The 143,521-nt window shown below is 42.3% G+C and overlaps 3 protein-coding genes across 6 annotated transcripts in view; all 3 read left to right on the top strand.

The window, feature by feature from the left end:
- SCGN (secretagogin, EF-hand calcium binding protein) overlaps positions 1 to 52,150 on the top strand; it is a 62,760-nt gene extending 10,610 nt beyond the window's left edge. The window contains exons 4-11 of one of the 2 annotated variants that reach the window (XM_064431713.1): positions 1 to 56; positions 931 to 987; positions 1,872 to 1,949; positions 10,390 to 10,445; positions 11,916 to 11,961; positions 12,074 to 12,133; positions 13,014 to 13,082; positions 14,420 to 15,329. The exon at positions 1 to 56 is cut by the window's left edge and continues 34 nt beyond it. In XM_064431713.1, coding sequence (XP_064287783.1) covers positions 1 to 56; positions 931 to 987; positions 1,872 to 1,949; positions 10,390 to 10,445; positions 11,916 to 11,961; positions 12,074 to 12,133; positions 13,014 to 13,082; positions 14,420 to 14,548 — 551 coding nt within the window. In that variant the 3' untranslated portion in view covers positions 14,549 to 15,329. Of the gene's footprint in view, positions 57 to 930; positions 988 to 1,871; positions 1,950 to 10,389; positions 10,446 to 11,915; positions 11,962 to 12,073; positions 12,134 to 13,013; positions 13,083 to 14,419; positions 15,330 to 46,832 lie in introns of those variants that run through there. The other variant, XM_064431720.1, reaches the window with a different exon arrangement.
- Positions 52,151 to 67,492: 15,342 nt separating this feature from the next.
- PARD6G (par-6 family cell polarity regulator gamma) lies at positions 67,493 to 133,090 on the top strand. 2 transcript variants are annotated; one of them, XM_064431701.1, is made up of 3 exons: positions 67,493 to 67,704; positions 80,497 to 80,719; positions 130,342 to 133,090. In XM_064431701.1, the coding sequence occupies exons 1-3, from the start codon at positions 67,633 to 67,635 to the stop codon at positions 131,199 to 131,201; spliced, it is 1,155 nt and encodes a 384-aa protein (XP_064287771.1). In that variant the 5' UTR covers positions 67,493 to 67,632; the 3' UTR covers positions 131,202 to 133,090. The 2 variants fall into 2 exon arrangements, with proteins under 2 accessions (XP_064287771.1, XP_064287777.1); XM_064431707.1 differs by lacking the exon at positions 67,493 to 67,704 and adding an exon at positions 69,038 to 69,178.
- A 999-nt stretch (positions 133,091 to 134,089) lies between these two features.
- On the top strand, positions 134,090 to 141,091 carry BLOC1S4 (biogenesis of lysosomal organelles complex 1 subunit 4). 2 transcript variants are annotated; one of them, XR_010367756.1, is made up of 6 exons: positions 134,090 to 134,327; positions 134,650 to 134,721; positions 135,868 to 135,969; positions 136,650 to 136,784; positions 138,562 to 138,656; positions 140,104 to 141,091. XR_010367756.1 is itself a non-coding variant. In XM_064431686.1 (5 exons), the coding sequence occupies exons 1-5, from the start codon at positions 134,115 to 134,117 to the stop codon at positions 140,200 to 140,202; spliced, it is 621 nt and encodes a 206-aa protein (XP_064287756.1). In that variant the 5' UTR covers positions 134,090 to 134,114; the 3' UTR covers positions 140,203 to 141,091. The 2 variants fall into 2 exon arrangements, 1 of the variants encoding a protein (XP_064287756.1); XM_064431686.1 differs by lacking the exon at positions 138,562 to 138,656.
- The last annotated feature ends 2,430 nt before the right edge of the window (positions 141,092 to 143,521 follow it).

Raw genomic sequence — 143,521 nt, 5'->3', positions numbered from 1 at the left:
TCCTACTGCTTTTCCGACGGGAAACTCCCTTGGACAACAGCGTGGAATTCATGCGGGTCTGTATGTCCACACTGCCTCCTCCCCCTTGCACACCACCAGCACCTTCAGCACCAACCCTTTTGTCCCCTGTACAACACAGCTTGGGAGATAGATGGGTATTGTGGAAGTAAAACACATTCTGAGCTGTTCAGGTAAAGAAGGTTTTACATTATTTACACCAGCAAAACAGAGGTGTGGTATCTAGGACTGCACCAAGGGTACCCAGAGAACTCATTACATTTCACAAACACTCTCAGCCACCTGTCAGTCATGCCACTACAGACAAAATGTCCCCACTCATCAGTTCACCCCTACAGCTCCTCGCCTGCAATACAGTATAGACAAAGACAGCAGAACAGGTACATTTTAAGCACCATTCTATCCTGAAACATTAGACTGTTAGGGCATCTCCATAAGTTTGGTCAACAAGCCCATAGAACTTTTCCCAGTCTTCCTCTGATCTCTTCCCCTAAGTATCCCAGTGGAGAATTTCAGTTTTTCCAAAACCTCATGCAGTTACTTTTATTTCACATACCTTCTGGGGGCTTCTACAGATCAATGGCCTATTGTATATGGCCTTGAGTCAGAGTAATAAAATAAGTTGCGTGTACAAATTAGGTAAGAAATGCATAACAGTATCTTAGTATTGTCTTCCTTTTATAGACAGTGTGTCTGCATTAAACATGTGATAGCAGCATGTAGCATGTATAGCATCCAAGTGTGAGTAAGAGCTATTGTGTGAAAAGTTTATTTAATCTAAAATTAATTAAATGTTGGCTAATGCAACAACTTGCTCATTATGGAAGTTCTGCTTTGAATCTTTACAATCTATCACAGAGCAGATGAGTAACTGCCATATTTGTGTGCTCACATCAATCTATCCCCATTCAGATCTGGCGCAGTTACGATGCTGACAGCAGTGGATTTATTTCAGCTGGTGAACTCAAAGTAAGTTATTCTAACAAATCTCTTTGGGCTTGACCTACAGCTCACTGATATCAATGGGAGCCCTTCCATCGGCTTTACCAATTTGCCGTTTTTTAGTGTGAGTGACAAATGGCATTTCTGGGTTGTTCCTAGGTAGTTTGAGGACTTGTGCCTTCTGGCATGGTCTCAGGGGCCCTGCTGGAGGGAGGATGGTTTGCTGTTGTCCTTGATGTCCTGCTTGCCACTAGCCTTGTCCCATGACCCCAGTTGTCTTGGTGACCTGAGGCACCCAGTGAGCCCCACAAGGCTTTGCACATGTGCTTCTCCCAGCTAAACAGAGCCAAAGCCATTGTGTTTTATTAAGGGAATTTCTTCACAATCTCTTCCTGAACCTGTAGGTTTTCTGAACACTGATTTCTCATTAAAGCTCGGGCTATTGAGGCAAGAGCTTGTTCAGAAACCATAACTCAAACACTTTGAGACAGCAGTCACAAAAGTCCATCCCTGGGCTGCACATCATTTGCTGAAGTCTCAGTGTGTGGCTTCAGCTTGTGTCCCAGCAAAGACATTAGAGGAGGCATGAGTGTTTTACTCAATGCAAATATTTTTATTTGAGATCAATTAGCAAGTATTGCAGGATTAAGTTGTCTTTTGCTTATTTTGTGAGTCCATTAGGACTCACTCCAGTATACCTATTCTGGGAAAATTTAGTTACTTTCTAATTTATTCAAAAAACCACCATGTTTCAGCTAAAAAAAATTGAACTTTGTCAAACTGAAGACACTAGTACTAACCAGGAATGTGAAACTAGATTTGTGTAACCCAGCTGAATTTGAATTTAATTTCTTACTGTTATTTCTTGAATTTCTACTAGAGAGTAAAATTTCTCTCTTTTCTTACTACAGGATTTCCTGCGAGATCTCTTTTTGCAGCATAACAAGATGGTTGCTGAGGTAAAGCTGGAAGAGTATACTGATACTATGGTAAGAAAATATAGAATTAATGTTTTTTAGATCTGAGTACAGCCTAAAATCTCCTTTATGGTCAATGTCTGCAGGACTGTAAAAGCCCTGCAAGGTGCGCAAAAGGTGTGTCAGAGATCCCTGGGGGGAGTTAGCATACACTGCTGCTAACAGTTTCTGGACTGGACATCAGCTGTGAATGCATTTCAAATAGTTTTGCTGAGAGTCAAACTATTTCCTCTGAGAAAAGAGCTCAACACCAAAGCAGGCTGATCTCTAAACCCCTTTAAATGCAGGTGAGGTGCCTCCTTATTCAGGATATGTTCAGCTTCAGGCAGATCTCCAGCTCATTCACTTCCTCCTTCCCTCGCTTCCTCCTAGCAAATCCTTTTACTCTCAAGACATGCAAGTATCTGGATTTTCTGCTCTCAGAGCCCAGCAAGTCTTGCTGGCTCCCTGCTGCTTCCCTGAAAGACTGAGAGGTTGAAAGTTTCAGTTCTCCACCTGGCTTATCACAATATAACTTTTATACTGCAATCAACAACATAGTATTTGGTGTGGGTTCAGCATCAGTCACCTGGATTTCAGAGCAACTTATTATATCTAAACATCTAAAAACATGAAGGGAAAAAATCTACTTTCTGGATGTCATTTTCAAGGGTATAATTTGAATTCCACTAGCAGACATCTATCACTGTAATTTTCTAAATGGTTTTCAGATGGGACTGCGTTGTTTCTTGGCACAAAATCTGTGTTTGTACCTAAAAACCAGCTTGGTATGCAAGCAAACAAGGAGCTGCCTACATATGTTGCAATAACATGTTTTGTATGTGTGATGCATGTGTGCCCAGAAATGTGACCCTTTAGAGCAATGTGAGAAGCTGTACTGTTATGGAAGAGTGTATATTTTGTTTTTCATATTTATAAGACAGTGAAGAGAGAGGAATGCCAGCTGCAGAAATTATTTTCCAACTGGCAGAGTTGGAAAGCAAAAAAAGCCCAGAAGTCACAGATAAGACAAAAATATTTCTGGTAGCATTTGCTGGTAGCAAATATCTTTCATTCTCCTCCATTGAGGTTTCCATCCCTGGGCTTAATCTCTGATCAGGTGCTGGGGAATAGGTGATCTGGAGCTTGTAGACAGTGGGTGGTTCATTTCCTCCAACTAATTTCTCTTCCCTCTAATTTCCCAAGAAAGATCTGTGATTCTGCTACCCCAATGCAGCTAGGTATCAATGCAGCCCACGGCTGAGAGCCAGGAGATCCGGTTTCTATTCCCATGGTTTCTTGTAGAAGGGCTTTGTATCTCCAGAGAGGCAGTTTAATCTCTATGTTGGAAGATAAGATTTGATATGGGAAAAGGGATGCTTTGTATATCTAGGGAAATTTATGATCTGAAATGCAAATCTGGCTCCTGAGGACAAAAGGTTGCCAAGCTGCAATGCCATAAGACTCAGGGATGTTAATGGTGATTAGAAAATGAGAATATGGCAGATGATTAATTTTTACCTTGCAATTCTTTTCTCTAAACTGAAGATCAAGGATGTTTATAAACACATCTAATCCCAAAGCTAAGGCAAGGTGTGAAATTATCACTGGCATAATCTTATCCTGGAATAAAATAGAGGATGTGAATTCTGTATATAACAGCAATTATCCACATGAGCAGTATCCTATAGCATCATATACACTCACAAATGATTGCATAGGAAGTTATCTGAAGTATATATCTGAAGGTAAAATTCCAAGGAGGAAAGAAAGATTCAGCCTTGCATTTGCAGGGCTGGATTAAAGAGGGAAAAGTGACTCAAAGGTTTGATGTCAAGGCCCAGGGTAATGGCAACCCTTCACTTCCTCTCCTTTCCCACATGGAGTGAGGAGCTGCTGCAGTGCAGAGTCCCACTGCCACTGGACTCCACCACCATCACCACTGTTTGGGACAAATGGGTCAGTGGATCATTCATTTTTTCCCTGACTCTGTTATATCTTTGACAACCAGCAGCAGTGATTCCTTTTCTCCAGATTGGGCATACTTACATTACTCTCTCCTTTTGCTTTGCTCCCACCCTTTTATCTTTTTAGAGCACAAAGTCCTTGGGAGCAGGACCTGTTTCTGCTGCACATAGCTACAGGGTCTCGCAGGGTAGCCCATCTATTCAGCTCAGGGCTTTCAAGGGCCAATGTAATTATTTTTCAGTTGAAATAAGCTGTGTCCCAAGAAGCTGTGGAGAAGGTGTATATTCCTGTGGAGACAGATGAACCCATCTGTCTCCACAGGAATATACAGATTTCTGCCCTTTTTCTATACATGCACAGCTGCCTGCACATATCTTAAGCAGCTACTGGTATCCTGAGTGAACCCTAGGGCCTTCTGGAGATAAAGGAGAAAAGGTAAAAATTATAATTTAAAAAAAGCTAGCTAAGGCTTGAGGAAAAAAATTAAGGCAGCATTTTATGGTTCCGTGCTGGGTATTTGCAGTTTGTGAGCAGATATCAACCAACCAGGGCATGTTAAATTCTTGCCCCTTGTGCTGTTATGAATGATCTCATACAACATTAAAAAATGCTGGGAAGAGGGAGACAGTATTTCATTTGGAAAAGATTGGTCATCTCTGGAAAGGAACATCACTTTATCAGGTTGCTTAGCAGCCACTTCTTAAGAGGCTATTCTGTTTCCTTGTGACCTTGGCATCCTTTCTTCAGAGAACACTGGTATAGAACAGGGTTTTGATGAACAAGTGATGAACTCCTATAAAGACAACAGGTAGTGAACACATCGGCATTGCACAAACTCTGTGAGCCTGCTAAATCAAATCTTAAAGAGCACTAAAGCCACTGGGGAAAATCATAGAAGAACACTGCAGTTCTCAAGACTCTTCATGGGGGAATTGAAGTGACAATGCTGTGGTAAGGAAGCCCCTTTGTAGGCATTGTTGTTTTTTCTTCCATGCCTACATAGATACATATTTGTATTAATAATAATGAATTTAGTATGTATTAATAATGATTTACATGCATCCACTTGCAGTTCTTTGAATTTGAAAACAATCTGTAGGTTTGTTGCCTTCTCACAGGCTGTTGGCAGGGAGCAAGTAGCTTGGAGGTTGATGTGAAGCCTAGTATTGCTCTGAACTTCCTGAGAAGAGGCCCCAGGGGTCCTGCAGTGTGTGCTTTGGGAGACAGAGTGAGCATAGCTGAAAATGGATGGAGGGTTTAAATAGCATGGTGAGAATTTTCTGCCTTCCTTAATTAACACAAGCTGGAGAGATGAAGACTGGCCCCCTTGATACTTCATGGTGAGGATACTGTGGATGATGACAGTAGAACAATATTTTCAATCCCTGCCACCTCCCCTCGACCCCCAAGATCAAGCTGTTAGTAGGTTTCTGGGTCCTGGTGAAGTTTCAGCTCAGAAATACCCATCTCACATATGCATTTGACAACAATTTTTAAGAGTGACGGGTTCCATTACCTGTGTATGCACTTAAGCAGAATATTGTAAATGCCAGGATATGAACTAGATTTAAGATATGGTTTCTGATAGTCCGTAGCTTCCCAGATAGCAGGATGTTACTTTTAGTTTGTAATGCAAATGTCTACAAGCTGCATGCAAGGCAAGCTCATTTCTGAGTCAAACTTCAGCAATTTAAGTTGTTTATTCTGCTGAAGGAGTCACACATGCAACACTGACATTCACTTTTTTAATTGACTTATGTTGATAATGTCAGATGGAGCATTATTATATCTCAGTAATATAATGATATAATAATGTCTGAGCACTATTATATCTCAGTAAAATGCAAAGGACAGTTCTAATCCAGCCAGCATGCCATCTTTGCCCATCACAGGTTAATATTCTAGAGAGGCAGTAATGTAAATGCAGTGACTAATAACAAGAATTGGTCATGAACTACAGCATTTAAAAGCTTGTGGATGATGATGATGGGGATGAAATCTTAACCCCAGAGAAGTCAGAATAGATCTTTTCCCCAGCTGTAATGACACCATGGTTTTGCTGGGCTTATTTGCAAACATTCTTCTGGGCACTGAGCTACATGCCCTAGTGCACAAGTCTGCAGCTGAGGGCTCCTCATCTTCTCAGTGCAAAGGGGAAAAGGTTGTCTTTATATTGCTCTTCAAAGAATGTGTGTGTTTGTCATATTGTGGTGCTTCGGTGGCCTTTAGAACACTGGGCTGAGAAAGCAGAAGTATTTCCTTTGCTGAATTAAAAGCTGATGGCAGTTTTGATTTTGCACTTTTAAAAAATGGAGATATAACAACTTTTATTTGCAAACCAAGCTCTTACATATTCTCTGTGTGTCTCAGAGTGCTTCAGAGTACTTTCAAACAAACGGGGTGTGCCCTTGGTGCACTGCCATTAAAATATCAGTGAATTAATTTGTGCAAATACTTTAAAACGTGGGGTAGTTTGACAGTAACGGAAATGCATCATTTTATAAAGCATACTGCTAGATGCAACAGAGCTTTTAGTAAAATTGAGTGCTATTTAAACATGCCAGACCTTGTCCTTAACCACATTGAGATGTTTCATATGAGCCTGGCAGTGTAAATATACCTTTCATGAGAGTAAACTGAAAATCCATCAAATTTAGCATATCGAGATGGTGTGTGAAGGCAAAAGTTTAAATTAGAAACAACCTCATAACCATTTCAATTATCTGCTTCTCCCGTTCTGTATGCTTTGTCATATGGGGTGGATACCCTCTGTCATTCTTTGTGTACTCAGGCACACAATTAGCAGATCAGATCAAACACTCACATGCTTGAAACTTGAAAGTTTGATTAAAAAACATTTCCCCGGGCTGTTCCCCGAGTAATGCAGCACACGACTGCCATGTAGTGGGTATGCATGAGCTCCACTTGTCCCAATAACAGGATTAGGTCTATCTTATTAGCTGTGGTACCTGAACTAATTCAGTGAACACCAGCCCTTCTTCCCTCCATGTTTTCCATATTTCATGTGTTAGTCACTGTGCAAGAATTAGCTTGGCATAGCTCTTCCAGCCAGACTTTTTTTCTTTCTGTTGACTGGTATGGATGATCAAAATATTGCATGTGTTTGATAATTGTATTCAGGGCAGTTGTGGCAGAAAAAGGCCAAACGGATAGAAAACACAAAGGTTCTCTCTTACAGAGATGAGTGAAGGAGGTCAGGGAGGGGAGTTGGTTAGCTGTAAGTAGATGTGGTCAGTCACTGAAATTTCAATATCAAGCTGAAAGATAGGGTACAGGAGGAGAATGTTTCCTTTCATTAAGAAATCCACCAAGGAGTTTGTTACCTCTCTATTAAATGTGTTTTTCTGGATCTGTACTGCTGCAGGAATATTGTTAAGGGCTCAGAAATTGGTATGATTGAAAACCATATGCTCACTAAATTTATAATGAAGCAGAAAGCCTTTCTCATCTAAACCACCATCTCTCATCTAGTCTGTTTCATTAAGAGTGCACAAAATTCTCCCTTGTTATTTGCAACTTCTGAAACCATGAAAATATGCTGCACCCACAAAGCAGAGCAGTTGCAGGGCAGGTGGGACACATGAAGTCCCAAGGAAAGGACAGCCTTGCTGGGATGCTTATTTATTTATTCCCTGGAAAAGAACATGAGGCTGAAGATGTTTCACTGGAAAAGAATCATGAGACTTGTCCCAGGCAAGCGTATGTGAAATGAGAATTGTGCCCCAAGTCTGGCTCTTGGACAGAAAACCACCAGTTCTGTTATGGTTCCCATAAGCTCGTATGGAGATCAGGACATGGTGATCACAGAGTTGAACTTCTCCCAGAAACTGAGTGTTTGCTTTTCTGAGGCATCACAGGGAGAAAAACATATCTGAATTTGAAGGCTAGGCTGAAGCACTGAATTTTAGTCTCAAGACAAGTATTTCTGAGATGCAGCAGAAATGGGAGAAAATAAAACATACTTTCAGGAGCTCAGAAACGTGGAGAATCCATGTGAAGTACTAAGACTATTAAAGGCAGTAAGTTTTAGTATGTTTTGGTAAAGATACTATATTTTTGTATAAACCAAAGACCAGTGCCTTCAGCCAGAGCTGCGCTGACTTGGCAGCAGAGTTCCTGAGAGCTGAGCCCTGTATTTCCCACCAAAAGCTGTCCTTTCCCAGAAAATGCTATTCTGTCTCACCCCACCAGCTGCACTGCTTTGTGGTGACCTACAGAGCATGTGGGTAACTAATGCTCCTTGGTGGCCTAAACCAAGGGGTGGCCAAGGGATTTAGAGTGGCATTTTCAAAAGCACTGAAGTTACTGTAGAGCCCTTATGGAATACCGTAAGGACTATGCTATTCCCACCATCCACATGCTGATACTTTCTCTAGCCAGCTACATAGGGGTGGTCTCCATAAGCTTCCTTTAGGCAGCATATTTTACAGCAATGATGTAAGCTGGATGTAGCAATGTCATCAGTGGTGGAAAGTATACCATAGTGAGGTAGTAGGGGTATTTCTCCTCAAACAACAGACAAAACCAGGTTAGGCATTGTTGACCCATTTGGAGAGAGGCTTTTAAAATGTTATCTGGGCTTATTTATTTCTAGAAAGAATATTAATCATTATCATTTCTGCAGAATAACTCCTTTATCAGCCAAGACCTGAAGGCCTGGGTTTATCTCTCTGATAGCAGTAGGAGGCTGTCATTGCAAGGACATTTCTCCCCTTAGTGGAATCAGCAATGTCAGCTTCTGCTCCCATCCCTTCCTCTAGTCATGTCCCACTGCTGCTCCAGAAGACACCAGGGAAAAGTGCCATATTGCTGTGGGAGACCTAATGGGGCAGGAAGCAGTATGCAAGAAATTAGATCAGCTGGAAGGGAACAGCTTGGACTGATGCAACCAGGGGGATGTCCTCAGGATGGCCTGGCAGCTTTATTTGTCTCCCCAGCTCTAGAGTGAAGGAGGATTCAGAAGTCTTTCCTCTGTGATTTAGTGGCTCTGCACAGAGTAAATGTTTGGCAGAGGGCAGTTAAATGGGAAAATGGCTTTCTTTGTGCCACTGAACATCCACATGGCTCTTGTGATGCCATTTTTCCAAATATCTCAATATGGGCTTTCAATCATTCATAGGACTTTCATGCTGTCTTTCAATGGGAGGAAAAGTGAGCCCATACCAATGCCTCTTCAAAAATTTCACTCAAATCTCACAAGTGTAAAATACTCAGAATAATTAATGGTGTAGAGTCTATTGCAGAATCTCAGTCTAAATGTGCTACAGTAAAGGGTTACCATGGACTTGCTGTCTTTGTTCCCCTTGAGCAATGGGCAGGGAAGAGGCAGCACTGACAAAACACGCAAAATCTCCCTGAGAAATGGCAGATCTCCAGATGCTACTTTTTCTCACATGATTATTAGGCTCTGCCCTGGCTCCACTGCTGACAAGTGCTCAGGATATGCTGCTGGCTCCCATGTGTTCAGGCTATGTCATAGGGGATAATCCTGTCTGTCTGAGCTTTGTCAGATGGGGCTGGTTCAGGCCTTCCTCAGCAGCTGTGCAGTGCACAAAAGATCTGTAGTGAACCAATTACTCTGCACAGCCAGTAAACAAGCAAATGTGATCTATTAAGGTAAGATTAATGCATATTCCTTAGCTGAGTATTTGACAAAGAAAGATAATCTGTCATAGTAAAATATTCATGTTCCCTCCACACTCAATGTGGAATATTTTTTTTCTAGAACTTTGAGCCATGAGATATTCAGGCTTGTAACTCATTAAACATCTCCTACACCTCCTTCTTTGTAACAGTCCATTTTTTGTGCCTTGAAGAGAAATGGAGAACCAAATACCGCAAATAATTTTTTTTTTTTTTGGTGATGGCTCATCAAAATTATGCTATTCAGTAAAAGAAAAGAATAAGTTTTGAATTCACATTTAACCTCTTGATGTTGGTAGCCTGAACCTTCTTCTGAGTCTTAGTCCATTCTAGCAGCAGGCCTTGAGCCAAGTAAGCCCCACAGCTTTACTGGTGTAAAATCCTGACCCGAGTGCTGATTAGAAGGTGACATTTGCACCTCAGCTACTCAGAAGCCACAGCAACAGTCAAAGTTAAGGATGGAGTCCAGGTGGAAGTGTTTAGAAATTTCTTCTTCTTTCTGGCTTTTTTTTTTCCCCAGGACCAGGGCAATGTCAGTATTTAGTTTCTGAAGGTCTTTCCTGCAGACTTGCTTTATCCCCATGTCAGGTGGGAAGGGAGAGGTAGTGGTATTTGATTGCTTTGGGTTGTTGCTGTCAGAAAGCTGGCTGGTTTTGCTGCTCCCTTGTGCCACCCTTGCACTTGGTGCTAACACAGGATGCCATGCTGCCCAGGATTTGGGCAAGCACCCTGAGCAAGCAGAGGGAAGGGCACAGGGCAGAGCAAAATATATATTGCTTTTTTATATATGTGTGTTCTACTTATGGCCCATGTGTTTTATCTCTGTCTTCTTGATTTATAGATGAAAATCTTTGACAAAAACAAAGATGGACGACTGGACCTGAATGACCTGGCAAGGTATGATTTAATAATATTGATGGGATGCTTCAGCTCACAATGGTCAATCCATGCAAGGTGATCCTCTCCCTCTAGGCATGTGCAGTTGAATTCTACCTCCTTTTGAATTAGATCTGCTCTGCTCCCACCTCTCCAATGCATGGTCCCCATTGCAATAATCTGAGAATCTAGAGCCAGGGACAAGAGCAATGCCAGGGTCTGTCTGTACGTCAATGTACTCTGCCATAATCAAAGGTGCTTCCCAGGAGGTGGCAAAGCAACCCATGGCTCTGTTTCTCCAAAAGAAAGATGACAATCCTTTCAACAGGGTTACAGACTTGCATTTATATTTCATCATTATGTGCAGCAGGAATTGCAAAGAACTTTTACAAAATTTTTTCATTTTGAATAATGAAAATTCAAAAAGAGTGTGGCAATGGCAGTAGGAAAGAATTTGGAGGGCCAAGGTGAGATGCTTTTGAATAAAGCTGGGGACTCAGTCATGGGCCTGTGTCTCTTTTCTGTCTCTTTTCTGTCCCTGATACCTCAGAGGCTTTTAGATTATTTTCACTGCCTAGAGATAGAGAGCATGCCTCTCTCTTTAAAACTATGTGCATTGGTTAGATAGGACTTTAAATTTGCAGATACAGTCTTAAAAGGCCAGTTTAGAGGATGAGGGGACAGAGGTCTTGTTTGCCACTGTTACTCTCTGCTTCTAATCCCGACAAATGGCAGCACAAATAACTGCAGTGCATACAGCAGTTCCCTTTGACTGTGAATATAGGAGGACAATCTGTGGCAGGATGGAGAATATCTGAAGGGGGTTGCTGTTACAGTTTTCTCTTAAATACAGTTCCCTTTTGGGAACGAGGCCATCTGAGGATCTCCTTCAGTCTGAAAACATTTCTCAGATTCCAAATCCCTCCATGTGCAGACACAGCTCAGCATGCCCTGTGCCACAGGCTCTAAAAACCTCAGGGTTAACAGAGCAGTTGGAGAGAGAAAAGGTTTTATTAGTGCTTTACAGGCTTTAGGAGATGAAAAGAGAGAAATTCTGCCAGTCTTGGTGCACAGGCCAGTATTACTTTGTCCTTTACTTTTACAGCCACCAAGCCCTCCCTCCAAGAGAGAGCCATAAATCACTTTCTTTAATGCAGCACAGCAACCCAGTTACAAGGAATGATTGTCTGATAACTCTTGCTTCGGAAGCTGACACCCCCTGTTGTGCAGGACCACCAGAAATGCTCTGGGAGAAGCAATGGTGCTAATAGGCACGTCTGTGATGAACCAAAGGGCACCCTCTGTGCCCCATCAGACAGGGAGGAAGGCGTGTGTTCCCACAATAGCCCTCTGTAAATAACCCCACAGGCAATTTTCTCTTTTACAGGCCTTTAATCTAACATCCCTTTGCTTTGCAAACAAGGAGAGTTCAGAATAGGTCATGTGCAGATGATAAAGCGAAAAGATTCTAATTAAAATCTCTCCATTCAGGATTCTGGCACTCCAGGAAAATTTCCTTCTGCAATTCAAGATGGATGTAAGTAGCACTACTTTTTGATACATTCATCCTCTCTCCAGCTAAGATGACCTGGGCCCAAACTTGAAATTTTTGCTTTAATTTTTCATTTGTTTGTCCTCTCTGTATGCAGGCTTGCAGCACAGAAGAAAGGAGGAGAGATTTTGAGAAGATCTTTGCACACTACGATGTTGTGAGTCCCATGAGTCAGTTCATTGCCTTGCAGTTTGTAAATTACAGAGTTAGCATGTACTGCTGAGACTTCTTCCTCCTGCTGGGTGCTGCTGGAGTCACTGAGGAGCAGCAGTTGTGCCCAAGCCCATGGCCCATGAGCCCAGATGCCAGACTGAGAGGAGTAAAGTAGGGACAGAGAGGAGCAATGCTCAGAGATCTTGTGTCAAGGACCCATTTTGACTTTCTCCATTGCCATGGCCATTGCTGCTGCATTAGCAGTTTTCCTGCAGGAGATGCAAGGGAAGAAGAGGAGGTGGTGGCTTTAGCGCTCATAGTCTCTGGGAGTTCAGGACCTGCATCAGCACCATGTTGAAAAATAAACCCCCTTCCCATACAAAATCCATGGTTGTTTAGGGAGTCTGGCTCAGGACAGACGTAACCATTTAACTGCCTGTTAGATATCAGCAATTCAGTGCTGCTTCTGGCAGTCACAACTCCCTCAGGGTGGTGGGAGACATTGCTCCCACTTGGTGGGAAGAGATGGTTTGGGAAAAACAATGGGATATTAGATATTAGATATTGGGAAGAAATTTTTTACTGTGAAGGTCTTGAAGTGCTGAAACAGGTTTGCCCAGAGAAGCTGTGGATTTCCCAGCCCTGAAAGTGTTCGAGGCCAGGTTGGATGGGGCTTTGAGCAACTTGGGTTGGTGGAAGCTGTCTCTGACCATGGTGGAATGATTGGAATTGGATGATCTTTAATGTCCCTTCCAACCCAAACCATTTTTTGATTCTGTGAACTTTATACTAGAAAGCTTGGTGACAAGGTATTGGTACTCACCAGTAAACACTGTAGTGGTTTTGACTCACTTGGGAGTTTTGATGTCTATTCCTTCTTTCAGAGTAAAACAGGAGCGCTTGAAGGCCCAGAAGTGGATGGGTTTGTCAAAGACATGATGGAATTGGTCAAGGTATTCATGGCTCTGTTTATTAATACTCTGTGTTTCTTAAAGATCAGTGCTTTTGGAGAAGCTATGTACACAGAGACAGTAGTAAGAACATAGAGAAAAATTTTAGTTTGATCATCAGCAGAAAGCAATGTCACCATCTCAGTATGTATACTGTAAAACATTTCACCATATCACAGAAATTCAGGCTCACAAATTAATACAGCTTCCCTCAGGAACTCTGTTTTTAAAAGGTCCATTCTAGTTCATACTTTGAATTAGGCAGGCATTACAGCATGACATGATATGGATGGGTCATCACAATTTCTTTCTTCTGTTTTCCTTGTGAATGTGTTTCTTACCAGAATGACCTCATGGTTCATTAGGGCTACAATTGAAAATTACTTGAGGTCTGTCTGCAATCAAGAGTGCCATACCCAGTGTGTCTCTTCAGCTCCTGAAGGACAGAAGAGACTGTCTTCATTGGATTATCTCAAGTTTCCAGATGCAGTCCAAGCTAGAGCTTTTGACCTAAACAGAATCTGATCTTTAGCTTCCTCTGAGCCTGAACCATTGCATTTCCACACAATGTGGGATATCTGTGCTGCCACATCCATTCAGAAGAAAGCAGAGAATGGCAGCTGTGTGCTGATGGCTGTGTGTGTGTGTTCTGGCCATGCAGTGCACAGGGAAGGGTGTGGGGATGGGCAGGAGGCTGGATTTGTGTGGCTGTGTGTGAGTGTGTGTAAAGAAAGGAAATTTGTACTTTGCATAAGGGCCTTCATCAGCACTGCCCTTGGACACCACAAGCTGTGCATGTGAATTTGATCCCCTCCTGAGAATGTGGGAAGCAGAGCAAGCAGTACAGCATTAGGACCATACAGAAACTGTGTAACCTGTAAAATGTCTTCAACATGGACTTGATCCACAAAAGGTATTTTTTCATTGCTGACTAGCCTGTAAAAGGCTAGCAGTAAGCTGACGGTGATGTCACATTAGTCCTTGCACAGCAGGTTTGAGAGAGGAAGCCAGATGAAAGCACAGGTCTGGTAGAGCAGGGATCTGTATTGCACAACTTTCTGAAGTTTTCTTTTATATGGATCAGATACTGATGGCCTTGACTGAGCACAAAAGTCATGGTGTATTTCCATACAGTCACTTACAGTTCCATGCACCTTCTGCTTCTTCAGGGCACCCTTTCCCCATCTTCTCTTCGCTTCCCCATGACATATGAGATGTGGGGCCTTTTGGTCACTCTTCCTTGGGTGGATCTCCCAGTTGCTGCATGGTGGGCTGCTTTACTAGCTGGGGAAATCCAAAGTAATTTTCTCTCTCAGCATTCTTTTTCTCTTTATCTGCAGCCCAGCATTAGTGGGGTAGACCTGGACAAGTTCCGCCAGATCCTGCTCAACCACTGCGATGTGAACAAGGATGGGAAAATTCAGAAATCTGAACTAGCTTTGTGTCTCGGGCTGAAAATTAACCAATAGCTGGGAAATTGCTTGTGGTTGTGTTTCCCTTTAAAGATTTGCCGGCTGCTCCTCGTAGAAGTGTGTTCTGTGCTGCTGTGGGAGTGGTGGGGAGCTGAGGCACCATGCTGCCAGGCTGGAGAGTAGGATTTGCACGGCGGCCTCCTCATTCCACCAACTCCTTTGTGATGTTCACTTGCTGCTGCCTCTTTTGGGTCCCCTTAGAAATGTCTTGCCACCAGCAGATGAGCTGCTCAGAGGACAGGTTGCTGTTATTCTGCCCTCATGAAACACTGCCCTGCCCATTCTCCTAGGATAGGAACAAGCATCTCCTCAAAAACACCCGCTCAGTGCAGCTACTAGATGTTTCTGATGGTCACTTTGTATGTTGAAGTCATTACTTTGGTGAACATTGTGTCTTGTGCATTTAAAATATTGGATGGATGACAGTGTATTTGTGCAGAAATAAAATGGCAATTACAGAAATTCAGTAACATCAAAGTTGTGTTATGTACAGAAAGCCATCTGCCACAGGCTGGCAGACTGTACACAGCAGCCTTTTATGAAACATGCATCAAATGGCAAGAGGTTTTGTGATGCCTATCAGTTGTGGGGTTTAAATCTGCAATGAAACGTGGTAGATCCTTCCCGTGGGGAAACCACACACACCATGTGTGGTTTGTGTGTCACCCTCAGGATGAAGCCACAGAGTAACATCACTTCTGGAGGACACTTCACTTCTGACCCAAACTGAAATAACCTAGAAGGTTTCAATAAACTGGAAAATTGAATGAGAGCAAAACTCCTACACATGCTTGTTTTTCTTGTCAAATCTGTTAGAGTTGGTGGATACTTGTAACCCTTATTGAACCTAAAGCTTCCTATCACTCCTGGACCATGAGTGTAGTCCCAGAGCTCAATGGCAACAGCATCCTTTGTGCCACATATTTCCCTATTCCAAAGGCTTTGTCTGAATATTCAGGAAGTGTCATGCCTACATTATCATGCCCAAATAGTTTTTTCTTCATTTCCCAAGAGAAAATTGTGGAGGAGGGGTTATTGGCAAAAATTCCTCACATTTCACAATTTCTGTCTCCTACATGTGACAGACCCACGCTTGACACTACTAGGGCCTTTCTGGTTATGTTTTTTGCACCAGGAAGCACAATGAAACATTCCCATTATATTGTTTTGTAAAAATTAATCAGAGATTGCCTTCAATCAACATGAATAGAGGTGTAAATATGGATTACATAAAGCTCTTAAAAACATATTCAATTTATGCTTATTTTCTATTTTTATTGATGATAATCTCACAGACCAAATAAGTGCTAAATGCTTGTTTAACCCCAGCACAGAGCTAGGCCTTTAAATTCTGAAACTGCTTTTTATCACCCTGGCAGCAACACAAATCACAACCACAATAACAGAGTTTTACAATGGTCCAAAAAAACCATAAACAAGGAATCAGGCCTTAGCATTAACTCCTCAAGCCAGCAGGTTGCAGTTTTACTCGTGGATGCTCACACATCTCTAAGGAAAGAGCTGTGGTTAGGAGTGCAGGACCACCAGCAGAGAAATCCCCCACACTGCTGTTTATCAGACGTGCTTTTTATCACAGTCTTTGAACAGCTTGTAACAAATCCAGCAGAGTAAAACAACTTGTTTTATTGTACCTCAAATAGGATGGAGGATGTGACTGATCAGCATAAAGAGTTATACCTTTAAGTATATTCTTCTTTTCTCTCTCTTCCTTCAGTCTATGTAATTCTAATTGTTATTCTTCTTTTCTTAAACTACAGTTTTTATTCATTTGGACATGGGAGATATTTATGTACCATTCCCTTTGATATATTTCCATATACAGATGTAGGGTCTTTTTTCTCTTTGTATTTCCCAGTGATGGCAGGTCTATTTTTTCCCCCTCTGTTTCATCCTACTCATATCAGTAGAACTGTTTCTTATTTATTGAAGTGTAAATTGAAGCATATCCTGTCCTGCCTCACCAAAACTACAGCAACTCTTAACCTAAAGAAAATATTTATTTTTAAAGAATAGATACAACCACAGTCTCATTTCAAGAATTACAAAACACTTCGTCTTTATTAAAACCCTGTGCTTTTCACATCCTCTACAGTTAATAGTTTTTATTCAACAGACACTGAGCAGTAATGAATTTGTGATGTCAGTGTCACAATGTACTTTGCTTCTTTTGTAAAGTCTGGGACTTATTTTTTTATAATACTGATTTTGACACAGACTTCACACTAGTTTTACTAGCTTTTAATAAGTGAGTGCCTAGGCTCCAGTGAGTTTAAAAGAGCATTTTACAAAACATTAGCAAGAAGTAATTTGTAATCAGAGATTAAAAGGTTATATATAGAACTCAGAGAATGAGGTTTTATTTTTTTTTTTAGTTAGTTAGTTTTCCATTTCCCACAAGAGTTTGTTTTTTTATTGTGTCCTGGCCAGAAACCAGAGAGCAGGAAGACAGACCCACCTGCTGTCTTTTTGCAAGGACCATAAGAAAGCACCGTATCCCAGTGGGACTACAGCCTCAGTGAGCTGCAGATCCCCTCTAAGCAAAACAGAATGTGAGGTGCAGTGGAATTTGAGCCCGCATTGCAAAGGTCAGTGAGGCAATCACTAGTGAGACATCATTTTATTAACCTGTAGCCTCTGAAAGTCAACATTAAGGCAGGACACAGACATTTTGAGACTTCTTGCAGACTTCTTGCTCTGTTCCTTGCAAAGCTTTTTTTTTTGTTTTGCTTTTTTATTTTTTTAATTTATTTTCACTTCAATAATAAATTATCTACCAAGTCCTTTGGTCTGAGACTCTGGTAATATCAACCTTTTAGGTTCCTGTAGATTTAAAGCTGGGCAATGCATCTGATAAATGATCTGATTTTCATTTTGCAAATTTGAAGGGTACTTCTGTGTACTCCTATGTACAAAATACAATATAATATTTCACATTTAAAGGGTTACAGAAAAAATACTTGTTTTGCATTAGATATATGAAAGCAGCAACAATTTCTGTGGTTATCACTCAGTTTTTAGGAGGCTACATCGTCATAACTAGTACTTGAAATCAGAAAGTGAATTTGAAAACATAGTTTTCCCTTGGTATTTTCATGGTTTTCCATTATTTTGAAACCCAACACACTCTTTGCTTGTTCCAAACCATCATCATGGGGATTTGCCACTGGAGGCCTTCGTTTTCCTGAGTCAGCCTCACAACCCCAATGGCTCGTGTGCCAGTTGTGCCTTGGGCTGTGCAATTTTCCCCCAAGAAAATGAACCCGTGTATACATGCTTACCTCATTCCCCAGTGAGAACACATTCCAGCAATCTCACATCGCTGACACACAAATTGGAAACAAATTAGATGTTTAGGAACTATAGCATTTAAATTTCATCAGTGCTTTATTTTCAGATTTTCAAAAAATAATTATCTCTCTTTGTTCTCACAATTTTGCTTTAAATAACAAGTGTGAATCTGCCTGCACATCCTACAAAAACTGCTCTTTATTCAAACTGAAAGCTTAGAATTGAGCATCAGTCCAAAAGAGGGGTTCAGAGCAAAGGAAACCAGCACAGTACTTTGATTAATCTCCTTTTCTGTTTGTCTGGTAAGAGAATAGTGTCAATATTAATGAAAACAATTGTGATTAACACAGCAAGACTATCAGAGAATCTTCCGCTGTGTTATAATAGGAACCCATCACTAGAAACACTTTAATTACAGCTATTATCTCTTGAAATGTCTGAGTAACTCTTAAAATTAATCTGATTTGAAATAGAAAGTTTCCATTATGTAGTGAGATGTTAAACAGGGTCTTGCTGTGTAATTACATGGGGTAAAGTAACTATGAAAGTGGATTTTATATGAGGGCTACACTGACAGCTGATGAAAAGACCTCATTTTGTGGCACCTGTATTTTCATTATTTCCATGGAGAATAGAGCCTCATTTTAAGTAACATTTTCACATGGGAAAAGGGGAGTAAAGAATGCAGTTATGACCACTATGAGAAAAAATAAGGGAACTGTTTGTTAATGCCAAGAGACATCTACAAGGAGCTCCAACTGGGTCCCAGAGGTAAAAACATTTCCCTGTCCTCTCTTTCAGAGCTTGAAATCACTGATTTTAACAAACTTGTTCCATGGTAATGCATCCTGCTTGCTGCCTGCCATATGCTTAGCCTTTACGCTGGCTTCAAGCATTTCAATTTACTTCTTCCAAGTTGTTTTCATCCATAAACATACACCCTGCAGGTGTGCTGGACACCTTGCATAGATGATGACAGAACCAGAGTGGATGTCTCTGCCCAGAAAAAATGTTCAGTGCAGTAGGACACACAGTGTGGACAAATGTTCAGGCTGCATCTCTGACATCTGGCATCTCTTTAGATGAGCTGTTTCAGGAAAAAAAATTCGTTTGAGTGGATTTTAGGGAGGCACCACAGCCCATGAGAGATAATATCATTACGCAACGTGTCTGGAGAATGGGTGTCTGCTCCAGGCTCAGAGAGACCTGGTTTGGGGTTTCTGCTCTCCCCAGCATCGTGGCTGTGAAACTGAAATGTTTTCAACCTGCTCAGTCTTACCAGGAGAGGGCTTCTGTTGTGGATGATGAAAGCACATAACCACTATTTCAAAGGAGTCATTTTAGTTTGAAAGTGTAATTTCAAGGAACACACTCATTATAACAGCTCTCATGTTCCCACCAGAGGAGAGCTGACAGTTCCAGTGCCCACATGCAGTGTGAGGGACTCCACGGGTTGCACTTTACTCTGAACCTGGTCAGCCTTTTGAAGTCTTCCTGCACTGCACCCTGGATTCAAAACCCAGGGAAGGATCTCCAGAGGAAATACAGGGAATTTAAGCCCTAAATTTATTTTCAATTCAGCTGTGACCTGCATCCCTGCACGTAATGTTTGTTCCATCTCTTCCATGGTTCTGTTTTGTAATCAACATTAGAATGTAAAGAGAGAGAAAAGGGTCACTGCTGACATGGTGTGAAGAAATCACCCTTCCTGCATCTCTCTGTGAGGTGGCAGATAGGCTTTAGTGACAGAAGCTGCATGGGGCAGCCACGAGCTGCTTCCCCTAGCTGCTGCCAGCCTGCAGAGCTCCCTTAGCTCCAATAGAGTAAGACCAGCTGAGGATGGCAGGAGAAATGGCTGTGGCTCTGTTTCCAGACATAGCCTAAAGCTTTTAAATATGAAGGCTTCTAACTTAAATAGTGTCTATGGTATGAAGTGGCAGCATGAAGGCTTGTGCAGGTTGATGCCTCAGTGAAATACCTCTTGTTCTTTTGTCTGTTTTACACAGATAGAGGGCTGTTACAGAGTTGTTAAGGGACTTCTAGCAGCTGGTAGAGCTAAGGAGAACACATTCTCAGTTTTTGATTCCCTGCCAAGTCTCATGTAAAATATTACTCCCAATGCCTCATAGAGAGGAGGATAGAGATGTACTCAGCAGTCTTGTTTAGGTGGCTGTTTGAATACATTCCTGTCATCTGTCACTTTGGCCAATATGTCTTTACTTTGATGGTGTGAACAAGAAGTTTTCATTTATTATTGATAATATGTAGGAAAGGGGTTCATTTGTCCAGCATATTAAAATTAGGAGTCAGGAGACTGCAGGGGTGTTCTGTGCCAGGGTCAAGGAGAAGCCTGGAAAAAATTTGGTTTTAGATGAGGATCCAGGTGGCAGCTGGGTGGCAGTGCTTGGAGGAACGTAGAATCTCTTGTTTTTAGATGAGCCTTGATTTAACTGAGAGACAGAGCAAGGACAGGTGGTTGCTGCAGATTAGGGGAAGATCAGTGCCTTTTCAGGCACACTGACCAGATCATTAGGAAACCCACAAATGTACATGAAATTCAGGCCAACCCATTCTTTTTTCAGTTCCTCCTGCAAGCAGAGAAAACACACATGATGGCTCAGATGCAAATACACAGAGTGTGCCAAGGTGCCACAATAACTTGATGTTTTTGCCTAAGACCTAATTAATGAGATCATCAAAGGCAACTCTTTCTGTCTTCCTGATTAGTAAATGTGCATAGGAGCATGGACATGAGGCTGGGGCACTTTCTGATCACTAAACTGAGAGCGATCTGCTTGGGTTCAGGCTGTGTAGGAGATTCTAAACAAATCAATAGATACTTTCTATCTAGACATTTATCATAAGGCACAAAATGCTAATATAGGTGGCATGTTACAAGGACCTTAAATGATTGATATAATGACAAGTTGGCATTTAAGAGATTCATTCTAGAATTTCTTTAACCATCTCTGTCTAATACATCTCTGTCTTTACAGTAAGGATTTCTTTTCATGTCTAAACAATGGAAGATTCTATGGGCTTGCCATTAATGATGTTCAGAAAGATGTCTTGAAGTTTTTAAGAACTAGAAATTGCCTGATGTTAAAGGGTCTTGTCGGTGTTATTTTTAGGTTCCAGTAAATTATCATGCATGCTCTGCCTTCTGACTTTCTGACTAAGAAATTTAGCATACGTTTGCCCTGGCCACCACTTCCACTCTCTGGCTGACAGGATCCCAAAGTGCTGTTGCCAACACAGGGCATGAATCAGGCCACACCAGACTGAGCAGCTGGCTTTAAAGCTGTAAAATCTCTAGTTTTTTCTTCTCTCATTGCCTTCTGCATCTTTGCCTTGTTTTTCCTTTTTAAAGGAACCTGTCTTCTGTTTCTGAAGCCTCTTGGCTACCACATGCACAAGCTTTGCTCTTCCTTGATTTACTGTTCTGGGAGACAGAGAAGTCCAGTTAGGTAGGTGGAAAGAAGAAAAGAAAGGTGAGAGTATGCCAGTTCAAGGCAGAGGGATATGCCATGCCATCACCAAACATGCATCCTTGCCTGAATTCACACCCTCAGGCACCTGAGTCACGAACTGCAGTTCTTCCCCTGTACTGAGGAGATGTCTCAGAGCTGCTGAGATGTTGGGTAAAATCTCACCAAGCTGCCATCAGAGCTCGAGCTCAATGAAGCAGGGAGCTGTATGGCTTTTCAGTCCAACAGAGAGGGGCGTGAGGGATGGCATCAAGCACACTCCTGACAGATGCCTGAGGCTTTCCCCTCAACTTCTTTCCACTGCCTTTGAGGTTGCTGGTGCTGGGGCTGTCCTCTTTTGCAACCTTAAGTATATATTCTGTTGGTCATGTTCTTAGTTTTTAAAAGTCCTCCTGATCCTGCTGGGTCTTTGGAAGCAGGAATGGAAGTTGCTTGGACTCAGTCATGGGAAAAAACATTGCTGAGGCTACTTCCTCACCACATGAGATCCCCAAAAGCTATGTGTGAGGAGCTGCAGCACACGAGCTGAGGAAATTCTGTATACCTCTGGCATTTCAAAGCAATCCAGGGAAAATGCTCCAAGAGTGGGGAAGGCATTGCCTCTCAGCTGGAGAGTATTTGGAAAGGAAGATGCAAAATGCGTCATCCCAAAGTACAGAGTCCCCAAGGGCTGCCTGGAAAGATGCTGTGGCCCCAGCTGGAGCAGGTAGCTGAGGAGCCAAAAATCCCTGGCATCTGCCACACAGCTTTTCTGTAATACATTTCCTTACATCCAGTACCTTACAGAGGAGCACCAGTAGTACACAACTGATGGCCCAACACCAAAACCCTTCAAAGTGAGGAGACAGCTCACATCAGTGGGATATTTATCCTTTCTTGAACTTCAAGATTTCCCCTGCATTTTATTTCTTTCCATTAAAATGGCAGCAAAAATTCATTCACAACAAATCTATTTGTTGATGACAATTTTTGCCATTCATCATATAATAATCTAGGCTGGAAAAGACCTTTCAGATTTCAAGTCAAACTGCAGCTTTTAATCAAAAAACCCCATTACAATTCATCTCTAATGCCATAGCAAACATCACTTTGGCACAAGACAATGTCAGTAATTTTCCCAAAGTGATAAATTAGGGAAGGAAGTAAAAACTGAGACAAAGTCTTGTAATTTTGTGGAGACGTTTTAGTGCCAATAGGCAGCACTGAGGCAATGCTGTTGTATGTAGCCCCTCTCCCTGGATCTCACTGTTGGAAGGACATCCCTTGGTCAGGGGCACCTGGCAGGGCTGACAAGCCTTAAAGTGTTTGCAGAGGTTCAGAGCTCCTCTGCTCTTGGGACTTTTTATCACTTTACTTGTCTTGTGCCTGTGCCTGGCAGTGCCTCCAGGTGCTGCTCAGCTGTTGCTTTTCCTTCCCCAGCTACACGATGTCTTTCTTTAGCTTTGCAAATAGGCTTTCCTTGTTTTTCTGATCTCTTCCTGCTCTGCTTAAGGAGTCTTAAATCACTGCATGGCAACTGCGTCTGAGGGGGATTTGGGGTTCAGACTTGGGTTACGTGTGATAACACCTCTTCATGCCAGCCACAGCAGGCTGACAGCAGCATTGCAGGAAATACAGGTTATTTCAGGAAACAGCTTGGGAAAAGGACATCTTGCTTTTTCTGGAGATACTGGGTCTGTCCAGGCTGCTTCACAAGGTAGGATGCACTGGAGGAATCAGCTCCATATGAAATGATGCAGATGGTCCCTGCCAGGCAAGCAGCCACCAAGCAGGGACTCTTCCTAAATGTCACATAAATATCTCAGGTTCACTGATGGCACTGATGGCCAACAGTGTCATCAAGCTGGCTGACTGATCAAAACCACCATTCATCCTTTAGGTAGCACACTTGGACATTTCCCAGGTCAAATCCTGTCCTCATGTCAACACATGCAAGGCCATCAATGTTAACTAAGAAGAAATTCAGCCTCAAGTCAGTAAGGGGCACCACAAACGCAATAGCCTGGACTACAAACTCCCCTCCTGAGCCATTTAAAGCCAACCAGCAGCATAGGAGTTACACAGGCATCCCCACAGGGTGGAGAAGCACTGAGGAGAGATGAGCTCCCTTTCTGTTAACTTGATGGACACTGCTTTTCCTCAGCAGAAATGAATGGTTTAACAAAAACACAGGTCCACAAAACCATGTCATGTGTGGGTAGAAATGGATCTGAAAAGGCTGATGGGTTAGTCAGTGACAAAGATGTTTCTTACCTTAGTGGAAGAATAACAAAAAGAAGTGTCTTGTGTTAGCATCCTCTGTGTGTTATTTTCTGCTGCATAATAATGTATTAGTAAGTTAAAATATAGTATATATCTGTACATCATTTCCTTCAGGAGATTGTCTGGTTTTCCTTGTTTTAAAGACCATTTCAGTAAGGATCAATTTCCCATCACAATGTTGCTTTCTTTTGAGTTTCAGTAGGGAAGGAGTCACACAGTAGCTGTCAGCTCCAAATTTCAGCAGGCTCCTCCATCTCTGATTTGAAGCATCAGCACAGCTAACTTGGTTTTCACAGAAAAATAATAGGAAACTCAGCTGATTTTAACATGTGTAGATAGGCTCCTAAACCACCCAGACATAAAAGACTTCTCACAAATAATTGATGGTGAATAATTGATGTAATTAAAACATCCACTTTTCCTATCCATGAGAGCAGATCATTCATTTCTGATTGCTTCAGCACTTTCTGGGGGATCTTTGATCAGCTCTATAAAGCACACTGTACATTTCCATTTTCTGCTTCAGATAAGTTTTATCGCTGGGCCAAGGGCTTAAGGAATTAATTTAACCTATGAGTCTGTCAGGCTTAGATTTCAGTGTAGGAAGAAATGGAAATCTCTTACATGCCAAAGCCTTCCCTTTAACAGCCATGTAAGTCTGCCTAGGTGCTCTGCTTTGAAAAATGAGCGCATATGAAATGCAGCACTTGGGTGCAGAGATAACAAAGCTCATCACTGGGACAAATGCATCAGATATTTGTTCTTGTTGATTTAACAGTCCTATTAGAGACTTTTAGGCCACACCACTAAATAAGCAGGCATGCATGCACTTGTTTCTGTGAGTCTTATGGCAGTAAAGGGAGTTCTTTGAAAGAGCAGGAAATTAGTGTTTCATTAATTTAAATTGCTGCACATTCCACTTGAGAGTTTTGGTAATAGTACTCAGTGTATCTAGGTGTCAGTTCTTCTAACATTTCTGTAAATTGCAATACTACATCCATATAAACTCATCACAATGCAGAACACCAGCTTTGAAAAATACAACTGGTTTCAAAAAATCATCTTAGTCTGCTTTTTTTGAGTTCTCAGTGTAATTTTCCAGTTGGGACTATTTCACTGTCTTAAAATTCACTTACCACAAACCAATGTGAAAGGCAGACTTCAGTTAGTCTCAAGCATACAAAGAAGGAAAGAACAGAGATCAGTGGTCCATGATCATTCAGCCAGTATTTCCGACTTTCACATTTCTACTGAAAGTTTTGGACAGACTAATATTAAGACAAATTACAGCCTTGGGTTGGCTGCTTTTTTTTTTCTTTTTTTTTCTTTTTTTTTCTTTTTTTTTTAATGTCAGAGCTGTTTTCTTGTCAGTGCAGAATCTATAGGTCTTTTTTGCTGTACATTAACCAACATGACCGGTGTCCATTTTGCACAGTTCATCCTCTGCTTGCTCCTTTCCAAAGGAAGCAAATATGTGTGTAGCATTACAGTGTGGTAGGATTTTGTAATTGAAGTAAAAGACTGCAAGGAAAAGCAGCCCCAGTTCACAGGTTAAATCAGTCCTGTGGATATCTATAACAGATGTGAGCTAATTAAAATTAACATTAAATGAGATTAACTTTAAATGAACTACATTATATTTGAAAATCCACTAGAATTAAATTACACCTCTTTCCTTCCCTTTGTTTTTTTCTATTACTAATATTGCCTTTTAAAGGTCATGTTATTTTCATAAGCCTTTTCGTGAGGTTTGTTGTTTTGCTGGTGTTTCTCAAATCCCACAGTCCAAATGTGCAGCGGTCTGTGCTTGCGTGGTTGAGCCCCCTTGCCCACAGACATGACTCCTCGTGCAAACAAGCATTTGAAACTACAAATTAGAACATTAGATTCAATTGCCTCATGGCATTCAAGGAAATGGCCATACCATGCACAAATTAGAGGTTTTGCCAAAATGAGAGCACAGAACAACACGGAGGAAGATGGGCTGAAAATGCAACTTGCAGAAGCCATGCACACAGCACCCAGGCTGGCTTGTGCAAACTCTTGGACATTTTCTATTTATTGCTGTACCTACAGTGGGCTGCACAGGCATCCTTTTATGATTTCCAATTAGGGCTAAATGCATATATTTAACTGCAGCCAGATTTCCAGACTGTGGGGCTCATGGAGCTTTCCATAACTTTCCAAGGATTTTTTCCTGGGTTCTTCTTTGAATAAAGAAAAGCAAAGTTTTTGAGGTATCAGTCAGAGTGCAGGTCTTTCCAAGAAGGGTATGGCCCATAACAACTTCTAAGTATCAGCTTAAGCTTCTCTTAACCTTTATTTTACAGGAACTGTGCACTTTTTTTGCTAATACCAACCTAGGAAGGTTTCTGTCCAGGGGTGATGTTTGTATGATTTTGACTACAGTATCAGTTGACACTTGTGCCTTCAGCCCATGGCACTTGGCTGAATATCTCCCAGTGAGACGCAGAGTTAGCACAAAGCTGGAATCTCACAGAGCCCAGTCAGGCTCTTCCCTCATGTCAGTCTAATATGCCAGTCTCCCACCAGGGAGGGAATCCCTGTACTCTATCTTCAGCCTAATTTCTGAGGTCACAGGTAGTCCCTTCTCATCCCATTCTTTTTTTTTTTTTTCTGTACTTCTCTCCTGTAAGAACAGGTACCTTGTTTCCTATTTGTAAATTATGCTGAAGGATAACAAAACTGTGTTTATGGCAGTTTTGCTTAGCAGCCATAACAAGGGTCTGTTTTATTCATGACCAGGGGAAAAGGAGCAGTGAAAGCCAGGAGATGAGTTCAGGTAATTACAGCAGGTGAAGAATTAGGTCTTGGTCAGGAGGCTTTCATTGCTCCTGTCCCACCTTGCATGAACACTGGGAGCCAGTGTTAAACCAATAGAGAGCTTGAGAAGAATTACCAAGGCTTACTGTTTTAACCTGCTTATCCTGCTCCCCACAAAAAAGCTCTTGCCCAGAGTGCTCCCAGACACCACTTGCCTGACAGGGAAGGGAGGTGCATGGGCACTCAAAGGAGTTGTGGGTGACGAGGAGCACAGCAGCAGCCTTAGTGCTGCATCCTCAGCTCAGAGGCTGCTCAGCAACTTTTTGGCACAAAACAAGTTAAAAATCTTTTATCAGGCTGGCCAGAGATCACAGCTCAGTGGCATGAGCCTTAAGCTCTTTTCTGGACTGGGGCTGGAATGTTCACTCATTGCTACAAATGCCACTTGAGTACCTTCCCGTCACTCATAACTGATCAAACTTGGAGTAAATCTTTTACAGATGACACTTAAGCATCACTGTAGATAAATTCCTAATTTGTAGTCTAGGAGAAAATGTAGAAAAGTTGAGATGCGCTTTACTCCAACTGTGGTGTCAAAATCAATCATGCACTCCAGAATTTTCATGGTTTCTTATCTCTCTTATTTAGCCGGTTTTGCTTAAACAAATTAATATTTCTGGTCACATTTGTATGAGGACAAGCCACAACTTGAAGGTTTGCCAGCCTTGCTTGGCTCAGGAAGACTTTTCAGCAGGTACAGTTTGGGCTGAGAGCACCTTGCCTCTGACTTGAAGCCCTGTGTACCAAGGAGACATTAGTGCTGGTAGCAGCTTTGGTATGCAACAGGGCTTCACAGACAGGAATCCAAAATGCAGTTGTAACTTGAATTAAACAATCCCAAATTTCAGAGGTCAACATGTATCAGCCACACATAGCTACACATAGTGGCCATGTACATGCAAATATGCATATACATATTAACAAATGTAGACAGATTAAATGCCAGAATTCCTGTACAGGAACTATGCATGTGCATATTTATTTTATTTGGAGACTGCATGTACTTTTCAATCAGACAAAAAACAACAGGGATGTCTTATTAGGAAAACCATGATGGAAGCATGCATGGGATGCCAGAGACAGTAAAATTACCCTCTAAGCAATTAAAGTCTTCTGGAAGTTTGCTTTACACTGTAATTTAACATTTCTGGTGTAAGCAACTCAGTCAGACTGACGTTTAATTTTGATGGTTTGGAACTGTGGAGCCACTGCAAATCTGGGAATAGCTGGCTGCCACTGAGTCTGGTCCAGCTTGCTCCAGCAGCCAATTTCTGCTGTTGGCAGGGAAAGAAGGCTTCTCCCCAGCTGCAGGATAGCCAGCATGCATCCGCCAACCACATGGCCAGGGAGCTCCATAGGGGCTGCTAGGTAGAGTCCCTGAGTAAACAGAGTGCCTGGCATTAACAGCATCTTTTGGACTAACCAATTGTTAAAGTTTTCCTATATAATGATTAGTGCACAGGTGGTAATTATTAGTAACAAGCAATTATTAACTTACACTTGAAAACCTTGTTGTGCCAGCTTCTGAACAAATACATCTGAGGAAGAACGTCCCTACCCTGAGTTCTTAAAGCCTTGTTTGGTGACTGTTCCCAGGGTGTGGCCAGAAGAAAAAAACAAACCACAAAATATGTTTTGAACTTTATGGTTATGGGGAAGTTCTGTGCTAAGCACTTGCAAATACTATGTGCCACTCAGGCACTGGGTATCATGACTCACAAAGGTGAGCTGGTAGAGGAGAAGTTTGCAAAAAGCCTTACAAAAAAAAATCTTGAGGCAGTATTCCATATTATGGCATAGAGTCATAGAATCTTTTAGGTTTGAAAAGACCTTTAAGATCATTGAGTTCAACCATTAACCCAGCACTGCCAAATCCACCACTAAATTATGTCCTCAAGTGCCACACCTACACATTTTTTAAATACCTCCAGGGATGGTGACTCCACCACTTCCCGGGCAGCCTGTTCAAATGACTGGCCATCCTTCCAGTGAAGAAACTCCTGATATCTAATCTAAGTTTCCCCTGGTGTAACTTGAGGCCATTTCCTCTCATCCTGGCACTTGTTACCTGGGACAAGAGATCAACCCCCACCTTCTGCAACCTCCCTTCAGGACATTGCAGAAAGCAAACACGTACCACTCCTGAGCCTCCTTTACTCCAGGATAAACACCCCCAGCTCCCTTAGCTGTTCCTCAAAAGACTTGTGACCCAGACCCTTCAGCAGTTCTGTTGCACTTCTCTGGACACACTCCAGCACCTCAATGTCCTTTCTATTGTTAGGGACCAAAAACTGAACCCCAGATTTGAGTTGAGGCTGCACCAGTGATGAGTACAGAGGGATGATCCTTCCTCTGGTCCTGCTGGCCTCACTCTTGCTCATACAGGCCAGGATGCCTTCTTGGCCACCTGGGCACATGCTGGCTCACATTCAGCTGTTGTGGGCCAGCATCCCCAGATCCTTTTCCACCAGGAGCTTTCCAGCCACTCTGCCCCCTGCCTGTAGTGCTGCCTGGGGTTGTTGTGACCCAAGGGCAGGACTTGGCACACAATATCACACATTTGGCCTCAGCTGATTTATCCAGCATGTCCAGATCCCTCTGCAGAGCCTTCCTGCCCTGCAGCATAGCAGCACTCCCACACAACTTGGTGTCATCTACAAAATGACTGAGGGCATGCTCGATCTCCTTGTCAGGTCATCAGCAAAGATAATATACAGGACTGGCCCCAGTGCAGAGCCACAGGGGACACCCCTTGTGACTGACCACAAACCAGATTTAACTCCAGAGGTACCTAATTCCTCCTTTACCTCAGTGTTTAAGACCAGTTTTCCTAGGGGTACACAGCCCCCTGAGCTGGAAGACAAGGATGGGGAGCAGAGTGAAGCATCTACAATCCAAGCAGAAATTTCCTACACCACCAAGATACACACAAGTCCTGCACTAGTGTTACAACAACCCCACACAGTGCTACAGACTTGGGAAAAAGCTGGAAAGCTGCCTGGAGAGGGATAAGCACATCCAACATTTTGAAAGAAAGTGTGCAAAGCATTAAAAGCTGCAAAATATAGCAAGACTAAGTGATGACATAGAGATGAAAATCATCATTTCACCACCTTTAGCCTGATTGGAATTGTTTCTGTGCAGTTGCAGGGTGAATTAAAGACAGGATTTGGATAACACAGTATCATGGTCCCAGGGGACTAGTTATTCAAATTTATCTTCATATAATTGTTGCAGTGTACAGTGTAAAATAAGAAAAGGATTTTAATCTGTTTCTGCCTAGATATGTTTTCTCATCACAGAAAGCACCACTAAAAATTTTAAGGAAAGAATGTATCCTACCACCACTGGGATAGACAGCATCTCATTTTGGGGCTGGAGTGGTACCTCACTCTGCCATTTGCAGAGCAGGTAACGTTTTCCTTTTAGCATCAGGATCTCTTTCTCTTCTGAGTCCCTCATTTCAAGTAAAGATCATAAAAAGGCAAATCCTCCTGAGATGTGTGTTTGTTGTGAAAACCCACCTGAGCAGAAGCAAACCAGACAAACAGGGTCCCAGAAGGTCCCAGTACCCTCTGCCCTGAAGAAACACTCATGTCAGGCTTGTTCTCTTAAAACTTTCCATTACCTTATGAAATCTACTGTCCTATTTTGCCTGGGATCATTTGTTCATTAAACATCAATATCCTTATTTTCAAACTAATAACATTTAAAAGGTATTGCCACAGGGAGGCCAAATTAGATCAGGGTCACTGCCGTGCCAGGCACTGTGCATGCACAGAAATAGATGTGTGGCTGGGAGGGCCTTTTTTCTCTCAACCTCTTCTACCAGACCTTCAGACACTTTGTTGAAGCCTGATGATGACTGTGGTGGGTACTGCCAGTGTCTGGCTGACCACAGGGTGGGGAAAATTGCATGCCGCTGTAAGGAGGTAGAAACTCCCACGTATGGTTCATCACTTCAAAAATTCAACAAGCGCCACTACCAGGAAGGTCAAATAAACCTGTTTTAAGGGCACAACTAAAACAGTGCAGAGAGCCCTGTCTGATGAGAAGAGAAGATGGACCCAGTGTGATGTGCTTAAGCCATGTAAGCTCCATCCAACAGCATCAGCCACAGCACCAGAAATTCCATCTGTTATGATGCAACTTCTCTTCATAAAATAACAAGTGGAAATTCATTAGGCCAGAGGAAGTGTACTCTGTCCCTCTATGCACAGAGCATTCTTGTCCTCTGAGCAAATGCTTTTTTATACTCTTGATCTTCTTCATGCTACCAAACATGTTAATGCACTGGGGTCCTTTCCCACAGTATTATAGAAGACTGTTATTCCTGAGCTGGTAGGAGAAATTCTTGAGGGCATTGGTAGGCATCATTTCTACATCATCCATGGACTAGTTACTGCTGAGATGGGGAGACAAGTTGACCTGCTTCCTTCAATTTGCACTGTGCAGATTTTCCTCTAATACAAAGACATACCCAGTGCAGAATACAAAAATCAAAATATTAAATCTCTTCCACTTTATCTGGTCTCTCTCTGTAATGAGAGGTTTCCAAAGGCCAGGAATTCACCAGAGTTTTAATACCTACCCTTTGAATGCTATTAATCCTTGTGGGGTAATAGTGGGGAGAAATCCTTGCTAACCATGTAGCTTTGAAGTTAATTCCCTGTAGAAAGATGCCAGAAAACAGCTGTGACACCCACTTTCTGCAGAGACTATAAAGGGAAAGGAGAGAGCTGGGCAGACAAATTTGTTCTATTGAAAATGCCCCCCCCCACAAAGGGTGCCCTGTGTCTAGGTACTCTCTGGCAGGTGAGTGGCTCTATAGCATCAAAGTTTAGCTGACAAAATTTGTCTCATCTCTGAATAAAACTGCACTGAGAAGAATGCTCAGAGGAGGAAAAAGTGACAGATGTTAACAGCAATTACTGTTTTTACAGATAACTGTGGTCACTGGTCCTAAGCCAGATTTTAAGACAGTGTGAGCTTCTCTTCCTTGATAATATTTGTATTCATCCTAAATCCCAGGTTGTGGTAATGCTCTAAAGTAATTTATTGCTCATTTCAATTCTGTTATTTTTAATTAACTTAGGGATTTATGAATGCACATTATCTGTATTCTTAGAGGAGCTGAGGTGCTTTTCCTGCTGTGTGGTGTCAGCTGAGAAGACAGGATTGTATTAAGTATCAGTTACTCACTTTTCTCCATTAAGGTGCACTCTGAAATTGCCCTGCCATGAGGAACACGTTTAGATATGCAAAGGAAGGAGTGAAATCATATGGGGAAATTCAAGTTCCATCAATGTTCCTGGCCCTTGCCATTCATGGGAAGAGCTGTATCCAGGTCCCCTGCAGAAAATCCCTCACCCTGACATCCCAGTTCTGGCAAATAAAGTCGAGGCCATGATAAGCTATCCAGGCTACATGTGGTGTTCATAGCAAAAAGTTGGTATCCCTATAAGAAGAAAACCTGTAAGAGAAGGTTTCCATACATGGCATAGCTTTGCTCCTAGAATACATGGACTTCTGTAGGGCAAGGCACCAGGTCCCTGAGCTCTATTCTAAGCTGTTCACCTAGCTATGAATTCACAGAGAAAGTTAAGGAAGCCAGCATTGCTTTCCTAACTTCAGCTATTGTGGGCACTATCATGGACTTAACATACTGCTTCAGCTATTGGAAGTCCTCTGAAGGAAGGACAGCAAGAATGGTATTTAAAGGAGATCATTTGCATTCAGAACTATTTTGGTTCCTCACAGCCAGGTAGCCTTCAAGAACAGAATACACATGTCAAAACTTGCCAAGCAACCTCAGTGAGGCAGAAGCCTGTGAGGCATTTGCCAGCCTGTTTGCCCCAGCACCTGAGCAGAAGCAAATGCACCCTTGCTGATAAGTGTGGGTTTGCTGTGTAACCTGGTTACTCTGCTCAGGCTCATTGTGGCTTCCAGACAGCTCCTTTCCCTGGTCCATATGAGCTCTCTCTCTCTCTGGTGTCATTAACACACCTGGTATGTAAATGACTGCAATACACCCTTGGAAATAATTATTTGCTTACTTTTAATGAGGTATACCGATAAATAAGCAGATTATAATGTTGTTGCTGCCTTAATGCCAATGTGGATGTTTAACTTACTTAAGTGTGAGTAACTGGTGTCAGCTAGGTCAAAAAGCTTCCAGTGTCCCTTTTCAAGACAAATATTTTAAGCCAGACACAGGCAGAAAAAGCAGTAGCAATTTAGGCATTCTTTACTGACTGCTCACGCTCATGGCCAGGATAGCTGTTGGGAAAGCCTGCCTGGTCTTGAGACACTCCTGGGAAGGAGGGCAAGGTGGAGTATGTCTCTTCTAAGGAGCCCCTTTGTGAGGCTGCAAATGCCACATGGGATTACCAGTTGAATATTGCTGGTCCAGAAGTCACTATAACCTCTTAATTTTATTTCTTGGCTGTAAACTAGAGATAAGGCTCTTTCTGCGATAAATGTGTAGGAGATGCCTAATTAGGCTTCCAGTGGCACACAGATGATGCAGTTTCCCTTAGTATTTAAAGCTGAGGCTGACAACTCAGCCTTTGCCAACCAATATTCTAGCCTAGGGGTATCCTTTAATCATGCCTTGGATACCACAGTCTAACTGCTGACAACATTGTATTTGTGCTATTGTTTCTCATGTTGTGTACACTGAAAACAAGGCATTTCAAACTGCAATGCACAGCTGATGTAAATAAAAAATTACAGTTGTTACCAGGAAACAGCTGATGAATATGCAGCACCACAGGAGCATATGGAGAGTAGAGTAAACCTAGACTAGAATAAAGGATTGGCAGGAATCATGCCCAGGATATTCTGCACCTGGGTGACAGAAAAAATATACACAAAAGGCAGGAAGATTTATAGATAAGAGCTTTTTCTACAAAAAACAAGGCTTCAACTCACCTGCAAGAGATGAAGTTCAAAACAGACTAACTGGATAGCATGGACCTCTCAAGGAGTTTGGAGATTAATCATCAGAAGAGGTCCAGAAGCAGCTGCTGGTGATTCAGCAGCTGCTGGTTGTTGACTTCAGAGCAGCAGGAGGACATCAGGTGTCCTCAGCTATACCACATGAGAAATTTGGACAGTGATAGCAAACAGCAAAGCTTGCAGGAATGACCAGTCTAAGTATTCCTTTCTGCTCTTCATTTAGTGTCATCAGGAGATCAGCAATTCTCTTAGGTTAAAGCAAAGTGACCTTGTTCTGCTGTTTTGTGAAAAGGCTTTTCTGTCTTTACAACTGTCTCAAAGATTGGTGAAGGCACTGAACAGCTGGAAGTCATGCTGTTTGTCTCCCTGGGTTTTGGGTTTTTTTGTGGAGTTACTCTTTACAGTCTTTAGGAGTAAATCAATCTCCTTTCCTTGGGGGATTTAGTGTTACATGTGCTCATTGCAGGAATGAGGAAAATAATTTTCTTGCAGACTTTTCCCCTTTCCTTAGTTATATATCTTCTTCTCTTGTTCATCTATTCCAGATAACTAATTGGGACAATCAACATGAATAAATAGTAGTTATTTGAAAGAATGGAGGTTTATATAATTTATTTTGTGCTTCTATCATCTTTTATACTTTCTCTACACTGTGTAATAAGGTATTTTATGGAATCATTAGGCCATAGTTCTAGAACAACAAAGTTCCTTGAAAAATTCAGTTTGCATGTGGTTGTGACACCTAAGCCTGCACTAATCTTTAAACAGTGGAAGTACCCCTATGGAAAGTAATTCTAAGTGAGGTTTGGGGGGTTTGTTTTATTTTTCTTTTTCATATGTGTGTCCCTGTGATCCTTCTTTTACAGTGTTTATGGTGAAAAAGCATTTTGAACCAGGGTGTTGGTGGAAATTCTTTCTGCTCTTATACACTGTACATCTTGCAGAGAGTGGAAGAGAAGAATCTGGAGAGCAAAACAAAATATTATATTACAATTAACAGACTAATGCACAGGGAGCTCTGCATCTGAGAGGCAGAGAAATTATTCTAAGGAGAAAGAGTGAATTTCATTTCTTGTATGGGTTATGTCTTCATTTTATCAATATTCTCTGGTTTGTGCAGACATCCTCACACTAATTAATCTATCAAAAGAGTTGTTGTGCAGGATTCATAGAAATTTAGTCAATCCTGAGTCTAGAAGAATCACTGTGATCTTTATCATTTTTCCAGATAATTCTGTGCTGACAATGGCTTGTATCTCACTGCACAGAACCTTTACCTTGTATTGCTCAATGCTGCCTGCCATCCCTGAAAAATTAACAAGAATAATTCCTTCTAGGTGGAACAGCCATCACTTGCTTAAGGTCTGAATCCTGCAAACATGTACGATTGTATTTAACTGTGCTCTAGATTTTATTCCAATTGACATCAGGAGAGCTGTTCAGACAGGGAAAATGAAGTGTTTATCTGCTTTCTAGCAATATTAAGCTTTGCCCCTTCTCTGCTATCAGTCCTGGCTCTCCCAAGTGCCTTTGAAGGCATGAGACTGTCCAAGCATAGATGAGCCATGAAATAAGCTCTGAACAATTAAAGGGGAAGTCCAGCTGTGCATCCGTGGCCTCTGCTTTCAAATGTTGCTTTTAACAGTGTAGCACAAGCTATTTAAAACAGCAACATTTTATTTGAGAGAAAATTTGTATCACAAAGATTGAATAACTCATCAAAGAGGCAGGAGCAAGCTCAGTTATAGGGTGTTTTCACTCCTCCTGTTACACAGCTGCTGCAGACACACAATTGCATTAGTGCTGGCTGCTGATGGGAGAAGGTCAAAGCCTTTGGCTCTGGATGGAAGGATCCCAGGCACTTTGCCTGCAGCATAACAGGGAGGCAAAGGCCAATGAAATGGTTGCTTCTTGCATGATTTATTTGATATAACGCAAAACTAGTTGGAAAACACAGGCTATGTTAATAGAAGTGGGGGGAAATAGAGAACTGCAGAGGCTGTTGACCACTGGGGCACCCCTGAGCATGTCTGACAGCAGATCATGATGGAGCTGAATTTGCTGTTGTGTCTCAGGAGTACTGACAGATTGCCAGAGGGTGAGGTATAGGAGAAAACCTGGAATCAGCTTTAATTCCACTGAAGATAATAGTGTCTGTTAAATTTTGGGGTCCTCTTGTTTTTGTCTTATGTCAGCTATTCTGCTAAATCAGATAACACACTGGGCTTCTTTCACTTGGAAGTTTTACTTATCCACTCAGCATGAGCCTTCCTGAAGCAGAAGTCTTTCTCCCTGGGACAAAGGGGCTGAGTCACTGCCCTTCTCTCCATCACAAGTGACCACAAATGCCCAGGCCAAGCAAGGGCATTCAGTGCTTTGTGATGGGATGGGGAACTGGTGTAACAGGCTGAGTGAGGAGCTGAGAGCCAGAGACAAGCTGGGGGCTGTGAGCCTGAAACCTGGTCAGGGAAAGGTACAGAGACAAATCTGGTGACAGGAAAACATGAAACTTTAAAGATGAGGAGGGAAAACTGATGTCTGATTTTGCTCCCCTTTCTCAGTAGAGGATGTAATGCCAGCATCATCAGACTGCCAAAAACAAGAGTCTGGGTAGCTCTGTAGGTGATGATCGGGCTAGGGCTGCCCAAAACCAAGGCACTTTATCCTCAGCATGGACATGCAGTGCCACAGACCAAGTTACTTCCAGACTGCATCTTTTTCTCATAGGGAAAAACCACCTTCTAAGAACCACCTTCTTACCCTGGAGGATTTGGCTTTTGTTGAGTGCCAGAAGCATCATTAGCCAACCATGGGGGGTAACTTTTGCAGAATTTGGTCACCTTTCAGTCTCATCAGGAAGCACCATACTCAGCACTGGACAGATACCAACAGTGTAGCTGTGAATTTAGTGTGATGGACATGTTCTGGATGCACCTTGACATGTCAGATGTAATGATCCTTTACAAAATGATACAGATGGTGTCAACAAATTTAGATTCATTTTCTTAATGAATTCATGGCCATTAAAAGAGAATCTGGGCCATGATTTTTTTCTTAAAAATTAATTGTAGTAGCTTTGTCATAAAGACATTTAGAAAAAAATTCCTTTTGCTTAAGATAATCTATAGAAATGTGAGTTACTTAAACAAAAGTTCTTTTTCCTCACTCATACCAAAGACTGAATTGGCAGGTGGAGGACCAAGCAATTTTCTGAGCTTTTGGGACAAAACTGCCTGGCATGACCATTTTAACTTCATTTGCAGTAGTCATTCACGTTGTTATAAGATAAGCAAAAAATAGACCTAGAATATCTTGTACATAACCTGTATCAGAAGTAATGACCCTAAGATGGACGGAATGGTAGAGACCTGGATCTGTGAGTGCAATAAAGGAGTTCTTGGCACAGCCCCTCCACTCTGTTCTCCTTTCTGCAGATCTGCTGTGCTGCACCTCCCAGTGGTGTGGCTGCAGCATGCCAATATGCAAGTGCAGTACCAGGGAACAGCCTCACATCAACTTCGGGGTGGTGCTAAAAGGGGACAGTTCAGTGAAGACACAGAGCATCAGCTTGGAGATGTTGCGTGTCCTCAACCCCCACCCCCCCTTCCCCTCACTGCTTCTCAGGGAGTTCCCTGCTGTGCAGAGGGACCTGCTGCTGAGCTCCAGGGTGGGCAAGTGCAGGGTCCAATCTCAGAAACAATTCCTCTGGCAGTTCAGCTTGGTTTAATCTCTTTAATCCTTTCCTCAGCTGCCTATTGGAACCACAGAGAACAAAGCACCTTTTCTTTTTGCTGCGTGCTGATGAGGCATGGTGTCTTAATTACAAATATCTACCCCAGAGGGAGGCAGATTACCTTTCCAACCCCATTTTAGAGTGGAAGAGCTAGCTGTGCTCAATCACATTGATCCCTGTAGAGAAACCACATTCACCTATACTGCCTTCTGTTTTCTGCTTGTCTTTTAAGCTGAAGAATACTTAGATACAGCACCTCATTAAAAAAACTCAAACAAACCAAACCAAACAATCACAACACAAAAAACCAGATTGTGTAAATGTTATTTTAAAAAATCTGTATTTGATATTTTTCCTGTAGCCATATCTTTTCAATTTCCTTCAATACTCCATTAATTTATTTACATACTGCACGCAAGTCAGTATGGTACCTGCTGGCACAGATATGGATTAATGTTTTAAACTGCTCATTCATAGTGGGTGCAGCTTTCTTGAAAAACAGCTCTGTTTTGAAAAACAGCTCTGTTTAATTTCATTTGGACAGTGGATGTAAAGACAGTACTCTCTGGTACTCAGTTCAGGCTCCTGTATGCTGAGTGGGGGCACTGTCCCTCAAATATCCTAATTAGTAAATTGAACAGCTTCTAGGGCTTTTTTAATATGTACTGTTGGACATTTCAGTTCTTTACACCAAGTGTGTGACTAAAGGCACAGAGGACACCTCTGGTACCTGAGCCTGGGATCTATTCCAAAGGTCAGGAGGTGGATGATGGCTTGCAGGCATCAGACCAAGGTCTCTGCCATGACATGTAAGAGTTTAAAGTACAATGCAGATGTGCAGGGTTTAGAGTTTAAAAAAATGTGTGTGTGAATGGACTTAATAAATAAATCATAATTTTGAATTAAAGTGAGAGGAGACCCAATAGTTCATATACATAATCAAACAAAAGAGAAATAAGGCTCTAAGTTCACCTTCCAGTTTGTCATAAGACCACATAAAAAGATGAATAACAGGCAGTGGCCTCATGATGACAGTTTGATAAACTAAGGCTTAGTGTGTCTTATCACGTTTAATTAAGGCCTGAAAAACTTGTGGCCAGCAACACTTGTCATGGCTGTGTTCATTTGTAATTAGCATCCTTTCCACTTAACTGGCTGCCAGTCTGAAAGTCCATAGCAGGCCACCATCCAAAACACAGATTTTTGGGTGGTGTTGGCTGCTTAATCTTTTATGTCCCTGCTGAAAGAAGAGGTGCCCTCTACTGTCTTCTTCATAAATATTCCTGACTCTCTGCCTCTGTTATTGTGCCTTGCTCGCGTAGGATTTGATTGTTCATTTCTGAACGCAATTTTAAAACATCTGGAAGCAATTACTTTGCTATCAGGGATTTTTTGACACTCACCTTTTTTTTGCACTTCAATCAATTTCATTCAACCACTGGGGACTCCAAAGAGCCCCTTTCTGTGCATACCCCAGCAAGTGTAAGATAAAACATCATACTTTGCTTACTTCCATAGGGCAGGTTTTATTTCAGCTTAATCCTTGACTGATGTTCTCAGGCCAATCCTGCTCTCCCGCTGTGCTCCTATGAAGGGAATATTTTCCAGAGCAGGCTGCAAAAGCCTGGTGGATCTCTGTGCACTCATCCAACAAAACCCTTCTGCCCAGAACCTAAAAGACCTCCTCCACTGGTCTGCTGGGAACTTCTCCATTACAGCCCACTGTGCCAGCATGATTTCTCCCATTGATACAGGGATCTTTTCAGCTCCTTCTGTACAGACTCACCCACAGCTTCACTCCTGGTCTCCAGGAGCTGATGCTAGTAAAAAAGCCGAGAGGAAAAATGCCACCAGCCTCTCATGCTCTCTGAGCTGTTTGACTGGGGCTCCAGAGCACAACCACAGTGTAGCCAGTGCAAAGTCCCACATATTTTTCTTGACTGTAGGCACCATCAGGAGTTTCAGGTGGAAGTAAACAACATGCTGCCTGTTCCCAAGGGAGGAAGTTTCTGAAGGTGCTGCATGCTTTGCATTGTATGCTAATACAAGAATGCTTGTGGCCCATCCTTGGCTGCTTGATTCATCAAACATTCTCTTGTGTCCTCTTTGCAAAACTTGTCCTCTTTGCAAAACTCTTCTGTCCTGTGTGACTCCTTGTGCACCAGGGCACAGAAAGGTAACAGCACATTGCACTGGAGCCCCAAATGTAGGGAGCGTTTTTTGACACTTGTACATGTTTTCAATAACTATTCTCATTCTTATTGTTCTCTTATATTTTGGGGTTTATTTTGACTCTAATTTAACACACCCAATAGAAATTATTAAATCTTTCAAGAAATATGCATAAATTTGCTGTATTACTGGAACATTTCATTTGTTTCTAGACTAGGCTGAAGAAAAGGAAGAGTATTTTGTATACAAGATTGCAAACACTTCTAACTTGCAACCATATAAATAACAAAAAAAAGAGTAATGCATGATACACAACTCATTCTCTGAAAAAGCAAAAAGCCACCTCTGTTTAAAAAAATAACTGATGCTTCATAGTTTGGGATTCTTACTTAGTTTTCTTAATAATCTAATTCAATGGGGTTTCAATGTGGTTTCTTGCATCTTACTACTATTTACTCACGTGGGTCATTCTGACCCACGGAAAAGGCACCTCAAAGCACCATATCTTTACATATAAACATATATGTACACACTCATATACAGTAAGTTCATCTGTTATAACACACATATAAATACATATTTAAATATACTTCTGAAAGCAAAACCACAAGGAAAATCTTCTCATTTCCTTGACAGCTCTTTATGTCTTTGACAGATGTTTCTAATAAAACAGAACGATGCAAAGAGTTAAACAATAGTTCTGTTGAAGTCAGTGTGGCTTCTGCCACTCATTCCTTGTAGGGCCAGCACTGCACTCCAATCTCTGCCCAGATCAAATTAACAGAAACGTTAACATCACTTGCCACATGGGTTTGGATTCAGTGCAAACATCAAATCATCTGTGAGACCCCCTCCCTTTCTGAGTGCTGTTAACAGCTTGAAAGGATCATCTCTAATGTTACTAGAAAAAGAAAATATTTGAATAATGTAATTTGCTATTGCTTATGTGTTTGTCTTATATTTTCTGCTGTTGCAATATAAAAATAAAAATATCTATTTCTGTATTTGCATATTATGTCAATTGAGCACTTTTATATAGCACATTGAATATGTCTCTCTAGCTTTATCTCCAGGAGACAGAGCAAATATCCCCAGATTGAGGGTAGTATAGGGCACTTTGCAAAGTGTCTGAATCCAGAAATAATTTGGAGAAGTGCTGCTGCAGGGTGTAATTCTCTCTCTGCCTGCTTTTTGCTCCTTTTCTTCCACAGAAAAAAAAGGGGGGGTTATTAGAAACATTTCTGTTACCCATCTTTGAAATGGTTCTGTGCTAAAGCTAAATGGAGACAGGAGACGTTTCTCTCCTCATTATCTTCAGAGTGACCTCGGCACTGGTTTTGCTTATGGAATGCAGGGGTACATCTGCTCCACATCAAAGTTCATTCCACATTTTTCTGCCCTCTGTCATGCCACATTTGCAGTACATTCCCCTCTCTTTCCTTAATTTTCTTTTGCTTTTCCCCATTCTTGGCAGACTTCAAGGACACTGGAAAATTCACCATAGCATGTGTTACAAAAACAAAGAAGAATAAGCCTTTGTTATTTGAGGATCATCAGAACAATTTCTGATGAATTCTCAGCACTCTTGAATGTAGCCTGCTTTTCTAATGCTGTTATTCATATAATTTCCAATATAAACTTTTTCCATCCACTGTTTATTTTATTAGGTTTTGGTGAGCTTTCCTGCACATGGATTGCAGTTTGGATTACAAAGGTACCTTTAATTCTGCAACAGCAAACTTTGCTCTGTAAAACATGAATTTTTCTTTTGTTTATGGTGCAGGGGTGCCAAAATACACACACACACACAAAAGAAAGTGTGACAAACCTCAATAAAGGTCCTCAGCATAGCACACAAGCATACGTTTACTAAAATGAGATGCTGCTGAGCTCTCTGCTAGCAGATATGTTCCATGAAGTGTACAGGCAGGTCTCTGGAGTATTTTCCTCACAAGGATGGAGCCAAAAGATTATTTGACTCTGATCTGAGTAACCTATGAACCAATAATGGCCAGAGTAAATTTAAAACACCAGATAATTTTGTTGCCTGGTCTGCACCTTTTAGCCATCTGCACTGTACTGCAGATACTGATGTTCTTGGGATCCCTTTTTAGTAAGTTGTTTAATTTCCTTTAGGACAGTGTCTGGAGCTCATCTTCTAAAGGGCTAAATGATTAGTGTTCTAAAGAACAGCACAGGAACTACATAGGTTTTACTCCAACTCACCGCCACAAAAGGTTGTACTCTCAGGCTGCTCCCTGTGCTACAGGTTAGTGCATGCAATGTGCAAACTTCAACTTCCTGCCATTAAAACACCCACTCTGGCTGCAATACTTCCATTTCAGATGCACTGGAATAAAAACCAAGCATATTTTTAGGGTGCCACATTGGGCACAATAGAACCAGGTCATGTAATTTGCAGAGCAGATGGAACTAGGCTGCCCTGAGGGTGGCTGCCATGAGCAGCATGGATAAGACCTTTTCTGTGCCACTTGGCCTGGCCACACAAGTGCTTCATGTCCTGCCACAGATGCTGTTGTGACTGCAGGGATGTACCTGAAGACAGTGAAAACTTCTCCACCAGTGATGACAAGAAGCATTATTCCTTCTTACTGCACAGTGAAGTACACAACATCCCTGAGTATCAGTTCTGCTGGACTAGAAGTGAATTGGGCTTCTATGATGAGCATATGGGTAAAAATAAATGTTCTGGGCATCCTCCTTATTCCTTCTACTCCAGGCTACTCCTGCTACCCTCTATACAGAATTTGCATGTATAATTTGCATGCATTCGAGATGGGAGAGGATTTTTAGTTTTACTCAAACTCTTGGATGTGCCTTTGGCATAGGAAGCTCAAAACCTAAAGCCCAGAAAGGTCAACTGGATCCTATTTAATTTGCACATCTTTTATCCTCTTCAGGCTTTTTAACAGATATCTCTCTCAAAGAACAAACTTAAGTCCTTTGCCTAGTGTTGCCTTTTTTGTGTAGGAAGGCCACTCACTGGTGAAACACTGGATCAGCTTTCAACAGCTTCACCAGTGTGACAAGAACAATTTAAGGGCTGAGATCACTATAAGGCAGACATGGAAGAGAGTCTGTGGCTCTTCCCAAATTCATTGGTGGTGTGCTTTTTCTCATAGTTCCCATCTGCATTACATTTAGTGCCTCATTTTCCAGTTGCTTTTGTTTTCAGGAAAACAGAAACGATTTGTGCCATCACATTGCATTTCTTGTCTATAGTCAGACAAAGGGTAAAGGGTGAGAATCCACTGTGAGCATTCACAGAGTCTTCTCTGAGCTCCTCACTTCTCTGTTTTTGAATTCCAGGGATAAAAGAACCCCTCTGCTATTCTCTTTCGCCTGTGAAGAAACATTTCAGTTTCAATCTTGCCTTTTAGGTTGTTCTGCTCCCCAGCCCACTGCTGGTTTTACAGAACACAAATAGTTGGAATATGCCATCTATGGGCCTGAGGAAGGCTTGCAAGCTCTAACAATTGGTTACAGAGGCCTGTTTTGCTATTTAAAGAGGGAGGCAAGCTGTATATTCCATTAAAGAAGTAATGACAATGTTTGGAGACAACTCCCATCCCTCATCTTAAACCACTCCCATTCTAAATATAAACTTGCCTGGCCACAAAAGTGCTTCCTGTTAGGAACTGAATACTGATCATGTCTGATTCAATAGCACTTTACAGTGGTGATATGAAGGAGAAACAGATGAAACAAAATTCTCCTGTTGTTTTGGTGTTTGGTTGGTGTTTTTTTTCAGTAAAATATAAATTAATGTCTTACTTCACAGCTCCTACCAAAGTCCCAGCTGCTGAGCCAGCCTAGGGTTGTCTAAGACCAGAGCTGGACTTTCTGTTACTCCTGTCAAAGTCATATTTGGTTCATTTGCCTTATTCAGCACCTTTTTAAAGTGAGGCATCATTTCAGTCAATAAAAGTCTGCAAGGTGAAAACTTCAGATAGATCTAACAGGGAACGGAGGAAAGAATGCTTGTCATGAAAGTGCACAGCATGACAAATCGTGAGACGTCTCTGTATGTAACCAAACCTCAGCAGCAGTGAGAGGTACTTAGGAAGGGACGAGACTAATATTCTTATTCATGAGGCTGGATTCACTGTTTTTCACACTGAAGCTGCTCCAGTGTTTCAATGGAGCCAGAATCCAAGCCTAGTCTATGGTGTGATACACTTCAGTCTTTCAGTGACACGCTGGAGGAGAACAGAGGATCCAAGGTACACAAAGTAGTCATTGCATGCAATTTGTGGTAACTACTCATGTGCATGCTTTAGACCGAGGCTGATTGAATTACCCCTCAGTGGGAGACAGTTAGCTGATCAACTCAAATTCCCTGAAATTTATCTTGACCTTAGAGCACGCACAGGGACACTCATTAGCAAGCACAAACTGTGGCAAGGGCTTAACTTCCCCTCACCACCCAGTGGTGCAAATTCTGCTCTTTGTTACACGTGCCTATAGAAACAGACATGTCAGGGACTGAGAGGAGTGAAAAGAGGTTCATGTCCCATTTTAAGTCATGGCCAGCAGGAATTAACTCAGTGAGACAACAATACCAGCCAGCACTTTCGAATTTGGAGTCTTTGGTACAGACCCATAGATCTATATTTAGCATCTTTTGACAAATGAAGGGGCATTGCCTGTCCAGCACCTTTTAAGAGAAATAAACTTTGGGTTTTAAATATTCTAAACATTTAAGCCAAAGAGGACAGCAGTTACTGTCTCCTCAGTGGATGTCTGTCAACTGCATGTCAAGCCAAGTCTTTCCTGGAATGATCCTGTTGCTTTGTGCTGAGTTTGCATTAAACCTGTGTAAACCTGTTTGTTCATCAGTGGCCAGAAAGGTTGTTCCCAGAGCAAAAGTCCCCAAATTCTCATGGGGATAGTGCTCAGAATCTATTTCCTGAAAAATATTACAAAGGGCATGCAGTAGAAAAGGCAACCTAGTCAAGAGACAGCCACTAGCGGGCATTTTACAGTGGACACTAAGAATAAGCAAAGAAAGAGGCCTCTGTCCAGAGACACTGAAGCTGCTCATGCCACAGGCATAAGCAACCTCTGAATTAAATCTGCTGCCATCTTCTTGAGTAAGGCTGACTTTCACTGATGTGTTGGTGTGGTTCACTAGATGCTCCCTCAGAGTAGAAGTGATACAAAGATATTCTTCTCAGTCAGCCTCCAAGTGATTCTTGGTTATGCCTCCAGTGATGTTATCTTGAGGTTAGTGGCCTTGAGAAATAGTGACCAACTCAATTTTACTCATTAAAGAGAACAACAAGGCTGAAAGGAGAAAGTTTTAAAGATGTGTGAGCAGTTTCTATAAACAGCAAGCTAATCTAGATGCAGCAGCTGTTCTGCATTCTCATTTGATTGTTTCTGAATAAAAGTGTTCTTCAGCAGAGTGTGATATCGATTCTCTTGCTTGCTGCAGACAGCATGGTCGTAATGCTCCTCTCATACATCTACAGCTTATCCATGAACTGCTACTTTGACCTGATACTCTTTTTTCATATCCTCAGACATTGGCAGCATCTAAATCATGCCAATTTTCTGCACAGCTTCTTGCTCAGCTCATACACATATCTAAATATTAATCTTTTTCTAATCTCCTAAAGCTCTCCTCCAGGCTTGTGTTACTTTCTTTGCATGCCTACCACCGATCCAACTTCTTGACAGCATCAAATACAGGCACTTTCAAAGCCCTTCATAAGTAAAATAAGGATCCAGTCTTCCCTTTTGGATACAGACAGGACCCTTGGAGAACTTCAGTGATGGGCAGAGAGAACTGTGGGTGGCTACTTGTAAGTTAAAAACCTAAAAGAATAAAATGATAGTTGCTAACTGTACTCAGATGAATGCCAGTGGTCTTCCTCATCACATAGCTCCACAAGGAGCTCTAGAAATTACTGTGGGGGATACTCCTCTGAGCAGCACAAGCTGTATGTCTTCCCTCCTCCTCTTTCTCCATTGAGTGTAACTCACAGAAGAAAGTGAGTGCCCGGAGGGTGTGAGGATCTACCACAGAAGTAGCTAGTGCTCCGTTGGTGGAGCTCAGACCTGTTTCTTGAGACCTGTGCATTTAGCTTGAAACAACATGGACACACCACTGCTGGTGTCACGGTATTATGGGGTTTGTGTGAAGTGAAGAAGTCCAGAATTAAGTGGCAAAACAGATTGCATATACATCAGCCCCAGTTTCCTGTTCATTATTCACAGTTTGTTAGATGGAACAGGTAGTTCAGTCAGAGTTCTGCTTTTCAAACCTGTATGGTTGCTGCGAGTGATGGTTACATTATTATGCCAGGTGCAAAGGGATGAGTAGGAGTACTTATCTTTTCATCCACAAATAAACATTTTTCCAAAACTTTTTTTAAGTAGCCATCCCAGCATTTAGGTTTCCTTTTGCTTAATTCCATTGTTTTTCCTGTGGGTTTGTTTAAAAACAGGAGAGGAGAGGAAATTCATAATTTAGTAACTACTGTAACCTTTCAAAGGACAAAAACGAGACCTGATCATGCCTGTGTGCTTTTTGGTAGACAAAGGATGGCAGAAAAATAGACTAGTCTAGATTAGACTAGAATCTCAGTTTGGAGACATAGTGTCTCACCTTTACCCACCATAACTGCATTCTTCCAGATGCATACCCTAAATCTGATATGCATAAACCACATGCTGTGAGCTGCTGGGCCTATCAGTCCAAAATATCTATGAGACCACAGAATAAATCTCATTACGGCCCGGTGGCTGTTGTACAAAGCTTTAAATACATGTTTTGTTTTTACCTTTGTGTTTTTGGGCTTTGGATGGGAAGCATAAAGTTAATATTTCCTTCACTTGGCAGGAGATAGCTGCACACCCCACACCATGTTTTGTTCCTCTATTTGTGGCCGGCTCTCTTCTTCCGCTGCATTGGTACAAACACCAGCAAAACCCAGTGTTTCCAGCTAGCTGAGTGAATGAAGCCACCAAAAGAGCTTACAAAAAGAGCAGCCCTTGGAACCGTGAAGCAATTAACACCTTCATGAGGGTGATAAAAGAAGTAATGGTGGCGGGGACAAAGAGGCTTCCCAAGGTCACAGCAGGGTCGGGGCAATGCCAGTGGCAAAGCCTATGGCTCTCCCTTCCAGGACTTGGCTTCAAGTCACCTCTGCCCTGGCTCAGCACTGCTCCCACTGACCACAGGGTACATGCTGCTCTTTGTGACATGGCCACCTTGGTTGGCAAACAAGAACTTTGGGGTTTAATTCTGCTTTCTTTCACTTGTTCGGATTCAGCACTTCCAACACATCAATACTGTAAATAAAAGGGAGACATGAAACTGAGCGGGTTTTAGGCTGCTACTGCAAGTGGTTATTTATTTTCCTTTGTTTTGTGGTCTCACTGGCATGCTTGTCTCATTTTACAGTCCAGAAATGTGGACCTCCATCACATGGTACTTGTCACTTAACTCCAGACGAGATCTGACGTCTCCTTTTGTTATTTCTAGAATAACAAAACAGAAGAAACAGCTGATGTGTATAGAGAAATTTCATATCTTGTGATTTCAAAAGAACAACATCTTCATATGGTCTTTTTGGAGAAGAAGTTTTGCTGCTTCAGGAGTCCTTGGACTTCTTCCATTTGAGTCTTGGTGAAAACTGGGTGACAACCAGTGCCTCTCTGCTCCTGCTGCATGCTGGGCTTTCTGTCTGCTCAGTGAGTTTTACCAGTGCCAGAAACTCAGAAATGGTAATTTATGCCTACTGGAACAAGCATTGCCTGCAACAAGAACACCTGCTCCTGTGTAAGAGACATTCCACTGTGCAAGGTGATCAGTCCTGCCTGTCCTTCCTTCCTGCACTATAGTACCTGATTTGAACTTGCCCCAGAAATCCCGGTTTAAAAGCTTGCACTGTGCTTGAGGATGGACCACTCTGAGACCTTCAACATACCACTGTAAGCCCAGACGAGAAAAAGGATTAAGGCTTGTGCTCCAGGTGTGCAATAACTCTACTCATCAGAGACTGGAATCCAAACAAAGTCAAGGCATGTGCTTACATACATTTCATAGTGAAACACCAATCTTCACTCTCATGTAACAAAGTGCAGCGAGTGTTTAATGGACATAAACTGGGAGCAGTGAAAACATGGATAGAAAGTACCAAAGAAGGCAAAACAGGGCAATGTCAGTCTCAAGGAACAAGTTCTAAGAAAGCAGGACTGGGATAATACTATGTTTTTAAAGTTGCTATTTACCAGATTGGACATATGTCTACTTGAAATTAACACCAGCATTAGTAAAAAAAATCGACTTAAATCTGCTTAAGTCAATAGAAAAGAGGGTTTGTCACTGAAATGTCTGCCAGATGAAAATTTCATGTCTGAATAGGAAGGTAGATTTGGGATTTAAAAGGGCATTCCATACCAAAACAGGGAAGTCCAAATGCCATGTTAAATGCTCTGTTAAATGCTTTGTTAAATAGAATTTTTTTTCCTCCCTGTTCCCACTCTTGCAAAAAATTGGTAAGTGGGATAAACAACACAGGACTCTTTCCTCCCTTGGATATCTCTGCTGCTGGCTGAAGACAGCGCAGCACTTCTCAGATGGCAAAAGCAGGAGGAATTCCTTTCGTAACATCTGCCTACGTGAGGGTCCTGGAATTTGCATCTTCCCTGAGCCTGCTTTAGCTCACCTCCCTGCCTTCTTGACATTCCCCTCTTGTCCAGCAGATAAGAGCACATTTTCAGAATCAGTTTTGCAATTACCCATCTTCTCAGTTTTCTTTCCTGACCTTTAAAGGGTATGCACCGAATAAATGCCTTTGTACAAGTGCCAGACTTTCTGCAGGGTGGCTGTTTCAAAGGAATAAATATGATCTTTTCATAAATACCATGTCAGGCCCATGTAACTCACAACTTATTTATTACAGTCCTAATGCACACCGTGGAAGCCAGGGCTAGTGTTGCACAAGAACATCCATCTAAAGCATTTCAGAACTGCAGAGCAAGGTAGACAGCTAAATTTTTGTGCAAGCTTGTGCTGCTTGGCCATTGTTGAGTCTAGTTTTTACTTGAGTTTAGTGAAGCATTTAAAACTATTCAGAGTTGAGAATCAAATAATAAAAATATTGCAGCCTGTGAATTGTTTGTTAGGTATGTATTCTTGGTATTCAAAATCCAACCTAGCCACCTAGGTAAAAGGACAGAAAACTCTTCTGTTACATTGAGTGTTATCAGTTTGTCCCCATTGACTAAGTATTTCCAGCCTCCTTTCCAACCTTTTGGGGTTTGCACACCCCCACAGGGCTCACCTGAGCTGGACAGAAAGCTGCCTTAATGAAAAGCTTTCCCACACTTTGCTGTTGCCATGATATTCTCAGGATGGGAAAATAGCCCCATCTTTGGTGTGCATTGGCTCCGCACTTGTGTCCCCAAATATGGGAGGTGGGAAGCTAACAGAAATTCCTTGTTTTACTGAGAAGGTCAGCAAGGACCACCTAAGGGGTGCCCTCACCCAGATGGCAGTCAGCAAGTAGTATTGGTTGGGAAGCATGGCTGGGTGACAAGTGTCACCGCTTCATTTAACCCCTTCGTTTCCCAAATACAGCAGTGTATGGGAGGGTTTCACCCAGTATTGAAGAGCCATGAGTTCAGAGCATCACACCCTGCAGATGGCTTTCCTGCCATACATGTGTAGCATAGATAGCTAAATCCTCCTTCACTCCTCTGTCTTCCCCTGGTTCACACGTGCATAGTGGATTGTGAACCTTGAGGAGGTGATGGGTCTTTGTGCTTCAATACAGTTGTGGTCAATCTGGTTGTGCTCAATGCCTTTGCTCACAGTTTCTGCTGTGGAAACTGTGTGTGTAGCTCTAACAGATCAGGGACAAATATTTTGTGCTTAGCAGAAGCAGAGAAACCATCTCAGGGAGTTTTTTGGTCCCACTGAGTACACCTTGGCATTTTTACAGGGCTGGGTTCTTACTGAAAATGTGGCTCTAAGACCTTTGGTGGAAGAAATTTGTCCTTAAGATGAAAAAAATTTCAAGGCACTTTCTATCCACTGTCATCCTGCACAATAGCATATGATAGCATTTGATACATCCTGAGACAAAAGCTGACATACCAATAGTAAATTCATAAGATAAAAATAGTTAATGAGCAAACTGCACTTGCTTCACTCTGTGCCTCATGCATAATCATAGACAGATCTTAACCTAAAAAAATCTGATGTAGCATACATTGCTGCAGAGGTGAAAACGCTCTCTTCATCTCACACAGTCTGGTTTTGTTTATCAAGACACAAGTAGGTATCAGCATTGGATGCTTAGCTTTCACCTCTAAATCTGGCTTTCAGATCTAGTGGCACAACTTCTTCCATTTTTGGGGGGAGTTGAATTAAACATCAATTCTTTTCTGCTTTTAAAACACTTTGATTAAAGTATTTTAAAAACAGCAACTCCACCAAGAGGTTTTGAAAGTCAGGTTGCTTGAGCGCAAGTAAAAAGAAATTGTAAATAACTTTGTTTTTTTACTGTAATTTTCAGGTGGGAAGAATAAACTAGAACTATAAAAGAGATGTTAGCAGAGCCAAAGTTATTTAGTGTTTAGGTTCAATAGAGCCATTGGCAAGATAAAGTCTTTTGTGGCTCTATATCAACCTTCTTACAAATAATCCAGAAAGCTGTACTATCTGCTGAGCCCAGGGGTAACTTCATTGGTAGTCACCACTTCTTATTCAAATTACACATACAGTTGGGTGTTTAAATTACAGGAAAACTTTGTGTTTAAGAGTTTCCGCATCACGCCGAGGCTTGGGGAAAAAAGTCAGGTTTGACACATAATAGGGATTGATGTGCTACTTCAAATGCTGGTGTTACTGGAAAGGAAGGAACTTCCACAGGAAGAGCAAAGGAAATTATACAGGAATCAATAAAGAATGCTAAAAATAGTGCTTGACTTATCTTCCACATGAGTCAAAATACCCTACTCAAGGGATACACATGCTATGTCTTGGCTGGTATATCCAAACTGCTTTTACTGGTGCACAGGCTGTCAGGATTTCCTCCTAAGTCAATGGGGAGAGGCAAGAGTCTCTAGAGGACCGTTCATCTCACCTACCTAAGGAATTGCCAGCAAAAAGAGAGTGCTGTAGAACCTGCCATTTTCCTAATTGCCATCAGCTTCACATGCTTAAAGTCAAGCATGTGCTTAATTAATTTCCTGGGGGGTGCCCAGGGAGCTGAGCACCTGGCAGGACTGAACAGCTAGCTTGGAGGAAAACGAATAAATTTGCAAATGTTCTGGATGAACCTGATGAACAAAACTGGGAAATGAGGAGAGCTTGCCTGCAAGGATGACTAAGTTGCAAGCTTGGAAGCATAATAAGTCTCAGGAGAGAGAATATGATTAGTCAGGTAATTTACAGGTAATATGCTTTCATGGTTTTCTACTTAGCATTAATTTTCTTAAGCACCCGGCATAAGCTTGCTCATAGGGGAGGAGGGAGGTAGCGGTGAAGAAAGGGGCTGGGGTGGCTTTGTCCTGGGGAATGCCATGCCATGCCATGCCCACAGCTCTGGTCCCCGAATCCTGCCATGCCCAGCCTTGTCTGGCTATGCTTTTGCTTAGACAAAAAGCAAAAGCAGCATCCATGAGCATCCTCTTTCCATCCATCAGACACCTCTGACAGCATCAGCACAGAGCAGTCATGCTCAGAAAGGAGGAACAGCCAAAGCCTTTTGCATACACATTGGAAAAACTTGATATTTTGGAATTCAAAGCAGAAGCTTCAGCTTGGAAGTTCACAGGGATTTTAGCTGTGCAAAGCAGAAGCAAAACTGAGCAGTGTGAGTTGGGAGATGATGTTGTTAACCAAGGCTCTAACAAACAGTGGAGAATGTGACAGGGAAAATGATGGGTGTATGGCAAATTCTGGGGGAGGTAAAGAGAGGATGTCGCTTGGCTTTCTTCACACTTAGGATTAACCTTTCTGCACTGTAGTGGTTGTTATATCTGACTAAGCAGCTGGTCAGATCTGTTAATTAGATCTATTTTAAACCCACATTTAGATGAGCACTCTTAAAGAACAACAGATTAGATGAAGGACAAATACACTAGTATCCAAGGTCCTTCTGCAAAATATGAGAAGAGATGGTTCGAGCACAATTAAGGAGGAGATTTTTGTTTCTTAGATACTACTAAAGCCTATTACACAAACTCTTCAGGGCTCTCTACTCTCTGTAATGGGGATTTTGTGACTAGACTGAGAGCAATACAAGGCTCTAAATTTGAAGATTATAGACTGTAACATGTCACAGAAAGTTTTTAACATTGCCCCTTTTAATCAGCACCAGACAAACATGTGCAAGGAATAATACTCTCCCTACATGCCTCCCACCTCCAACCTCCCCATCTTCCAAACAAAAAACTGCAAGAGCCAACAGATTTGCTCTGGCTTGTTTTATTTCACTTTGAGCTTATTAAAATGCTGTGTTTGCAGTTTATATTTGTTGGCACACTGTTATTTCAACGACATTTAAACAAGAACTACATAAGCAACAGGCAGATCAAGAGAATAACTCATTTCATTCTGTGTTTTGAAGGGATCCTATGTAGTCTTATAATCACCAATTACATTATCTGTGCTATTTATTTGCTTTTGATTTACTTACTTCAGAGGATGACTGACTGACTGACTTCAGCTGTTTCCCTTTGTTTCTACTTGTTTCCGCTTTCAGTTTCTCGAGTACCAGCATGACAAATACAGCAACAACCAAATTAATCTACCAGCAGCAAGTGTTTACAACTCTAAAGGATTGTCTGTGTGGGTGTTTAAATTAAATAGGAAAAAATAAATCTTTATTAGAAACAGTGTTTGTAATGTGTGACTTCACTCTCTTCTCCTCTACAAGGCCAGACCTTGGTATCCAAAGTCTCTGGCATGGAGTGAATGCTGCTTCCACGGCTGGCCATCCCCCAGCTGATGGCTGCAGCCCTTCATGAGTTGGTACCATCCAGAGCATTGTTGCAGGCCTTTGTTTTGGCTTGGTAAACACTCCTTTTAATATAATTGCTGGTTCCCAAATAGGTTGTTCAGGAGCATTCAAATCAAGCTGTTATTTTTTCTGTACAACTTGTAGCTACATCTGTACAAGTAAATTTATTGTGCCCTGCTCCACTCCCTGGCACTAAGGGCCCCAGTACCATATGTTTAACCTCTGCTACTCACCAAAGAGTGTGCCTATCTCAAGCTGCCTCCTGGGAACAGTTTCTGGGCCAGGAGATCTTTGGAGGATGCTCTTTGGCAGGAGCTATGCTAACAATTTGACAATACTTTGCAATTGTTCAACAATTTGAACAAAATTGTTTAACAACAGAACGAGCAAGTTCTGCCTCCTGGGAATGGTCCCAGGCATTGTTAGTGGCTGTGTGCTTGGACTAGTAAATTAATATTTGCATGTGACTTCTCTTCCTGCTGCTCAGCAAAGCTTGACTTGGTCCCACCCCAAGTTCCAGCCTTGTACTCCTCCATCCCAGAGCTGAATGTCCATAGCCAGGCAGGACAAACTTGATGCCATACACAAACTGCCTGAACTTCACCCCCTTGTTGTGTCTTTCAAACAATCAGCCTTTCACTTGGGACTCTAATTTGAATGTTCTTAATAAATGTGAGCCTTTTTTATTATACACTGAGCTTATGCAATTCCCAGGCAATACCTACAACTTTTTCTGATTCAGGAATCAAATTAAATTGACTTCAGCAGTAGAGCCAGTATCACAGCTCTGTGGATACTCTGCTTTCCTGCATACACTGGTGCCTTCCTATGGTGAGGAGTTGGGCCACAACAAAAAAATTTAAAGATAAATTCATCTTCTGTGGAATGCACAAGGCAGTTTTAGCTCTATCTCCTGAAACCAGGCCAAGATGAGAAGGCAAAATGTTTCCTTTCCCATAGTCCAACAATGATAATATTTTTCATATCAGGTTCTTTTAAGAAAAAAATATACTATGCCTGTGTATATGGGAAATAAGTTCATCTGACTATTTCATCTCTGTAATTTCTTCCGTTTCTTGTCAGCTTCAATTTTTCCATAGGCTCTGAGAAATGAGCAGTTCTTTCCTCTTTGTCACTGGAAATAAACAACTATTTTGTGTGATACTTTTCCATCAGGAAGCAAAGCTGAATCTACTATTCCCCTACACCCTGATTATTGATTGCTTGGTCTTTTGGGTGTAATGGTGCTTTCTTTGCCCTGTCAAGGGTGGTATTAATGGTAAAACCTCTGAAAAATGTTCGTGAAAATTTGAATCCTTTTATATGTATATACAACCCAGAATAATTCTGGGTCAGGCTTTACTGTCTACCAAGACCTGCCTCATCCTCACTAGGAGCCCTGCATATCTTTGCTGATCTCCACTTCTCCATCTTCTAAAGTTTAAGGAAGCTGTAGTGACAGTCAGTCACTCTGCAGCAGACCTACTGTAAGTTAGCATGAAAGTGCCAGAATGAGTCAAAGCTTTACTTGCAGGAGAGCTTTGCCTCCCTCTTAGAAACAGCATGGAAAATTGTTTATATCAGATTACCCAAATAGACAGAGAAATGGGGAAAATAGTCTGGTATTAGGATTTGATGAAATGAACACAAGGCACTTGGACAGTAAGGGATCTATGGCCTGAAGGAAAGAAAGTCTTGTATTAGGAAATGACAAGATGATGCATGCGTAAATTCAGATGAAGGGGGAATGGTAAGTTCCTTGTAGTATGTTCTTAAAGACTGGAGGAAAATCTTATCATGATGTGGGGTCTGGTATCAAAGGCCCACTCTGAAACTTGAGGAGGTGGATACAGACCAGTCTGATGGCCTGACACTGAAAAGGCAGAAGAAAATATTTCCCACAGCTTTCTTCTCTAGGAGGAGGAAGTCTTACTGGTATCACAAGACCACAGGATTGTCCCCAGCTGAGGAAACAAGGAGGTGAATCAAAAATTCCCAGGCTTCCATACAGAGAAGAACAATGGTTGGGAATGCCGTGGTAAAAGCAAGGAGCTGCTCCATGCTGTGTCAGACGCTGCCCAGCCACGGCAGTCACTTCAGTGCCATCAGCAACCTCACAACAAAGTGATAGTGGACAGCAGAGGAGGCAAAATGTGGGGTATCTGAAAGGCACAATTATCTAAAGCCTCCTACTTCCATCACCAACAGGTTTGAGGTCCTTTATTCAGAGGTGGGATGATCTGGATGAAACCCAAGGCGGCAGACAGCAGGGTCCTACAGAGCTTCAGACAAATTCCTGCAGGAAGAAATAAATAAACAAGAAGGACTCCTGGCCTGTTTTTGATGTTCTTTCACTCATACAGGTTCATTAGCAGACAAAATTGTCTTGCAGGCAGCACAGGCTCTTCTTCCTCACATGCTTTCCCAGCTTCTCTGACAGGAGATAATGACTTGCCAACTGTTTTAGGCTGATTAGCAGCATAATTTCACATTTTAACTTTCCTGTTACTGTGTTGGAGGGCCAATCATAGCTTCCCTGCTCCTGTGAAGTAACTCTTCCTGTTGTAGAGAAAACTCTTGGCAGTGTATTAAAGAGAAAATATACCTTTGGAGATTTTTTTTGCTTCCAGGATCACTATTCAGTCATTCACTTTGAAGCTGATTTAAACTGGGAGGTCTGCTTCTGTAATCTAGTGGCTGGCTTAAAAACTCACAGGTTCCAAGGTACTGCTTATCTTCTCAGGAGTACTCAAATTGCACATGACAAGCTTAGTGACAGAGGGTTCACCATTCTTTTTGTAATTTTATGCCTGTCACCCACTCCTTTACTTAATCTATTTCCAGAACACCTAACTGATAGCACATTTTTCAAAAAATAATTTTAAATAGCAAAGCTAGACATTTCCCATGAGAATCCCCAGGAAGAAATATGTAGGTTTTATCAGTATTAATTCTTAGCATTCTGGCACTTCCTCCCAAGAATTATTGTTCCCTAAGAAATGGTTTTGAGGCAACTACACAAAGTAACTTAAAACATGTTGCACATTACTCCAGTCTCATCCTTTTTATGAAGACAGAAGACCAGCAGCCAGCCAAAGCACTCTTGGTACTTGTCTTGCTTATGGCTATTTTATACACTGTAACCTTCCTAAGGAAGCATAACCCACCAAAGCTAGCTGGAAGGGACTCATGCTCCAGGCAGCTACTTGTAGAAAATGAACAGTACAAACTGATGCCTGATGTAGTTCTGCTGATGGGGTGTTAATGATCTTCCAGCCCAGAAAGCCCTGTCTTGGACATGCTGTATTCCCAGTTGCCTCAAATGATAGATGGTGCATTTTCACACTTGTTGCACTTTAAGGAAAGCAACCATCTTACATTCAACGCCATTCAGCCTGTAGCCTCAGAAAAAATGTTAGCATTGAATACAAAAGGAATAAATTTAAAAAAAAAATTAAGGATTGGGATCTGCATACAGTACTGCTCGTCATGTGTTTTTCTGGCTTCTAGCAGCTGGCAGACAGAGGTTTCTAGACCTAAAGAACATACCTGCAGCTCTGTGTTTATTAGTCCTGAAAGTGTGTCTTCCCTAAGTGCTTTAGAACTTATTTAATCTTTTAGCTTTCACAGCATCCTATGGCATCCCTCTGTTTAATGAAGTGCTATGGGGAAAAATGTTTTCTCTTCTTTGCTTTAAATCTCTATCTTAATGTTCCTGTTTTTTGTGTTATGAGCAACTTCCAATAACTACTCATTATTCACCTTCCTGTCCCCAGCACGGGAAGGACAACAACCTCTTGAAGTGAGTCCAGGGCCACTAAGATGATTGGAGAGATAGAGCACCTCTCCTATGAGGAAAGGCTGAGACAATTTGTTTTGTTCAGCCTGGAAAAGTGAAGGCTTAGGGGTGGCCTGTGTCCTTCCAGTAACCTGAAGGGAGCCCACAAGAAACATGGAGAGGGACTATTTACAAGAGCATGTAATGACAGCACAAATGGAGAGTAGGTTAAGATTAGGTATTAGAAAAAAATTCTTTACTCTGAGAGTGGTGAGGTGCTGGAACAGGTTGTCCAGACAAATTGTGGGTGTCCCATTACTGGAAGTGCTCAAGACCAGGTTGGATGGAGCTCTGAGCAACTTGGTCCAGTGAAGGGTATCTCTGTCTGTGACAGGAGGTTGGAACTTGACAATCTTTAAGGTTTCTTCCAACCCAAAGCATTCTGTGATTAATTCACTTAATGGTTTTTTATCCTCTCCAGTTTCTCCTCTCCGTCTTTTCTTTTTTTTTTCTTTCCCCAGACTGCAGAACTTCAGTTCATCTTCTGTATTAGAGAAGCTGTATCACAGCTGTGGCCAGCTTTGTTGGCCCTTTATGCACCTTTTCAAATTCTGCTGTGCCACCTTTGAGAGATGGGGCTGGGACCAGACACCACATAAGTGGGTTTATGTAATGACATTGCTGAAGCTTTGCTCTTCCCCTCCTAATAAACCCAGGAGTCCATGTGTGTTTTCCATTAGCACTGAATCAATGTCCCAGGAAATTGCTCTTTCAGAATCCAGGTATCAAGCCTCTGCACAGTGATTACCCAAAAGGCCTCACATCATCCTCACTACTTCACATGCTTCAAACTGCTTTGCATTAAGTAAAAAAGTCGCTGCTTTTCAGGTGCAGGCTTGCCAGCAGGAATCCATAAGAGAGACTACCTGTCATCCACATCCAACGCACCTGGAATGGAGTGCCAAGTGTCCAGGCCAGCTCAGTGGGCAAGAGGAGCAGCCTGCCTCAGGTTCAGGTTGCCTGGCATTTCCTGGCATGAGATCCTGCCTCCGCTTCCTTACGGCACTGCCAAAAGTGAGTGAGCTGAAATCTTCCCCGGGTGCCTACCTCAGGCTAGTTAAGTCTTGTTGGGAGTTGATTTCGGTTTGGGATTTTTGTGGTTTGGAGGGGGTTGTTTGTGATTATTTTATATTGTTTCTCCCAGGCAAAACAGCTCTACCATTGCCAAGGAAGAAGCTAAGGAAGGTACCTCTTACCCATATTTAAAAGAAATAAATTGTATGATCTTTCATTTGGAAATTACTAACACTAGCAAGACCTAAGAGAAAGATTGTATTCATGCAGATGACATTTTTACTTTGTGTTTTGCTGAGTATGAGACTGATGGCATCGCCACTGATGTGCACCTAATTTCTTCCAAACGTGTGAGGAGTCCTAGTCTGAACAACTTTCAGAGATCTGAGTGGTTAAATTTGCAGAAAACCTGTCCTGGTTAGCCACTCACAGCTCCTGCAGGTCATGCTAGGCCAGAGCACCCCAGTAGGGTAAAAGCCCCATCAGTCCTGTGAACAGCAAGGACCCCAGGCTTGGTAGGAAACAACTCCAGGCTGCAACAGAAGAAAAAACATCCAGCTAAGGAGAAGGAATGCAGTGAAGGAAAGGAGGCAGGGGAACTTTAGAGAAGCTATAGGGGAAGAACAGAGCAGGAGAACCAAGATTCACCTTGATGCAAAGGACTGACTTGCTCTGGAGAGGAAGGAGAGTAATGAAGGCAGTTGTCATTTACAGGACCTTGTTTTATCTCTGTTCTCCTGCCTGGATCCAGACCATTGAGCTCCCAGCCCTTACTTAGTGTAGGTACCTTCATTCCCTCCTTTTCATGTCCATTCCCTCCTGTCCACTACATCAAGCACCACAGGTACAAATAGACTGAATCTCTGCTCTGCAGACAGGCATTTTTTCTAACAAATTTCGAGTTTGAAGCATGGAGCAGGCTAAAACCAAATATCATCACTTCCCCCTGAATATCGACTGGGGCCCATCAACATTATGCTGGCTCCTCCCAAACACCCACCCTCCAGGGACTGCTTTCTCCTTGAACTCAGGGGAGTAATGTCAGATCCTAGCCAGCTGCATGGCGCCAGTGTAAAGGGAACAAAAGCCAAGGCAGTTGTGGGAAAAAGGCCATTGTTCCAAAAAATGTAAGTGATGTCACTCTGCTCCCTAACAGTGTCCGTAAAGTGTGCTTCCCAATAGCAAGTGCCTCTCTCTTGCAGTTGCCTGCAGTGAGGGTAGAAGGCATAGAACAGATTAATCTGCTTTGCAGAGGCTGCATGATTATCATAAAACACCATTTTTGAGCATAGTCTCCCTTTCCCCCTGGACATGGAGCTGAGCAGCACCGTGGTATGGGGCTGGATCCCTTGAAGGGACCTCACCCAACACAAGGGTGTGTGGGCAGCAGCGATGGCGTGAGTGTACCTGTCCTCAGGGGAAGGAGAGCTGCTCGTGCTCCTCATTGCTGTACTCCCACTTACAAGTCATTGCTATTTGCATTGTGACATCTGCTAGAAATCTTAATCAAGGGTTGTGGCCCCAGTGGAGTAGCCCTGAACAGATGTAAGAGTTACATTTCTAATTATCTTAACACCTTTTTGGCAGTGTGTCGTAAACACAAGTTAATTAAGCCTGGTGCCAAGCCTGTGATACAGAGTTACAGCTATTTCTCTTCATTCTATTTACAAATGAAGAAGATGAGGGACCAGCTTATACCTGCTACTCAGTCCTAAACCCCAAGCCCTCTGCTGGCCTCTCCAGTTTAACCACTAGGCGCACTCCCACCTGACAGATCATCCACAAGTTTTGACCTGTTGTTGACAAAATTAACAGACTACATCCAGTGCCCCTGCAAAATCCTAACAAAGTTTTCTTACAAAGATGAAAATCATGAAGAATTTCAATGTTTGTTATTGTCTCTACGTCACTACCCAGGAAGTGCTTCCTCCCTTTCAAAAACCTGGGAGCTCACCATGGACGCACTCCTGAAGACACCCATACCCACATGAATCATTAGGCAGGCAAGGAATGACTCTTAGTTGTCCATGGGCTGTACCTCTCTGTCACTCCCAGCATGTGGCCCTCATGACACCTGCACCTACAGCTGAATCCAAGGAGTCAAAGCCAGACATAGCTCCATTGCACCCTACAATCCACTCACGCTGAACTGCCTGCACCATGGTAAAACCCAGCCAGCACGAAGACCTGTGCAGTGGGTGACAGCTGTAATGTCTTGTGAGAAACATCCTGGGAGATCAGGGTACTGACACCCTCTGGAGGTGATCCCAGAGCTGTGTGTATAGGAGGACTGCAGGAAGGAGGTAGCTCTGTTGCAGAACCATGCTGGTGCACCAGACATACTCAGGTGGACTTTGGGCAAAAAGGGTGGAATAAGGCTTGAGAGACATCCTGCCCTTCCTCTGAACCTTTACAGGAAAGGAGAAAACAACTTCAACCTCTGTTTTGAAAGACATCTTCGTTCCAGCCCTCTTGCTACTATCCATGAACTGGGTACAAGTATTTCCCGGCTCCTCTAGCCCGGAAACAAGGGAGGTTGGGGCAAACTAGGCTTGGTGGGCGTCACTCTTTACCCACAGGCAAAGCATGTGCACCAGCAAGGCTGACTCCCCAGACCAACAACGACCCCTTTCCACAAGCAAGCATTGAAACTGCATTTTATTTTTCAGATCAGGTTCTCTCAGGAAAAGCACAAGCAGAGCTGTCAAGGGAATCTCAATCAGATGGAGAAACTTAAGTAGACTTTGAAGTAACTCAAAGCAGATACTTCGAAATGGAGATATGCAGAATTAAGCAACTATAAAACTCTGACCTGGGGTTTCCATAAGATCTTCATTGCACTAAGCAAAACTTGCTGATGTTCATGGTGATGATAAAAATCCCAGGCACTAATCTTCAATTAGAGGAATCTCATAAATTAAATCCTTTGTCTTTTATTTAATAATCTTTTTATTGCAGAATTGTTCTGGTAAACTAGCCTAAACCTAGAGTGCTGCAATCAGGCACCCTTTATTCAAAACTCTTCAAGCTGTCAAGAGAAAAAAAAACAAAGTCTATTTTAGCCCAGTTTTAATACATCAGTTCTGAGATTAATGAGTTTTTTATTATTATTATTGTTCATTTATTGTGGATTTGGAAGAATTGTCAAAACTGATCACAGAGAAAGCTTAACTTACAAGTGGGTGCTCTAGTGCTCTACTACTCTGCAGTGCCCTTAGCAGTCAAAACAGTATTTAAGAAAAATACATCTTGGCAAATGTGCAAATTGTTAGAGCCCTTTCTATTGGTGTCTTCTGTTTTGAAGAAAACATTATCATTGAAAACTGAGGCTCCTTTGTTGAGCTGCTTATTCTGGTGAGCTACAGGCAGAACTGTACTTAGTGGGAATGCTGTTGAACAGATGGGATCCCTGTTTTGCACATGATTCTGGAATGCAATAAAATTGTTTGGTTCTGGGAAACAGTTTTTTCCTCCCATGACACTGTCAAAATGACCAAAAGGTCTGATTCTGAAATCCATACTCCTGTGAGCAATTCTCACTTATGTTTCAGGAAAATGCAAGTTATGAAGGGAACAAAAATACAGGAACATCACCTCTACTTAGAAATATTCTCATTTCCTGATCTTAAGTGGACGGAAAAGTGAACTTGCTTTGGGAGTAAACAGATATAAAGAGTCTACGTACATTGCTAGCAGCAGAAACATGGGAGGGAAAATATGTAAATGCTTCACAACCAAAAACCTGTGCTTACTTCAGCAATCTGGCCTGGAGAAGTGGTGTCAGGAGTCTTCAGAGAGATTTCTTTTTTCAGCACCTTCATCCAGTAATCCTGAACACTTCCCATGCCTCCTCACCTCACAAAACCATGCTCTTCAGCAACAGAGGTTGGGGAAGTCAATTGGCTGAAACACAACGGGCCAGATTCTAGAGTGGTATAAATCATTGTGGCCCCCCAAAAAACCCACACTGAGGCTCTGTTGCTTTACACCCACTGAACATCTGGCCCTCAGCCTGTGGGAAGAGAATATAATGTGCCTCATGCTTCATGCATTCCTAAACAGCTGCTCTGAAGGACTTCTTCAAGCCTCACATGAGGCTGTTTGCCTTCACTGAGAGCTCTGGAAAGGATTGATTGTGCACAAATGATTTAAATTTCAGCATTTGCAGGGCACAAAGGCATGTTGAAGGACATCTCCAGTGTAGTAAGCCGCTTCTTGGCAAATCTCTTTGCAAATCAGGTGGGTGAAGAAGAGATTATGTCCAGTCTCAGCCAATTAGATCTTCACAGTGCCTTTCCATACAGGAGTTTGCTTCAGTAGTTCTGACAGGATCAGGTGATTTCAGCCTGGTACAGCCTGTGTAGTAAACATCAGATGGAGTTTGCTGTGTGAATATGTGACCTTTCCCTCTAACCTTTTTTTTTGTTATTATTTTTTAATCAGGAATGACATATTTGATCTATCTTAACACTGCCACTGGTCTAGCAGATCTGCCAAAAAAATTTTGCACATAGCAGACTTAAGAAGTCATCTGACAATTTTTTACCTTTTTTACTAAGAAGCTTTCAGCTGTAGCTTGTTACAATTTTTAGAAATTCAAGTCAGTAAGCAAAGAGACAAGATTTATTTGTTGTATGACTCGCATGGCTAGGATAGTTTCTTATTATTTTCTTTATTAGCAGGTGAGACCACAAACCACCACTTCTGAGAGGGCTTGACTTACTAGCTAGACATAGTGCCTTACAAATTGCCTAAAGCTGCAATTTGGTAATATTTGGCTTGTTTATTAAAGGTGACATTCAGTCACTTCCCAAGTGGAAGTTCTCAATAAATTATATTCTCCCAAATTTCTGGTTGCTCCTTGCAGTTAATTGCATTCCATGCAAAGCTAAAAACCTCTCTGTGCTCACCCTCTTGGTGAGGGAGTGAGTCAGTCTGCACAAAATTCATACTTTCTTACCCTGTTACCAGACCCTACACTTCAGCTGCCGGGAAAAAAAGATGGTAGATGGCATTCAGATGAGTTAAATTGTTATCCAAAAGAGATTAAAGCCAGTTTGTGATTGAGAAGAATGGCAGAAATGTTCCACAGGCAGGATTCTCTGTTCGCTGAGAGAGTTAGATAAGCACTTCAAAGCAAGGCGTGATTATATCTTCATGATAGCAGTATCCTCCAAAAGACAATAACTTGGAAAAATTAACTACACTAATTTTCTTTCCAGATTTGGTCAGCTTAACTCCACTAGAAAATTTGGTAACTACTACAGAAAAATTACTCCAGTGTCATAGTGTGTTTCAGTATTCATAGTTTCAAACAGAAAAAGTGCTTGGGAAGATAAAGATGATGCCATCTACATGAATTATTTGATAGCACTGGACTAATTAGAAGATGTATGCTGCACTTGCCAACTTCCAACTGTGCTTCAGTTTCCTGTAGAACCAGCAACAAAGGTAGAAGAGAACGAGGCAGATGCTTGCACACCCTAGGCCTGTGATCAGCAGTACTTCCTTTAAATTAATAATATTTTAAAAGTATTTGCAGTAATCATTCTAACAACATGAGTAGCTACTATCTGCAGAGCAGCATATTGTAAACAAAGTTTTTTACCTATGTGGAGGTAGAAGGACCTACTTCTAGACACTGGAAGGGGATGATATCTATTCCTCTGCTGCAATGAATGTCATCTGGGAAACATTATTGCTTTTCCTGTTTTTCTCCTTGGTAAAGAATAGAAAACCAAGAATCAAAGCAATTGAAAGGGTGCTAAAGATCATTAAATTCAGCAGAATCATGTACAGAACAAATAAAGTTTGAATATTTTTGTATTTCATGGGAAATTGAATCCTTGTGAGTCATGTAGTTAAAGCATATTTTGGATGCAGAATAAGGAGCATGATCCTCCCTCTTCCCTCCTTCCAATCCTAAACTCATGCCTGGCAACAAAATTCACCTTTCCCATCCTTGTAAAGCACTGCTGCTTTTAATCCCAATTGAGGTGTAATTTGAAAAAAAAGACACAAGATCTCATAACCCACCTTACTCCCTCTCTTGTGATGCTCAGAGTTTGGCTGCCGGGATTCCGGTATCCTGGCAGCTTTGGTTCCTGCGTTATTTTCACACTGTTACATGTCAAAGCATAACTGGTTATATAACATGGAAAATAATGGGAAAATTTTCAGGTGACAGAAGAGCATGTTGGTTTGATCTGCTGAAGCCAGAGTACCTGTGTGCAGACAGCTTGGGGGCCTCCATCTGCTCCCCCCGGCACATCTCTCAGGATAAACACTGGGAGCTACAATGGCAAGTGCTCATCCTCGTGCTTGATTTTGAACTCTGCGTGCAGCTCAGCAGGTGCCATTCCCTCAACTACTGCTCTGGTCTCCCCTCTTCAAGTGCTTTGTAATAGTCACACAAGAGGTTTCCTCAAATGCTTCATCATCCCTGGTAGAAAAGGAGCATCAAGTTCCCCATGCCTTGAGAACAATCCTGTCCTCTCTCTGCTCTTTCTCCTCTTAAATGCACATACGTCTTTTGTAGGCCGGAAGGCAAAAGCTCTTAAAAGGAAAGAAAAAGAAGATATTTCACTGCCACAAGGGATGAGAAAATGGAAAACCATTGGAACATCTGATCTCTGGTCCTGGAGCATCCATTACTGTTATGGCTGGTAGCATTATTCTTCTTGCTCCCCTCTAGGTAACTCCTGCACTAGGGCACTGGCTGTTCCCTGGCATTGTATTCTGTGTTTGATGAAGTAGAAACCATCTTCACTGTGGCAGGAACATTGCTTGCTACAAGCAAAGCAATAGCTGTCATCCTCCCTCTTCCCTTATTCATGCTATGCTTCATTTTGATTTACATTTAAAGAAACCAAAACCAGTCTGTCGCTTCAGCAGTTTCCCCAAGCCCTTCGGATGTGCTATTAGTAATTCTTGCAAGTTCAATGCAGGGTGTAGAGTTAGAAAAATAACTCCTTGAATGTGAGTCTGGGGTATTTTTTTCCTCTCAGAGCATGTAGATGACTTGTCAATACTGACAAGTCATCTACATGCTCTGAGAGGAAAAAAATGACGCACACAGCAAGTCAGAGGGAAGCCCCTTGCGAGCTGAAAACCAGTATTGCAGGAATGAGTGAAATTGCAGAAATGTGAGTCTGGCACATGTTGCAGCACTTTTTGTTGGTCTGGTAAATAAAAAGCAGTGAAAACAAGAAAATCTGAATATTTTTTAAATGGCCTGTTGGAATCCCTGCACTGTCACTTCCCTGCCCAGTTTGGGGCAAGAAACAAGAGTATTTGGTGAAGCACTGCATGCAGGAAGGGGCTGGGTGACAGCAAATGTGCCCCCCACCTTCCACATGCATCTGGGAGCAAGGCTTCAAGAAAGGGATGAGAGACAGGCACGTGGGAAGAAACGGTGATTTAAAAGCTCTTCAGGTCAGAAATAGGGTAAAGTAACCACAGATTACTAAAACAGATGAAGATTTATAGAAATTGTCAAAGGAATGCTGTGCCCTTGGCAAGCGATGAGAAAAAAAAACCAAAAACAAAAAACCAAACTAAAAACAAACTAAAAAAAACACTGAAAGGTGGCTAAGCAAAAGCAGTTAAATGAAAACCATCTTTGTGACCCAGTCTGAGGAGGAAAACAGCTGGCAGGGGCTGCAGCTCCTCGTCCAGCCCGGGCTGGGGCGGCCTGGGAGCAGCCCTGGTGCTTTGGCTCGTGCTGGTGCACGGAGCCCAAATCACTGCTCCCTACAGCACAGCACGGGCACGGAGAAGGGAGGCAGGAGAACAAGGAATTTTCTTAAGCTGTCCTAGTCGTGCCCCAGCTCTGCTCCGGAGGAAATGGACTAAAGCTGCAACTAATTTGGAAATAGCGAAAAGGAAAGTGTATCTTAGAGAATTTACAAGATCGGACTGAGTTGGATTTCACGGAGGTTTGATTGAGAAGCATTCACTTTTAATAAATTATTAAATGCTATTAAGAAACAATACTGATAAATCATACTGAATTTATAAATACTTACAAAATATTCTATTTTTCTACTAACCAAAGAATACAGCCAGTTTCTCACACATGACCCCCAGTTTTTGCCTAATTAATAAGCTATCCAGAAGCTGTTCATTTCTCAGATCAGAGTGGGTTACTACACTGACCTACAAAAAGATGGATATTTAACTCAGATTGAGAAAAAACAGCAGAAATCAGATTTTCTTGAAGTAATTTGAAAGGAATCTTTGCTACCAATAGCCTTTTTGGAGATATAAAAGCATATTTCTTCATATTAGTGTATTCCCCTTGTTTCTAGAATAAGTGTTTAGTGCAAGGCTGAAAAGAAAAGGAGAAGCAGTAATCTACCATTTCTAAATTCTTGTAGGACAGAACAGAAAAAATATTAGCTCCACTCCTCAAATAAAGTAATTTTTGTCCTCAATATACCTCTTAGCTTCAAAGACAGGGTAGATGAGAAGAAGAGAATTGTCTATTCATGTGGTGGTGTAAATATGAACAGGATCTGCAATGGCTGGGGAAAGGAGAGTGGAAATCCTTTTAGCTCTGCTGGTAAATAAACCCCTGTTTTGTGCTTTGAAACATGCATCTTCATTCTTTATTAATTCAGTATGGGTTATCAGCTTTTATCTCACCCAAATATATGTATATATAAATATAAAAATTCATTTTCATTGAATTCTCATTCTGGCTACACACAACTCGGTAGCATTTTTGTTTGAAGACTCTTTATTAATATAAAATAGATGGTAACAAAACATTGGTGCTCCCTGAAGAAAGCATAAAATAAATGTCAAGTAAGTTTAATGTGTACTTCTCAAATGGGCATCACAAATGCAACAAGTACAGAATTTAAAATTAAGACTAAAATTGCTTGCTGGTTTCTTCCTATTGAGAACTTTGTTTCTTCAAAAAAACTAACAAACAAAAAAAAAATCCAAAAAAAACCAAACCCAAAAACAGACCAAAGAAATTGAAACCAAAAAAAATTCAAAAATTGGACTGCTCTTCAGTCCTCCAGCCACTGATTAACTTCATGCCAGTGAACTGGCCTTGTTACTCCAGATGTCGAAGCACTAAATCACACAGATCCAGCTGCTGGATTTTAAGATCCATCTTTACATCGAAACATGCCAAAAGGGTTGTTCAGCCTCTGAGCACCCCGGGGATGCTGTAATCTCCACAGCTTGGCCTTGGCCATCACAGCAGGAAAGCAAAGCTGCTGCATTGCTCGTGCTAAGATGAAAAGAGGAAAGAGCAAGTTCATACAAACATTTCCTTTCTCAGCTCTCTAGACTTTATTTTTGCAGTTTAACTTACAGCAAATCTTCCAAACATAGTGCAAGACCAGAACATGTGGCAAATGTTCATTTCAGGTCATTTTTCCAATAAGATGGAGCTAGTTTGTATTTGAGGCATGTGCTTTGATCCTCCTACTTGGAGACACATGAGAAGTCGACTCAGTTGTTGTTTTTTGCCCCTAAATTCGTGGCTATTTCCATCACTGCCATTGACACCTGCCCAGCAAGCCTGGAGAAGAGATGGGTGGCTTTTAATGTCTGTCAGGACTTTGTGCTCCTTGCTTAGATGGGCAGACGATCCTAGGAGATGTCGAGCAGCAGAAAACTGGTTGCACAGGTCTGCGCCGTGTCCTGAGCTTCTGTACATCACGACTTGATGTTTTGGGCAGGATTGTGTAGGAAAAAAATACTACTTTCAAAGGCTCCCAGTGACTAAAAGATGCTGACTGAAGGAAAAAGGTCTGTTAAAATTAAAAAGATCCTTGGCAGAAGACGTAAAGAAGCTAAGTTCCTTCGAGATTCTCAAATTAATAACCTACCTAATTAGTGAGAGCTGCTAGCAGAGGGAGGCAGTCCACCGATTTATTTCAAGGAGGGCGTGGTGGAAACTCTCCTCCCAAACCTGGTGCTCTGTGGTCTCAAATTAACGACTCGCAGCACTTTTCAGATCCCAACCCTCTTTCAAGAACAATCAGCGCCATCTGGAAAAGTTTGTGCGGGTCTCTTTTGTGGCGCGCACAGCGGGCACCTCCGAGCGCAGGGGGGCACCCGGGGAGCCACCGGCGGGCGGTGCCGCGGGGGCTGCGGCAGCGGGGCCCGCCAGCCGCCCGGGACACCGCTTCCCGCACCAATTCCTGCCGCGCCGCGGGAGCGCCGGAGCCCGGAGACCGCCGGGGAGGGGCGTGTCCGGGCCGGGCGGGGGCGTGCCCGCGGCTCTCCGGGGCGTGTCCGGGGCGTGTCCCGCCGGCCCCAGGCGCCCGCCCGCCGCCGGCCCAGCCGGAGCGCGAGCCCCGCGCGGATCCCTGCGGCCGCCGCCGCTGCCGTTGGCGCGCGCGCGCCGGGAACAAAGTGGCCGCGGGAGCGGAGCGGGGCCGGCGGGAGGCGGCGGCGGCGGCGCGGGAAGGGGAGGCAGCGGGGCCGGGAAGATGAACCGGAGTTTCAACAAATCTCAGACTCTGCGGTATCTGGAGTGCAGCGCGGTGGAAGTGAAGAGTAAGGTGAGCAGACCGCGGCGCGGCCTCGGCCGGGAGCGCCCCTGCCCGGTGGTGCTCCCGAAAATGAATGGAGCCCCCCGCCCCCTTGCCCCGTGTCTCTCCTCCCCGCCCGGAGCCGAGTCCCGGCTTAGCCCGCGGAGCGGGGTCGGGCTGGCGGCGGCCGGCGGAGAGGCGGGATCAGCGCTCCGGGCGCAGCTCCCGGCGAGCCGCCCCTGCCCGGCCGAGGCGGCGGCGCGACCCTTCCCCGCCCGCCCCCGGCGCGGCGCCCGCCGCTCCTGCTCCGTCTTTTGTTCCGCCGCGGGGGCTCCGGCGGTAACTTGGTGCGGCGGCTCGGGAAGCGCCGCTGGCCTCGCCTGGCGGGCGGGCTGGGGCTCGGCCCGGGAGCACCGGGAGGCGCGGCGGCGGTGCCGCTCCCGCCCCGCCCCGGGGCGTTTCAGCCCCCGGTGCTCCGACCGGCTCCCGGTGGGCGGGATGGGTGCCCCGACGCCTTCTGAGGAGCGGAGCGGGAGGGAGGAGGACCGGGTCCCCCCGCCGGTGCTGCCGTAGGTACGAGCCGCAGGAGCCATAGGGAGACCTGCGGGAAGCTTCCCCCTCCTGCGCCGGCTGTGCCGGGATGCCGGCACCGGCCTCAGCTTGGGCACGCTGGTGGTGCTGGGGCGGGAGCCGAGATCGGCAGGGCTGCCGGAGCTGCCCGCCGCGCATCGTGGTGTCGGGTGGCCGTGCGTGACATTGGTCGTGCGCAGCTCCCGTCGAGAGACTTTGGTCGCTCTCGGTTGAACCAGCGCATCAAAATCTTGCCTGTGCCTCTGAGGGCAAGAATTTTGCGTTCAAGCAAAACTGAGAAATCTCCCCAAAAGTCCGTGTTTTATACACGTGTAACAGGCAAGGTGTAAGCAATGCATAAGTTGAAAAGAGTACGGATAACGTTAACCTTTCCCGGCGTCCCTGATCACCTGCTGAGATGGTGTTGGAGGTGATGTCTTTGGGACTCTCTGCTTGGTGCTGCTCATTTTTGCTGTTAAAATTTGAGCAACACATAGAGCAGAGATGGTTTCAGTGGGAGAAGTACCTTGTATCCAAGGGAGCCTCCAGTCTTTTTTAAACATGGCACCTGAAATGTGGGTTCAGGCCCTTATTTCCTAACCTGCTGCTGCCACTTGAAAGGGCTCAACTGACCTAGAAAGTTCCATTCTGCTTCCATAGCTGGAAACTGTTGGTTCGGCTACTACTGGTTCTAAGATGTAACCCACCCACAACATTCCTTGTGGCTCCCAAACGCTCCAGATCCTGTCTTCTGAATTATACCCCTTACATTCTATGAGTGTTAAACTAAAGCCTTGACCACATATGAGAATTTTTAAGTTCATCCTCTCTCTTGTCCTTCAGTGTTGCCGTAGCTTGAGTTTGTTCCAGTAACAATTGGAAAGCAACCTTGTAATAAAGAGCTCATAGCTTCCCTTACAGCTGCAGGAATTCTGTACGTGAATCCTACCTGGTTCTATAGACACAGAGTGATGTATAGGGAGACTGTAAGCCTAAGAATCACTGCAGGTTTTTGGAAGGAAGGAAAATTAACTTGTATGGGTGGGACTGAAGGCCTTCTGTAGCTCGGGGTTGTCACTGCTGATGGCCCAAAAATTAGTATGGAGAACTCTACTGCACTGGAAGAAAACTTAAAATAGAAGCTAAATTGAAAATACCCTGTTGAGGGCCTACACCCAGCGATGATCTGTGAACCTGCAGTGTGTGTCAGTGGAAGCCGTGCTGTTGAATTTCCTGGTGCTGGTGAGTTTTACTGTTAGCATGACTTGGGCACAATAACAGCTAAGCTGTTGATGTAGCAGGCTGTCGGTGCTGACACTGCAAGATAGTTTTATTTTGCTTGTAGAGCTCATAGGCTCCCTCTCACAGAGTTACTCTTCAGTGATCTGAAGGAAGTCCAGTGAAAAGCTCTGGCCAATGGTACCTGGTGAGGTGCTGTATAAAAACCTTATAGCTCTCACAAAAACACGGTGCTCTTGTAGGATGGGTTGTGATGCTGGCGGCCTTGTCCCTGTGGATCACTGTGTTATTGTGCTGTCATGATCTAGAAATACAGAGCGTTGAGATTTTTTTGTCTGCGTGGACTATCTGAGGCTGGGGGAACAAAAAGGTTCAGTAATGCTACTTTTGGTAGCCCTATGTAGTCAACCTTTTAAACACTTAGTTGCTTGTGTTTTGTAAGTATGAGGCCTGCCTGGGCTTGCCTGAGAACTTGAAAGTTGAGTCTGAGAACTCATGATTTTGCAGCTATCGCCTGAGAGCACAGGCTGCCAGGTGAGCGGAGGTGGGTGCAGCTCAGCCTCTGCGCCAGGGCATGCTGCTGGCCGGGGATCAAGGGATTCTTGGTGGCTTTTCAAAGGCTGGGGAAGTGGCAGTCCGTGGGCAGGTGGAATCCCTTTTAGCAGAGGAGCTGAGTGTGAGAGAGTGCTGCTTTTACACAATGGTGTGAAATAGCTTTTCTCCTCTGAAGATTGAGTTTGATCAGAAGGAGCTCTGGGAAAAAATGGTTGTGGGGTGTTGGATGGGAGATAGTTTGCAGATGCTGGGGTTTTGATATCCCTGCCTCTGTTGTGATAACCAGGTGGTTCCTTCCTTAAGGATAAACCAGCATCCTGCTAGTGCCTTGCATTAGTCACAATTCAAAAATGGTTCCTGTGAAATCTGATTTTTCTGGATTTTCTGAACTTCTTTCATTTTCTCCAAAAAACAAGTTATTGAAAGTTAGTTTGTGCTCTTGATTATTGCAAAGGGGGGAGGTTTGGCAGTGGTAAGTCCTATGCTGGGTAAGACACTTCTCTGGAAATCCCCAAGTATCCTTAAGTTATAAGGTTCTTGATGTGTGCCAGAGGGTTGTTAAAAACAAAGAGTGTGTGTATCTGTGTGTTGGAAGGGGTGGGAAGGAGGAGGAGAAGGAAGGAGCATCTTGATGGCTGAACTCATGCCAGTTTTCAACATCCTTCTTGTGCCATTGGGCCAAAACCTGCAGGCGATATTCCTCTTTTTTAGTCCAGCAGGCCTGTGAGGTTTGTGGATGATTGGATTTCTGCGGATCTGAACCAGCCTGCAGCTCTGCTGAACCTAGCCTGACCCATCACCCCTGCTGGGAACGTGGCCCAAAGCATGCTTCAGCCCACGATTCTTGTGTCCGTGGACTTTTCATGTCTGTCACTACGTGGTGGGGGGGGACACTGGCAGGGATATATTCTCTGGCTCTGTCATTGCAGAAGGATGAGCTTTGTGGCACTGTCTTGTACCTTGTGCTGTATGCCAGGTCACTTTTCTCTGGGTTACTGTCAGGTGCTACAAAAGCTTAATGGGTCTCTGTGCTGCAGCAAATACTGAAGGGGAAAACCCTCTGCCATCTGTGCACACCTCTGTTTCAGACATGGCAGTGTGGAAATTGCTGCAATAATCTTCTTTAAGGAGTCCCCTTCTGTCCAGCTCCCCCTGCTTTTTCCCTTGTTACCCTCATCCTCAGAGAGCTGGCCTAAAATCAAAACACTTAAAAGCTTATTGCTAGATAGAAAAGAGGAAGGGTAAAGAGAAACCTGCTTAGAAGTTGGCACATGTCATAAGAAAATATTAATTGAATTGTAATTATACCTTAGCCCTTCTGTCCCATCTTTCATGACAAAATAAATTAGAAGCTCAGTTCTTATCTAGGTGTTGTCTCTGTAGCTCAGGATTAATGTTTCAGCCCTTTTAGACAGGATCTGAAAACACATTAGCTTGCTGGCTTAGAACAACTGTGTATTCTCATGTGTCTAGTACTCACTGGCTCCTTTTCTCTGTTGGGTGACAAGTGAAGTATCTGTCCCCTCTCAAGAAACTGCCTCTAATCTCTGAAAAAGGTTTCCAGATGACCCTTTCTCTCCCCTTTTTTCCCTTTTGCCAAGAGCTCCACTGCCTGCAATGTGTGGGGCTTTTTGTGTTTGTTTTGTTTGGGATCTTGTGGCCACAGGCAGAGTTCTTAACCTATTTTTCATTTTCTGTCTTTAGCTTTGCAGAGAGGTTACAGGCATCTTTGCTCGTGAATGTAAGCCTACAGAAGAACAAATGCTTTTAAAATAGCAATTCCTACATTAGTGGTGGAACTTCTTTTGAATTATAACTCCATGTAGCCAATCTTCTTTTGTCTTGCTCTGAGTGAAAGGAGATTTTATTTTTTTCTTCCCTTGAATACCATACGCAGTTTTTCAAATGGGAGGGTAACTATCAGCCCAAATGTGTATTTCTTTTCCAATCTCTTAGAAATTTTGGAATAGTAGAAGTACGAGATTGCCTTGGGCCTTTAAATAATAGCATTTTGAATAGTTTGTGAAAGTGTGTTTGGGTTTTGTTTTTTTTTTTACTTTGAAACTGACAGGTCCATATTTCTGGCTTAAAAGCAGCAGAGTTCTGTTTTTCTGTTACTACTATATGAATTCCTGTGAACTGTATGTACTAGTAAGAACTAATTTTTATGATTTTAAACTTGGCTAAATGTACTTGTCGTTCCCTGATAAAAGTGCTTTGCAGAAGAACCCTTTGTTGTTGATGAACCCTCTCGGACAGTGGAACTTTTGATAGTGGCTGAGGATTGTGAAAGCACAGCTACCTGACTCACATGCTGAATGTCACATTTCTGCCTTATTGATACTGTCACGTTTTCTTGCATTGCAAACTGATTTACAAATTAACAATAACGTGACTAACATCCTACTACTATAAACAAACCCATTAAGATAAATAGAACCAGTTAATTGTAACCATATTTTTTAATATTCTCTTTTCCTATCCTGTTTTGACTCTCATTAAATGCTGGTGTTTAGATGGGTGCTGCGAATGGATTGTTAATAAATTTTCAATAATTTTCTGATGTGTCCTGAGTAGACATGATACTGTTACGGTGTTCAAAGACAAAAAACGTGTTTGGGGTCAGCTGTGCTCCCTGCTCTTACGCAGTCACTAGCAGCTGAAAGACTGTTTGGTCTGAGGCACGTGTAGCAGTCAGTGCTTTAGCGAGCCTGCCCAGCTGGCAGATAGATGTAGCATTCAAACAGCTTGTGGGTGCTTTGTGCTGCTCACGTGTTGTCCCCCCCTTCTTAGAAGAAGTGTGCCTGTGCTGTTGCATAAAGATTGATGGTTTGAACATTTTGCATCTTCCTCCCTGCCAAAGTTGCTGGTATTGCATGACTGTTGCTGAACATGACTGTTCAGCTATGGCAGTGTATGTATACACATTGTGTATTTGAAATGTATAGAGTGTAACATCAAGCAGTGCAGCAATAGCAGTAAGAGCAAGCTTGCTTTTAATAGCCCCCTCTAAAGAGATTTTAAAGGTCTGGTTCTGCACTGTCTGGTGCTAACTAACAGAGGTCTACAAATTGTGTTTTCCAGCCTTCTGTACTTTGATTTCACTCTAACCCTGAAGCTGTACAGGCCTTCTGAAGTTTTAGGAGAAGTTTTCCATGCGTAGCACACTTCAAAATAGATCAAAAAGCAGCACTCTTTTAAAATGCTACAGAATGTTAAAACAGACTTTAAGTCTGCTTAAAGTTTTTAAGCAGTACTTTAAATTCTTCCAAGTTAAAGTCATACTTGTCATACCTGGCATAAAAGTAAAATAAATGCAGTAAAAAGCCCTGTAACCATCTGATTTAACTTCTGTTTTTGAGCTTGAAAACATATTTGATTATATGCAAACCAAATGTGGCACGGACTCAGAAAACCGCAGTGCTTCCCCCTCTCAAATGAAGACAGTGTGCCACAGTAATAGCAACTTGAGACAGTCTGGATTGTTGCAAAACGTGTCAAGAGAAAGAGACTGTAAACATTAATCTCTTAAGAAGTGTTGCCTCTGTTCCTTTCCCTCCCAGTTTGCTGGGCTTTTCACAGCAGGTATTGTGCTTATTCTGATGTGCTAAATAGCACCTACTAAACTCCTGGTTCCTCTCTCATTACAAACAGATCTTTGTTCTTCATAGTAGGATAGCTTTCTGAAGTGGTCATAGCTAGTTACCCTAAGTCTTTCTGCAAGTGCCATGAGAGAAAGTGACCACAGCTTTCAGCTGAGCCACAGCAGCGGGTCCTGTGCATGCTTGCTGCCCTTCACAGATGAGAGGCCAAACCTTTCAGCTGAAAAGTGTGGCCACAAACCAGACATCTTGGGGTAGTTCTGTTCAGGTGGCTGCTGCAATAAGCTCCAGTGCAGTGTAACTCACTTCTCTGACCTGTTCTCTGGCACTGTGGGAGCAGTAGTGCCTCTAGGAGATGCGGGGAAGGCTGGAACACTGCTTTGAGCTACCTGGTGTCACAGAGCATGGTGTGGTGGAGGATATGCTCTGGTGCTCAGGTCTGATGTTGTTTCAGGTCTGTCTTGTCACAGAAAGATGGTAGTTCCTCCAACAACGTTCCTGAAGCAAGTGTACTGATATGGGCTTGGGTACCAGCTGTGCTAACTGGATGGATGGCACTGACCAGAAAGCTGCTATCTTGTGTTCCAATATTCCCATGCTTTCCCATTCTTGATCCTACCTCCAGCTTCTCTCCTGTTTGTAATACTTTTTAGTCTAGTAACTTGGGAATTTCTGATCTGCTTAAAACTTTGTCCAGCCAGTCTGTCTTATGTGAGTAGTCTTCTCAAATTTAGTCTCGCCACACTGAAACAGTCCTAAAGGATACTGAACAATGGACCTTTCAACTTTAAAGAGCACCTCAGAAAATTAAATGTTGTTTACAGCCAAGTCAGAAAGGAATGTCTCCTGTGTGAGGTTAACATACCTGTGGAGCTCTGTCTAACAGGCTCCAGGACTAGCCACCTCCAAGGAGTGCTTCAGAGGTGCAATTAATAGTGCCTTCCTCTGTAGTCCCTTATCATTCCCTTTCTGAGAGACTTTGTGTGCACTTAATCTGAGCTTTTAGGAACCAAGAAAGGTCTTCCAAGGATTCACTGCTTGCCTCTAATTACCTTTACAATGGCAGGCCATGAGTTAAAAGATGAAATGTACCTTGGGAGATGTTGCCCTCCTCTAAGTGAAAGCAAAATCACCCCATACAGAGGTATTCCCATTCCCACTGGAAATGCCTGAAGTTCATTCAAGCAGAAATGGCTGGTGTGCTGCTCCAGCCCCAGGGCCACCCAGCCTTGTGCCATCCCTCCTGCTTCCACCCTGCACAGCTGTTCCCAGTCCCCCTTCAGGTCTGGCCAGGGGTGTGCGTGCATCTGCATCAAATTACTTCTCTGCAGCTGTTGCTGGCACTGAGCTCATGGGGAAGCCTCTGGCAGCAGCTAAAAGGCTCTTAAATAAGTTTGCAACCAGCCAGACCCTTACTGAATGCAGGTTTCCTGTATCCATGTAGATACCTCTCAGTAAGTGTTCTGAAAGTGGTTTGCTCTCGCTGGAGACTGGAGTAGGGCAGGGCTGCCTTTCTGCAGGAAGCTACGCTGTTCACCAGAGCAGATTGCTTTGTCCCTCTGGGTGGCAAGGTGCCAAATCTTCTTTTTCTCCCTCATGCTGATGGTGACATGCCATGGATGTGTGCATCCTGTGCTGTGTTAGTGCTTAAGCTCTGTGGTATGATAGAGTGTATGTTGCACAGGACCATCTCAATCTGCATCATTTGCAAACAGACTTGTTGGTTTGCTCCCAGAGATGCAGGGGGCTGGAATAAAAAAAGGAGGATATTTGCTTTTGGAAAGGTAGGCTGGGCACTTAAATCACAGCTGTATTTTAAAGGCTTTGCTTTCCTGAAGGAGAGTGGCACTGGGGGTTTCAACATCGGGAGGTGAGGCAGTGAGGAAGGCTGGCAGTGCGCTGCTTGGAGGCAGCACTGACAGAGGTGGTAGGGAGAAAGCAGCTACATGGGTGACCTGATACGAGAGGAGCTACTGGAGCAGGGCTGGCAAAGAAAGGGATGATGGTTCCAAACAAACAGGTTGAAAAAATTGTTTTTGTGGATAACTATTTTCACAGACTGCCATGCAGTCATGAGGCAAAATAAGCAGTGCAGTGGTCTAGTTCTCAAAAGTTGTGAAATAAAGCAAGCGAGGCAGGGGAAGGGTAACTTTGGCTTTAAGTTGCCCTTGAGCTGACAGCCAAGTATCTGAGAGACTGAATGTGAGGTGCATCTCAGGAGCAGAAAGTGGTCTGATGGTGATGGGAACAGAGAGAGAATTTCTTTTCCAAGTAGATGCAGAAGAGAGAAAAGTGTTCCTGAGCCTGTCCTCGCAGACCCCTGGAGAGAGTTGAAGGAGTTACAAAGGTTGTTCTTTAAACCAACAGAAATGTGAAACATTGTGTCAGAGAAGCAGGAAAAAGAAGGGGAACCACTGATTTTCTTTGGTAAGAGAAACTATTCTAAGTGTTTAAGATACTAAAGCATGGCTGTGTTTCTCTGGGAGAGTAAAAGGAGGGAATAGAAGGAAGTATGGCATGATGTCAATCAGGGAAAATGTTTGGGGCTGAAGCTAGTGAAATTGTGTCCCTGATGGGATTTCCATGAAGGGTAGACAGAAGAGGAGGTGTCTTGCTCTTGTGACTCCCTCTTGAAAGAAACAGCAAGATCTGAGCAGAACATGAAATCTCACACTTTCCACTAGCTCGATCATATTAGTGAAGCAGAGCTGCTCTGGAGCAAGCCATTGAAGAGAAAACTTGTTGCAGAGAACTTCTGCCTGCTTGGTGGATTCTTGCCACTAGTGACAGCCACTCTGAGGCTGGGAGCAGAGCCGGAGAATGCTGTGTGAGCTGGGAAAGGTGTAACTGGGGGAGAAAAAGGAAACAAAGAAACAGAGACATGAATGTGACAGCAGAGCTCTGAAGTCCCAGTTGAAGTCAGCAAGCACAAAACCATTTACTTTTTCCCTCCTCCTCTTCCTTGCCCTCTGCTCATTCTCACTGATAAAGCATGCCTGATTAGGTCTTCCCAGTTTTGAAATTCTCACATGTAAGCAGAAATTACAGTCTATGCAAGGATGAAAGTCTTTAGTTTTCTTTCTGTTCTTGATTTTTTTACTTCATGGGAGAAGTAGGTGGCTAATGTAACTCATGTTTATTGCTAAATGTTGCTCTTTGATGTCTTCTTATTACAATAGCCTGATTTCAAAGTCAGCAATAAACTAGAGGGATGGCACCTCATAAACATAGGGCTTCATTTTTGGCTCTGTAAACATCTTGAAACATAAAATTTAAAGGAAAAAAAAAAGTTGCCCTCTTTGCTTGCAAATAACGCCTTCATTTCATAAAACAACAGCTCTCTAAGTAAACAAACCTCAAAATCCTGCTCCCTCATCTCCTCTGACCTCTTGTACCCTTTAGCCAGAAAAAAAGCCAAAGAAAGCAGTTGACTGCTCTTGATCAGCCTGTGTAAGTTTTGATCAGCTAGCTGTGTCTTCCTTCTTCTTTAACACAACTTTTATCAGAACATTTTTTCTGGGCATCTGTTTTTGTTTGGGGTTCCTGCCTGATGCATTTTGTTGTGTGCTTTTTGTCATCAAACTGCAGACAACAAATACAGTGATTGGCTGATACTTTGAGGAACTTGGGGCGGAGGTTATTTTTGTGAAACAAAATGTGCAGTTGTTTCTAAGTTGTTTTTTTCAGTCATAATAAGCTCTGTCAGACTAAATTCTTTTTAACTTCCCCGCGGTCCTCCTGTCCTCTGACTTCTGCAATACTGGATGCAGTATTTGCATTAGTTAAATAGGCCTAATTTACTTCATTATGGAAAACTAATCTGCTTGTTAAAACTGTTAGTTTATCAAACAGTGAAATACAGTATTGTTCTGGGCAGAGACTTTCCGGGCAGACACCAGTCCTTGTGAGTCTTTCTGTGAAGGGATATGATAAGATGAACTTTGTGGCTTAGCGAAGCAGATCAGTCCTTTTGGCTATCAGAATCTGTAGTTTCTGTAAGATACACGGTGGATGTTATCTTGAAATCCTGGCTGAATACAATGCAGAGCACCCAGTCTCCAAGCTGAGTGGCACTGCAAACTCCATTATTACTGTGATACTCTCTATCAGCCTCATTAGGGATGATGGATGAGCCAAAGCAGTTTTTCCCCCTCTTCTGAAAAGACCTGCTGACAATGGTTGCTGCCTGTGTATATACACAGGGTGAATAAATCAGCTAAGCTATTACTACAGTAATACTAACCTTTAAACAAAAAGAAAGTCATTCTCATTTTCTGTTTAAACCTCTTGACTCTTTCCTCCGCTTCTACAGAACCTCCTTCTAGCTCCCTTGCCTTAAAAAGCTGGGTCATGCAGAAAGCACAAGTGAAATCTTTTGCATTTGTTTACTATTGTGCTATTCCCAGGCAAATGAAATTGACCCTTGGGCTTTCCCAAGGCTGGACATGTGAACAAATCAATTTGACTGGACAGCATTCCTGTCAGACCTCAGTGCCCCAAGCCTGCAGTGGCATTCCCACATGTCAGGCTCCACTGATCAGTAGTTTCCAGTGTGCCTGCAGGGGCTAGGCTGGGAGGCTTTTTCCAGCTGTCTTCTCATGTGGCAATTTAAGCTGAGCTTTGGGTCATACCAGCCAAGTGCAAGTAACCATCCTTGGTTCTCTCCTCTGTCCTTTTCCATGACACTTTCCTGCTGGGTGCAATGTCCTGAGCTCTGCCTCAGCTGTGTTGGGCAGAGCAGGATGGGTTCCCCCAGCAGACCATGGGTCCCAGGGGGCTGTGTGGGGTGGGTGTTGTACTGCCTGGGTAGGACTGCACAGCAGCTGCTTCCTCCACAGTGCCATGTGTGCTAATGGTCCTGAACAAGCTGTCCAGTAAACAAATGGGCTACTGGGATTGGTGTCTGAGTGCCCTGGCATTTTGGCTAAGGGAATCACAAGGAATCCTGGGATCCTGTTCAGGTGTGCAGAACAGTAGATGCAGTTCTAAGCAAAACCTACAAAGATCTTGGTCCCTCCCCTTTGGTTTATCATGTACGTAGGTGTTAAACTTGACACTTGAAGATGGTTTTTTCCAGCTTGAATCTAAGAAAAAGAAAACTTTAGGATACTTTCTAAATAAAAAGACTTCAGCTTTTTCTTTACAGTTTGAAGTGTGTCCACAGAAGTAAGTTGCTGCTCGGATTTTTCTGGAGAGGAGCAGGGGATGGAGGACAAAGGAGAACTTTTTTCCTCCATTGGAACCAGCTGTGGTTTGTTCGCCTTTTGTGCATTTGGATAGGCGCTCTGAAATCCAAACTGGAACTAGCAGTTAATATTGCAAACAAGCAGCATAATTTGACTAAACAAGCTTTCAGATGATCACAACTAGGCTTTGATGCTCAAGAGTGGGATTTTCATAACTGCGGAAGTAATTTGAGAGCATGCTTGTGCCCAAAGCCAGTAGGGTTATGTTGGCTTCTTTTTTTACTTTTTGCTTGAAGATGATTATGGTGATGATTCATACTTTTGTTAGTCTCAGCAAAAGAGTGGCTTGCATGTATGGTTGATTTAACAGCTGAGAACCTCTAAGCAAGTCATTCTCCATTTTGAGGAAGAATTTGTCTAGAGAAGATTCTCCCCCTTCTTATTTCTTTTGTGTGCTTGTTAGTTTTATGTCTTTGGTTTCTAGCCCTGGTCTTGGCTGACTTTGCAAATAAGAACTTCCATGAGGTCCTAGTTACAGCTTTACTTGTTCTTAGATTTGTGGCTGTGGTTCCATGTGTTCATGAGTGAGTTAGGATGGCTTCAGAGGTTCAGTTGATGAACAGTAGTTTACTCATACTATACAATCTGAAATATTAAGTTAAATGTACCAGAAAGGTGATTTAAGCTGTTTAGTCTACCTAGATGCCTGTCTTCATTATCATGATTTCCTTAAACAGAGGATCAAATTCTTCCCTCTGCTTCTTAACAGCATACTTTATTTCTAATATCAGAAATAAGGACCATTGAAATCATCTCCTCAGTCACTTTGACTTACTTAAAACAGCTTCATGGATTTATAACATTTTCTATTGTCTTGTGCCAAATCACACTCTCCTACCCCTGCTTTTTTTTTTTTTTTTTTGGACAAGCACTTAATGGTCTGTAAAGCTTTAAAAATAAAAAGCAGTGGAGTGACAGAAAAATTAAAGCCATGAAAACTAACTTTCCTTTTGCTGCATGGGTTGCCAGGAAATTCAGGGGTCATGTAGAGTGAGTGTATTTTCTAATAACAAGCTGTGTGCTCACATACCATGCTTCTTTAAAGGTCTTGTGGTTGGGATCCCAGTGGTATTGATGGGAAATGTGCAAAGAATTTTTATAAGGTTGTTTGAATAGCTGAGTAACTTCTTTTGAAAGCAGTAGAGTGAATACATCTGCTATGGTGAGAAATGGTTCTGTGGATGCCTGAGATGATGATAATGGATGATGGATCTTCAAAGTTAAGTCCTACAAATGCAGTTATCCTCTAGAGGATTTAATGAAAACGTAAATTTAAAAAAAAAAATCATGTTTTAAAAATGTGATTTTTTTTTTTAACATGGAACACTTGAGTGTACCTGTGATGTCTTGGTAGCCATGATTGTGTTCTGATGGGACGACCTAAAAAGCCATTAGTAGACTTGTAAGCACCAACATGTGACTTTATTCACCACAGAATAGATTTGAATAGTAGAAGTTGGACTTAATCTCAGAAGTCTTTTCCAACGTGATTGATCCTGTGGCTCTCTCATTCTGTGAAGAGAGGTGATCTATACCACATTCAAATGCCAAACTAGAGCACTGGCCTGTGGTGACACAGCTGCTGATGCTCTGTTTGCTTTCTCTTGCAGTTTGGGGCAGAGTTCAGAAGGTTCTCTCTGGATCGCTACAAGCCAGGAAAGTTTGAAGACTTCTACAAACTAATTCTTCACATCCATCACATAGCCAACCTGGAAGTGATGATCGGATATGCTGATGTGCATGGAGACCTTCTCCCTATTAATAATGATGACAACTTCTTCAAGGCTGTTTCAAGTGCTCATCCACTGCTCAGGGTTTTTATCCAAAGACAAGGTAAGATGCAGTTTCATTTCAGTGCCTCAGATTGTGCTGCAGCAAGGGAAAGAATGGATTTGTGCACCCATTTAAAGGCCGAAATCATGTAAGAGGCATCTAGGAGCCATCTTGCTCTTCCTCACAGGCACTTCACTGCAGCTGGCAGGAATGGCATGGCTTCACGGCAGGGAGAGGGACTGCACTGCTGCCTATAAGATGTTTGAAGGATACCATGCTGAGAATCACCGTGAGCCCCTTTGCAGTCTGAGGTGAATGTACCTCGTGCCACTGGTACCCTGTCATCACCTGAGCATGCCAAGTGCCCCGTTCTGCTTGGTGGAGAGAGGGGATCTTAGTACTACTGCTTCACATTAAGAGATCTTACCTATCCATCTTGATTGTCAGCATCATACCCACGTTTTTCATGCCTGTGTGTGAATGCACACAGATGTGTAGTTCTGAAAGGAAGAAAAAATTGTCACAAATGACATCTTGTTTGACTATGTTAACCTGGCAAATGATGAATTTTTTTCCCCTCTGTCCTTATACTGAGGAATGCTGATTCTTCCCATTTTGGATCATCAAGGAAACCTTGGGAAGAGCTGCCTGAATGTCAAGATGACATCAGGTTTAAGGCCTGTGTGTTATTCTCCTTAAGGACCATGTTTGGCAGTCTCTTCAGAAGAGGATTGTTTTTTATAAAAAGGTGTCTTCTCCTTAAACAGAGCTCCTTAAATCCCAGAGGAATCTAACACTGTGTTAACACTTCCTCCACAGTGGTTTTTTTTTTTTTTTTTTTTTTTTTTTTTTTTTTTTTCAGCCATTTAGTGATTTATAGTACAGGGCCTTTTGGAATTAAAATCTCATCAGCAACAGATTCAGAAACAAGACTTGATTTGAGACTTGGAGCAGTCATGTGGCTTTTTTTTGGCCTGGACTCTTGCTGTGTCCTGATAAGGATTTAGCAAGATGTTCCAACCTGCTCATTGGTGTGAGCTGGTGGAGTGTGTTTGATTTGGTGTCATCAAATACATCTAGGACTGTGTGTCTCCTGTCTGCTCAGAGCATATTGTCTGCCACCTTTTAGAGGTGATTTTTAGATGCTCAAAGAGCCAATTGAGAAGAGGGTTTAGAGCATTTTGTTTAGCTGATCTGTCTGTTAGGTGAGTGGAAATGTCTATGGGAGAAAACTTGCTCCTCCTTCTTGTGCAGAAAGTGCAAATGTGTATCACAAATCCGATTAGGTCTTCTTGCAATGCCTGTTGGGGCTTGTGAATGTTCGTGGTGGGTCAAGTGATGAGCAATCCTTTGCTTGACTTTGTCATGCCTACTTCAGTTTAAGTTTATGCATGTCTCTGGATCAGTCCTGTTCAGAGCACAGGTCTCTGTGCTCTGGACAGACTGCTGAAACCACTGACCTAACCCTGCACTGGGAGGGGCTTGCCACCAAAATGCTGATCACAGAAACAGGCAAATCGGAGAACTGTTGTCTACATATAGAAAAAATTCTCTCTCTTCTTCTAGGAAAAGTGTGCTGGTTATTAAGGTTTCTAACTTTTAACCTTAATGGAAAAGGGCAATATTTCCTTTTTAAAAAGCTTTTGTTTTACCTGTTGTTCAGTGAAAAGACTCATGCAAACAAGTGAAGGAAGACAGGCCTATTCTTCCTCATGTGTGGTAGAGCCTGAAATCTTTCCCAGCCCACCTTCTCCCTCTATGAAGCTGAAGGGAACAGTAAATTCTGGCCCATCCCTTTGCTTGGTGTTGACTTTCATAGGGGACTCCTGAGGTTAACATTTGAGATTCATACTTGTGGATGGCCCCTAACAGTCATGCTCATCGCCTTTGCTTAGACAGAGCCTTTAGAAATTTTTCCCTTCAAGAATGAAGGTGAAATCTTCATCTCTTTTTCCTTTGCTCTGCTGGGGTGATGGAGTAGTGCTGGTCCTTCCGCTAGAAACCTGCACAAGAGAACAAAGTGACTAGCACCAAGGAATCATTGTGCCATTCAGGGGAATGTGGTGTGCCTGCACCCTAAATTGTGACTTCAGAGGCAGGAAATTTTAGCATGACAGGGATGCTAGTAAAATATGTGAGCATTGCTCTCTTGGGGCTTTGAAGGAGACTGCAGAGCATGGGTTCTCTAGGCTGTTGGATCAGGGATCACTGCCTTTCAGTGGGAGTAGTCCTGGGAGCTGGCTGCCAGAGGTTGTTCTCTGTGTTGTAGAGTAGGGAGAGTTTCAGGGAACAGAGCAGAAGTATGCAGGCACAGGAGGACTGAATAGTTGAAGGTCAGGTCTCTTTTTCTAGCAAAGCAAACTGTTTATCAACTGCATGATTAGTCATCCTGTCTGTTTTCCCAGTTAATAGCTGAGTTACCCTTTCTCTTGTCAGGTCAATTTCACAGTCATGTTAAAACACTTAAAACATTCTCAGAGTGGCAAAATAGGTAACTTAGTCTTTGCACAATAATCAAGCAACAGCTTCCTAGTTTGATGTTTTCCATCTGAGCTTAGTCTTGCACTTTTTCAGTTCAAAAGCCGTTCTTTCACTTGTCCCTGGAGGAAAACATTGTGCTCATTGCTTGGAATTTTCATACCAGGTTGGTATCCAGGTATAGGATGACTGTTTTATTCCCCTTTCTCTCTCTTTTTTTTTTTTTTTGTTAAAATCTCCTGAGCGCCAAATTTTTCAGGATCACAGTAGTCCCACACTGGGGATGTTAGTGCTTATTGGCCAGCCATTTTAATAAGGACTAGAATTGGTGTTCCCAGTGTGCTTGCAACGATTGCTGCTGGTAGTTTTTGTGTCTTGAAGAATTTGGGACATTTTCAGGTTATGTTTGAGTAAATTAATCTGTAGCAAGTTTTTATAGCTCATAGCAATTTGTCTGCTTAAAGTATATGGTGCTCTTTTTTTTTTTTTTGTCTCCAATACCAAATTACAGTGTGGACAAAAATCCTAATTAGAGAACCAGGCTATAAAAAGAAAAAGCAGTTTTCCTTTGACTTGCTTTCCCAGGCTGCAAGTATGGGTCATGTCCTCTGTTGTAAACTGACGTGGCTCTTTTGGCTTTGTTAGTACAGTAGTGATTTACAACTGATGCTTTGAGCATGAGGATTTGTTCACTCAGCTGTAACTGATACCAGACATGCACAGAACTCCCTATGGAAGGTGCGTGCTGCTGTGGAAGGGATAGATGTCTCAAAGACCTTAGAACAATGCAGGAACTTGAGGATGTGTTTGACTTGCTCCATAATAACTTTTGCATTTTACCCAAGACCTGCATCAAGGAAGAGCTTATCTGATGATGCTGATCATGTTTTTCAAGAGTGTTTGGTCTGTGTCTGACTTAAACAACAGCACTTGAAACAATCTCTTGTATACTGCAAAAATATTTAAGTGTAACCTATGAATTCAAGCAGAAACATAAACCAGAAAAACTGAAAGGAGTTAGTGTTATATACTGTGAATGCATTACATTATTTCTTGTATGATTAAATGGAATGAAATTATTATCAAATCTTGCTTTAATGCCTGTCTTACAGAGGCATTGTATGTGTTCAAATTGATCTGTATTGGAGCATTCTAAATAGAATGGAATAAGTAGCAGAATTATAATGAGTTCTTAATTGTTAACCTACGTCAAATGACTCCTTGAACTTTGCAGGGGCGTATAAGGGTGTAAGTGGACGTCTACCACGTAAAAGAGATTTGGGAATTTCTCCTCTTTTGCTTGTGTTACCTACTGGGTTGTGTTCAATCTGGTAAGTTCAGAAACTCAAGGAAGTGTGGCAAAATGAACAAGCTGATCACTCTGTCAGTACTCTGCAGTGCTTTTTTTCCAAGGTTTCTTTTTTTCCCAGGTGGGATGTCTAGGACCAAGTGTAGCAAGCAGAGTGAACAGAGTGGTTAACTGAGCACATTGCTGTAAATCTGGGGTAATGATTTTGATACTGAGAGAACTGATGATGGCTGCTGATGTCCAGACCTTCACTTCTACCAGGGACAGCCAGGTTTATAGGGTTTGCATGGGCAGTAGCAGAAAATCTGCTGTAGCTCAAGTTGCAAAGGAGGTGGGAGAGGTGGTGCACAAGCCTATCTGGTGTCATCCTGATGCCAGACTGAGGTCAAATGGACTCAACTGAGAAGCCTTTCTGCTTTGTCCACAACAGGAGAAAATATAATAATAACAATATTAAAAATATAAACATAAATAATAACAATATAAAAATAACAATAAATTAATAAAGGGGGGGCACTTCGTCAATCGTAAAGCAAATTCTAGATCAAATTCAAAATCTTTCCATCAGTAAACCTAATTTTAAAGCTTTGTAAAGGTTTAAATGGTTTTGTTGTATGTGTCCTGCAAGTAGGATGAAGCACTGAAGTGGCAGGTGACAAATTTGTATTTCAGGTTAACTTTGTCAAGTATTACACTTCCTGCAGGAACAGGAAAAGCAAAAAAAAATCTGAACAAGCTGAAGAATATTCTAATAGCCATTACACTAAATCACACTTCACAGCAAGATGGAACAGAGCTTTACATCATAAATTAGTAAAACCACAAATTAACTGCAGCTGTTAATTGACAGGGATAGAAGCTAGAGAAGGCTGATGACTTCTGATATCTGTGTTGTCTTGCATTTTGCAGTCTAGAAAACTGATAGTGTAAAAAGTCATCAAGTACCACCTTCAGAAACTTGGTAAAGTGTATTTTCTTTTGTAGTTATATTTTTTAATATTCCATTACTGTGACAGTAAACCAGCACTGAACACCAGTCATTGCTTTCCTCCTTCAGTAGTTAAAACTGCTGTCTACCATCAGTTCTCACTTAAAGCTTGATCCAAAATCAACAGGGGAAAATGTGCATTTACCTGGTTGGGTTTTGGATTTGGCTTGTTTTAATGTAAAGATTGGAAGATGCTGTTTTTCTTCAACTGCATGCAGTGACTAATTTAAACTGCTGTGCCATGCAATATATTTGTGCATGTTCAGAAGCAGTTCATAACTCTGCAATTTGTTATTTACCTGGCAAAGTTTTGTGCAGCTCTAAGTACCAACATCTGTGCTTAGCTTTCTTGTATTATAAAATCAGAGCAATCACATTCAGTTTTAAATAAAAATGTGCTAATGGGAATCATGCCCAGGTCTGCCTGAAAAAGCAATGGTGGGTTGTTTTATTGTCTTTCATACTCTGAGCAGATAATCCCCAGGAATGGTTGTTGGCTGTCTAACCACATGTGTTAAACACAAAAACTGGCTTTGAGGCAGCAGCTATTTCCAGCTACCTAAAACTTTTAACTCTCTGCTCAGCCTTCTAGAGTGGGTACAGTTACAAAAGTTTGAGTTCAATTGCTTCACATCTTTTTGGTTCTTCAGTAACCCTCCTGTTTGTTTTGCAGCACAGGCATTGACTTTGTTTTCTCAAAATGTATTTCTAAACAAGAACAATATGATGTTACTGCTGTTGTCAAAGGTATTTTATATATTAATACAACAGTTTGCAGCACTTATTAAGGGAAAATACTGAACTCCTTTTGGTTGAGCTGAGCAGATTTTCACAATAATCTTCTAGGAGTCTGAGAGAATAGAATAAATTTTATTAAAGTGTGCAGAGGAGGTGATTTGAGGTCTTCAGTTTATCTGCTCCAAAGGAGGGTGGGAGGGTGAAGAAGAAACTCTGCTGACACTCAGTGTAGCTCATGGGTGCGCTGGAGGATGTGGCTCTGGTGTTGGTCAGACCGTCCCAAGGCTGCTTCCCTGTCTCCTCTGCCCTGGCACTAACGTGACCCAGTGGCTGAGCTCCCTGAGCCAGCCCTTGAGCAGAAAACAAGGTGCTCGAGTGAGGAGCTAGCATGGGATGGGCAGATTTAAAGCAACTTAACACTGCCATGAAGCCTCTGCTTCCTGGGACGAAGAACATGTCTGCTTCTAGCCTTTGGAAGTGTGCAGTTCCACTGCATTTGGAAAGGAGGAAAAGCATCTTGTCTTAGCTTTGACAAGATTAGAGGATGGTGGTAAATTTTGTGCTAGTATATAGGAATTGCTGCTAGGCTTCTATTAAATCCTTTCATGACTTTCTTCAGAAACATTTCTGGTTTTGAGCTGGAGGGGTCTTTGAAAGCTTGTCAAGCCAAGTAATCTTTGTCCCACTCAAGTCCTTTGATATTTGAAGATAAGTAAAATGCAGCTGTTTGTTCCAGTGAAGTCTGGCAACAAATTACTGTAGCTTCTCTGTTCCACCTTTCATGTGCAAATTATGAGACTGGGTAATCATTACCTTTCTACTGGTTTATTAAGCAACTTTAAAAACATAAAGTTTTTAATCTGGCTTGTCAGACATAAACAAAAAACAGGCTTGGATTTTGTTGCTTGCGTGGCTAGTGATACCTGGTGCCTGAGCAGAGCCAGTGTGAGGCTGCTTTTTACTTTCTCCTCAAAAACTCCATTTGTAGAGTATGAGGATATTTGATTTTCATCACCAGTTACTTTTAATTGCAACCAGAACAGCTGCTAAGGAAGAATTTCAGTGAAAGAGGGATGGAAATAGCATAGTCTACAACTAGGCTTTGTGGGGTCAGTGGACAGCTGATAGTGGGAACTGTTGCAGAAATATGTGCTGCATAAATATTTGTAGTTGCAGTGCACAGTAAGCACAGAACAGAAGCCCGGCAAAACCAGCAAACATTTGTTGCACTTCCATGTTAAAGCTGCATGGGATTTGTTTTCAGTTTCAAAGTTTAATAACTTAATAATAAATACACATAACCAACTATATTAAGAATAAAAATAGACTTTCACAGTCATAAAAATTGCATCAAGCAGCACCACACACTGTGCTGAATTTAGGCTGAAGAAACTTGTTAACAGTGGGAACTCGTGCAGCCTTTAATAGGAGCCTCTCCTCAGCTCCATGCCTAGCTTCAGTTCCTAACCCACATAAGAGTGAGCAAATAAACACTCTTCTGTCCCTCCAAACTTCTGTTTGTTGTCTCATAGTTGTGGATTGCTGCCTTACAAGTACTTGAAAAAAACAAAATTCAAGAACTTCCAATTATGTGTATTCACAGTCTCAAGTAATGCTATTTCTTGGTTTGATGTTTTTTCTTTAAGATAATGAAGCTACTCTGACAGGTGGCTTGGCTGTGTAAAAACAGTGGTGAGGAAGACTTGTCAAATGATCCACCTCTGTTATGGTGCCTGTATGAGGGGAATTTTCCACTATTTACCTTTTCTTACCTTAGTAGTCAAAACAAGTGATTCTGTTTCCTGCTCATGGCTCAGGTTTTTTCCTGTTGGGCCTAGTTGTCATTTCCCTTCTGTGAGTGATGGAAACAAGTACAATGTGCAGATAAAAATGAGAGTGGACAGTCTCTTCTTTGACTCTGGATTTTCCTGACAAGACCTCACAAACTGGAAGTAGCTTTCACACAGCACATAAAGGTACATAGCACAGTGCAAATACAAACATTAACTCAAGATTCAGGCCTTCAGGAATAGGTATTCTGCTGAAGTTTTGAAGTATTCTAAACCCTTAAGTACATTAAAGGTCTTAGGACAACTTAATTGATAGACTCTTGCACTGAAAACAAGCATGCAATGAAGGATATTTCTGCTATGTGTTTGTAGTAGGCATTGAAAAATTAACTCCAGATATAGTTCAACAAATATAACTCCACTCAAACTATTTTTTTTAAATTAATGAAACCTTCTTATTTGTCTTCAGTCTGCCTGTGTGTTTGGGATTGTGTGTTTCAAATTTAAGTGGGTCAGGATTAACACTGCATAAGAACTCTGGGTATTTTTCAGCTCCAAGAGAGAAAGCAGTTTGGGGGAGGTTGAATGAACCCTTTCTTGAACCTGCCCCTGATGATGATCTCCTTGGATCTTATTTTTTCCTCTGTGCTATGTTTAGAGTAGTAACGAATCCTGTGGGAATATTAAGGAAACTATTAACCTAGAAAACTTCACTGTTGTTCTTGCTCTTCAGGCCCCTGCCATATGCTGATATTAAGTAACCTCTAAAAGCTCCACGTGAATAACTTCCGCACCACTGATCTGCCCTCCCACCCCCAATATTCTCGTAGTTTTTCTCTTCTGCTTTTTCTCCTGTGTTTTGCTTTTTTCTCCCTCTCAGCTGTTGGCTTTCTACTCCTTGCCTCAGGTTTTTAATTGCTCTGCAACGCTGTTGCTCCCTGGGCAGGAGAATGTGTTAGGTGAAAGCACACAAGTGCTGGTGTTGCTTTACTCCCAGCTCTAGAAAAAGACTTGGAGAGCAGTGACAGAACAAGTATGGAAGTAACACTGAGTGACGAGAATTGGCCTTTTGCTGTGAGTCTTTGACCAGTTAGTTTTCTTCTCTGATTATCCCTTTGCAAAGGGATAATCAGAGAAGATTCTCTTTTACTCGAGAATTAAAAGAAAGAGGTTATAAACTTTTGAAGAAGAATGACTATTGAATTGGAATTGATATATAAATAAGAAATTCTGTACAGTCTGGTGTCTTGAGGAACCAGCTGGAACTCAGTGGAGTTGGGGAAAAGCTCTGTCTGCAAGGGCACTGCAAGGCTGCCCAGCTGATGGTAGGGGCGAGCTCTGAGCCAGCCTTTCTGCCTCCTCAGCTGCTCTGGGTGAACACAACTGCTTCCTCTAAAGATGAGTTACCAGCTGGGATTTGAAAAGGGCTAAAGCTCTTTCCCTCATCCCTGGATGCCATGAAGGGGTCCTAAGAGGAGGTCTGTTAGTTATGGCCTGGGATGGACACTGGTGATGACCTTTTTGTTCACTTTATTGGCCTGGTTTAGTATGGCTTTGTGTTCATTCTGCCAAGCAATTTGGTAGTTTTAGTAGTATGATGCAGTGATTTTGTACACAAGTAATGTAATCTCTACATTTTTGCTTTTGTGTGCTTACTGAGGTTTAGTTTGAAAAGCAGCTGACATGAGTAAAGGGAGGAAAACCCATTGCATTAACAAAACACATTGTGTTAATCAGAAAACCATTAAGTTTCTTGCAGTTTGGGAGAAATTCTTTCTGACTCTGAGTGAATAAACGAATGCTTTATAATAGAGCCCATAAATAACTCCTGGGGTAGTACCTTTGTGGCTAATAAAAATTAAAAATTGAGTTTCCTAAGCTTGTATTCCTTGAAGCAGCATGATTTTAACATGCCTTATCCTTTGTGGTGGTATGTGGGGGGGAAATATAAGACATTTGGAACACAGTATGCAACAAGAAACATTAAAAATCTTGTTTCAGAACTGTTCCTAGCTGAGACAAAGAATATCAATAGCAGGAGGAGTGTTTGTACCTGAATTATTCTTCAGTCACTTAAAAGTGCACTGAACACTAATGCAATGTAATCATTGCATTTTAAAATCCTTGCATGTTAGAGGGGAGAAGGTAGCATGTAGGGAGACAACATTTGGGCATCAAGTCCTGGTACAGGATTTATCTGTGCTGCTTACAAAATGTGAGATCCTTGCTTCCAGTGTTAAACTGAACTCGGGTCATACAATGCTATGGTTCAAAAGTTGCTTCTTCATCCATGAGGTTCTTTAATGAGGGAGTTACTTTTCTGTAAGGGTAACCACATGATGTCTCCATTTATCAGCTTGTATAAAAAGTATCTCAAATGTTTGCCATGGGCAGACAATAATTGAGGACAAACTGTGCTGACAATGATCTGTAAGTGAGCATAACATGTTCATGGGTGACTGAAAATGCTGATACTGGTCATGATTTTTACTAGATCTGGCTAACACTTCTTGTGTAAATAGACCAAGCCCAGAGGCACATCAGATTAATTTTTTTTTAGTTGGTCTCAATAGTTGTGTGGCTGGTGCCTGTCTGACCTCATCAAGGTATCTGTGCTTGTAATGGGCTGTGACTCTGAAAAACAGGAAACTTTTTTATTTAACTTAATTTAAATAAACTTTATTTAACTTCTGTTGAAGTCTCTTACCTTTTGCTTGTGGATGCAAAGGTGCTGTTGATAGTATTGTGGAATATTCCCTTCCCTGTTTTTTTGGCTGACTTCAAAGGACATGTGACAGCATTACCTGGCAGCTTTTGTCACCCACGTGTAGAGTTAACATTTCTTGCCCTGAAAGAGAGGAATTGAATAGCTGTCTGCAGGCTGTCCTGAGGGTCCCAGCCTGTCCCCCAGAAAAACACTAGTTCCTGTGATGTATTTTGCTTAAAGTGGGATTTTATTTCTCCTTCCTTGATATGCTTGGCTATCATACCATAGCAGGCTTCCCCCTGCTGCAGCTTCCAGTCACCTGGCAGGGGACATGCTGAGTAACAAAGGAGGGTGGTCCCTGTGGGTGTCACAGGGGGTCTGTGTCAGAGGCTGTTCTTTGCTGTACAGTGCTCTCTGTTGTACAGGTGCTGCTGGGCTCTCTGGGGTGCAGGCCGGTTTTTAGCTCATCTCACAGGCATGCCATGTCATCTATGAGGGATGGAGAGAAGAGGAGAGGGGGAACTCTGGGAGAAGCTGCAGACTGGATATCTGTTGTGATTGAGCATGTTCTGCTGTGGGCAGAGTGGCTTGGCAGTACCTCAGAACCCATCTCCTGTCTCTGAAACATTCCCAGAAGCAGCTGGCCACAGGAGCCAGCTCATGGGGTGCAGATCACAGGAAACAGCTTGCTGCAACAAACTCATCTTCCTTTGCTTAGATGACCCCTGAGCAAGGGTACGTGTCATCTGCATCAGCTCTGGCAAGTGCACAGTGGTGGTGAGCGGGAGAAAGGATATTGTTGGAGGTGTGCGCCAAGCCCTGTCTTACAGTGAACTTCACCAGTGTTGATCACCAGACCATGTGCAGAGCATCCCTGCAGCTAGTTTGTCCTGCCTCTGGATGCCTGGAATAATAATTTCCCTGGTGGATTTTTTTAGCACTGTACCTCATTCGGTCCCAGTTCAGCTGGTAAGTGGCGGCAGTGTCCCACACCCTTCCTCTCACCAGTTGCATCCTGAGATCCCAGAGCTGTGTTGCATCATGAGGAAGTACTGGAGCTGCAGAGTGTGGCCCAGGTGCCTTTCTACCATGATGGGTGTCATGCAATGTGTGGGTAGCACACTCCTGAGTCTTGTTGGTCTGGTTTATGGGTGTGTGCTTATCTTGGAAAATCAGAGTTCCTAGCACCATGTGCCTTCAGAAATGTTATTGCCTCTGTTTCAGACCACTTCAGTTCCATGTAGGTGTCCCAAGGGAGCTGAAAGAGATCACTGTGATGAAGATGCTTACCTATGTGCATCAGCAGCAGCTGTGAGAGAATCTGCTGGTGTAATCTAGGTTAGCTGGGCTGCCTGCCAGCATCTTGCTGATGGTACCTTCCCATGGTGGCTCACAACTGGTGTGAACTGAACAATTCCAGCAAACCAGGTCTCCTTGCCTCAGAGACCTCCTGGCACTACCAGGCACATCAGTGTCAGTAGCATTCATTGCTGGATAGCTGCTTGCAAATGGAAGCAACAAGCAGATGTTGCATCCCTGCTCAGGAGGGATCACTGTGGAGGGAATGCTGCTGGAGGCATTTCAGGAGCTGTGCTGAGATGCAAAGATCTGAAAAGGTGGCTTGCTACAGTCCTGTGTCTGTAAGGTGCACAAAGGCTCTGGCATGGCCTTGCATCCCTCCTGCATGATAGGACTGTGTCAGCTCTGTGCCATGCAGTTATGGGATCTCTGTCCCTGCTCATTGCAGGGGGTTGGACTAGATGACCTTTAGAGCCACCTTCCTACCCAAACTCCTCTGTGATTACTCACATTTGGTTCCTGCTGTCTTGCTGAGACATTGTTCCCTGCCTCTTAGTGTTTGTACAGTTTCAAGACAAACATAAGATTTGCTTATGTTATTAGCTTTCATGCAGCCTAAAATAAATCAGGAATGCTTATTATTGCATGCAGTGAACCCTGTCCTGTTGAACATGGTGTTTGGCTACAGCACACATGGATCTGTGAGCTGATACAGAGGTTGGTGCACTTTGGTGCAAAGCATCAGGGCAGAGTTCAGGATCAAAAGGGGAAGTCTTGTCCCTGTTCAGGTGCAGTCTGGGTCTCTTTGGGTTCACATGGAACCTAACTTCCAACTGTGTACTTGGCTGCTTCATTAGCTTGCAGGAGATCTAATGGTTCTGAGATTGCTGTCTTCATATCTCTGAGTTTTCCTCCAAAATCCACTTCCCACAAACACAAAGTTCTAGTAAAATTCAGAGGGGGAAGAGAGAATGCACAGGAAATATCTATGGGAAAGATGGGGGAAAAAAACTGGAGGGGGAAAAAAAAGGCAAAATCTCACTGATTTTAAGAAGAAACACTTCAGTTCTAAATTCACATATTTTATCTGCAAAACCTGGCTTCCTGGATCATTTACTTAAAAACTTTCTCTTAATGTAGTTAAAGCATGAATAATTTAAAAATAAATAATCAGCTTAACTCTATAGCACTTAGCATTCTCAACCAACTGGCTTGAAAATACAAGTGCAGAAACAGTAGTTGTTCTAAAGAGCAATTTGGGAGACTTAGGTAGCTTGAAATCCCACAATCTGGCTAGAATGGCTTTGGAGAAACCCTATCAGGAAGGCCATCACAAGGAGATTGGATGTTGAATTTGGATAGTAAAGTACAGTATACAGTTCAAGCATGTTATCAGTGTCAATGGCACTGCAAATACTGCCATTTGGAAGAAACAGAGTCGTTGTAATATTTGTCTACACTTGTTTTTATCTAAATCTCAACTCTGGCAACTTGAATGTCAGTAAAATAAAGTTTTTTTGTAAGGTGTGGAAGAGTAGAACTACTGAAACATAGCCCCTGAAGTTGCTTGCAGTGTAGAGCTTCTGTGGAGAGCTTTGTTTATCGCTTTTCAGAGTGGTGCTTCTTTTGGAAACAGAGGTTGGGAGACTGATGATTGCCAAGCTGCCAGTTCACACAAGTGGTGTGTCTGCCAGGGTGGTGGCGCAGTCACTGCCACCAGCCACTCCTGAGTAATGTAATCATTTCCATGATAAAGCAGATGAGCTTTTGCAATTTGCAGAAGCCTGCTTTCCCAACAGCCGGAGGTGGGTATGCTTCTTTTTGTGCTCTTGTGATGTGCAAGCTGTGTACCTCATTATCATCCCAGCAGGAGCTGGGTGAACAGCTTTTGCACTGGTCTAAGATTTTATTGAGGACAACAATCATCAGGTGTTTTTAAGACATCTAGATCCCCTGCCTAACTGTTTTTAAAGATGGGAGAAAATACTAAGGAGTTTAGATCTGTTGTCTAGTGCACCTTCAACTGGGAGTCCATATCGACTGGGAAATAATTGCCAGCTAATAGTTTTTAAATGGTTATGATGAGTAATCTGCTCAGAACACATGTATACATTTCTGAGTGGTTTACTTTGATTAAAAACACTGTCAAATGCATAATTCCACAATTTTAAAAAAAAAGTTGTTTCCTGTCTGTAATTTTCTCTGTGCCTCTCCAAACATCAGCATGGTACCACTGCTGCATGGTACATCTGCTGCTCTTTATTTGTACTCTGATTCCCAGCCCTCCCAAGGGGGCAAAGACCAGTAACAATCTGAATAGGTAGCAGCCCAGGACCTTTGGAGGAAGGTGAGGTTCAAAGCTGATGGGCCAGGTTCAATTAAAGCCTTATAAAGACTCCGAGGAGACAAATTGTTCCTCCAAATTGGGTTGGAAGATTCTGACTCCTCATATATGATGATGGTTGTCGGGACCCAGGACATCTCTGCATGCCCTGGATGTCTCAAAGCCCTGGCAGGGGCTCGGAGACCCTGGCAGGAAGCCAAAGACACCTGGAAATTCGACCTTAATTCATGGAGCAAATTGCCAACCTTATATGAAGAACTACAGGCCACAAAAGTTTAAGTAGGAATCACAGGGTGAAGGAAGAAACTTTGGAGCACTGTACAGGGGGGTTTTGTATGTTGTACAGGGGGGTTTGAAATTCTGTACATGGGGGTCAAGGGTTCTAAGATGGAGGGATCTGGGCGTGCCCTGTCCTTCTTCTTTCTCCTTGGCATCCATGTTCAGGATGATGTTGGCATGTGTGGATTGGTTCATAGGGAAAGTGCACTTGCCAACAAGGGTGAAAAGTGTTGGAAATGGAAGGTAAATATCTTATACGCAGTTTTCACTATAAAAGAGACAACCGCCCCGTGGGCGGGAGAGAGTGCCCTTGGCTGTCTTGCTGATCAGACCTCGGCTGGACAGACAGAAAAACTTTGTAGATAAGAAACAATAAACTCAACTGAAGACCGAAAAGCAAGAGTCCAGACTCCTTCTTCGAGAGCGCGACCTGCCCAGAACCACTTTTTCCTGTGCTGGGGCAGAGACAAGTAACAGCCGACCCCAGCAGATGGTTGTGTCTGACAGCTCAGAGGATCTGATGTGACCAATGCAAGACAAAAACGCTCCTGTCTGTGGCAACTCTCTTGCCCAGATGTGTAAATTGGGAGCTGTTAAACAGCTTCTTCTCTGCAGACGTGGAGTGTTTGTCTGTTTTGAAAGCAAAAGATGGAGTTTAAAGGGAAGTCTTTAAACACAACCACAGCCATCTTCCTCATGGTCATCTCTGTTTGCATTCCTCTGGAAATGCTAAATATGGTGTGTTATGCCTGTAGTTTAAGTACAGATTTACAGGAAGGAAGGGAGTTTTATTTCAACTGTTTTGAAACTGTGTGGTACAATCTTTTTTGCATTGGAATATATTTACAAGAAGTCTTGGGCATATGTTACTCCCTGTGCTCTTCATATGGAAAAAATTGGAGAAAAACATCACTTCGTACATCCATTTAGTTACTTTTTTTGCCCAGCCCTCTTTGAAATGAGGAATTTTCATTATTCTTTAAAAGAACCAACCAACCAAACCTAACAGTGGTTGTTTTTTTATTTAGTACGTTGACTGCTCTCTGCAACTGCTGGGATGTGTTACATGTCCAGTTTTATTATCTCAGCAGCAGTTGGGTAAACAACTCCCGTGCTGGCGTGACACATTTAAAGCAGTCAAAAGCTGCTTCAGAGCGCATCACTTCTGTAGGTAGAGAGAGGAGCTCTCCTGTGGGTGTGTGTGTACCTGTATTATCTTTGAGAGGGAGGTGAGATACTTGCTCCTTAAATAACAACTCTGGTCTTAAGCAAGCGTTTCATAATGAAGTTATTTGACTCACCAGCTACTGGGAATAGCCCAGGTCCATTTTGCTCATGGGGAAACAGGGCTCTGTGGGAGAGGCTTTGTGAAGGCTTAGCACAATTCTCTGCCTGCAACTGCTTTTAGTCTGTGTTTTCTCTTGTGGCTAGAATGCAGTGTGGTGGTAAATTGGTTAAGCTTGGGCATGAGGTCCTCTCCTAGGCTGCTTGTGCAGCTCCATGGTTCTTTTTCAGAAAAAGGAGGAAGAGACCTTATTTTGGAGTGCTGCCACTGTGTCTGCTGAATCATGACCATGAAAACTGCTGAAGGGGGTCTGTGCTAAATAACAAGTGTTGTATGCCAGTGGTTATTTTTGGTGGTTTCAATTACAATCCTCCTTTCTCCAAGAACCACACTGGTGTTTGTGTAAATGGATGCTGAACAGCAAACAGCAAAGCCATTGAGTACCAGAGCCAAATCTGAGGAAGAGTGGACACGTTTGCAGCAATGTGCCTGTTCTTCTCAGCTGTTCCACCCTGTGACCCTCAGCCTCTTCCTTGTGTAAACATAGATGGAAACAGTCAGGGACATCTGTATTTAGGAGCAATATCAGCAGCTTAGCTGGGAAGAGGGAGCGCAGAGGATGGAGCAGTTGTTAGGCTATTCAGGCTTTGTCTCAGTGGGAAAGTATGAATGCATTTAATACTGTATTTGCATTCCTGGCTGGCTGGGACCCAGCACTGACCACAGTGCCTGCTGATGCTGTAGGGTTTGCTCTGGTCTTTAGTACATGGATGAAGGAAGAATACTTCAGGACCTTATTAGTAGGTGGAGAAGAGCAACCTTCTTTCTTTCCTTTCACTTTTTTCTCTTTTTGTTTTTCTTTCTTTTCTTATTCTTCCAGCAAGACTCACTGTTTAGACATCTTGTGAATAAATGGAGGAAACTTTTTGACTTCTGTTTTGAGGGGAAGCCAGGAGTGACTAACATTCCTTAATCTGATTTTATTGCACATTCTTGTCTTGGATATGTTTTCTCTTTTTTCCCTAACCAGAAGAAGAAAACAATCCCTGATGCAAGTGGCTTCTAAGCTCTGTCTTCCTGTAGCTCCACATGTAGCTCTCTGTATCCGTTTGGGAGCTGACTTCACATATTGTTTTTCTTTTCATGCAAAAGATCTTTCTGCAAACTGTGGCCTGAATAAAAACAGGAGGAGGGAGTTCAGATACTGGGAGTCCCTGGTGTCAGCTGAGGCAGGCAGCAGATAATCCCTGTTCTGTTCTGTACATTCATTAGCATTCTAGAAATACCTGACCTGTCTGTTTCCTGATTAGGAGATCTCTAGTCAAATGCTTATTTTCTCACAGGAAACAAAGTATTCAGAATTTGTCTGGAAAAATTTAGGAATGCCTTTCCATGTACATAACTGGCTTTTTTTCATCTGCATGTGTTGCTGGTCCCTGTTTGTCAGGGACCTCTCTGCATCCTAGTAAAGTTTTTGACACACAAACAAAGCACACTAGCTTGCTCCCTGCACCCCCATTTATTTAAATTTCTGCTTCTTCCTTTAATTGGCAGATGTTGGAGATGGGCTTGACAGGAGTTGAGAGAACTGCAAATTATTTGAAGGGGAGGGTTATCCTAAAGGAATGTGATCAAACCTGGCTGTTATCACTGAAATATGATTGTTGCTATTGATGCTTGCTTACAGCTTGTTAAGTCTTATGTATGTGTAAAGTTTCATTTGTAGGCAGATGACTTTTAAGTCAGATAATGAGTTCTCAGTGTGCTCTCCTAAAGTGAAACACTGCTTCCTTCCTTTCTGTCTGCCCCCCACAATGTGAAGTTTAAAGTCTTCAGCTAACCAGGAGTGCTCCATTCTACCAAAGACAAAATGTGTCCTGTTTGTTTAATAAATAATCAGCTGGCTTTGATTTTTTGGCTTTATTTAGTCCAAGTGCTTGGGGGTGGCTAGATGGGAATGTGATGTAAGGGGTGGAGACTTCCAAGGAAAAATTCAAGGAGTAGAAAATTAAAGTAGCAGCGTATATCCTCCGTGCAGGCTGGGGAGGCAGCACTGCAGCACATGCTGTTGCTTGTCGTTTCGAAGAATGAAACAGTGACTTCCAAGAATGTATGTTATAGATAACATGCTCTTAGCTAGGTAAACTTCAGCTGCTTTATTTAGTTGTGACAGGATGTTTCTATTTGCAAAGCCCTTGCATTCTAGAGTCTGTGGTCAACTTCTGAGACACTTCTGAAAGTTGTCTGTTTTTCACAGTTACCAAGGAAAAAAAGAATGTGACCTGAAAACACGAGCAGTGCAAGTATCTAAGGGCATAGTGGTACAGGCAGCTGCATTTTGGCTGCTCTTTCTTGGCTGAACATGACCTGGTTTTGCTCCAGAAGCCACATAGCTGGGTTAGTGTGGTGCCAAGCTCATAGTCCTGTGCCTGGTGTCTGGATTGGGCTGGGAGAGCAGCCATCCTCTGTGGACAGGAAAGCAATGCCCTTGGCCTTGGTCCTTTGTGGGTGAATTAACAGAACTATGTATATTTGGTTTACTTTCACTGCACTATGCCCTATTTCTGGGTGAGGAAGTGGAGGAGGGGAATTTACCATGTGAGGCTCACACCAGTTATTTACTATACTATAAACAGACATTTTCTCTACTGCACCTCAATTTTTGGAGCATATGTGGTATGAACAGTTCTTTACCAGCAAAGAAAAATAAGAAACTACTATTATTATTTTGGCTGCACAGGTGCTCTTTGAAATAAGCACCTGTGCAGCCAAAAGGGTCACTGGGTGACAGCAAACAGATGCATGCCCTCAGGGGGCAAATTTTTCCTGAAAAGTTTGTATGGTCTCTATCACCATGCATTACAGGAAGAAAGAGAATTGGTGGTTTCCAGGCTAACCTCAGTCCTTGGATGGTGACTCACAGCAATGGGGACTAGAAGGAAAGGTGGCCTCAGTGACGAGTGGGACTGAAGGAGGCTGTTGCTTGAGGGCAGAGAAGCAGACCCTTCTGAAAGCACAGGGGTCTGGCTTTGCTACTTACACGGTTTGAATCCCCCTTTGCATGCACTGAGTTACCCTGGTTGTTGCTTTCTGAACCAGCTGGGAGCATGGTGGTGCAGACAAGCTCTGTCAGCCTCGAGAGCATCAGTGACTGTGGCGATGGAGGGAGGAAATGAAATGCCAGTGTATTGATGTGAAAGTCCTTTGGAAGAGGAGGAAAACTTACTTGATGCAGTTTTTCCACTTACACTCAATTTTCTGCTGTACAGCAGTCTGTGCCTGGCAGTGTCTTTCAGATTGCTATTGCACAGAAGCTCGTAAGACTTTGAATTATAGTATGCATACTAATAAGAATTTATTGGGTTTTTTTTCCCTTGAAATAAACAAAAACACTCCCACTTGGTATCTCCTAGCTGGAGAAAAGCACACTGTTCCCCTTGTGCTTTCCTCCTCCCTATCTGAAGCACTCTTTTGTGCTGTGAGAAGTTGCTGCAGATCTTCTGTGTAGATCATGCAGCTTTGTTCCCTCAGCTGCCAGAAGTGTAACCCCTGTCTATCTTCATGTGGGCAACAGTGGCTCTCTGGGAACCTGGGGGAGACATGCATGTGAGAAGAGGGAAAAATGTATGGCCCTGTATAAAGCAATTAAGCTGAGACAGTAACTGGAGTCTTGGGAGTGTTTTGAGTATTGCTTGAAGTTCTTCAAGGCGTGTACGGGTGTGTGTATGTGTGTGTTTGTGTGTAATTTACATTCTCTGCAAAAGCTTCCCATGAGTGACAGTCTCTTTTTAAAAGCGAGATTATTATATAGGACCAAGTTATGCTTTCAGACTCTGCAGCCTAGCAGAGTATCCATCTTTTCTTGGCCTGTGGCCCTGCATGGCACTGCCCATGTGCCTGGTGCAGCTGGTGGTAATGTCCATTTTCTAGGGAAGGTTCCTCAGCCAAGGAGCTTTTAAGTTCACAGTGGCTGCTGATACCCCTCCCACTCCACCAGTAAGTGCTTTCAGCTGGACCAGAGTCCTTGTCCTGGCTGCTGTTTCCCATCCATCTGTGCTCCAGCAGCAGCCCAGCACCTGGCCCATGCAATGGACTTGCAGTGCAGTGTCTTCTTCCTCCCAAACCGCTCCCAGCCTTGAGCCGTTTCATAAGCAATGCTGCAAGCAGTAGGGGAGCTCTTCAAAAGCAGTTGTAAAAGCTGTTCTTTAAGTCAGCGGTTTCATCCAGTGTTGTCAATGGCAGGCTAGGGAATGTGACATAAAATCATGCTGAAAAAATGGCATTCATCAATAAAATCAGCACACCAGCAGCTGAGAAGCAGTTTGGCACAAAGGAAGCTTCTATTTAATGTGCTGTGCCCTTTTTGACTATTAACCCTTCATCTTATGAAAGAAGGGTCCAGAGGTATGCATCAAGAAGGCAAAGAGGCTTAAGAAACTTTTTTCTTTCTCTTGTTTCCTAAGTGAGCAGATGAACTGAGGGGGGAAAACAAGTGTCTGATACTGGTATGGGGTAAAGGCATAGGAAGTTTAGTATGCCTGTCTTTTATATTTTGATTTGGGTGAAGAAGGCACTTGTGAAGTGAGCTTCTTGACTGTATTGCCCTGTGTTGCTGAGTGGCATCAGGAGATGCAAGCTGGATTCCTTCTACCTAAAACAAAACCAGAGGCTGCATTCTCAAAGCCCAGCTGGCTCACCTGATGTGCTGGGTGCTTGATCAGTGGCAGGAGACCTGGTCTGAAATAAAAGCCTTGTAGACCTTTAATAATCAGGCTGTTGAAACCTTCTATATCATTATTCTGTGGGTTGCTTCAAGTGGGCCAAGCTATTTGGAACTGCAGAGCCAGCTCTAGTGTGGTGGTAAGAACAGACTGCCCAGAGGGGAGGCTTGAATTGGTGAATGATAACTTGCTGTGGCTGCAGATCCCCTTGTTCCAATGGAAACGTGTGGCATGCTTTTGTGTTCCCTTTCAGTCGATTCACATTTTTGGGTGGGTGGGGTTTTTTGTTTTTGTTGGGATTTGTTTGTTTGTTTTTTATAGCTGCCTTCCATGCTGTCAGTGAAAGTTGTCAGAAGCCCTTTTTTCATCATCTTGCTATTTTCCCATCCTGGGAAAAACTGATTTTTGCCTTGCTGTAGAGAATTGCACTAAATGGTCTCTTGAGAAGCTTTCTCAATCCCTGCATACCAAGCAGGTTGTATGTGGTAGGAGTTTTCCTTGACTGCTGTGTGTTCCTGCAGAGATATTTAGAGATGCCTCTGTGTCTTTCACTGTAAGCATATGCTGTTGTTGCAGTCTTAGCATATTTTACCCAGATTGAAATGATGGTTAGGAGAGTGAATAAGACAAAAATCAAAAATTAATGCTTTTCCCCAGAGCAGGTTTACAAAAGGTAACATAAGAAAGATTGGACCCACCAGAAAAGAAGTACAATCTTTCCTCATGGTAAACACTGAAACTGATTGCCCAAGAAACTGGGGATGCCCCATCCCTGGTAGTATTTCAGGCCAAGTTGGATGGAGCTCTGAACAACCTGGTCTAGTGAAAAGTGTCCCTGCCCATGGCATGGGGCTTGGAACTGGATGGTCTTTAAAGGTCCCTTCCAACCCAGGCCATTCTATGATTCTATGATTTTGCTAATTCTTCCTTCTTTCCCTCTCCTTCTCCCCTGCTGACATTTGAAATTGCCTAAGACGGAAGAGGAGGGAACATTATAGACTGACATAAACAGTAAATAAATAAAACCTAATCTTAATTAAGAATGCTGTGTCCTAAATGGCACACACCTTGCATAAGCTCATTATGCTGTATGTTTAAATTTGGCCAGCTCAGGAAGCAATTCTAACTATAACCACCATTAATTTCCCTGTGACTGGATGGTTGGGACACGCTCCTGACACAGGAGAGAGAGGTGCATTAAAGGCTCTACATTTGTCTTGTTTTGAAGTTCCAAGGCAGATACAGGTCAGTGTTCTTAAGCCCCCATCAGTAAAATGGAGCAGTTCCACAGCTTAGCAACTTGGTCTTTCACAGGGCTCTCCATTACTGAATTTGTAGCTTGTGCTCTGTGTCTTGCCTCTTCTTGGGGAGTTTGCTGCTTACTGTGACTTTTGGCCATGCTCTGCCCTGTTCAGGTGCACCAGATGTTTGCTGTAAGTAGCTGACTGTGAGAAAAGCTTCTCTCTTTGGTGGCTAGACTGGTTTTTGCTCTGACGATGACTTCATCTTTTGACTATGCAATGTGTCTCAGACTAGGTCTGCTGGAGACACACCTGAGTAACTTCAGTTGTGGAGATTATTAAAGAAAAATGTTCCCCCTCTAGTTATAATAAAACTTCTGCCATCTATTTCCTGAGTCTTAGTGCAAAGGCAGTCTCTGAGAGAACTATTATGTTAATTATTTTAAAAAATAATTTCTCCCTTGTTGTTTGATCAGCATTCAGTGCCAGCATTGCTGGATCAGGTTAAGTTCAGAAGACCTAGTTTTGCTGCTTTTATATGAGGGAAGGAAATGGTATGCTACTCTGTCCTAGAAAAGGAAATCCTCCCTGGATCAAGGCATAAAAACTTGATTCCATTTAAATGTGGCATGTTATAGCAGGAAAGGGCTGGAGTGCCTTGAGCCTGCTTAGGTTTAGGGTTTTTACTGTCCAGTCCTGTTTCTGTTAACTTCTTAAAATGGTCTCTGCTGGAATTCACATGTGTTGGAAGCTGCTGTTCACCTCCTTGATCTTCCCATATAACTTGGCAGTTGTAAGATGAAAGGAGTTCACAGCAGACTCTTGACTGCTTAGTCTCTTCTATTTAGTAAGTAGAAGAGACTTCATTGATGTACTATGAACCTCTGGACTCAGAATTAATCCAATCTATAATTAAGTTTGCATTACATTACAACCTTGTGGCCATCTGCACTGGGCTGTACCTAATTTATAGCAGATGCTTCTGCCCCCATGTCTAAAGAAGCATTTCCTGGCTGCAGCCTCCATCTCAGGGCCTGTGGGATCTGGCATCAAACATTGTTTGTGTTCATTGGTGGGGATAGAAGAAGGAAAGGTGTGGAACTCCTCCTGCTTAACAGCATCTTTTTTTCTGCTCCTTAGCCAGAAGCTTTTGCATGTGGCCTTGGGTGCAAAATCATGTTCCAGCAGGTTGAATGGGAGGATTAGTAAGAGCCAGCTGTTGGCAGGAGGGCGTCCTACTGTCAGTGTCATGGTGTGAAATCGATTGGATCACTACAGCTCTTGTGTCTTACTGGGGAACTTTTTAAAAATGCGTTAATCACTGTGGGAAATCTGAAATCAAATACCAGACACTTCCCCCACCTCCTCCAGCCCTAAAGTGAGGTGAAAATCCTGGGAATTCTTGGTTTTGTTTTTGATGACTGCTGTATGGGATAAATAAGGACCTGGTCTTTATGCAGTGGGCTTGTGTCCTGCTGTGTCTCAGCTAAAGCTTCCCAAAATTTCCTCCTTCAGACTCTGAAACAAAGTTGCAGTCTTGCTGGGTGAAAAGCAAGCACCTCGTAAATGGCAAAATTTTGAAAATATGAGATGTCCCCAGGGAACTGCTTACAGTGAGAAAATTCACTCACTGCAAGTGTTGTGGGGTGGCTGCTGGAACATGTGAAGAGTTCTGCATTTCTCATGCCTGATAAAATCATATAGCACAATGTTGCAGAACTCTCGACCTTAGCTAGCAGGCAACATGACTGCAGTTCGTTTGGTACTGGCCAGTCTCCTCAAGACAGGAGATTAAAGGACTTTTAAGATGGCTCTTCAAATGCCATTTCAGTAGATGGTTGCTTGTCCTGATGTTTTCAGACTATAAATTTGGCAGAGTACCTTCTAGGGTAGCTTGTCCTTAAGTCTGTGTGTGCTGTGTAAACCAAATATTTTTATATCTTTGAGTTTGAATAGGCTGATCACTGAGATATGAGTCTGGTGGAGGTAGTGACTAAGGTAGAAAAGCAATGGATCATTAATGTGTGGGTTCTCTTTGAAAGAGTATATTGTTTTTCAGAGTTCTTCCATTGTGCGCATTGGGTGTTTATCTTGGTTTGCAGTCATCAGTGATTTTCTCCTTAGATAAGTGACCAGCAGCTGAGCTGTCAGGCAAATGATTTCATGCCTGCACCACCCCAACTGGGCACCTAAATGAGAACTCAAAACACAAACCTAGGGCTGCATATTGTGTGGCTGCTGCATTTCATAACTGCTGTGAAACAATCACAGTAGGGCTTTTCCTTTCCAAAATATCAAGACAATAGAGATATTTCTTCTAAAGAGAGAACAAATGGAAGAGGAAGGCTCTAATTGCCCTTTAAAAACAAAATCCCTATCTTGCTGTGCTGCTTCTGGTTTAAAACTAAAATGTTAGATTAATCTTTGAAGCAATGCAAGAATCTCCAAGTGGTTTTCCTCTATACACCCAGCACCCTCTTGATTTAGGAGCAGACCTCTCTCTCATAGGGATGAGCCGAATTTTGTTTGTTGTTGCCATGAGCAGTGAGATGGATTCAAAGTTGAGGAGGCAAGAGGAGCAGCACACTGATCTCCCTTCTCCTCTTCCAAAACAAATAAGGGTTGGATTTTTATTAAAACCACAGTTAAGTTTTGTTTCTTAAATGAAAAACACACTTTATTGACTTTTTAAATCAGGTCTAGCCCTTCCAGTCATGTTTTGTTATTAAGCGTGCCCTTCTCTTAGTCTGTCTGAAATCACTTGCAAGTGGAGTTTAATAAAGAATATGTTTTGATGTTTTTATAGTAAGGAGGGAGGAGATCAGACTCTAGTTGATCTGCTAATGAGACTCTTCGAGGAAATCTATCCCCAGTGCTCATCTCCGTTTCAATTACTTCTGCGATGGCTGACCTTCCCCTGTGCCTTGGCAGAAGGGCATTTGCTTTGCCAGCAGTCAGGGGATGAGATGCTGAAGCTGTTCTCATGTTTGTCTTGCTGATACTGGCAATACTGCTCCGTCCGTCCTCTGCCTTCCTTCAGCAGCTGCCTCTGCTGAATGAGAAATGCTCTGTCCTGATCTGCTATGTATGAAGGGAGAATTCATTTTTTGGTTTTATCTTATTTCTGTCTTCACTCAAAATGCCTTTGCTGTCTGACTGGGGAGAAGAAATGAACATGGTTTTGTGCTTGAAGCATCCAAGATGAATGGTGTTCTATCCTTGCTGCAGAAGTTGGTTAAATCTTGTATATGGCTTTGAAAAACTGTTCTCTGGAACCTTGCTTGCTTGCAGGTCTGACTTAGAGCAGCAGGTGTTAACCACTGGTTTCCCTCCGACACTGATGCCACTTTGGTTTGCTGGTTTTGGCAACTGTTTCTGCTTGCCAGCATTCCATAGGTCTCCTCAGCACATGGGGCCAAGCTGTGACTTCACAAGGATGCGTAGGTGGCTGTGCAGTGTGTTGCTAAAGCTGCTTTAATTTCTTCACAAATATGTCTGTGCTGGCAAGATGCAAGCTGCCTGCCACAGCACTCTCACAGCACCACGGCTGTATGGCACACCTGACTTCTTCTCCTCTTACTGCTGTGAAGAAAGGGACTTTTGCTGACTAGAAAGACTGGAATTGTTGGAATCTGGAGGAGGCGAGTGGCAGATACTGGGAAATGTCTTCTCCACACTACTTGCTGCAGAAGAAGCATTGCGTTTTGCTGATGTGAAACTGTGACTTGGTTATTTTGTTTCTGTTCGGTTTTTTCTTTCACGCCTGGAGTCTCAGCAAACCATCCTTGCTGGGAATCCACAGGAAATGGGTGGCTGGAGATGTGTCAGTACCTTCTGAAAATATGTCAGTTGTGTGATGTCTGCTCTTTCAGCAGGTGGTGCTTATACAATGAGTGGTCTTACATGGAGTGTGGGAGGGCAGATGGAGTGAGGAGTGGTAGTGCTGATTTGACATACTTGAAAATGCTCAAGCAGTTTGTTGGAGACTTTCATGATCAGGTCTAGTGTGATAGAGAATGCCAGGGGAGCCAAGGGGAGAGAAACAGATGCCAGAGTCTGGATTATACATCCCATAACCCCCCTAAAAAAGGGCAGGATAAGCAAATGCAATAAACAAAGGACTTAATTATTTTCTGTTAACTCTGGTGAAAGTGAAGGGTGACATTTAAATATAGGCAAAAACCATGAATGTTTTCTCAGTAAGTTTCTCATAAAACTCTGAGAATTATGCTATTTTTTTTTTTTTACTTGACATGCCCTCATGCTCCTATTTTCAAGCCCCAGCTTGTCAAAACCAACATGCCTATTCCTATTCTGTTCTTGTAAACTCCTGACTTTGTCATAGGTGAAATAATGGAGCAGAAGCTGTGAAATGCTTCTGCTTGCAGTCCAGGCCTTGCAGGCAGATGCCTTCAGAGCTAGAAAGACAGAAACAAACTGGGAGCTCATTAGATGGCAAAGATCTGGTGATACTGATCCAAATGTCACTGCCCCTGGCCAGAAAATCATGTAAAGAGGAGTTATGTGGATGTCAATATATGAAGCACTGATGAGACTGGGAAAAGGAAAGGAGGTGAAGAAGCTGAAGGCTCATTTTGGCATGAGAATAAATGCTTGTGAACTGACAGAAATACACCTGTGTGCAGCTCAAATGGTCTCTAATCAAAGGAGCATGTGATTTCAGAGATCCTTCCCATGACACAAAATAAGAAAAAGCATCTAACTGGCTTCAGGAGACCAATCTTTAAAACCGAGTGTGTTAGTGAGAGATTGGACACGTGCTCTGTGAAATTCCTCCAAACCTGAAAGCTTACAGATACCTTACTCTGCCCTTCTAGGGCTCTTGTTTCTGGGCTGAGGAGGAGCTGTATTATGAGGGAGGCTTGTGCTGCTACTGAGTGTACTGTGCTACTCTGGAGAGTTGTAAGAGACCTGTATATTCAAACAGGAATAAGCTGTGACAAATATCAAATCATTGTAGTGATCCAGCAGCACTGAATACTGACATACAGCTATAGCTGCATCATGTTGGATTTAAAATCCATGCTCTTAAAATCCTGCTCTTGTGAGGATAGACCAATTTTGCCAGAAATAAGAGTTGGAGTGTGTACTCCTGGAGTAATGTGGCTGCACTGTACAGACACTCACTGCAGGAGATGGGTAAGTCTGGTGGTGCTGACTCAGGAAAGGCTTGGTGATAATTTTAAGTCATGATCATATTTATCATGTGACAAAGCTTTATAAATTGAGTGGCTTTTATAGTGAATCCTTTCAGCCTTTGGCTACAGCGACGGTGAGAGAGGATTGAAATGGCTGATTAATCATCCAGCTGTTGAGGAAGTATATGCTCAGTTTTTCAAGTTATGCAGAAGAATTTTTAAGTGGGTTGAATCCAGTATCCAAACTTGAATGGGCATGTTTTCAGGCTAAATGTCGGGTACAGTTGTACTGGAATACCTTATAGCAAAGGTAGGGTGGAAGATCTTTTGTCTTAATTACCTAAACAAGCTTAGGCTGGAATATGTTTTCGCAAGGCAGTGTCATGTTTTGTGGGATTAAGTCTGTAACCTGGTGTTATCAGGCTTGCTTTTTCTTTCCCTAGGAAGCAAACTGATCACCTCTTCTGGATTGCTAAAGTTGTGGACAAGCGTGCTTAATAAACTGATGGTGATAGTTCAGTATATAATTCTCATCATCCTGTTCCAAATGGTTGTGTGAATTATGACTCTCTTTTGACAGAGTTGCATAACTAGTAAGTTGACTGAAAACTCACTGCTTCCTTCCTTCAGCAGCTGTTTGGTTACAGCATAGCAGTCACCACTCCTGAAAAAGAAATGATGTTTTGGGAGAGTCTGATGTAAGTGGGAATATGAAGGAAGTCAGCAATGTGACACTGGTTATTCAGAGGAGGTGAGATAAGGATTGTTCCAGGCATACGGCACATGGACATTTTGTATGTCTTGGCTTTTCCCAAACAAAATGTTTGTGCTGCTTCTTATGCTCTCCCCTTTTCCCATATCTGCTCTTCTCTTCCTGTTGAGAGCCTGTTAGAGTCTTCCTTCAATTCCCATCTTTTATTCCTCAGGAGTTCTGTAAGAGTATACGCACACAAGTGATTGATAAGCTTTTAGTTGCAGAACTGCTTTTACTTCCACAACTCCCAAGAGACTGGTGTGGTTTTGGGCCAGCCCTGCTCTTGTTCAGACATCTCTTAACATGTCTGTCAGGTGTGCTTTCTTTCCTATCCCTCTCTCCTGTTTTTCTTGATAGCTGTGTGAGATCATCTTTTACCACCACCTCCAGCACCCTTATCCCTCCTCCCAACACTTAGTATTTGTTACTTGAGAGAACAGAGTCACGGGAGTGAGATTTTTCTCTGTGGCCTCATGTTGTATTGCACTAAATAGTTTATTTAGTTGTTGTTTTTGCACTGGGTGTATCAGTTCAGGGAACAGGAATTCTCTGCTGACTGCAGTGTAGCAGCTGGCTCAACCTCCTGTCTCCTCAGCCCTTAGTTCTGTTTTTGTGCTCTAGGAGTGGAGCTGTACAACTTGATTGCTTCAGCAGCTGAGAGAAGCAGGGAGAATAGGCATGAAATTACTTTAGGTTAGGATCAGAATTTATTTTGCACAATGTGTTGCTGGGTTGGAAATGCCATGTCTTGTCCTAGTTTTAAGCAATGCTTCTGTCTTTCAGCAGCACCAAAGTGGAATGGTGTGGCTCCTGCCCACTTGCAAGTTAACCTTAGCCTTCATAGAGAAGTCACCAAGACAGGGTGTGATAGATCTATCCCTGTAGACAAAGAGCTTATAAAGCACTATTCATTGAACACCTGTGTAGACTTCGGGCAATGCAATCCACCTATCTGTATGTTGCCAGGAGTAAGTCTCCAGAGGACATCTCAGCACTGTTAGGCTGCAAATGCTGGTGCCAAGCTCTGAGCAGTTGAGGCAGACACTGGCTTTGATGGCCTCCAGAAGACTCGGCCCAGACCTTGAAGGCTTGACCAAAAACAGAAGTCAGGATTCAGTGTCTTGGTAGAAAATATATAAATCTCTGAAAGATAGATTTGGTTTTTTCTGCAATTGGGCAGCACATCAGGCTGATGTTTAAACAGTAAAGTTCATGAAGCACATCTAGCTGCAACTCCAGTGACTTCAGTGGAGTGATAGTGATACATGACACTTACATTGTAAGGAGGCCTTACAGTGCAGAGTCCTCAATGTATCATTTGACAATAAAAGCTACAGCTTTCTTTTTTCTAGAGATGAAAATGAAAGATTTTGGTGTGAGTTTGGAATAGGATTTTCTACCCGCATACTGTCCTCAGTGGAAAGAAAGGAGGATACAAATAAATCAGCACTTGGTATCTAGATGGGGTGAATTGTAAACTTTTTCTTTATAGGCCTCCTGGAATCTGCATTATGAAGAGCATATCTCAGACTGAAGTGAGGTGTTTGAGGAAATGTATGTAGTTCTTTTAACAGAAATCCTTTCAGTTTTTAGCACTGGTTTTGGTTTCATCCTCTCCCAAATAATGAATCTCATTTTTTCTCAGTGCTGGCCACAGTGCTCTTTCTACTTCATGAGCTGATGCCATACCCTCTAGTTTTCTTATTGTCTTTCTCTATGGCCAGCCTTCTAAGACTATACAGACTTTGACTCTTGTAAATGCTCTCAGTGCTTCTTTTCCATGATACATGCTCCTTGTAATGTAGTCTTTAGCTCAGCACTAACCCCCTCCACACCCCCCTTTTCTTCCTCTCTCCTCTGTTCCTGTTAATTTTTATTATTTCTCTTTCTTCACTGTGCTCCTCTAAATATCTCTGTAACTGAGTGTCCATGACAGCCTTTGGCTGTCTGTGTGTATACTACTGCCTTGTATGCCTCTGCTGTAAAATCCAGATTCTTAGAGTGGATATATATAAAGTTGACTGTCTGAAGAACAGGCTGTACTTGCTTTTGTTTTTCTGGAAGTTAATTTTTTCACTTAAGTAGCCACTGTTTCAGTGAGCTCAGCAGATGGTCAGATGCTTTTTGCTCCTGCCACAGTAGCACTTAACACTGCTTTCCATCTGCTGGCATATCACCATAGCTCTGCTGGCCTTTGTTAGTGATGCTGACCAGACCCTAAGTATTGCTCTAAGATCCTGTCAGAACCTCCTAGGACAAACAACCCTGGTTTTTATCTGCTCTTACTCCAAATCTCACTCAACATCAGATGCAAACCTTTCCTTTCTTTAGATGTTCCTTCAGAATTTAACCAGATTGTCAAAGTGACCCATGGCATTGTCCCTTCTCCAGGTTCCTCTGCTCATACTGAAGCAACTTGCTGTCAGTCCTCTGCAGATTGGACTGAAGGATGTCTGATGTTTAGAACAGAATCTGGGTTACAACCCTATGTTTAGGAACTTGGGGTTACATTTGTAAGTGGTAAATGCACAGGTCAGCTTCTCTTTCACACTGCAAGGCAATGAAGGGCCATACAGACAGCAGGCATCCTTTTGGAGCAAGTTGTTGGCTAGTAACTGTAGCAGCAGCACATCCTGCAGTCAGCAATCTGACTTTAAAGGCCTTTTCTATACAGATATATTCACACAGAGTTTATCACCCCTCTGATGTTGGCCACATGGCCTAGCTGCAGGGAGTGCTCTGCAGAGCTTATCATCATCTGTGCTCCAGCACATATGTGCATGTATGTCTTTGTTCCAGAAGGAGCTTGATGAGGGCAGAGGTTCTTCGCTGTCCTTTTGATCCTGGGGCTGCTCAGGGATTGGTAGACAAATTTCAAGGATTTATTCTGAAGCCAGGACAGATGAACAGCCAGTTACTAGCTTGCTATCTTTGTGGTTTTTGTTAATAGTCCTTCAAGTGTTTTCCTTATCTCCAAAGCAGAAGTCATGACTTTACTTCCTGCCTGCTTTCCTCAGTGGCTGCTTTAGAGGTGTTGTCTGTATAGTCAGGTGATAACAGGCATAAGATTGCTGATTACTGCTATAAAGGTGTCCAGAAATAGCTGATACAGAGCTATCATATGTATTTGACTTTATTTAACAGGCCTCTCTTGACTTGAATCCTTCACAAAGCAGTCTGCAAATCAAACTTGGAGCAGGGAAGGCTTAGGCTTCTGAGCTAAGACAACATAGGAAACATTTATCTCTAAGGACTGATGTTTTCAATGTGTGATATAACTTACTCATCCTGAATTGGTAGTCTTCTACAACAAACTTGCACATAAACTGCATTAAATAATTCTGTCATACCATGGCATGGCTTATGGCAGCCTGAGATGGTAGAGGCAGGGACCAATTGGATTAGCCACAAAAGCTAGATGGAAGTGCAGGCAAGAAGCCAACCCAAATTCAAGCTTGAGTACAACGGGTATTTAAAATTCTCAGTCTGAGACCTAAACTTGTAGCCTTGAACCATGGAAGCATGCTGGAATTGCTCATGAATTGAATCTGTCCTTTCTGCAAAACTAGCAATACGCTGGATGTGGTCCTCATTGCTCACATCTCTGTACATAGCCCTTCTTCACGACTTAACAGTATTGATTCTTCTTTCCTACTGCTTCTCAAATTGTTTCCATATTGCTTTTTTACTTTTCATGGTGTAAACAGAGAGAAACTTTCACACTGAAAATCTGTCTGTGAAAATGGAATGTAACACTGACATGAGCCTTCCCTTCTCTTAGGTTGCCTCTTCACAAGCAGAATTGCCAATAAAGTTCAATTGAGGCAAAGTTGGTTTTTGGGTTGAATCCAGATTGTCTTCAGGCCTGTTCTGTCTAAACTTGGAAACTGTGGAATGTTCAATACAGTGTGGCTGTCTTCCAAACAGCAGTGGGCCAAAGCAAATGAAAATGTGTGATTGAAAATTGTGAAATGCTTGTTCATATGTATGTATGAACCTAACTCTAATATATATATATGAAGGACATTGCATTATTTTTACAGGAAAATGTTGAAGATTGTTTACAAATCAGTGCTTTCTCTTCTTGTATTTTTTCTTCCACAAGGTTCAATGATCTCTGTATTGTGTTTAGAATTTGAAGACCCAGTGTACCAAAAATATGGATCCAGTCCTGCCCTGAAAGAAGTCTGTCAGGAGAGACTGGACAGAGTTGCTGCATGAGCAAGCAGTGTGGCAGGCCAATGGCTGACAAATTATTTGCTTCTTTAAGCAGTTCATCTGTCTATGGCCCTGTTTTTTATTGTTGTGGTGATTGGGTTTTTGTCTCCTCAAGCTTTCTGTTGTGTAGAACCAGCTGCTAGAGTGTTGCCTGTATTAGTACAACCAGTAGTAATCAAAAGCAGTTCGCTTATCAGCCACGGCATCCTGGACAGCCTAGTCTCTTGTCAGGATGAAAGAACTGAGGGTGGAGTTTAGTTAGCAAAGATCAGGTTTGTCCATGGGAATCTGGCAGCACTGGAGGTTTCAGACTGGGCCTGTTGGGTGAGTTTGGCAGAACTGCACTATTGGTACGAGTGAGCCACCCATGAATAGGCAGAAATGAGATCAGTCTGTGTGTTACAGCTCAGAAATGAGATCTGTCTGTGTGTTACAACTCAGAAATGAGCCAGCTTGTGTTCTGAGGGCCTTGCTGCCCTTACTCAGGAGAGATGTGGTGATATCCTGAGCAGGTGTGTTCTTTCCCAACACTGGACAGGAATCTGGCTTTTATTTGGGTTGGGAGCTTTCATGAGAAGACCCTCAGTGTGTCTACTTCCCCTGTCCCCATTTTGCAGTGATTAATTGAATATGAGTAGGACAGAGCTGTGCTTAGCCCTGGCTGGAGCAGGTGGCATCCACTTGTGCATGCTGCAGGATGGTAGGTGTCTTCTTGTAGTGGCAGTCCCAGCTTTGCCAGCTTTATTTCGCTCTCACACTTGGATACTAATGACTCTTTGCCTGCATTTTGTGCTCATGTTTGAGTTTCAAGTGGCTTAACTTTTAAGGGACCTGTAAAAGTAATACAACATCTAAAGCATAAAATATTACAAAGTCAAGCCTGTCCTAAAGTGAAATGACAGATCTTAGCTTTTGGAAGCTGAAGCCTGGCAGCTCAGTGTCAGAATCCAAATAGCAGTCTGAGCCTTGACAATGACATTTGGGAGGGCAGTAGCTTGACAGAGAGTACATCTTCTTTTGCACGGTTGTCCTCTGAGATGACAGGGCCACATCTCTCCAATGGTATCACTTCCTACCCTAACAGGCATTGAGCAATGTTTTTCTGTGTGTCCCATTCCTCTCATGTTAGTTGCTGGTCACCCTTCTGCAACGATTTGCATCCACAAACTTTAGGTTGGTCTTCTAGATAAACATCTGTGCTAATGACACGCAAATTGGAGTGGTGTTTCAGGTATTGGCTTGTGATTGGAAGTCCTTTTCCTAGTAAATTTTCAAGTCTAACAGTAAACAGGAATTCCGCCACTTTCTGCACCCCACTGACAGCATAACTTCTTCTGATGAAAATTGTTTGAAGGATGTGATCTGGCTTGTTTTTAATATATATTATAGATGCCAATAATACAGTCTGTAAATTTTAGAGCTAGAATCTCTTGATAGCAGAGGGGGCAGAGCAACAGCTTTCATGCTTCATTAGACATGTGAAGGGGGGAAAATAAAAATGTTGCAGGAGGGAAGAAGTCTGATACAGTAGTCTGTCTTTCTTTTCATTGGCTTTCCCTGCTAGAGAAATAGAGAGAAATTTCTCAGTATTGATCTTGTGTAAATTCCTAGAAACAAAATACCTTCTCCCTCATTCTGAGTCAAGCTCCACAGTGTAAGAAGTCTAAACGTTCTTGCCATGCTTGGCTGCCTTACCTTGCCCCTAGACTGCAAGGCTTGATAGAGAAGTTGAATTTGGAAGCAGTTTTGTCAGGTGGTGGTGCCGGCTGCCACTGAACTGATGAAAACTGGCAGTAGGCAGCAGAGCTGGCAAAGCCCCCGTGAGAGGAATTGTGGTTCAGAGTTTCAGCCAGTTTCAGTGACAGCTTAGTCATCTAAAGAGAACTTGCTGTGCAAACATTCTGCCTAAACCAAATTCTCGAACTTTACAAGTTACTCCAGTTGTAAATGCTCTATCAATCTAGTCACTTTAATTTGTTTACCTCCGTTGTAATGTGAATGATTTCTTGAATGGGTGTAGTGAGAACACTATTATAGAAAGACAAACTGTCTCTTGAAGAGTCTGCAAATAGTCATGGTTGGTGATAAGTTTGTGCTGACAATTAATATCTGCATGAGCAAATAATTCAAACAGCAATAACTGCAAATGTCAGTTAGGGACACTTCGAGTGTGCTGCTGCCCCGTGGGCTGACACCTCAAAAATGGAAATCAGAAAGTCACATTCAGAAAACTGTTTCCTCATGAGAAGAAATGAACATAGGTCTTGTAAGGCTGCCTTCCTTGAGTTTGCTAAGACACAGTTTCTGTTGGCTTAGAAAATAAGGATGTTTGAAGTCCCCTCACAAATAGGGGGACTTAGCATAAACTTAGTATTTTATTAGAAGGAAATGAGGCTCTTGCAAGGCTTTATTTTGTGGATTTGGGGTTACAGTGTTAAAAACCTATGACACCTTTGTTTCTGCCTGTTAACCTGTTGGCTGCTGATAGGGCATAGAGTATACACAGTGAAGGAGAAAAACCCTGGGGATTTAAGCATTTTGGTCAAACTGCTGTGCTTTACTTCAAGTCTTACTTAAGGCATCTATAAATTCCAGAGACGAATAGGGGAAAGTTTTTACTTACAGTTCCTTTCTTCCATTTGTGGCCTTAAGGAAAGCATCCTAGAAACTTACAATAATACACACAAATTAAAAGGCTTGAAAGGATGTATATGTTGCCTATTGTCACACAGATATAAAACTTCTTACGGAGGGGAAAAAGTGACAAGATATGTCTCCTGATTTCTCAATCAATGCAGTGGAAGGGGTTTGCATCCTCATTTTTTGCAGACCATTTTGAAAACATGCAATTGTTGCATGTGATACTTGCTCATACAAGTGTCCAGCTTTTTATAAAGCATTTCTGGTAGTGAAGGCAGTTGGCATGCTTTTGAAAGAATAAATCATCTGAGGGTAATAGATCTGTTGGAAGTAGACAAAAACCAGCTTAAGAGTCTTGCTTCATTAATACACTTTCTCTCAAGTGGCTGCTTAGTGGTATTCTCACAGCTTCCTAGCCAGCCTTTGGTGTGACATTCATCCTAACTCCACCATGCCATAAACTTGGCTCTGTGCTGCTCCCTCACTGTCTGCTTCAAAGGTGCAGTCGATGCATCTCCATTAGCACTTTATGAAAGTTAACTTTTAGCTTAAGATGTGAATAAGTCATGTGCAGAGTGTATATGCTGTGAAGTAAGAAAGACTTCCTTAAGTGCACTGCTGAGTGTCTTTAGCACTGCTCATCAGGTAGCAGGGGGGAAAATTGCTAGATCTTATTGAGCAAACTGATGTGTTGAGAGCCCTTAGTTCCTCAGTTTATTCTTAGCCTTAGCTAGTAAATAAGTGCCGCCTTGTACAGTGTTAACCATCTCATTTGACACATAAGCAGTCCTCTTAATTATTCAGTGCCCTGTTTATTGATATTTCCCTCAAAACTCAGTTTGACCAGTACAGAATGTGTTGGGATGGGGGCTTTGTTTGTTTTTTTCCTAACTAGCTTGGTCACAGCTTACAAATTCTTGATGGTGGTCAACTGTAGCTGCTGAAATCCTAAACCTTCCTCAGGCTGTCAAAATCAATCAGCTTGAATATCCCTGCCTTGCTTCTGTCTTTGCTGACCTGCTCTGGTTCCTGTCCTGTGGGTGCCCTGTGCCACCATGCCTGGCTCCTGTTTGTGAAGGCTTCCTCCTCCTTCCCAGAGACTGGACAAGGTGGCAGCCACTCTGAACTTCTGCATTTCCTGTGTCCAAAATTCCCACTTTGCTAAAGGCCTTGCAGAGATCAGGCAAGGACAATATGGTATTCAAAAGAATTTACCACTTGGTGGGATTCTAATGTCTAGTATTCATCTTCAGTGATTGGGATAACTTTTTAAGATCTCTAATTTTCAGACATATTAAATAGTAAATTGCTTCTGAGCTGGAAGTTTTATGACCTGTGAATTGGAGATTTGCTGTTGGCCACACTTACCTGAAAGTACCGAGACACGAGCTTGTTTAGGCTGGTAAACATAGCTGCTGCCTCACCAACTGGTGACATTATTTCCTTCTGGATATTCCCTGTTGGCCTGCAAGTTGCTGCCAAGGTATATAGAGTGACTCACTCCTTGTAGTGCTTCCAAGATGGAAATTCTAAAGAGTAAGCTTGGAGGTGACAATAGTAATATTTTTTACTTGTTAGGCTAGGGGTGAGCCCAAAGGGGACACATTCATATCCAGTAACTCCTCAGCTAGCGACTACCTTTGCTTACCGAGTGGATTTTTGTGAGGCTGGCTTTCTGTTTGGGAAATGCGCTCTGTCAGGCTTGTAGTTTTAGGGAGGATTTTATGTTGCTCTTTGGCAGAAAGCTCCCATTGTGAAGGAGCTCGGGCTGACGCTGCACAACGTGAGGAGTCTCCTACGCAGCATCCTCCCACAGCCTGCCAGCCCGAGAGCGCAGCGCTGGTGCTCTGCGGAGCAGCGTGGAGAACACTGGGAGCTATTGGCTGACGTGATTATGAAGTTAGGAATCTCCTCCTCACTTCCTGTGGGCTGTGTAACACAAGAGCAAGACTTTTTAATTAACACAACAATCTGAAGCGAGCAAAAGAGCGAAGCTCAGCTAAAACAGTTTTCCCAGCTGTTTGGGCAAGCAGATGATGTGAAATCTGGCATGTTAACTTTACATTGGCCTTTGACTGATCTGACATGAGAGGCATAAAACCAAACAGGACAGTGGTGCTTTCCCAGGAGAAATGTGTGTTACAAATGAGATTCTCCCTTCTATTGACTGGCTTTTTTGATCTCTGTGATGCCTAGCTGGTCTTGAATGCTTCACCACTCTTTCACTGTACTTGAGGTAGTCTTAGTATCAGGATTGTCCAGATTTATTTTTCTACAGACAAGCAGGTAATAAAGGGCCACAGCCCTTTTATTTCTTAAACTTTCAGTACTGTATCTGTGTACTAAAAAGTGGAGAGTAAGAGTTCAAGTGGATTCCTTTCAACTAACAAATCATTTAATTTGCCATGGTCGAAGGCCTGACTTGTGTGAAATGAGCTGATACAGACAACAGCAAGACGATCTGTCTTGTCTACAGTTTTAGCATGGTGATGTGGTTGTTAAATTGTATCCACGCAGAAGGAAAAACTGGATCTGAGCAGATAAATACAATCTGCCTGGGTAAGGAAAAGGAGCCCAGAAAAAAAAATTCTACTTCTCTGTTTTATTTTATTTTTTCTCACTGCAGCTCCCTGAATTAATGTGGTGTTAGCTGCTAAGCTAAGGACAGGCATCTTTAACTTTGGAACTTGTTTAACCTGTCTCTTTGACGCTCTCTATCTGTCCTTCAGCATGGGAGGAAGCTCTGGGATCTTCCTGGTGTTTGCAGGAGGTGCCCTGCACTGATGCTTGTACAGAACAAAAAGGTGCTGCGCTTGGGTTTTTGGCCACCTTAAAACATGTCCATAACACTTAACATAAGCACAAAGAAAACTTCCTTAACCTTGAGAGTGAGTTGTTGGTTCTTAATGTTCTACGTCTTAATCTCTACACTGCAGTTTCAAAACTTTGTCAAGCTGGTAAACTGTAAATAAGATGTTCCATTAGCTTGTGTGTTATTAAAATATGGCACAACTTAGTGCTGAGTGTTTGTATCCCCCCGCCCCCAAGAGCACCTTAGCAAGAAAGCATTTTAATCACATCAATGTCTGAGCCATTGTTTTGTTTTATATAGTTATTTGTCTTCACTTTTCACGTCCTTGGAATGCTTTTCTTCTGAAGATGGAACACATCATTGAATAAATATTCTTGTCTTGGTCACCATTTGGCTCCTGTTGTGGGAATTTAGTATGCATTTAGTAATGCTGCCTACTCTTATTATTAAAGATCTTGGCAATTCCTGATACTGTCTAGCAATTTAAGTGAGGTGAGGAAGGATAGAAAAGGGACACTAGGCTTTTGTCTAAAGAAAGCAGAAGGTGGTTTTAATTCATTCTTGTTTCATATGGGAGGCGAAGATGTGATCTGGCTGCTCACGGGTAAAGCCCCCAAGGGACTGAAAGTGGAGAAGGGTCTCAGAAGCAGACACAAGGAGTGGTGAGCCAAGGTTACTGGTAGCAGTTCACTGTCTGTGGGCTGGGACACAGCTTGTGTGGAAGCTTGTCAGCTCAACAAGCACTTGCCTTTTGTATGGAGAGTATGCTTCTGTTGAAAGCATTCTTGGAAACAAACTATGCAGTGTAATGAAAATAAGTCCTAACATACCTCATCTGTTCTTTCCTGCCTTTGAACCCTGTAAATCCCTCCTCTTTTCTTTAAAGCTGCTGGGCTTTGCATAACCTCTGATGTATTCTCCAGGTTTTTAGTTAAACCATTTTAATGGGAGCTTAGTCTCCCGTGAACAGTAAACTTTTATTTTTAGCATTTCAGGATTCACAGATGAAAAGGACTTTATGTAATTAGTTTTCTTGTGTGGGATGCTTTTCTTTAAGGTGTCTTTTCTGGAACTTGAAATGGTAGTAAATCAGGAAGAGCAATTCCACACTAAGGAGTTGTACAGCAGTAGTCTGGCCACAATTTAATTTTACAGCTACAGTAAAATTCATGTCCTAACATAGTTTGTGCACTTAGAGCAGGGATCAGGCTATGAAGGCTGTATGTTCTGTCAGGTAGATGTCTACCCCCTAACAATCAACAGGCAAATGCGGTGATGACTCAGTGTTGTTATCTCTTGTGTAACAGGAAAACTGAGATCATTAAGGGAATTCCCAGTGGCATGAATACTGGGTGTACCCGTGGCATTGGGAACCTCCGTTCATTGTGGCAGGAGATTGTTAGCAACAGAGATGAGGGCTGAACTGGAGCAGTGTCTGTGTTTAGCATCTCTGGGGCAGCTGTGCCAGTCAGACCATGAGGAGAAGTGCCATCACTTGTTGCTGCTACTGAAAGAGTTATGCTTTCATTAAAAAAAAAAATAAACAAAACTTTTTTGGGTAGAAGATGCATGTGTCTGTATTTCTGTGTTTGGTGTAACTTTGCTGGTGAGATACATGGCGTAACTGGTGCTCCCATGAGACATGTCAGTGCTCACATCTGCCAACACTGATACTCATTAAGGAGGCAAAATGGTTGCGTGAGGACTGAATTACATTTAGTAAATAAAGAAAAGTTTTCTTACATTTGAGCCAGTAAATGTCAGCTTGACTTGCCATGTGTCATGTTTTGTTCTGATATCGTGGAACCTGATCTAATTCTTTAATTTCTGAATAATCGCTTCCTGTCTGCCACTCCCTTGTTTGTATCATGTGCTCATAGGAAGAAGCACTTTTTTAAAGGAAAAAGTGCACCAGCCACGAGCTTACCACACTCACATAGTGATGGAGCATCTCAAAAGTGGGAAGAAGCCAGGTTTTAAGCAGTGTAAACATAGGTGGTGTATGTGGGATTTTTTTTCCCTCCCGTTTGTTTTTTCAGTGTTGCAGATCAGTGCTTAATGTTCTAGGAAAAGAGGAACTTCACAGTCCAGTCAGTGGTCATTGTGGGATAAGCCCCTCAAGTGTGCAGGTGCTGTGAGTGTCAGCAGATCTTGGGGAGTCTCTTCAGGTGGAAAGTTTGCCCAAGCTGCAGCCTTTAATTACTTTGTGTACCTAATTGGGTATGGACCTGTAGCCAGTGATGGAGAAAGGAATACAGCATTATAAAAATGTTACAGAAATCACTTAGCCAGTAACTCTACACAGCTGATCCTTCTGCCTGAATCACCATGATCCTTTAAGCTGCTTCTAAGAAAAACATGCACTTTACTGACAGAATTGGGGATGAGAGTTAAGGGCCTCTTGCTTCTGATGATGGCTGGATAAGATTTTTGCTAATCTAACATTAAAAGTAACAAGTTGATTTTGTTTTAAGCAGTGTAAGCCAAGATTCTTGTATGTTAGGCAAGGCTTCATTTCTGTTTTGAGGACGAGGGGTGGGGACATAGCTGTAACCCTCTTCCTTCATGATGTTAAGGCACCAAAGAAAACGAGATGATGTGGTGCTGAAGCCCAGGTAAGAGCCACCATTGCAGCAGGGGTTATGGGAGTCACATAGAAATGTGCCGTGTGTGTATGAGTGTGAAGACCACAGGGATTATGATAAATATCACACTGAGAGCCTGTGAGGTCTTTTTTCTTTAAATGTCCACTGTTATACTGGGGAAAGAAAAGATATATTGTGGAGCCTGTCCCTCCACCAAGATGGCCGGCCTGTCCTCGGCTCTGTAGGGAGGCTGTATGTGAGGCAGAGACAGGCAGCCCTCCTCGGACTGACTTTTTTTTCCTTAGCTTGTGGGCAGGGACTCAGGGCACACCAGTAGCAGTGTTCAGCTGGGGGCATTTGTGCATTGGGGATGGGGTTGGCATTTTGTTTCCCAAGTGGGAAGCTCTTCCCAGCCTCTCTCTCTGTAGAGCAGGTTGGCTCTGCACTGCCTGGCACACGGCTGGGCCTCTGCAGGAGTGACTGAGCTCTACAGAAAAGCCTCCTTTGCTTCTGCCCTCATCATCATTCAGGAAAATTCTGACTTTGCACTCCACAGGCAGCTTTTACTGCTTTGCAACCTGTCCTCAGGAAAGAAGGCTTGCTGGCTTTTGTTTTGTTTATAACCAGGAAGATGATTTCTATTTGTGAGGTGAGCAGCCATGTCCTCTGGAGGTGGAAGCATGCTGGCAGCTTGGGGAAGTGTTATAGATGCAGTTTGAATTGTAATAGACTGGGCCCTTGACCTTGCTTCTCCTCTCTCTGCATTAGAAAACCAAACATTAAATATATTTATATAGTAGGTGTCTGTAACTGCTTTTCCGCTTTGCACCGCAGCAGCACTTTGAGGTTGCTCCTCCCTTGTCCCCCACCACCTGAGGAGCCCACGATTTTGCTTCACTTGCCGATGCTCCTTTCCAGTGCCGTCATCTCCGTGCGGGATGCGTGGGGTTGCGCTGGCTGGACTCCTTGGCGTGGATGGGACTGGCTCAGACCTGCTCCTGCCAGGGCTCCGTGCCGCTCCTCCTCCTCCTCCTGCCCGCGGGCCTGCTCCTGCCTGCCCCGGCCTGCTCCAGCCTGGGGAACGGGGGCTGGAAGACGTGTTTCTGCAGGGCAAAACATGTCTGCTGCCCCACCAGAACACAGGAGATAAGCTGTCTGGCATTCCCACAGTCCCACCAGCCAGGAGGGCATCCCGGTGCATCCGGGAGGCCGCAGGTGGAGGCAGGAGCCTGCCAGTGCCGTCGGGCCCGGGGCATCCGGGGCAGCGGCTGTGCGGGGCTGATGAGGCGGCGCAGCTGTCGGCGCTGGCCACCGCCGCTGTTTGTCTTGTGACTAACCTGACTGCAGCCAGCAAAGTTTGGGAGACTCCCAGAGGTCGTGACTTGAAAGACAAGTGTTGTAATTAATTTCTTATGCCACGCTTGTTTTGAAGCCTTTTTAATTCCATGATAAGAGTCAGAATCTGGACTTCATTTACAATGTCCTGGGTTGGAGGCAGGAACCAGAAAAGTGCTTTGAGAAGCACTGCAAATGTTTTTCTCTCCCTCTCCCCCCCTTTGCAGGATGTATGTGGCATTATCACACCACAACAGTGAAGCTATAAAAACATTGTGTCCTTTTTTATGAAGAGAGAAAACACAATCTTAGAAAAATTTTTGACTGCATAAAACCACATCTTTCTCTGAGAAAGTCTGGTAGCAACTTCAAAACAGGATATAAATAGTGTGGAAGAGACTGACATTTATTTCTTTGAGACTTATATTTCCATTAAATATGAACTTCTCCACAGTTTGGTGATTTTTTAAAAAATTATTTTTACTGGGAATTTTGAAGAATGAGTGAAAAGGCACTTGCTAGCTTGCCTGTCTGAACTAGCTTGGGATGAATAAGGTGTTACTCAGCAAAAGAATGCGTGAGAAAGAATTACTTCAGAATAGAAAACAGTCTATTTAGTAGTATCCTTGTTTGTCACAGATTTAATGTTTGTAGCCTTTGAGGTCTCTATTGCCACCTTTGAATAAGTGCTCCCAGTTTTGGGATATCTGTTCCTTCCAAGAAGAAAAACTGCTTGCATGCTACAGAAACATGGGACAACACGGGACAACAAAAGAATCTTGATCGCTATCAGTTTTGCTTTTAGCTACGAAGGGAGGATCACCCCAGACTGGAGAGGAGGAGAGCACCTGGCAGAGAAGGTGTGCATAAGTGGCAGACAGGAGCAGAAGGGAGTGTGAAGTACCACAGTGGCTTCGGGTTCCCTCGGGTGAGCCACAAGTGTGTTAGCTGGGTAATAGAGATCCTGCCTTCCTCACCTGTTGGCTGTTGAAATGATCTTTGATGCTGATCAAGTTACCTCTGAACAGAGAAAAAGGCTGTGTTTTAATATTTTTGTCTGTAGGATGATGGTTCTGATCAGGCTCAGTATTGCAGCCCTTAAAAATAATTTCCTTTTACCTATGCCTGTGTAAATAGTCTCATCATGTACATAGACCACCTTCATGTGGTGCTGCCTGATGTTGTGCTGCCTTTTCAAGCTACATTTGAAGCTTCTCCAGAGACTAGTATGAGACAAAATTTTGTTTCTTTTCAGAGGTATAAAATTCGTATTCTGAATTCATGTGATCCTGAGGTGAATGTATTTTTATTGCTTGTGTTTTTTCCAAATATTGCAGCTGTGAAAAATAGAATTACATTCTCCTGAGCTTGCTCCTTGGCTCAATCTGTAAACATTTCATGCCTTCTACATTTTAGACTTGTTCAAGAAGTAATATTTTCTAGTACCAATTGGGAAACTGTTCAATATAATTTACCACTTTTTGTGTCATTAATGAGATTTTTATTGTATATACACTGGCTAATAAGAGTTATTGTAGTTTCATCTCTCATCAAGAGTTTAATCTCTTTTGTTTTGCATAACACATACACATTTTCTGTGGGAAAAAGTGATTCCTTTAGTGCCTGTTTGAGGGAGCAAATGGTGTTCCCCTCAATTGCCTGACCTGAATGAATAGGACAGTGTTTGCAGGTGAAAAACTGAGTGGTTGAAGTAGAATAATTAAAGGTTGCTTTTTAATAACTTTAAATCTTAACGTTGATAATGATAACTTGCTCAATAGATTGTATGAAATTACCGGTTGGGGAGGGCAGTTTTGAGGGTGGTTTTTTTTGTCCCCCCAAACATCTTTGAATAGGTTTGATAGCCCTCCCATTTTGGTGCCATCAGCTGAATGACTACAGTTGTTGATGGTTGCTGGGAGTTGTTGGATACACGGTGCTGGGCTTCTTGTGGCAGGCCAGCAGGAGAGTTTCTTTGCAGATGATGCTGTTGCCCTCTGCATGCATCACGGATCCAGTACTGCTGCTGGGTGTCCTCACTGCTGACTGTCCTGGGAAGCCAGCTCACCATCAAAACCTCCCTGGGGCAGCACCTGTGACCTGGCATGAACATAATAATGATTGATATCTGAGAAGTGCAGCAGAATCATGACTCCTCCCAACTTCCGACTGACCTCCTGCAGGAAGTGGGAAAGATTAACTAATACTTTAAAAAAAAACTGGCAATGAAGCCAAAGCTCAAAACCCACAATTTTCTAGTGCTGCAATAACGGAATCTTGGCATAATGTGGTTTGTGGAAAGCAGCAATGGGAGAAAAGCTGTTGTTTCTGGGATGTTTTAGGATAGAAGAGAAGTCACATATTAAACTTAGAGGAAGAAAACCCTGAAAATCCTAGTAATCACTATCTGAACTTCCACTGTAAATTTGGAGTCCTGTAGTTGGCTTATGGGACAGTTTGGAAAGCTGGGTTTTGATATTTCTGAGTACAAGGATAGCATTGGGAGGTACATGCCTGGATGCTTACTTATATTTGGTAGCGCCCATCTCTTCCAAAGGCCTCCCTTCTTTCATAGGGCAAACTTGCAGATCGTGCTTCTGCTGCATTGAAGCAGGGCTGGGAGTCAAAAACAAGGGCCTCCTGCTGGGAAAGGAAGAGATTCAGCAAGGGAACAGTGGCCTCTGATGACAAGCAGTGAGAAGTGCAGGAGGCCATGCCAGCAGCACAGGCTAAAGTCCCAAGGAACTGATTGTCTTCATCCTCAAGGCAACAAGCTTTAAAATGTTTTTTATACCTGTCTGACACTGTAAAGAGACTAAGATTGATGAAATGCTAGTTTTGAGTGCTGTAACATGCTAAATCAAAGAACAAAATAACATTTACCTTCTTGAAAGAAAGTAGGATATTACAAATTTATAAACATGTTGGAAGTAGAAATACATTTGTATTATTCATCTGTATAAGGTTTTAATCCTAACCTACTAATGAACACTTCCTAAGCAGGAAGGCAAATTTATCTCTCTAGTGCTGACTGAATCACTGCAGAAAGAAGGTTGCCTTTTGCAAAACTGTAGTTTATTCGGCCAAGTTCCTGCTTCAAAAGTCCTGTTGAATGTTAATGATAAACTGTAACATTTAGGTGGTCTTCTAAATGTTGATGAGATAGTGTCCAGTTTCTTCTGATACAGTTATATGAGGGAAGAGAGGGAGTGAGTATCTGTGTGTGGGTCTGTGCATGTGTGGGATACATTACTTGATTTTTGACAGAATAGCAGCTACAACTTCTTTACCTAGTGTGTTTTTTTTTGTTTGGTTCACCCAGAGGTTGCTGGCAGCAGTATGGCTGGGTTTTTTTTTTAATATTCCTGCAACACATACAATGCAATGTTAGCATTGAGATAACCTTCTTTTTCTCGCCATTAAGTACTCCTTGATGAGCAGTATTGGCACTGGTTCTCCCCTCAAGTCATAGTTCATTTTGTATCTGTTTCCTCTTAAATCCCGTCGCATGCAGTCAGCCTTACAGGTCATAAAGGAGAGACTGCCAGCTTGTTTGCTGTCTGATTGCTTTCACAAATGCTTCTGGTGTTGATCTTTCTGAGAAAATAGAAAGTGATTGCAGTTTCTGTCAAACATGGACAGTGTTTTGCAGCCAGGACACAGAAAGGTAGAAGGGTTAAACATGACAACATTCCCTTGAAGTGGCTTTATGACTGCTGCTAATTTGAATGCTCAGTAATAGAGATCTGTTGGATGGAGGGGTTACCCTTCACTATTAATGACTCATTGGCCTTCTTCCCAAGCTGCCTGAAGTGCCGCTCTCCCTAGTGGAAGTAATTTTGTCTTTGAAGTACTTTCCAGGGCTGTCAACTAACGTTCCACAGTTCCCAGAGGAAATAATAAGCCATGAGTGCATGTACACTGAAAATGTAGAGTCTGAAACGAACTGTTCCTATAGGAGCCTGGCAGTCTGCTTCTCTGTGGAATTCAGCTTGTTTATACAATCTTATCTGGCTAAGCTTTGGTATTTTATCTGGCAGGCAGTTCCTATGAAAAGCAGCTGTCCAAGCAGTGGGAGTGGTGCTCCTGGTGGTTTTTTCAGAAGGTCTATAATTTCTTGTTTCATGTAAATTACAGAAATACAATACTCTCTTGGCTACAACCAAATGCTCTAAGCAGTTTTCTTAGCCTTATAAATAGCCCTTTAGTAGGCTCTGCTGTATGTCCTGTGTGACTTAATGATAGGATTCATGATGCCCACTAGGAAGGTGTAAGGTGTTCTGTAAAGCCACAGGATGACTACAGAATTGTTAGAAGAGCACCTCAAAGTTATAGGTTTTACAGGTATGTTTTTATCATCACCACCATCAGTGTTGACAAGAAAATGAGCATGATCTCCATCTCTGCATGAAGACATCTGTACATGCATCTTCTCTAACAGAAAGGTCCCTGAGGGTGAGTAGGTCGTGACAATGCTATTAGAAAAAAAGAAACAAAAAAAAAACAATGAAAACACCCCACCGACCAAACATACAGTAACAGAAAACATTCAGCCAAAATACTTCAGATTTTGTGTAACTCATTAACAGAGAAAATGTTTCTTCAAGTGTACTGAAAGCTGAAGCTTTTGGGGAAAAGCTTTTGGCTATTCAGTGCCTACAGAGGAGTTTGAGGTATTTTATGTGTAGCTTTGGGTTGCAGATTCAAGTAAGAGAGAATTGAAAAGGTCAGGAATTCTTCTCCAACTGTGGTAAATTATGTTCCTCATCTCTTTTACAGGAACAGTATTTTCAGTCACAAGCAAATTATGGGCACAAGTAAAATTCAGTCCAAGTCTGTTAAAGTTTAGTGGTATCCAGGATTATCCATCCAGTTCATAGTGCATCTTATCTGAAAGAACTGCATCTTGTAGATTAAAATGATCCATGTAGTCTGATGTATTCCAAGAAATGAGGGACATGTTCAAGACCTAAAAGACTAATTCTCCCTCTGTCACCTGCATGTAAGTAACATTTAAGTCTGGCCTCCTTTGAGACATAAGAAAATATGAGACCCTGTAAGATTCAGTGCTTTAAGCATTGCTCAGATGTGCCATTTGATGCTGCTTCTCATGCTAGTTCTATAGACCCCTTCTGTTCTGCAAAAAGGGAATTTGATATGGCAACAAATGAAAAAAATGAGCTCTGTTCCATATGGTACATTCTGGTCTTGCCTGAAACCTGGCATCAAGCACAGTCCATCTCTTTAGCTGAAGTGGCATTCCTGCTTGCAATCCTTTATGGTGAGAAACTCAAAACCTAACAAGTTGCTGACCTTCATTAAAAGAGTGTCATCATAAATTATGCACTGATACAGTTTCCATTTCAGCCTGACACATGCCACCTGAGCAGTTTAGTATTGGTCACCTTTTTGTGACCACCCCATAGCTGATAAAAGTGAATGATGTTGGCTAACTGCTCTCAGTTCCCCTCTGAAGAAGGAAATTTTATTTTCATTGTGGTAGGGATTGATGACTTTCTGCTGCCACAGCAACAGCTGATGATGTTAAATTTCAGTTGACATACTTTGCTTTATTCCTGCAGCAGGAGTAGTGGTTCTAAATAACACTGAGGGTGTAGCTGTTTTGTTCTACAGGATTGTTTTGTTTTCTTTTATTGTTTTGGGGTTTTTTTTAATTTTAAGGTTATGTCTCAAGCGAATGTAACCACTAGAGAGCAGGATATCTTGAATTCAAGTAATGTAATAATCCCTGTATTGTCAAAGAGCATGTATTCTGAATTTGAATTTTTTTTTCCTAGAAAATAAAGTTTGTGTTTTTTCTTAAAAACTCTTCAAATTAGCCTCATTTCTCCAACCTGTAATAGCTTTTAAGAGTTTTTACTTGTTACAATTAGATTTCCTCTTCCTCATATAGAACCCCATTTATAGTCAGAGTTGGAAACTACTGCTTGGCACTGTTTTAAAAACAAAAACTCCAGTCATCAGCAGGATATGGACTTCATTTTTTAACATAGTCCAGCCCTGTAATACTAAATCCTAGTACAGTCAGTGAAGGTAACCTGCATCACTTGTAATGTAATCCTTGCTCATGCCTGGTTTGTGTTTGGAGGAAAAAGTTAGCATTTTTGTGGTGAGATGGGCTTTTTGTTATTAAAGGGGGTGGTTGTTTTGAAGCTGTTCAGAGGTTAGGAATGCTGGCAATCATCTGGGGAGACTGGTTAGTGGGCTGAGCACAGGTGAGGAGGTCACAGGCACAAAACAACCACTTCTTTTGTGCCAGTGCCCTGCTGGTGGTTCAGCTCAAGGGAGATGCTTCAGAAATTACTTACGTGTGTTAGGAGGGCCATCATACTTCTGTGACTTTGCTGCTTTATCATCACAAACTTGTATCTTGTGAGAATTAACTCTCTAGGTTGTTGTTAATTTAAGGGAAAGAAAACAGTTTTGTCAACAAATATTCACAGATTAATTATTTGGTAAAACTTTTGCAAGTTTGCCCTGAAGTAATTAAGTATGAATATACTTTCAGAGAGAGAGAGAGAGGGAGGTAACAGCTACCTGTGTGTTTCCAGGGGATGGATGGCTAACCAGGGCATGTGTTTCATTTTACTGGCAGTGCAATGATCTGTACCGACCTGTCTAATTTTTTGAGTCTTTAAGGAATGCAGGTTTTGTTTTAAGCTTCTTTGCCCGTACTCCTAGAGACAGTCTTAAATGCACAAACCCATGTGTAATTTTAATTGGCATCTTAAACTGAAAATTTGTGATAAAGGTTCTTTTGGACCTTAAGGCACAGCAGTGCTGTTCTACAACACTGTATTTCAAGTAAGGAAGAATTTGGATTCTAGAAGCCTCAAGCTGTTTTCATAGGACTATCACAGAAATTTATCAGTGAATTGTGGGGGTGAGCTGGGTACAGTGTTGGAGACTGTGGTGATGAAGATATCTCTTGTACACCCATACTTTACAAGGAAAAATATTTGTTGTGAACCTTTGGAATCATCCACCAGAAATAGCTGAATGTATATGGTGATCTTGTTGATGGAAGAAGAGGAGCAATACCTGGCTTTGGCTGCAGTAATTGGCTACTGTACTCAAAAGAGTAGTCACTGCACTGACTGTTCACCAGGTGGCCTTGAGAAGGTGCCATCTCTCCTCAGTCACTGTTTTGGCTGTGAATACCCTTTCAAAAACCAGCTGAGTTTGGGTGATTTTAAGGACTTCCAATCCTGTGTGTCACTGGTCTAAATAACACAATAGGGCCTGTGAAGCTGGTACAGCTCTGAACATCCTGGGAAGAGAGAGAAGAGGTGAAGGTGAAGTTAAACACAACAGATCTGTCAAAGGAATATCTTCATTTCACAAAAACTTTTTCTTCAGGATGACCTTCCAGATGCCTTGTGATGTCCTCAGGCTTACTATAGCCAGTGTAAATAAGTTATAGTAGAATGCAGAAATAATATTTCTCAAGTCTTTAAATTATTTTTTTCCAGCCCAAAGGACTATGTAGGATCACTGTATGACTTAGACTGGAAGGGACCACCTCTGGAGCCCAGCTAATCTAATACCCTGCTCCAAGGAGGCTCAGTTAGGTCGGGTTGCTATTGAACACTTTTTTTAGTGTCCTTTAATTAGTGTAACTTAATGTCACTTAATTGAAATCTGTCAATAATACATCTTGAAAGAGGACTTGAAAATGAAACCTTGCAAGACATAAAAATGCAATTATAAGCTTGTTTTTACTAACACCCTTTTCCCTCCTCCAGCCTTTATCAGGTGTTGTCTTACTCTTTCAAGCATTGCTATGCAAGGTTAATTTGTCACAGAAGCAATTTTCTTGGGGGCAGTTCTGTAATTGTACTTTTTACGGTACTGCTCGTCTTCAACAGGAGAATAAACTGAAAGTCTGTTAGTTTATCTGAAAAGAATGCTTAAACTCCTGGTGAAATAACTTTCTAGCTAGTGCTTGCTTCATGTCTAAAATATGCACAGTATTTTTATTGTGAAATGCAGAGATGCAATTTGTACACTAACAACTTCATGACTTAAGTATTTTTAATGCAAAGCACAACATGAACTTCCTATGTGGAATAACTTAGTTTACTTGGATGAATTAAAGGTGATCACTTTTCACGTGCCCTTGAGATAACTGCCACAGAGACTGAAATATTTAAACAATCCCTTAAACTGCAGACCCCAGAAAGGCATTTTCCTGTGAATCTTGCTCTCAAGGCAGTATGGGTGTGAATCCATGTCCATTCTGTGATCCTTAGCATACAGACTAAGCAAAGGAGTTTCCTTCTACCTGCTTCTATTTCTGCCAGGCTGCATGCTTACACACTACCCTTTGTTGTATGGCACTTATAGCATTTTTTATTGCTGTCAAGTTAGCTGACCTGAAGTAAAAAAACTCCAGAGAGAAAAGTGATGTACCAAGAGACGCATACCTACAAAACTCCCTTACTAGAAAAGCCTAGGCTGAAAACATATCTAACTATGCCTCTTGCACTCTTGCTTTCCTGTTTGTACCTAAGGTTAAGGCATTCTATTGGGTATTAAAGCACTCCCCAGTTCAGACTTTTAGGTTAGGAATGATATATATGCTCCTTGCCCACTTGGGAGGTATGTGTAAGATTACAGTCCAGCTCTGAAAATACAGCCTCACGTCCAAGATGGTGTATCAGGCTTCAGCAAGAAATTGCCTTCTGCACAGCTGACAAGAGTTAAGTCAGAAGTCTCTTTTCTCCAAAACGTAGAAGTATGAGGAGTCATTTTAAACAATTAATTCATTCGGAGTGTTGTGCTGATGGGCATAAAGTGAAACAAAGATTGGAGTAAATGAAAGAATCAATTTGATTTTTTCCCATATTAGTATTCTTTTTTTCATATTATTATTATTTCCATATTGCTATTAGTGCCTTCACTGAACCAATTGGAGGAGGAGAATGGCCTGCACATTGAATTATTCTGTTTGATACATTGGTACTGTTTCTCTTTCAGATGAAGTGGACTACAGCAATTTTGGGACCAATACGCTGTCGAGGAAGAAGAAGGCTCTGGTGACACTGCGCAATGACAACCTCCGCCGGCGTCCCCACATCAACATCAGTATGCCTCATGATTTCAGACCAGTGTCTTCCATAATTGATGTGGACATTCTCCCCGAAACACACAGGAGAGTGAGGCTGTACCGACACGGCTGTGAGAAGCCCTTGGGGTTCTACATTCGCGATGGCACCAGCGTAAGGGTGACTCCTCACGGACTGGAAAAAGTTCCCGGTATCTTCATCTCCCGTATGGTTCCTGGTGGCTTGGCAGAGAGCACAGGCTTGCTGGCTGTGAATGACGAAGTCCTGGAAGTCAATGGCATTGAAGTAGCAGGAAAGACTCTTGACCAAGTCACAGACATGATGATTGCCAACAGCCATAATCTCATTATCACGGTCAAGCCCGCAAACCAGAGGAACAATATTATCCGGAGCAGTAGGATGTCTGGTAGCTCTGGCCAGTCTACAGACAGCACTGCAAGTCACCATAGCTTGCCTACACCCCACGTGCTGCAGAACTTCCACCCTGATGAAATGGAGAGTGACGAAGAGGCTGACATTGTCATCGAGGGTGGTCTGGAGCCACAACACATTCCGAAACTGCACAGCCTTACTTCCAGTAGCCTCTCTCGAATCAATGGCAGCAGCCTTAGCCACAGACTTCAAAGGGACCTGGTGCTCAACAGCAGCTCTGGCCGAGAAAGCAATGGCAACATCCACAAATTACTCAGTTCCTTAAAAACTGATCCCCGACACAGTCTGGTTATCCCCAGAGGAGGTATCGAGGAGGACGGAACAGTCATTACACTTTAGTAGCAATTTCTGCAATTCTCCTTACAGTCTTAAGTGCCAATTGGGACAATCTACTTGTGCAACACGTGCACGAAACAGGGAGCTGATATTCTCACAGACCTCATGGGTGCAGAAAATTGTTGCTTTCTAGGAAATGCGACATCTGGAGTTAGACATAAAACTATCATGCACTGCAAAATTTGTCAGGAGAAAGCCAGAGTGCAAATCCTGGTTTATGTCCCAGCCCTGAAGTGAGAACACAAATTTGTTTTAGTTGATATAAACCTAAGCAGTCTTATAGGCTACCCATGGCAGTGTTATATACTCGGGTTTGAAAGCATGGGTAGACATATTTATACATGCATATATATTAATTAGATTTTAATAGTAACAGACATGTCTATTTGAAGTGGAATCTGGTTTTCTTCTAATACCAGCTAAGGAGAGAGTGCTTCCTAATAGCTATCCCATCTTCTTCTGTTACATACAGCCCTTCTGCCGACTTGTTTACACTGTCTTTTCAGCGTGATGTCTAATCCAGACGAGCTCTGTAAAAGCAGCCGTTTCCTATTCCGGTGGTAACAGCGTTCGGGAGACGCTGCAGACACGTTTTCCAAAGGAAGCGATAGAAATCCATGTCCATGCGAACCCGCGTGCTTCCCCGGGCCGTGGCCGCCTGCCCATGGGCGCCCCCTGCCGGCCGGCGGGGCAGCGCCGCTGCCTTCCTGTCTTCTCCCACCGTATTTATTAGATGATACCTCCCTTTTTTTGGTTTGTTTGGTTTTTTTTCCTCCCCCCTTCCCGCATCATCTCTGTTTTTTCAAAATCGTGGTTCATGTGAGTTTTTAGGTGTGCAAGCCTCAGTGCTGACACAGGTCCTTGCTGTACTTTTGGGGCAACCCGAATCCACGAGGTCTTTCCTTGACAAGAGATTGCCCTGCAGAGGGGAGGGCTGCTGACTCTCTCTCAAGCCTAACTTAGAATAGTTCTGTTGTTTTTGGACTCCTCCAGTAATAAAGCTTAATGTCTACACAGGACTTCTACAAAGTTAAAATATACTGGATATTTGTGAAGGCCAGACACCTTTGCTGGGTGGCCAGGTGGCTAGTGAGTGACCAGTGACTGTTGAGTCAGTACCTGTCTGCTTCTGGAAACACCATGAGTTTTATGAAAGTGGTCTAATCTAAAATATTTTGTTATATCTTGATCAGTGTAAGGAACAAAATATAAATGTTTTAAAATGTATTTTTCTACTTTTAGCTTGTGTCATTTGCTCTTTGTTTTTAACTTTGTAGTACATTAAAGCTTTTTTTTTTATATGGTGGAATAGACATTTCCTAAATATTTTATGAATATGAAAATTCAGGAGTCTTGGTTTGGAAAAATTACATTCCGTTTTGGAATCTGTAATGGCTGGAAAGGATGTGTGGACTAATTAATTGTCACTAATTTAGAATACCTGTGGAACAACCAGTCTTCTGCTCATGGTTAAATATCTTTGGGACATTGAACTTAGTTTATTTCTTTTAGATTTGCTTTAAGAGTTTATTTTAAAAGTCTTTCACTTACTCTAATTAAAACTTTTCTAGGTATCAAAGCAGCTATAGAGCTGTACTTATTTTTCCCAGCACAGTAAGAATAGAACATTGATCCTGTTCGTCTTAAAGCTGTGTTTGTACTTTACCAAAGGTTTTCATTTAAAAGAATAAATCTGATTATTGGTGCCGTAAAACAAATGAATAGCTGGATATGCTTCAGTCAATCAGACCATCTTATCCGGAAAAACTTGTTACACCTTAAATAAGACTACTTTTATGAATAAGTGGATTTGTCTGGCTGAAGTTACTCATTTTACCTTAGTTAACTGATGAAAATGTGACCTTGTCTGCAATAAAATGTTCGCTGTCTTACTTCTACTCAGTATTTTCTCCCCGTGCCTCAAGCATTTTATATGGAAGTATCTCCCCTCCCTATGAAAACAAGGTATCCAGTTTGGCTGCCTCTTCAACCATGCAACTGTTTTAGTGCAGTATCTTTTCTCCTTGCTGCCTTTACTAAAGATTCCTGTTACTCTGATTTCCATGGGAAGCAAGGATCTTCCTACCCTCCTCACAGCATGGCCTGCTGCAGACCTCTGGGCTTTGAGGGATAATTCTGGCTCCATGGAAAGAGGCCAGGATAGCTCTGATGGCCACTCTGCACCCCTTTGCCCGCAGCCTGCTGGCTGTCACTGCCCATAGAAAGCGTTCTGGTACCATCTATCCAAACTTTCCACCCCATTCATCGCAGGAGCGAGGAAGCATAAGTTGTTTCACACGCATGTACAGATTACAAACTGAGAACATCCAGCTGTTGCTGTGTCGGCCTTGGATCCAACACTTTGTGAAATAACTTTTAAGGCTTGCAGACATTTTGTGCAGCATCTTCGTGGGGAAAATACACACACACACAACCCAGCTTCTATTTTGAGTGCCCCGTGACCGCAAGTGGAGCTATGTTGTACACTCAGTGAGCTCCCTTCCCAACTCACGCCTTAACGGGAGGAGTCCGCCTGGAAACGCGGCTGAGCCGCTCGGGTTTCGCGGGCCGGGTCCCTTCGGCTGTGGGACTGAATTGCCGAGCGGGGCGCTGAGGGTGTGTGGTGAGGGAGCAGGGCACGCCAGCCCTCGCTGAAGGCCACATCCTCCACAAAGGCTCCCGCACACCGAGCCCGGTTCCTGTCCCGGCCCCAGGGCAGAGGTGGCTCGGAGGCGGCGGAGCCTGAGTCTCCTCCAGCCCAGCGCGCTTCCCTGCCCGGACACCGGCGATGCCGGCGCTCTGCCCGCTCGCAGGGCCGGGGCCGGGCCGCTCCCGCCCCGCCTGCCGGGAGCGCGGCTGCGCCGGCCCGCCCGGTCATGTGAGGGGCGGCGCATCCCGGTGGGAGCGGGAGGTGGGATGGCGGCGATTGCCGGCGCTGGTGACCGGGCTGGAGCCGAGCTGCCGGACGCCTGCGCCGGCGCGGACAGCGGGAACGTGTCCCAGAGCCAAAGCAGAGCCTCCGGCCTCGGGGAGGCGGAGGACGAAGATGCCTCGGAGGCGTCGCTCAGCGCCACCGCCGCCGCCTACTCCGCGTACCTGCTCGCCGACCGCAGCCTCTTCAGCGAGCAGGTGGGCGAGGGACCGGGCCGGGGGTCCCGCACAGCTCCCGGGCACAGGGAAGGGGTGCCAGGGGTGCCAGGGGAGCGCAGCCCCCTGGAGCTGGACACGATCCTGGGCTGGGGCTGGGCAGGACAGGACCTGCCGGGAGTCGCGTCCCTTGCGCCGGACGGAGCCGAGAGAGGGAAAAGCCTGTGGGATTTCTATGGGACTGGCTGTAGTGTGACCGCTGTCTTGTTTGTGAGTACTCGGTGGTCTTGTTTGTGAGACTGGCCGGGGCTTTGTGAATGTGTGTGTGTGTTTTCAAGCACTTTAAGTGACCTCTGTTTTGCAGATAGAAAGCTTAGACAAGAGTCTAGAAGACTTACTGACCAGGGTGGATGAATTCGTAGGAATGCTGGATATGGTATGTATAACTTGGATGTGGTTATATTTTCAAAGTCAGATTAAACACAGTTTAATTGGTGTTTGTAAGTAAGACACAGACAGAAAGAAGCTTTTAGTCTGGGCATGTTCCAGTATGAAAACACGTTTGATAATTAGATGACTTATTTTGGTAATCAGGTAACTCATGGATGAAAACTACCAAGCTTTCATGTCAGAGCAAAATGTGTCCATATAGCTATAGAATCATATAGAACTTAGGTTGGAAAAGACCTCTAAAATCATCAAATCCAACCATTAACCCAGCATTGCCATGTTCATCCCTAAACCATGTCCCAAAGTGCCACATCTTCTAAATACCTTCACCACTTCCCTGGGCAGCCTGCTTAAATGCTGGACAACTCTGTCAGTGATTAAATATTTTCTAACTGCATATTTGTGTAGCTGTATTTGTATTCTTGTTTAAAAGAACAGTTTGATATTCTGCTTATTTTTGAAAATACATAAAGACATCCTTTTTTGGTTTTATAATGGAAGTATCTAATCTGAGTTGCCAAACCACCAAAGCTAGATTTGTCTTTAGGGGACCCTCTTTTCAGAAAGGCAGCTTTGTTTTCAGTTTTCTCATAGGATTACATGAGGGAACTGAATGGAAAGTTTCTGTAAGCTGCACTGGTAGGTAGGCTGTCTTTTAAAGTCTAGCACATATGGTTCTCCTGCACGACTCTCTTGTAGGTTTGGGGGTTTTTTTTAATACCAGTAAACTAAGATTTTTGTGGCCTGACTTTTTTAACAAACCTGAGGAAAAGTACAGGTAGTAAAACTTAAGACAAAAGTTTAGCTTAATAGACTTAATTATTTAGTGTGTCTTAGAAAATGTTATATATCACTTCAGAAGAGATTGTATTAGCCTACTTTTAATATAAGTATAAATGTAAATATTAGTCTCTGCAAAATACACGTACTTCAAAGTTACTTAGAAACTGTACAAAAAAAGCTATAGTATATTGATTTTAATCTAGTGTTTTTATACTAATTTATTCAGGTATTTTTAAACTCTAAATTTTAGGCTGTTCATTGGAGCACAGTTCTAGTTTTCAGAATAAAATCTACTAAACATTTTGTTTCATTCATTGATTTTTGTATTATTTCTTTGCATTGTCTTTAGATTCGAAGTGATTCCTCTCAAGTTGTCAATGAAAGTATACCTCAAATATACACAAAAGCTACAGAAATGAGGCAGATATATAGGAAGATTGACAAACTAGAGGTATGTATTTGCTGTCTTCTAGATGCATTTTGTTTCCTAACAGAGGAAAACATCAGTGTCTGCATATTTGTGTGTGTATATGCACACATGTGGAGTGAACTCAGGTGGGTTGTGCTCTCCATGTCCATGCTGGGTTCAGTACTTCAGGGTTAATAAAGAGGACTACATTTATGAAGAATTTCTGGGGACTGTGGGAATTCTAGACGTGTTTTAGATCTTTTTGTAGCATATTTAAAAAAAATAAATTGTTCGTTGACTGTTTGAAGCAAGGCAGTTTTTTGTGTTAGCTTTCAAAGTTTCAGAAACAAATAGAATGAGAGATCTCTTGATCCCTAATAAAGCTTCAAAACTGTGTGTTCAGATCCTTGGTTTTTCTTTTGGTAGTAGAAAGGCAGATAGAAGTCTAGATTCTGAAAAATCCAAGTAAGTTATTTGAAAGGTAAGTTGGAAAAGGAAGATTATTTTATTGTATTTAACCTGATTTTAAGCCTTTTAAGTATCTCAAGTAATCTCTAGCATTAAAATGGACTTGTAGGCAGAAAGGAAATTGAGCATGAAATTTTTGACTCCTTTAAGCAATGGATCTTTCACCACTGTTTTGCAATACGTAGTCCTGTTTTATTTTGTTAGGGAAAGTGTCATATTTATTTTGGGGTTTTTTTTTTTTTTTTTTACACCAGGCTTTTGTGAAAATGATTGGGAATAGCGTAGCTGGACTGGAAGAACGGGTCATAAAGGCAGAAACAGACCTTGGAGCTTTTCCAAGCACGTTCAAGAAAATCTTGCACACAATCAGCATGCCATCCTTCCTTAATGTAAGTAAAGTTTTGCTTCCATGTGACCAGCCTAGTTGCTCTGCTTACTAGACCAGATGGTTAAAATAAAATAATAAGTTTGTTGCACATGTGTATCAATGTAGCTGTACAGTTTTAATATACTTTATTAGGTTTTTTACAGGGTTCTCAGACTTCTTTAAAAAAAAAAAGGAAAAAAAACAAACTTAAAAATTTGATTTCTTATAAGGATTTGTGTAACATTGCAAAACAGGGCCAAGCACACAAAGAAATGAATGTGAAGGACACAAACAAGTACATAATGCACAAGGCTTTATGCTAAAGCACCCCTGATCTCTGGTGGTATGCAAAGCAAGTAAGAAGAGCCTGTACAGGCAACACTGCTAAAGGATCCTTCTGCATTGATAGCATCCCCACACAAATGTTGCCAAAAAAGAAAATTAAAGGTAATCTGCGCAGTATTTTTAAAATAAAGGTTATATTTGTATTCAGTCCACACAGTTGGATAATCATGTTTCCACCTGGGTGAGCTTTCTAAGGGTGCAGTTTTCTCCATCTTTCCTTGTGGACTGTTCTTTTATAAAAGGCTTGAAGCACCCTCTCTGGTATATTTCAGAGATGCCTTTCCTAACACCAAACTGGCATTGTGCCTGGGGTTCAAAATAATCTTTTGGTTAAAAAAAAAATCACCTGAATTCCTGATGCTTCTTGACATCACCTAGTAGTACACCGTTTGTAAGTTCTACTCTTTTGCATCTTGTCAGCTCAAAGATTGTTTTATCTTTTAGTATGTTCATTCTGTACTAACTCAGTTTTCTGTGTTCTGGTAAGAATGATGAAAAAATAGCTTTATAGAAGGGGAGAGGAAGAAGGCTTTTTGAGGTATTTTTGTTCCTACATCTTCCAAGCATATATGGCAGCAGAGAAAAATACATATAAAAAGAACTTGTGTTGTCTTGTTAAGGCTCAGCTCAAGGTACTTGTTCTTCACTGCTGTTTACTGTGCAGTCTTTAAGTTAGTTAATTTCTCATCTCATTCCTTCATTTTCCTTGGTGTTGAAGTTTAGAGTTCTGTCATTTTTTTCTTTTAAAAAACCCCTAAGAACAACACCACAAAGTTGCACTTTATGGACCAATTACAAAACAAAAAACCTGCACAAGTTGCTTTGAAGAATATTCAACAGTATTTTCCATTTTTTTTCTATGAACAGTTATTAACCAAGTAATTACAGTCTTCATTGAAGAAGTGAAGAAAAAGTTCAAAGAAAGTTTTGCTAGTTCAAAGTTTTTTAGTGTTGTATGGGAACACTTTGTCAAATTAGCACTTTTTCCACAGTTTAAAAGGTAGAAAATCTTTGAAAGTGTCAGGAGGGGGAACCTGGCATCTCCAGTGGTTTCTTAGTTTGATTATGGGTAGCAATAAAATAACACTCAGAACTTACTGGCATTATTTGATTCACTAAAAGGCAGGCTACTGTTCCTCAATGGTTCTGGGTACTGCATAGTAAAATACCTATTTCCAGTAGTAAACACAAGCAAGTGTGAATGAAAATGCCTATAGAGATTTCTCCAGTTGCTTGATATTTAACTGGCTCAGTACATCAGTGGTAAAATACAGGTTTGGAAAAGAAGGTTATTCTGATGTCATGATTTTCACTGTAGCTGTAGTTCACATTTTACTGCTAGTTTTAATTTACTCAGGTACCCTCATTCTCTTCCCATTTAAATGTATTTGGTTTTTTACACAAAGGCTGTATTTTCTCTTTCTCAAGATGTGTATCTATAATCTCCCTTTCAGATTTTGCCTAAAGTTCTTCCCTTGTGAATACCAGTCAGTGCAAAGAACAGTACTATAAGGCTTCTAATATCGCTAAGAATGTAGACTCTCAAAAGGTAAAAACATCTGCTAAGCAGCTGCAAAAATAAGTGATCATAAATGTGTGCTTAGGCAGTTGTGGCTACTGTGCCTGCCTACAAATTTCCTCACTGGATTGAAATTGCCCACTTCTTGCACAGAGGCAAATACAGCACCTTAAATCCATGTCAGGAGTTACAGAAAACCTGTAACTTTGCTTGCAGGTTGTTATCTGATGGGACAGTACAGGATAGGAAATTATTTTAAAAATCAGAACTGTGATTTTGAAGGGGTCTTTTACATTTGGCAAATTTTGTGATATGGACAACACTGATAATATACAGTGTTTATAGATCAGATCTTTGTTTATATTTTTTAATTTCATTGGAACTTGAATGGCAAAACAAACTTAGAGAAATTAATGGTATTGTAAAATTAAAGACATAATTTAATATATCAGCAATTTTGTATATAGCAGGAGAACATGTACTTGCTTCATATGGAGTACAAGTATACAGCTCAACTGAATATTGAGAAATTTCCACTTTGTTTTGTAGGTATGGTTACTTACATCTTCATTTTGAGGGTGTAAGACTGTTCTAAACTCCAAGACTATCAAACAATGATATTTAGTGTACTTTTAACTTTTATTATTGGTGAAGGCTAATTTCCTCATTCCAGACTGACAGGGCTCTACCAAATAGTTCATCAAAATCTTTTTATTAGTTGAAAAGGACTTTTAATGAGTGAATTCTTGATTTCAAGCATTCTATTTAATGTCAGGCATTGAAAACATACCCTGTGTCTGTGCTGTGTTGCAGCATTATGCACACATAGCAAGGCTGACACAGTAGTCACTTGTGGTCCTTCATTGTGTCTCTTTCAATGAGCCATTTGATACAGCAAAACATTGTACACTTAATATTTAAAAGAAACATGTACCCCTTCCCTGAAAATCAGTGCAACAGCTCTTTTCTGGTCCACTACCAGATTATTTTTAACATTGTGTCATGTGAAGAAGCTCAGAAGGAGCAGCAACTTTCTTGAAAGAATAATTTGCTAGGTGTGTTCCCATAGGAAGACTTTTTGAGTAACTAAATGAGAACCTAGGCCCAGAGTTGACTCAAAAGAAGCGGCTGAGGAGAATGAGAAGGCTGGAACAGAAAAGGTAAAGGTGTATGGCTTGGAAAGGATGAAGGTTACAATGACTCTCCCATCAGCTGGATGGTATAGTTTGGCTCCTGAAGTTCTGGCATATTGTATATGTTCCAGGACTGGGTCCTGTTTAGGAGCTGGAATGGCAAAGGTCAATGGTCGTGTCTCTTCATTAACATTAGGAACATGCAGGACTATCTGAGCTATGATTAAGAATTCATTCAACTAAGGAGATACGCCTTAAAACTTTTCTTCTGTATTTTAGCTCTGCAGGCTTTGTTTTAGAATGCTTTATGAAAAAGGTGAAAAATAAACTTCTGTAATTTGCAGAAATCGTCTTCCTCACGACAGCAGCAGACCCTCTATGAACCTCCAGTCCTCTTCAAGACTGAAGACTATTTTCCATGTCCTAATGAAGCACCTTATTGATGATTTTTGCTTTGGGATTGATATGAATCAGCCAGAATAGAGAGAGCCAAGTGAACAAAAGGAATGCCAACCTCAGAACAGCTGCATTTTCTAAGCACTATTGATGGCATATTGCCATTCTTATCCTCATTGTCTTCCTTCAGGCAATATTTTCAGGTAATCTTTCTTTGTGCACATAATTTCAAAAGCCTTCCTAAAACACCATGTAAATTTTCAGATCATTTTAGGGAAGGAATTTAAGAATATTTTTGCATTACATTTTTTTTAATACGGAAATAATAGGAAACATACTATTGTATATAAGTTTTTTAACACATAAATATCTGTGCTGCTGCAAGTGTAAAATAGCTATATCACAACGATGAGGGTTTGTCTTTTTTCATAATGTGCTGATTGAGGTGAAAGAAAAACTATGCATAAGGTTTCACATCTATTCCAAGGTTTTAAGCCTGTTCCCTGCAGTTTGTCCAGAGAAATGCACCTTATTGGGGTGTACTTGTTGCAGGGGCAGGACATAGAAGATCACCAAGGAATCAAGGGCATGGCTCAATCTATGTGGTGTAGTCCCAGTTCACAAAGCAAACATCCTGCTCCTGATGATCTTCAGGTCACAGTGAACCAAGCTTTTCATTATTGCATCATTGTGTTGTTTGATGTGTAACCAGGTGGGCATTAAATAAATTTGTATATATATATAGAGAGAGAGAGATATAGATGTATCAAACCTGCTGTCAAAAAGAACAAGTATCTAAGCTGGAGAGGGATGACCCTGGACTGAACCTCAATCAGGCACCTGACCAGATTGCTTTTCCTTCACAACTCTCTGTGGATACTGAGGCTTCCCATGCTTATTGCAATTTATATTATCAATAAACTAATAGCTGGCTAACCCCTGTTGTGGTCTTGCATTTCACCAGACAGTATTTACCCACCTAACAGATGTTAATTATAAATTGATGTATTCCTCTGAAAAAGTTTTACCTCTGCTGCTCTGTTGCCCATGTAGCTCACTAGAATACTCAAAATTGAAGTCTGGGAGGAATGCTTTAGAGAAACTATTTCTCTAGATTTCATGTTGCATGCACAAAACAGGTATGAAGTTGCAGAGCAGAGATTATATATTAATAGATCCTGTCTCCAAAGACCAGCAGAGATTGAGTTCTAAACATCTTCAGTATCTGAAGCAGCATTTATTAAAATAGAAAACAAAGATTTTCAAGTCAAAGTTGGTTGGCTCCAAAAGTAGTTCTGATGTAAAACTTACCTGAATTTTAACATAGGAAAATAATCACATAAACATGCAGAAAGAAACAGACATGACTTTGAAGCAGGGCTCCCCTCCCATCCTCCTTGTTTTCATAAATAATTCATTATTCAGATGTTCCACTAGAGCAACAGTTGCATTTCTAAAAGGTGTGGTGCCTTTCAGTGTATGCATAAATAATGCTTGAAGTTTATCGCTCCTCAGTGAGGTCTAATAAAATAACACAGTGTAGCAACAGAAGGCTACAGTCAAGTACTCTTAAACATACTAACACTGGTATTAAAAAAAGTTATCTTTAGAGTAACTTTGTAATTAAATTATTCACCTTCTCAAATAACATTGCCCTCTGCTGTGGGGAGCCAAAATGCAGTTCTCTTTAAACAGATGATGTTTGAAATATTAATAAAGTTTCCAGCAAGTTTATACAGCTGAATATTTTCACACAATACTGTTCATATTAATAAGAGTCAAAGTTCATATATCCTGAAGTGGGCATTTTTGTTGAACTGTTTTATATAAAAAAAAAGAGCTGTATCTTCAAGGCACACCACAAACAAAAATCAGACTGTTCCTATAATTAGTATAGTTCTATGCTGGAAATTCTCCAAAATATTTTTATTACTGAAAATGATGGGCAATACATGGAAAATTTGTTAAGGAAATGCTATAAAAGACAATAAATAAATTGTGGCTTTTAAAAATACATGGTACAAAATACCAAGGTCACTGTTCATCTGTTATGAGATTAAGCTCATGATTATGAAATTAAGGCATTCTCATCATACTGACAAAATGCACTCTGCTGTTGGTTTGTTTCCATCTTGGCTGACTCCTTATTCATGGTCAGTCTCACCTTACAAGAATAGTGTAAAAAACATCTCAAGTCTTCACTCAGTAAAGAAATAGAATATTTCTTTATTCTGTCTGCTGTTACCTTGTATTACTGTAAAACCAGTAATGACTATATTGTGAATTCGGTTCAATGTTTATTGGGTTTGCCAGCTGTAAACAAAACCTGAATCTCAAAATCCACTGATACCAACATTCACAGCCCCAGAAGGCTCTGCTTGCATCTTTCCCTACACCATGTTTTCCTCTTGCCTGAGTTCCAAGATACAAGCCAGTAACTATGGGGCTACATCACCTGTTTCTAATAGGAGAACTCTTCATATAGAACTGGTATAAATCAAGATGTGGTTGTGTTGTGCAGCTATAGGTTGGGTATCAGGCACATGAAATGAGCTAATGTTTAATATCAACAAAGGAGTCTAGATACACATCTTGCTTTTCCTCTATGTCATTAAGCAAACATTTTAAAGCAATCCTAGCAAAAGTAATGCTAAAAGTTTTTATATTCCTATAGTTATGCACATTTTAGGCCAATGTTAATTAGCATTAGCCGAGTGCTAATTGAAACTAATGCAGGTTTCTAAAAATTATCTGTTTGCTGTACAATGTATGTCAATATGTCACAGAAGCTGCATTCACAAGATATTCACAGTGTGATTATATCATAGTCAGGTTGCACTGAATGTTAGAGGCCTACACTTTTCATAGCTCCTGGACAAAAATCATCTGTCTTACATAGATATTTAATGATAAACTGTTCCTGAAGTCAGCACATAAAATTTGACATTTGTATTTAATTATTTTTGGACCAGCAGATTTTGTTACAATCAAGCAGTGCTGCAACTGCAGTAAAGCCCAAAGAAATTAGAGAAGGATGCAGATGACTGAAATGAAAACAAACAGGTTTGATTATTTATCTGATCAAATAAGATAAATTACTTAAAGATGCACTGGATTGCATTGACATAAAAACCTGTGGCATTTCATTACTTCTGCTGACAATAACCTTCAGGGTTAAGTAGTTTTACCTACAACACTAATAATTAAGTAGCAAGCTAAAGCTGTGAAGAGTGATCCTGAGTGAAAGACCTAGCAGAATGAGAAGGAAGAGGAAGAGAGCTTGCACCTTCATCTGTGAAAAGAGCTGTATAGTTGGAATTCGTAAATAATGCTCCCTTTAAAAAAAAAAAAAAGAAAATGTTTTTT

The sequence above is a fragment of the Passer domesticus genome, chromosome 1 (assembly GCF_036417665.1).
Source record: "Passer domesticus isolate bPasDom1 chromosome 1, bPasDom1.hap1, whole genome shotgun sequence".
Lineage (NCBI taxonomy): Eukaryota > Metazoa > Chordata > Aves > Passeriformes > Passeridae > Passer > Passer domesticus.
Note: the sequence above shows the minus strand (reverse complement) of the source record. Positions and strands in the feature narration are given on the sequence as shown.

Bases quoted from the DNA above. Each gene is read 5' to 3' on its own strand.
- PARD6G (XM_064431701.1), top strand. From the start codon at position 67,633: ATGAACCGGAGTTTCAACAAATCTCAGACTCTGCGGTATCTGGAGTGC. The intron at 67,705-80,496 runs GTGAGCAGACCG...TTTCTCTTGCAG, and splicing joins CGGTGGAAGTGAAGAGTAAG to TTTGGGGCAGAGTTCAGAAG. The intron at 80,720-130,341 runs GTAAGATGCAGT...TTTCTCTTTCAG, and splicing joins GGTTTTTATCCAAAGACAAG to ATGAAGTGGACTACAGCAAT.
- BLOC1S4 (XM_064431686.1), top strand. From the start codon at position 134,115: ATGGCGGCGATTGCCGGCGCTGGTGACCGGGCTGGAGCCGAGCTGCCG. The intron at 134,328-134,649 runs GTGGGCGAGGGA...TCTGTTTTGCAG, and splicing joins GCAGCCTCTTCAGCGAGCAG to ATAGAAAGCTTAGACAAGAG. The intron at 136,785-140,103 runs GTAAGTAAAGTT...TGTAATTTGCAG, and splicing joins GCATGCCATCCTTCCTTAAT to AAATCGTCTTCCTCACGACA.